The sequence below is a fragment of the Hydra vulgaris genome, chromosome 01 (assembly GCF_038396675.1).
Source record: "Hydra vulgaris chromosome 01, alternate assembly HydraT2T_AEP".
NCBI classification, from domain to species: domain Eukaryota; kingdom Metazoa; phylum Cnidaria; class Hydrozoa; order Anthoathecata; family Hydridae; genus Hydra; species Hydra vulgaris.
In genome coordinates this window covers 73,649,689-73,785,000 of record NC_088920.1, presented here as the reverse complement: position 1 = coordinate 73,785,000, position 135,312 = coordinate 73,649,689, and the positions used below count along the sequence as shown (strand labels likewise).

At 27.9% G+C, this 135,312-nt stretch overlaps 2 protein-coding genes across 2 annotated transcripts; both read right to left on the bottom strand.

Moving 5' to 3' along the window:
• Positions 1 to 23,781: 23,781 nt before the first annotated feature.
• Positions 23,782 to 26,358, bottom strand: LOC136074710 (uncharacterized). Its single transcript, XM_065787051.1, has 2 exons — positions 26,027 to 26,358; positions 23,782 to 25,918 (listed from the first exon to the last, which is right to left on the bottom strand). Exons 1-2 carry the CDS (start codon positions 26,317 to 26,319, stop codon positions 23,782 to 23,784), a joined length of 2,430 nt encoding a protein of 809 aa, XP_065643123.1. The 5' UTR covers positions 26,320 to 26,358.
• Positions 26,359 to 47,559: 21,201 nt separating this feature from the next.
• Positions 47,560 to 127,751, bottom strand: LOC136075594 (uncharacterized). Its single transcript, XM_065789134.1, has 16 exons — positions 127,668 to 127,751; positions 117,107 to 117,213; positions 112,712 to 112,768; positions 106,965 to 106,992; positions 98,538 to 98,592; positions 96,923 to 97,074; positions 90,345 to 90,467; positions 79,233 to 79,280; positions 72,444 to 72,543; positions 70,790 to 70,957; positions 70,600 to 70,706; positions 64,931 to 65,022; positions 52,320 to 52,346; positions 52,167 to 52,240; positions 48,657 to 48,815; positions 47,560 to 48,006 (listed from the first exon to the last, which is right to left on the bottom strand). Exons 2-16 carry the CDS (start codon positions 117,200 to 117,202, stop codon positions 47,826 to 47,828), a joined length of 1,467 nt encoding a protein of 488 aa, XP_065645206.1. The 5' UTR covers positions 117,203 to 117,213; positions 127,668 to 127,751; the 3' UTR covers positions 47,560 to 47,825.
• Between the last annotated feature and the right edge of the window lie 7,561 nt (positions 127,752 to 135,312).

Here is a 135,312-nt window from a genome sequence, read left to right as displayed (position 1 = left end):
GTAAATTGTATTTTTATATTTTGCATAAATATATATACAAACACTCACACACACATAAATCTTAAAGAAATTATCTACATTTTTATATGTATATACATATATATATATATATATATATATATATATATATATATATATATATATATATATATATATATATATATATATATATATCTGTAAATTGAATAATTTAAGCTTTTTATATTTATCATTGTATATTACTATTATATTAGTGTATTAAAAAACGATTATGGAAATATTGCAAGAGCATAGTTCACCTACAATTTAGTTTTATTTGTCAATTCAATATATATTATAGCCAAGTTTTATTACGTTAAATATTATTTTGCGATATTTTTTATAGCACATTTAAGCGTTGATTTAACCTTATATTTCAACCTTTACTCGACGTCTTTGAGTCACGTTAAATTGACGTTTTACTACCATCTTTACTATAATAGACTGCTTTAATAGCGTTTAATCAACGCTTTTTAAATAACGTTTTTTCAAAGTTAAGTTGTGATGTTTATTCAACGCTTTTTATGTAACGCTTTTTCAACGTTTAGTTGCGACAATTTTGTAACGTCGCTTAGTAACGTTTTTTCAATGTTACCCAACGACGTTTAATCAACGTCTATCAAACAAAGTTACATATCTTTGCAAAATCGATTACTTTGTCAACGTTTCCGCAACATCATTTGCAACCGTTTTTCAACGTTGATTCAACGCTGACATGTTTGCTGGGTATATATATATATATATATATATATATATATATATTTATATATATATATATATATATATATATATATATATATATATATATATATATATATATATATATATATATATAACATTAACATTGTTGATGAATTCAAAACTCGAACAATGAAAACAAAATTATTTACTTCGGAATCTACATAACTGCAAGAATTTTTTTTTTTTTTTTTTTAATTTTATTGTGAAGAAGAAAAAGATATATATAATTTCTTTTAACTCATTGTAAAAGTAACTCCATTAAATGAAATAAGCTATCTTACATTTTTTCTGTCTAAAGTAAATGTGACAAAAGAAAGAAACATCAAAATTTGTATTTTAAAGTATAATGTTTTGTCAATAAATTTTTTTACAAATGCAAGAATATCATGTCTGTTTTTTATTTTATTAGCTTGTTGCGCCACCATTTTGCTTTTACAACTGCTTCTTATCCTCTTGGCATGCTTTTTACAAGCTTTGATTTGAGGTCAGCACCAATTGAATTCCAAATTTCACTAAGGGTCTCATAAAGTTATTTCATATTTGTTTGTTTTGATGGAGGTGTTTTAGATTTCAAAAATGTCCATATATTTTTTAAAGGGTTAAGGTTTGTTCTATTTGGCAGCCATTTAAGGATGTTAGCTTTAGTTTTTTTTGAGGAACTGTTGTGCCACTTTGCATGTGTGTTTAGCGTTTTTGTCCTGTTGAAAAAAAAATTTGCGATCAATTCTTTAACGGATTGACATAAATTTTTTTAAAGCAAATCAACATACAACTTCCCTGTCATTATACATTCAACAATCACCAGTGTTCCCACACCATTTGAATTAAAACATCCCCAAGCCATCTATGTTTGACTGTTTTTGTAAGATTTCTATCTAAGAGTGCATGACAAGGTCTGCGTCAAACTCTTTGTCGTTTTTTAAAGCCAAATATTTGAAAATTTTTCTCATCAGAACATAACACTAAGTTCCAAAATGTCTCACTCCTGTTAATATGCAGTTTTGTAAATGCTAAAAGTTTTTTTTTTCTTTATACGACTAATGAGGGGTTTACTTTTCTGAAAAAAGGTTTATTTAAACTTCTCTTTACAGTTTAACAGGAAACATTTAATTTAAGATTTTCAACAATCTGTCTTGAAGTTATTGTTGATTTTTTTTTCTATCAGTGCAATTAGGATATCGGTTCTTGTTGAAGTCTTAAGGGGGCGACCATGTCTTTTCTGATTTTCAGCAGAACCAGTTGTTTCATACTTTATACACGTCTTACTAACATCACTTACTGGTATTTGATACTTTCATCACATTGCTTGTAGGTTAGGTCCTTTTTTCTATTACAATTGACCCGAGATCTGATGTCCAATAAATAATTTTGATGATATACCAATATTATTATTATTAGTTTTGCTTTTTCTAAATATAAATTCCAAAAAATATAGTTTAAAATGCTTATTGCTAATAACTTTAACAATATATTTTTGATATCAATTCTATTTAGTAAATGGTTATAGACAAAACGTTGTATTTCATTATAAAAATGTAGATGTTTCTTACTTTTGTCTCATTTATTTTAGACAGAAGTTGTTAGTTTAGACAAAAACTGTAAGTTAGCAAATTTCATTTAATAGAGTTACTTTTGCAACGAGTTAAAAAGAGTTAAAATCATATTATTTTTCTCTTTGAAATCAAATTAAAAAAAAACATAAAATTAATGCACTTATGTAGATTATGACTTAAATAATATTGTTTTTATTGTTTCAGTTTCGAATTTATCATTAATGTTACTTAATTTTGCCTGTGAATGCATATATATATATATATATATATATATATATATATATATATATATATATATATATATATATATATATATATATACACACAAAGGGGTATAAGAATTTACTTCGTATAACCCAAAATTCGAATAACTAAAAACGCTCTTCAAAGTGACCTACTATAAGTTACTTTCAAATTTTAATATAAGTAGAAAGTAAAAAAGAAAAAGACCCTTGCGATGATGTACTTCTTAAATTTTATCCTTGTAAAACAATAAATATTTTACAATTTATTGAAAAAATTGTCTATTTTTAAATTTTTTTGTTTCGTTTGTTAAATGTGTTTTTTATCGTCAAGGGGAGCAAAAAATTGTTAGAATAACCGAAATGTCGAATAACTGCAGGTTCGAATATCTGCATTTCTGCATAACTGCATTTGAATGAGTTTGGTAAAGAAAATTCACAGGAAACTAAAATTGCATTGAATAAGCAGAAAAATATAATAAGTGCCATTTCGAATAACCTGTAAATTGTATTTTTATATATTGCATAAATATATATACAAACATTCGCACACATAAATCTTAAAGAAAATGTTTATATTTTTATAAATATATCTTGTTAAAATGTTTACATTTTTATAAATATATCTGTTAACTGCACTTTTAAGGTTTTGATATTTATGATTGTATATTACTGTGTGTATTTAAAATTATTTTTGTAAACATTGCGAGAGCCAACTTACAATTTAGCTTCATTTGCCAATTCAATATATATGATAGCCTCGTTTAATTTTGTTTAATAATATTTTGCAATATTTTCTACAGCGAATTTAAGCGTTGATTCAACGCTACATTTCAACCTTTACTCGACGTCTTGAGTCACGTTAAATTGACGTTTTACCAACAATGTTACAAATACTTGCAAAGTAGACTGCTTTACAGCGTTTATGCAACGCTTTTTAAGTAACGCTTTTTCAACGTATAGCTGTAACATTTTTGTAACGTCTTATAGTAACGTTTTTTCAACGTTACGCAATAACGTTTTATCAACGTCTATTATACAACGTTACATTTCTTTACAAAATTGATTACTTTGTCAACGTTTCCAAGAAGTATTTGCACAATTTACTTCAATATATATATATATATATATATATATATATATATATATATATATATATATATATATGTATATATATATATATATATATATATATATATATATATATATATATATATATATATATATATATATATATATATATATATATATATATATATATATATATATATATATATATATACAACACCAACTCTATAATTAGGACTTAATATTTTCCTATTAAAATTAGAAGTTTTTCAAAATAATGGAAATAAAGTTTCTTATCCAAACGTGTTTTTATACAAAAAAAAACATAATAATGCATACTTTCATCATTGGTCGAAGATTTTATACTGAAGTATTTGCTTGATAATTAGGGTTTGGTGTTTTAAAGTTTTTCAAATAAATAAAAAATTGAGTCTGTTAAGAGACTAAATTTAGTCTGACTTATTATGTTTTATTAATTTTGATATTACTTTAAACAGCTGAATCTTATTAAAATTAAATGCTATTTCTAACTTAGAAATAACATATTTAATACAACTTTGCAATTTATTAAAACGGTCAACTTAAAATAAATAAATCACAACAAAAATAACCTGAAAAAACCGAATATACCCTGAGATTTATGTATATTATATACAATTTGATGCAAAATCTAAAAGTTTTAAATTAGCCGCAATAAAAAGAAGTTATAAAACATAACTTTATTAAAATATTTTTTTTATACCATCTGCATGCATTCTATTAAGTTTTCCTTGCCTTTACTTTACGGCAAATTATTTTTGTAATGGCTAGTTAATGAGACAATAATTTTCAATGTGCCACTTCCTCAACGTTGTCAAAACAACGTTTTATTAACGTTGGCAAAGTAGCACTTTTCAACGTTTTTCAACTACCACATTTTCAACGTTGGTATATGTAACGTTGAATAAATGCTGTTTCGTAAATAGCTTATATACGTTGAAAAAGCAGTTAATGTCTAACGTTGATAAACCTTAAATTTTGCGACGTTTTTACAGTGATTATTTGCGTACTTTTATTCAACGTTGAATAAACGAGATTTTTTGAGAAGATAATGTATACGTTGAAATTTATACGCTTATTCAACGTTGAAACTGTGACGTTTAAAAAGCGGTTTATTTTTAACGTTGATAAAGCGTAGATTTTGAATCGTCTTTAAAGTGGCTTTTTGCGGAAGTTGATTAAACGTTGAATAAACGTTTTTTTTTGAGTCGCCTAAAATACGTTACAATTTCAACGCTTATTTAACGTTTAAATTTAACGCAATTTAATATACAAAAACAAACATTGATTCAACGTTGAAAGCGCGTTGTTTTTGTGACTGCAACGCTTTTTCTACGCTGCGACCGGTTTTCAACGTTGATTTAACGCTGACATGTTTGCTGGGAAGTAACAAATACTTTATAATTAAACATAACATAATTAAGTAATAATGTAACATAAATAACAATAATTTCTGCCATGACAATTGATCATTTCCAAATATTAAGATATAATAAAAGTATCTATATGTAATGAAAGTAGTATATTAGCATATAGTATATTGGCAATAAAAATAATATTTATATAACGTAAATATGTTTTAACGCTGAAGTCAAAACTTTTTTAACATGAAGCATAAGTGACCCGCGGTTCAATCCTACCTGTGTAGGAATGGCTCATTTCTCCCCAGGCTGTGCAATTAGATTAAAACATTAAATGTGCAATAAATACTTGATTTATGCATGTAAAATACTTTGTTCTAAAAACTGCATTGTTTATTAGTAAATTTTCAATCATTATTTAATGTCTCAAAACAGCCGGTATGCTCATTAAAGAAGTTTCAAAAAATACAAAAATTTTACATTTGCACAGAAAAGAGTGGATCACAACGTTAACGGAGACACCCGCACCAAGAAGTGGTAAAAAAATTGGATTGTGTAAACAACAATTTGTATGTAAGTACTTGGTGAAAATATTGAGTCTTTTTAATTTCCCGTTCTAGCTGTTGGATCAACGATTCACTCCTACCCTTGGCTCACTCCTACCCATCCTCCCCTAGGTCATTGATCTCCATAAAGCATCTAGCCTGAGGACATTAATGTTTGTTGACGACACAAACTTATTTTTATCGCACAGCAACTTTACTAAATTATTTGAAACTATGAACTTAGAACTTAAAAAAGTTTCTAACTGGTTCAAAGTAAATTAACTTTTTTTAAATATTGGCAAAACTAACTGGACCCTATTTCACCCACTTTCTAAAAAAAAACTAATACCATACGAAACGCCACCTATATTAATTGATAATATTTAAGTAAAAAGAGTAAAAACTACTCAGGTTTTAGGAATATACAATGATGAAAATCTTACATGGAGACAGCACATCGAAAATTTAAGCTACAAAATTTCAAAAAGTATTGAAATATTACACAAATCAAAAAGCTATTTAAGCATGGGCAATTTAATGCAACTATATTATTCACTTATTCACTGCCATATTAACTTTGCAAATATTGCGTGGGGCAGTACTAACAAAAGTAAACAAGAGCCTCTTCATCGTCATCAGAAACTTATAGCATGTTTAGTTAATTCTTGTGATAGACGAACTCATTCAAAGCCTCTCTTAAAAAAATGAATGTTTTAAACATATATCAACTTAACGCAAATAATATTCTTTGTTTTATGTACAAATGTAAAACAAAATTATCTACTTCTCCTTTTCATAGTTTATTTATAACAAAACAAAAAAATAAATACGATTTACGAAATCACGATTTTTTGATGCAATCATTTTCGAAAACTAATCATTGTAAATTTTGCGTATCATTTCGTGGACCGTATCTTTGGAACAAAATTGTCTTCAATAACTTTGATTTTTCTTTTGAATGGAATTACATATCTTTTATAAAAAAAGTTGAAAGAAGTAGTTTTTGAAATTGACAATATACAAATGTACTTTTTAAACCTTTTGAAATTCTTTTTATCTGTTATTTTGTAATGTATAATTTTTCTTGATTTGATTTGTAACTCAATTATATACGATCTGCAAGCCTATATTGCTATTATATTATCTGTCAAATTATCTTTAAGAAATTTTTTGTTAACTTTTTATTTTTTTGTGATTCTTTTTATATAAATCTTCTTATTATTTTATTATTGTATTATATAAATCTTATTATTATTTTATTACATAAATCTTGTTATTATTTTATTATTGTAAGACACTAACTTTTTTAATTACTACGTAAAATATATAACATGTAAAAATAAATAACTTTGACATGTTTATCTTTACTAACATCTTTATATTAGCAAAATGCTTTTAAATAACGTAGCTAATCATTTTAATTAAAGTAGTAAATTAATTATCAAACTAATCTAATCTTCAATTTAAAATTTTATACCGTAAAGTATACATATCACAACAGTAACTTTACAAAACTGTAATTTACAAAACCAAACAATCTTTTTAACAAAAAGTTAAAAAACTGTTTATTTTCTGTAACTTGATAAGAAAGCATAAGATAATGCAATGAATTAGCTTTAGCAACTAACATCTATAGTTCTCACAAAAGTTTCATTTTTTATTACTAATCTTATGATTAGCTAATCTTTTTTCATTTCTGATTCTAAATCTTAATTTTTTTGATTAGAGTATTTTAGTTAAAGTGGAAGTTGTATAAATTTTTATTTATATTATTTAAATGTATAAGATTTTTTTTACAAGTAAAATGAAAAAAAGTAAAAATTATTTTAAAAAATTTAATTTTAAGAGCGACGACTACATCCCTGGTAGCACTGCGCTCAACTTGTTTCTCCGCGAAGCGGCCTTGTTTGTCAAGTTCGTGTTTCGGAGTTATAGAGTTAAGAGAGGATTATAACCACAAGTAGCATTGTCATCTGAAGTGACCTTCTTGGGCTTGGGAAGGTTAATTACAAAAAAAAAAAAAAAAAAGAATTGTATTTTTTATAATGTCTTTAAGTTAAAAAAAAAATTATATCAACTTTTTAAATTAACGATTTAATTAGTTTCTCTTTTGTTTACTTTACTGCGAAGAATAGTAAAGAATCTTTTAAACTTTTAAATAAACTTTTAAATTTATTAAACAATTGTTAGATGTAAGTTACTAGTTTATATAATATTATATTTAAAACATGAGTAAAGATAAACATTTCAAAATTGTTTATTCCAAATTTAATTTAGATAATCTTATTGTTATAGTTTATTATTTATTTTATTTAAGTTTTAGTTTTTTGTTTTTGTTTAGTTAAGTTATTTTTATTTTATTTTTGATTTTTTTTTTTTACAAAGATTTATTTGCTTCTTTTACAAGAAATTTTTACAAGCCATTTTTTAAAATGTATACAAATTTTCAAAACATATTAACAGTTATGGTCAAGTTTTTAATATCATATAGTATATGTGTGGTCATTAATCGCATGCCTTCTTTTCCAAGCCTGTAGAAATAAAACCTTTTTGTGTTTTTGAGCTCAGGCTCTTGTAACATAGAAAAATATCACTAACTAGACACTAATGTTTATCTGTTGTTATTGGACACTTGAAATAATTGTAAGCTTTTTGTAAGCACCTCACACAAACAGAATAATGACTTTAAAATGTTATATTTAGCAGTAACATACTCAAATCATTTATCTGTGTATCATCAGCCGGTTTTTATTTTAGATATATAGAGAACTCTAAAAATAAATTTAAATCTAATAATTCCGAAAACATAATTATAATCGAAAAACATAATTAACTATAGCAAAAATTTCCAAATTGGATCTTCGAAACTAGTGAGTATTTTTCTTTCAGAATGATTTTTCAAATATTACTAAAAACTGCCTCAGTATTTTGAAGCAGATGGTCAGATACATTTCTTTTTTATTATTTATTCTAATTCACTCTCAACTGCAAGCAACCAATATTAACTTGGAAGTTATTAGAAAACAAAAGTAGAGTTAAAAAGAAAATGATTGACAGAAGATTTGAAAAATTATAATTTATGAGCAATTCCATATGAAAACATCCATTTTTTTTTACTTTGAAGTTTGGAACTGTTGAACTCTGAACTTTCAAGTTTCAACATATTGAAATAATAGAGACAAAGAATATAAAAAACAGAAAAATCAAAGTTGGTGTTCCGCAAATTTTCTTCAAATTAGTTGAAATATATTGAATTGACCCTATATTCTGTAATATAAATTGTATTTAAATTGGTTAAATTATAATGAACTGACCCTATATATTGGTTTCTAAAACATAACACTATTATTTAAATAGGTTACTTAATCTGTTTTTACTGGCTCAAAATGTTTTTTATTTTAATTAAAATAAAAATTGTTGTAACATTAAACTGATTATACTCTGTTTTGGGTAATTCCACATTAAATCACCTAGAACATTTAACCATGTATCTTCCTTTTTGTTTCATGTCTATTTTATTTATTAAAAAAATATTATTATAAAAAAAAGGTATTGTTAAAAACACATTGCTCGGAAAACTTCAGCTGAAAATGTTTAGCAGTTATCAGTTATTGAGAAACTCAACTTCAAAATCAATTTCTTCTAGATTGTTTTTCAGTTGTTAATCCTCCACTTTTAATTATAGTCAACAGCTACATAACTTCTTAAACTGAAAGCATCAGGTTGAAATATATCTTGTTTCTAATTTGTTGAGTGTTTCCAACTTTGTATTTTACCTTGGACTACAAAAGCTTAGTTTTATTGTAAAGTCTCCATTGGTTATTATGCCTAATTGATCCATGTTTTGTTTTAGTTGTTTAAGGTACTGTGATTAAGAGTAGCAATAAAAGAATAAGCTTGCAGCTTTTCAAAACAAGATACTAGTTGTCCTTTTCGAAATATCCATAAAATCCGGATCAATAAAAATCAAAACATCTGCTTTTAAACTCAAAAGAGTTGTGCAATCTATAGTTTCTCATTTGGTATTTTGCTTTTAGTTCAATCTCTAAATCATCTTCATCTTTTTCACAAATGTCATACAAGTTCGTGAAAATTGTTTCTTTACCAGGAAATTAATCATGCTGTGAAAGCATGCATTCTTTGTTTTTTACTGAACAAACAAACTTTGAAAGTAGATCCTTATATGTTTTACTTACATTTACTGCATCCACTAGCCATATGGCATTTTGGTGACGAAAACAAACACAAACATTATTTGTATCATCTGCAACTGGCAAAATATTTTGCGTAGCTTTTTTGTATTTCTGAATTGTTTTTTTTTTGTATAATACATATAGTTCCTATAAATTACACAAAAGGAGTTTTTTTTTTATAAATGTTCTTAACAATGCTTACATAATCTTTTTCTCCATGCATAGTTAGACATCACTTAAGTCATAAATCTCTTTAAAGGGATGTTTTGTTAAACAGAGAATTTTCTATTTTACTAAGCTTATAATTTTATCAAAGTTTTTATTTATTTTTTATTTTTTTGTTTTGTTTATTTTTTATTTTATTTTTCAATTTGTTTCATAACACGTTTTTGAGGAAATATTAAGGTGACTTTAAATATTGTCCTGCAAACCTTGTAAACAAGGTTTGCAATATTTAAACAACTTCTTATTGTAACCTTTGATTCTTTTATTGACATTAAGATTTTCTTAAAACAGTTGAGTTTCATAAAGTTTGTCCTCACATTTGTTTACATCTTTATATTGTTATGTTGTAAAATAATAAAAATAAAATATTTAAATTTTACTGCTATTTCTATTCAATTTTATTTGAATGTGTGTTGAATGGATTATAACAAGTTTTCTTAAATGTAGGATACATTTTTAAATATTTTGTAATATTTCTTTCACATAGTATTATTAAGTTTAATTATTCGATGTTATAGCATAAAAATATATTTGTTTCTTCTTCATTGGTTAAAGTTTCAATAACACGGTGTTGGCCTATGCATACCTCTGATCTCATTAGGCCAATAGAACCTATATTAGTAACGTAATTTACTTGATGTGAACAATAAAAAATATAGTTCATAAAACAAATTCTTCTTCTTTGCTACTAAATTTTCTACTAAATGGTTCTAAATTTCCTAAATTTTATGTCATTTGATGGTAATTACTTTGCTCTCTTGGACTTCTAATTTGCTTTTCTTTTTTCTAAAAATTTTCTCTGAGCTCTCTTCTTTGCTTTCTGTTAACTAAGGTAATTATTTTATAATAATAGCAATAACAATAATGAGGTATTTAATGTATCATAATAACAAAAATGATGATGATTTTAAACATTATCATTATTATGACTTGACTAAAATAAGTTTTTGAAGATTAAGAAATCTCAAATTCAGCCTTTGATTGTGCTTTTATGTCTTTGATGTAAGGTTAATCTTATGATTAACCTTACATTATTTTATCCCTTTGATACCTTATGATAACCTCCTATGAACATTATGATAATATCCTATGAGTTCAATGGTAACCTCCTATCAATCTTATGATATCCACCTAAGAACGTAATGATAATCTTTGATAGTTTGATGTTAAAGTTTTTAAAGTTGTTATTTATCATTTTTTTAAATTTTTTGTAACAATTTTTTGCTAACCTTAAAATATTTAAGTTTCAGTAAATAAAATGTTTTTATAATTATTAACTTTGTTCAGTTATAATTAAAGTGTTTGTTTTTGAACCAGTAAGTAAGATATGATAAATAGAATAGTTTGACAAATTTTATAAAACTAACTCAAAATAAAATTTTGGTTTAAAGTATCTTCAATCTTTATAACTTCCAATAAAAATCAAATTCATAAAAATTGATTCTTATTATTTACAGGAATTTTTATGTTAAGAAGTTTCAGTACTTTATTGTCAAGTTAAGTTATCCTGCTACTGGTAACATGCAACCCAGTACAATTTGCTTCATGTACTGCTGCCTTGTAGGATACGCTTTTTAAGGCTAAGGCTAGGAGAAGTCAACTCCGACTTAAAACACCCCCTATCTTGGGGCTCTTGGTTGAGTAAAGGCCAGAGATTGTGTCTCGATAAAAATACTCATCTTGGGCAAATGTTAAATGCATCCAGCTACTGCCTTGTATAAGGCCTCCTAGGCAAAGACTTAAGGAGTAAACAGATTTTATCTGCTGACCAGTCTTGCTGTCCTTCTTCATCTATTAGGCTAGCACAGATGCATTTTTAATACATTGTTTCCAGGTTAGAATGTTTAAAAATGGATCTTTTCGACTCATACATCGGTTTTGTTAGTGTCTCTGTTTTTATGACAAGGCAACTCCTTCTATTATCTCTTAATCAGGGTACAACTCTAAAACTCAGTTTTATAGTTCTGAGGTCGGCTGGTAATCAGGTTGCCCGAACTCTGTGGTAGCTCTGAGATCAGCTGATTCCAGTAACAGCTGAAAATTATCAAAGTATTTACAGTGCCATGTTGGGCATCGATGGTGTCGCTGTTTTTACTTTTGGTGTGCATTGCCAAGACCACATTTGGAGCCCTTTGTTACAGGTTAGGCTTTATTAATAGTAATGAGGCAGTTACTTGGGCTATTAACCAGTGTCTTGAGTACTGTCTATGCTTTGAGTCAAATGAATAAAGTACCTAAAACTGTAAAACACAAAAAGATACTGTCATCACCAAGTCCTCTAAACCAATCACTAATATTCATAGTCTTCAAAGCACCTTTTCTTCTGTTGAGTTATATCTCTTGCAAAGTTCACCAGACCTACTTGCCCTTTGTGAGACTAATTTGAGTTCAGCTGTCTCATCTTGTGATCTTAGTGTTGACGGTTATCTTCCTTTCATTCGCAAAGACTCCAATAGTCAAATGCTTGGCCTGGGCATATACATTCTTAGGAATTCACCCATTTGTCATAAAACTAGGTTTAAATCCACAGACTATTCTTTCATGTGCTTTTGTTTAGCACCACTTTACTCTATTGGCTTTCTCTTTGTTCTATATCGCTCTCCTTCATCCAAGACTGCACGCTTTTTGATGTTATTTCTGATCAAATTGACCAAACCCTTTCTCTATTTACCCATCAGTCAATATTATTGTTGTTGGTGGCTTTAATACTCATCACACTGAATGGCTTGGCTCTTGTGTGAGTGACTCTGCAGGCATTAAAGCCCACAACTTTTGCCTTTCTCAATCCCTAACTCAAACAGTCAGCTTTCCAAAGCCCACTATTCTCAGATCATGAAATCTCGTATTTATTCACAAAAATTAGGCTCATGATTTCTGGAGAATCTTTTAAAGGATCAATAATAAAGACAAATTTGTTATTCTACCTCTCTTATATGGTTCACGCTTTGTCACCTTACCTAAAGACAAAGATAAATTGTTTGCTAAGAATTTTTTATCAATATCATCTCTTGATTCTACTAATTGCGTTCTACCTGATGTAGCTGTCAAACAGGTTGATCCATTGTTTGAAATTTGTATCACTCCAGCTTCTGCATTAAAAGTGTTTCCTGCTAAGACTTTTCTACAGCTAGTCATCCAGACAACATACCTGTTATAGTCATGCAGAATTGTTCTTCTGATCTGTCGTGTACACTTTCAAAACTATTTAAGAAGTGCTTATCAGAGTCTTTTTTTCCAGCCTGCCTATTTTCAAAAATTCTGGAGAGCGATCTGATTCACCCAACTACCGTTCCATTAAAATTCTTCATTTCATAAGCATAGCTTTTGAATCTTTAATTAAGAAACACTTAATCTCTAATCTTGAGTCTAATAACTTCTGATCATCAATATGGATTTTGATCTTCTCATTCTACAGCTGATTTGCTAAAAGTAATATAATAACGTATAGGTTTTATAATGCATTAGAAAAAGGTGGAGAGGTTAAGGCCATCGCTCTTGACATTTCTAAAGCTTTTGATAAAGTTTAACTTGCTGATAAAGTTTAACTTGCTGGTCTTCTCCATAAGCTTTCAATATTGCAATAATTTAGATATTCCTATATTTATGAACGGTAATTGCTTGATGAGTCATCTATACTTCATATTCTAGGATTAACTCTTACTTCTAATCTTTCTTGAAAACCATACATCAAATCCATTGCAAAATTAGCATCTGCTAATTTTGTAATGGTAAGGTATTATCTCTATATCAAGCTCGACACTTTCTTACTCTGTATTCTATTCTCTATCTCTATAAATCTCAAATCCAGCCTTGCATGGAATACTGCTGCCATATCTGGGGTGGCTCTTATAATGATGCCCTTTTTCTTCTAGACAAGATGCAAAAACGCATTATAAACATAGCTGGACCTGCTCTTGCAGCCAACCTCGAACCATTATTACATTGTCGTAATGTTATTTCTCTTTCTCTTTTCTACAAATACTATAATGGGCACGGCACTGCTCTAAAGAGCTAGCATCTATTTGCTATCTCCTAAAATTAATTCTCATGTTACTCGTAATTGAATTAAGTTTCATTCTTTTTCCGTGACTGTTCCTAAGTGCTCCAAAAACTCTTATTCCTCTAGTTTTTTTCCTTGAATATCAGTTCTTTGGAATTCGATTCCTTGGTCTTTGTTTCCTGATTCATATAATTTGCAATCTTTTAAGTTGTCTGTCAATTGTTATCTTGCTCTACAATTTTCATCTTTTCTCTTCCGGTAACTTCCAACTCTAATAGTTGTTGCTTGCAATCTTGTTGGAAGCGAAGATGTTAAAAAAAAATAAACTTTGTAATGATACTACGCCTAATAATAAGTAATAATAGTACTTTGTTTACTAAATGAAAAGGTCAGATAAATTTGTTTTACTTTAGCTTGCCTTTTGTTATTTGTTTCAATGTTTTTTATATTTATTTTTTAGTGTTATTTATGTCTGTTAAATATTTATGTAAACTTTTTTTTTTATTTCCTTTTTTTTTTGTTAGGGTTAGATCCCTCTCACGTTAATTTAACTTCAAAGCATGAAACCTGACAAAAAGTCAACTGTGCGAAAAAAAAAAAGTTGAGTAAAAGCCAATATAAAAAAGTTTGTTAGAAGTTATACTTTAAATAAATTTTGTGTTAAAAAGTTTTTCAGAAGTTATAACTTCAATCAATTTTAGTAAAAAGAATTTGCTAGAAGTAATAATTTGAAGCCTCATTAAAATATTTGTCATATATAATAATTAATAATAAAATTACAACAAATAAAAAAAAGTTTAAATACAAATTTAATAAAAAATAGAAAGTTTTTCAAATATAATAACATTAAGGTTTGTTCAAAATAATTTCAGTTTTAAATCAATAAAAATAATTTTACAAGAAACTATTTAGATTCATTAGATTTATCAAAAGTCTTTTGTCAATATAATACAATAAATATTTTATGTGTATATAAAATTATAGTAATAATGATCATCATCGTCATAATCTTGAATATTAGCAAAACTATGATGATGACTTTAATAGAAATTGTTTTGTTTTATGAAGATTTTTTGAGGATTTCAGCTTAAAAAAGATTGAGGATGCCAACTTTAATAGTAGTTGTTTTGTTTTATTTAGATTTGTTGAGGATGTCTGCTGAACAAAAAAAATATTATCTTGAATATTATGGGAAAATTGGCAAACTTCAACAACTATTGAAAATATCTGTAAATGTTAGTCTAATGGAAAAATTTGTTGATCTATGTATTGTTGATGCAGTGAATGCTCAAATGGATGCTGTTTTTAGTGTTGAACGAAAGAATTATCTTAAAAAGCAAATGCATTATACACGGATTCCATATAGTGAAATATTTGCGAAAGAAAAGTCTTTAATATTAATATCTGGAATAACTGGTATTGGAAAAACATTGTTGCTTAGAAAATGTTTGCTTGATTGGTCAAATGGTTTACTTTGGAAAACATTTGAACTTGTCTTTTATTTGGAATGCAGGTGGCTTAATCAACATCAAAATACTTCTAATGTTAATGAATTACCAAATGTTTTCTACAAAGAGATTGTGAAGGACTTTAACATTAGTAATGATTCTGCACTGTTTATAATTGATGGATTAGATGAATTCAAATATATCAATGAGTTATTAAATCCAAGTTTGACTTGTAACTATCCTATTGTTAAAGCTTTAAAAGGAAAATTACACACATGTAATTGCTGGTAGAGTTTATGCAATAGATCAATACCAAAGTCTATCAACAAAACATAGCAATAAGTTAACCATTCAAATAATGGGGTTTAATGAAAATGGAATAAATAATTATGTAGAAAATCATGTTGTCGAAGAAAAAAAGGAAGTTGTAAAAACAACTTTAAAGGAGTCTCCAATTGCAAAAGCCATGGCATCTGTTCCATTTTATTTATCTTCAATGTGCAAAGTTATAAGTGATTCAAAAAATATTTATTCAAATTCTTTCTTAACAATGACAGATTTGTATGCAAATATATTTTTATATTTTTTTCGAGAACACATTATTAAAAACAATATATTAGTTTATGAGATAATGGAAGGTAATTTTAATAAAAAGTATGTTTTAAATATTTGTAAAATTGCAAATAAATTGTTTATTGAAAATAAAATAATATTTTCCAAAAAAAAAGTTCAAGCTTTTATTAGTGACTTGGATAAAAATGAAGGTAGTTTTTTTGAGTTTAAAGAAAGAATTGAAACAGATCTTGGTCGTTATTATCAGTTTGCACATTTGACAATAATGGAGTTTTGTGCATCTGTATATGCATATAACTGTTTAAGTAGTGATGAGATTATGGCCAATGAGAGACTGAAGAGTTGCTTATCAATAATTTGTGGATTAGCCAATAAAAACCAAAACAGTTTATTAAAGTTTCTTGTTAACCTAAATCCTTCGAATGTATTTTCAACTTGGTTTTCTATTTTTATTAAGTCATTTTAGATGAACACACTGGTGTTCAATGTGATGTAAAATATGTAGAAATTTTAACTTATTTTTAAGATTTCGATAGTTCAATATAAATATTTATATATGTGTGTTTGTATTTGTGTGTGTTTGTATTAGATAAAAGTTTTAATATAGTCAAATTGTTATTTATGTAAATTTAATTCATTCTTCAATACAAAAGTTGAGAAACACCTAAGTTTTTTCAATCATTGACAATACACATTCATTGATTCATTGACTTCCATGCAAAAGTTTGGAAACAATTGATTTAATTCTTTCATAAATTTTTATGCTATAGTTGAAAAAAATTAATGAGTTTTAATAAAAAAATTTTTCTCAAATCATTAAAATATCAACTTAGATACTTTCATTAAGACATTAGATACTTTCATTAAGACAGTTCTTGGTAGTATATCTGTTATTATAAAAAGTCTGTTATTATATCTGTTATTATATCTGTTATTATATCTGTTATTATATCTGTTATTATATCTGTTATTATATCTGTTATTATATCTGTTATTATATCTGTTATTATATCTGTTATTATATCTGTTATTATATCTGTTATTATATCTGTTATTATATCTGTTATTATATCTGTTATTATATCTGTTATTATATCTGTTATTATATCTGTTATTATATCTGTTATTATATCTGTTATTATATCTGTTATTATATCTGTTATTATAAAAAGGATTGTAGAGTCTTTTTTAAGAGGTTTTGCTTATAAAGTATAACATAACTTTTTATCAAATTTGTTTACAATATAAATTTATGACATGAGAGCGCTTTTAAAACCCTTTCAACAAGATGGTTAAATTATTTTTTCTAAACTATAAAAGTTTATCATGAATACATTTACTTTGAAAACATTTAGGGTTAATATCTTTAAATTTTATGTTAATATCTTTCAATTTCATTTGAGGGAAATTTAATACACAATAACACTTTTTACTGGAGTAACTAATTGTTTCCTATATTTGTTTATAAAACATGCATTTTTTTAGATTTAGTTAAAGAGTATTATATATATTTTTCATATTTAATACAATAAAAATAAATAATAAAATCAATAATAAAAAAATAAAAAATAAAAACAATAAAAAAAAAAAAAGTGTATACGATAAGCTAGAATTCAAACAGATGGTATTTACTTAAGTGTGTTTCTTTATGATAAGTTATGGGCTGGAAAAACCAGCCAATAAACTTGATTTCAGCCTAATAAATAAATTAAAAAACACAAAATTTAAATAATAACTACAAACTAAGGAGTGAATAGATTCTATCTGTTAACTAGCCTCGCATCCCTTCATCTATTAGGCTGGCGCAGATGTATTTTTAATACATTGTTTCCAGTTTAAGATTTTGAACGCTGGATCTTACTGACTCAATGCATGGGTTTTGCTTGTGTCTCTGTTTTTATGACTAGGCAACTCACTCTATTATCTCCTAACAAGGGTACAGCTCTAAAACTCAGTTTTATGGTTCTGAGACCGGCTGGTAGGTTTCATGAACTCTGTGGCAATTCTCAGAAAGGCTGATTCCATCAACAGCTGAAAAACATCATTGTACTAACAGTGCCATGTTGCACATGGATGGTGTCCCTGTTCATACTTTTGGTGTGCATTGTTGAGGTCACATTTGGAGCCCTTTGTTACGGCTTAGATTTATTTATAGTAATGAGGTAATTGCTTCGGCTCTTAAATAGTGTGCTGTGTACTATCTATGCTTTGAATCAAGTTATTTAAAAAATTTAAAATGACTAAAGTACCAAAAACTATAAAACACAAAAAACCATTGTCATCACCAGGTTTTCTAAACCTATCATTTACTAATATTTGTGGTCTTCAAAGTAACTTTTCTTCGATCTTTCTTGGAAACCATATATCTAATCTATTGCAGAAATAGCATCTGCAAAGGTTGCATTTCTTTATCTAGCTCGGCACTTTCTTACTCCAGATTCTATTCTTTATCTCTTTAAATCTCAAATATGTCCTTGTTTGGAATACTGTTGCTATATCTAAGGTGAATCTTCTAATGATGTCTTTTCTTTCTTAGACAAGGTGCAAAAATGTATTATAAACATAGTTGGTCCTGATTTTGCAGACATCCTCCAATTACTATCCCATTGTCGTAATGTTGTTAATTCTTTTCAACAAGTACTACAATAAACACTGCTCTAAAGAGCTAGCTTCTCTTGTGCCATCTACTTAAATTCATTCTTGTATTACTCGTCTTTTAATTAAGTCGAATCCTTTTTCTGTGACTGTTCCTTAGCGCTCCAAAAACTCTTATTCACCTAGTTTTTTTCCTTGAACATCAGTTTCTTGGAATTCGCTTCCTTCATCTTGCTTTCCCAATTGATATAGTTTGCAATCTTTTAAATTGTCTATTAATCGTTATCTTGCTCTACAAACTTTATCTTTTCACTTCCAGTAACTTCCAACTCTTATAGTGGTTGCGTGCAGCCTTGTTGGAAGTAAAGATGTAAAAAAAAAAAAAATTATATGCAGTAAATGTTTTTGTTGGGCTTCTAACTGTTTTTTGTTTGTTAATTGTTTGAGACTTGTATGGCATAGGTTCTGCTAAAGCTGACAGAGACTAAAGTCCTAGAAGCTTTTTTGTTGTCTTCTATGTTTATAACTAAAAAGATAATATTATTTAAAGTCTTTTGATCAAGATAATTGTGATGATTTAATATTTATTGTTTTGAATTAATGTTTGCGAAATATTAGGGTTCAAATCGTTAGCATTTGGGGTGAAATCCCTAATATAGTCAAACTTTTATATAATTAAAAAGTTATTTAAAAGTTTGTCAACCTGGATCTCAAAAGAAGCAAACTTTCACAGAGATTTAAAAATCAAAACTTGTTTGTAAAAAATACTAATTTTTATATTACTGTTGAGAAACATTTTAAAATTGTTTTAAAAGTCTACAGCATTTTTTTACCTTTTTTTTTTTTTTCAATTAAAAATGTTTATGTTTTCTAAAATCTTTATGAAAGTACCTTTTTCTTGGAAACCCAGGTTGACATACTTCTGAATATATATTTATTTGACAATATAAGGAATTTTACCCTAATCCTAAAGATTTGAACCCAAATATCTTTACAAGTTGACATGATGGTGAAAAATGAGTTGCATATTTGAAATCAAAATGAGAAATCAAAATGAGAAAAAAAAAACTATTAGAAAGCTTATTGTTTGCTCTCCACTTGAAAAAAAAAATATATTATTGTTTAATCAACTCCACTTTTTTAACCTGAAAATTGACCTTTATATATATAAAGTAGTGATGTACTGAATAATTGTCATCAGTCTTTTTTATTAATTTACTGATTTTCTAACCGACAGCATTTTAATATTTTTATCCTGCATTATGAAAATAATTAAATAATAAATAAACTAAACTTTAAGCATTATATAGAATTTTTTTGAAAAATTTTTTATATTGACTTTGTTTACAGGCAAATTTGTTTATTCTAAAGACGATGTTTATAAGCTTTAATTTAACAGCTGAATGTACTTATAATTTTATTACCATAATGTTGTTTTTAGAATAATTTTATTTTGTGTTGTTCAATTGTTAAACTTAAAAGTAACCTATTTAAGCATTATTATCTGTATGCATTTAAGTACTGCCTTCTATATTTCTATATGATTATTGGTTAGATATCTAAATTACTAATATAATAATCAAGTTACAGAATTTTAAGTAAACTTCTGATCTGCTGATCTTAATACCATTTTCTTTTTAAAATTGAAACAAAAAGCATTTCTCTAAAATTGTATTTTTTTTTTTTGAAATTCTTTTTTTGCAAAAAAAACAAATATATGAACTTTTTTTTTTCTAATATTTTTTAAAATAATGGCTTAGCTCTATTTTGGGTCCAAGTATTTGTTTACCAGTTCTGATTCCATGAAAAGGTTGACACAGTTGTATGGTCTTATATTCCCAAAATTTCAATAATTAGTAAATTTATCAGCATTGGTATCAGTATTGGTCATTTCAACATTTCCACTTTAAACAAGGCTGCAAGCAACCACTATTGGAGTTGGAAGTTATTGGAACAGAAGAGATGATTTTATAGAGCAATATAATGGTTGGCAGGTAACTTAAGATATTGCAAATTATATGAATCAGGAAAAAAAGATGAAGGGAACAAATTCCGAAGAACTAACGTTTGAAGAAAAAAACTAAGCGAATAAGATTTTGGGAACACTTAGGAATAGTCACAGTAAAAGGCTTAATTGAATGACCAATAATATGAGAATTTATTTTAGTAGATGGCACAAGAGACGCTAGCTCTTTAGAGCAGTGCCCATTACTTTTAGAAAAGAGAAAGAGAAGCAATATTGCAGTCATGTGATAATCGTTGGAGATTGGATGCAATAGAAGGTCCATCTATGTTTACAATGCATTTTTGCACCTAGTATAAAAAAAAATAGGGCATCATAGGAAGTTTGATTTGACAGATATGGCAACAATATTCCATACAAAAACAGATTTAAGATTTACAGAGATATAGAATAGAGTCCTGAGTAAGAAAGTGGCAAGCATAATAAAGAGATGCAACTTTAGCAGATGCTAATTTTGCAATCAATTTGTTATATGGTTTCCAAGAAAGATCGGAAGTAAGAGTTATTCCTAGAAGACGAAAGGTAGATGATTTATCAAGTAGGTTACCGTTCATAAATATAGGAAGATCTAGATTATTGCGGTAACAATTTACTAAAAAATTTTGTCTTTTATCTAAGTTAAAGTTCACTAGCCATTGAGAGCCCATGTTGTAGTAGAAGTGAGGTTCTTTGCAAGCTCAAATCCCCCCTACAAAAAATCAACAAATTAGCTGTAGAACAAGAAGATCCAAGTCCATATTGATAATCAGAAATTAAGTTATTAGATTCAAGAAGTTAGATTAGGTGTTAGTTAAATAAAGACTCAAAAACCTTGGTTGTAATAGTAAGAAGACTAATGAGACGGTAGTAAGTCAAGTCAGATTGCTCTCCAGAATTCTTAAAAATAGGTGCTGCTAACAGATGCTGCTTTCCAGAAGGCTGGAAAACAAGACTCTTATAAGCACTTGTTAAATAGTCTTGAAAGAATCAACCTGTTTGTTGGCTATATCAGGTAAAATGCAACCAGCGGAATCAAGATATAATAATAATGAAAACTTTTTACTATATGTAAAACATGTGTATAGTGTTGCTTCATTGACTATCTTATAGCTTGCTGCTACATGGGAATGTTGTTACATCAACTATTTTGTAGCTTGCTGCTACAAGGGAGTGTTGCTACATTTACTCAGGGTTTGTTTGGGACAGGCAGTCAAGCAAATAATAAAAAAGTTTTTATAATTTGTAAATGAAACGATCATTTTGTTGCATTAAAAAATATATTATCTTAGAAAACTTGTTCTCCACAAACAGAATGATTGGTAGTACTGAAATAAAATGGATTTTAGGTAAGAAAGTTTAAATTTTATTATGTTTTTAATTTTATTCTTTAAAATTTTTTTTTTTTCAATTTATTTATTTTTTGTCATTACAAAAATTACACAATTTTGTGTAATATAAATAATAATTATGTGAGTAGAGCAAAAAGAAGAGAATATTTGCCTAATCGATGCGTCTTTTAGCTGTGTTTGCTTTCTTTGTAAAACATTCTTACAAGTTTTAAAATGTAAAAAATAAAAATCTTGTGTACCATTTATAAGCTTAAAAAAAATCTTTCACGATTTAGTGACAAAAAAACATAGATACTCAGCGCAGACATTCTTTACACAAAATATTTTATGAAAATGCTATATTATGCATTAATACAGAATCTATGTATGTTCAATATAGTTAATAAAACAGTTAACAGATGGCTTAAACAGTAAATTGTATGAATCAGGAAAACACAAAGAAAAAAAATTGTTGTAAACTAATGACGAAAAAAACTAGATGAATTTCGAGCTTGAAGAAGTAATAACAGTAAAACAATAGAACTTATTAAATAAAGAGTTTGGTTTAATGGAACAAGCCTGTTGAAGTATGGCTAAGGTACTTTTTGTAGAAAAGAGAAAGAGATGCAGCCTTATGATAATATGAAGGAGGTTAAAGCTTAGCTGTTTAAGCAGGTTCAATGACATGTTTTTTTGAAACTTATCTAAAAGAGAGAAGGTTTTAAAAGAACCAGATAAAAAATTACATAAGTATTCTATACAGGGAATAGTAAGAGATTTATAGAGGTAGAGTTTATGATGCTATAATATTTCCACATTAATTGACGCCTATCAGAAACTAAAGTGCAACAAAAAGGTCTCAACTTTATTTTTTAATTTATTCTATTAAACTTATTCTCTATGGCCTAAGATGAAATTGTGATAAACCAAAACAACATTAAATATGCATAGAAAATCCAAGTAAAAATTAAGTATTTTGTTTTTACAACAGGTTCAAGCTTAGAGTGTGATACTATATGGCATATGTCTAAAATAAATAATTCTAGAATAATATAAAAAGAAAGATCTTTTAGCAACTTTCTTAAAAATTTCTGATGTAGTAGACTAATTTATTTAAAACAATTAATAATAGTGCGGTCAATTGGTGCTATTTAGGATGAAAGTATAATACTTGGCAGACATGTCGATAAGGTTAAAACATATATTTTAAAGCTCAGACCAGCTTTCAAAATGACACGCATGGTCGATAAAAACTAGTACCTGTCCATTAGGCAGGTCCATTTTTAGGGGTCGGAAAAACTATAACTTTGCCACTTTATTTTCCCATTCTACGTTGATATACAAGGCTATTCCAAAAAAAGTTTTAAAAATATTTCAATTTTCCTGACCTCCCTGAGGGTTTGAATATTTTAAAAAAAGTCATTTTTGACCAATTATTCGTTAAATTGCTGTCTTAATTGGATCAAAGACCAACAAAACTAGTAATTTTTTTTTTGGGTGAGTTGGCTCTACTATTAGGAAGGTTCGTATAAAATTTGAGCTCGAAATATTTAAAATTTCTCGAGATAACACATTTTGAAATATGACCTGGTTTCTTTTAAAGACCTGGTTTTTACTATGTTTTTAATTGTATATTTATCTAAATACTCTTAAATATTCATTAAAAAACTTAATAAAATTTGCATTTAATAAGTTTGTTAAATAAGTAATCCAAATATTGTACTTAATAAAGATAAAAAATAAAAGTAAACTGTTAAAAATGTAAAATACTTTGACTAAAGGTTTTACAAACACGTTTTGTAAATAATATACATAAAAATTCAGTTAAATTTTTCTTATAAAAACTTTTCTTACAATTTATTAAGTATTTCTTTGGACCAGTTACATTTATAAAATGGAAAATTAACTCTGTGTTCCTTCAAAACCAGTAAAATATCTTGTAACTTTTCCTCTTTAATTGTTGAATCGATAAAGTCTTTTACCAATTTAATAGCTCTTTCACAACAGTCATTGACACAGACTAATCTCTTTATAAACCTTTGCATATTTTTATAATCAGAATCATGAGTCCACAAATCAGGTGGACTCTCTAACCACTTTGATAAGTAAGGAACTATTTTAAATATTAGCCAAGAATTTTGACCAACGTAATCATTAAGTTCTGAATTTTCATTTATTTCTACAGGCTTAAACTTTTTAAGTTTAAAGACTTCAGGTAAATTTGTTTTTAATAACTGCTGAGCAACTTTTTCTTTAACTTTATTGTCAAGACTTTTATCAAATAAACAAAAAACAACTGTTTCTTCAGAAAGATAATGACTGTGTCTAAGATAGCTTGAAATAAAAGCTTGAGGGACATCAGCATCAAAATCTTTCATTTTTATCATCTCTTTAACCGTACACAAATCATTATGAGCAGCAGAAGCAATTTGACTTGATTGAAGAAAGTTTTTTGCATAAACTAAAGCTACATATATTGCAGCCTTTGAAAATACTATTTCTTCCTCAAGGGTTAAAAACTTTATGATTGGTTGAGTAAGCTTCATTGCCAAAATGTATAAAGCATCTGCCATAAATCTAGCTTCATGTTCAGCAGCTGGTTTGTGTATAATAAATCCAGGAACTGCCTCCCTTCCTTCCAGAAAAACAATGACATATTGACACAGATGTTTATAATCATTTCTGGGGAAAGTATGAAGTTCCAAAGCTTTCTTGCAAAAAGATAAACTTTTTTTAGCCATATCTTCTAATGGAGCTCCACTAACTTTGCACCACGGAAACTTTGATAACTGATCCATATTTTTTTGAACATTTTCATAATTCATTGGCCAAGCAGCTTTGAATCTTGTGTAAATAGATTTTGATGGACCTTTGCTTTCTGTTTTAGTGATTGCATTTATTGCATGTAAAATATGTCGTTCTTGAGAATGTTTTCTACAAAGAAGCCTTAACAGAGGTCGATTTAAAAGTTCTCCTAAAATACTTATACAACCCTTATTACAACCAGTGTTACATGCTGTTGTGTCAGCACAAATTCCAATTATAAAGCTTTCAATTCCAAACTTTTTTATAACATTAAAACATGCCAATGCTTGATCATATCCTTTTCCTGATTGACATTCAACTATGCCTAGCAGCTCATCCTGTTGCTTTCCATTTGTATTTAAATCCCAGTCTGGACTTGTAACAACAATAGCTAGACGTTCATTTACTTCAGAAATATAGTTTTCATTTAAAGCTGTAACTTTTTTTGTATCAATGTGCAAAATTAAATTACTATTTTTACATTTTTCTTTTATTTTTTCTTTAATTAATTCTGATTCACTTAAATATAAATCTTTTCTTATTTTTTCTACTTTTGTCTTTGAAAGTTTTACTTCATTAAGATTGATATTTCCAGATCTTAAAAATAATGCTAATAATCCTGTCTGTACTCCAACAGAAATTCCAAAACGCCCACAAAATATTGACGTTTTTTTGATAAGTTCATCAATATCTACTGTTACTGTCACTTTATTTCGTTTTATGTTAGTTGATTGTTTTTCAATTATCATTGATTGTTTATCATTATCAAAATTTTCTAACAAAAATAACTCTTGATTTCCATTAATACAATTGCTATTTGATGAAAATTGTTTTAACTTCGAGTTTTTTGTGGTAGATTCCTCCATTTGCTCAAACTCCTTTGCTTTCCTTTTGCGAAACTCTCTGTTGGAATAAACTTTTTGATATATTTTGTCTATTTTGTCAATTACCATTGTTCTTGCAGTTTTTTGGTCTTCATAAAACAAAATATCGCATTCTTTTGCATCTTTTGATCGAATTCTATCTTTTTCAATTATTTCATAAAGTTTTGGGTGCCCTATGTCAAACAATTCTTTTTCTAATGCCAAAAAACTATTTTCATGTAGCTTTTGTGTTTCCGTTTTTTTTGAACGATATGATACCAGTTTCTTGTGATGATATATTAATTTGGAAACATTTTCCCTAAAATAAATTAACAAATTTTTATTTGTCATTTAGCTTAAATTTTTATATCAATAATTATCAATAATTATGTAATAAACTATAAATATTATTTAAATCGATAGCTACCTAATACTTCTACAACTAATGTGTGGTATACCACCCATAAGCCACGGTTTTCTAAGAGCAGAAACAACGCATTTGGGCTGACATGTTTTATCATTACAAAGCAGCTCGTGATTTATATCAAGAGGGCAAGATATAATTTCGGTGTGTTTTTTATTTTTATTGAAATTTAGTAATCTGCAGCAGTGATAAAAATATCTTAAAACGTCGCCTTTCGTAGGCAAACTTCTGCAATCAATTTCGTGGGTTTGTCCTAATAAATATATTTCAGTATTTGAACGTGTTGATATTGCCATTTTAAATTTAAAAAGTTACAAACGCAGCGCAGTTTCATTAAATAAATTATTGAGCGCTGTGTTTATACCTCCGCATAAGTCCGGTAGTGCAAATTAAAAAAAAAAAAATTCACTAAAAATGTACTAAATATAAAATATTCAAACCCCTAGGGAGGTCAGGAAATTTGAAATTTTTCAAAATTTTTTTCAGAGAAAGTCTTGTATACCAACGTAGAATGGGAAAATAAAGTGGCAAAGTTATAGTTTTTTCGACCCCTAAAAACGGACCTGCCTACTGTCCATACTAACAAAATTTTATTTTTTTAAAATCTAATAATTTCTGCCCCTATGGAGTTTTGTCCATAGCAACAATTTTTTTTTTTTCGAAATCTAATAAATTCTACATCTATGCAGAGCTCAATAAAAATAATGCAAAAAGTACAAAAACACTATACGGGAAAAAATTAACTGATAAAAAGTTACAGGGTCTTAATATGCGGTAGTGGTGTAGTGGTAAGAGTGCTCGCTTTGTAATCGAGAGGTTCGGAGTTTGACTCCCACCACGTCCCTGGAAGTACCGCGCTCAACTTAGTTTCTCCGCGCAGCGGCCTTGCTCGGCAAGGTTTGTGTTTTGGAGTTAAAGAGTTGAGAGAGGGTTGCACCACGAATAACAACTAAAAAATTAAAAAAAAACACAAAAAAATGAGGAAGACAATATTTGTAAATTGTTTAGAGGATAATTTTGAAAGCTTCCAAAATGTGCAGTGATCTTTTTTTTTTTTTCTTTTTTAAACATCTTCGCTTCCAACATAGCTGCAAGCAACCACTAATTAAAGTTGGAAGTTACTGGAAGAGAAAAGATGATGATTGTAGAGCAAAATAACGATTTACAGACGACTTAAAGGATTGCAAATTATATGAATCAGAAAAGCTAGATGAAGGTAGCGAATTCCAAAGAACTGATGTTCAAAGAAAAAAACTAGATGAATAAGAATTTTTGGAGCACTTAGGAACAGTCACAGAAAAAGGATGAGACTTAATTGAATGACGAGTAACGTGAGAATGAATTTTAGTAGATGGCACAAGAGACGCTAGCTCTTTAGAGAAGTGCCCATTATAGAATTTATAGAAAAGTGAAAGAGAAGCAACATTACGACAATGTGGTAATGGTTGGAGGTTGGCTGCAATAGTAGGTCCAACTATATTTACAATGCGTTTTTGCACCTTGTCTAAAAGAGAAACGGTATCATTAGAAGATCCGCCACAGATATGGCCACAGTATTCCATACAAGGACGGATTTGAGGTTTATAGAGATAGAGAATAGAGTCCGGAGTAAGAAATTGTCGAACTCCATAAAGAGATGCAACCTTAGCAGATGCTAATTTTGAAATGGATTTGATATATGGTTTCTAAGAAAGATCGCAAGTAAGAGTTAATTCTAGAAGATGGAGGCTAGATGACTCATCAAGTACATTACCATTCATAAATATAGGAAGATCTAAAATGTTGCGATAACGATTGGTTGAAAAAAATTGAGTTTTATCTGAATTAAAGTTCACCAGCCACTGTGAGCCCCATGCTGTTGCAGAAGTGAGATCCTTATCAAGCTCAAATACCCCCTCCAAGCAATCAGAGAGTGTTGGCTTCTTATATTGGCAAGAGTAAAGGGTTGTATCATCAGCAAACAATGCCACCTTAACACATGGGCTAAAAAGTCCCGGGCCTAACAAAGAAAACACGTTTTTTTTGTGCAAAATTAGCTTTATTCATCAACGTAATCTCCATCAAGAGCAACGCAATCGTTCCAGCGCTGCTTTAACATTTCAATACCACTTTTGTAAAACGATTTATCTTTTGCTTTAAAATAGGCCTCAGTTTCAGCAATAACCTCTTCATTTGTGCGACATTTCTTACCGCCAAGCATTTTTTTCAGATCTACGAACAGCTAGTAGTCGCTGGGAGCCAAATTTGGCAAATAAGGTGGATGTGGGAGCAATTCAAAGTTCAATTCATGTAGTTTTGCCATTGTTTTGATTGACATGTGACGCGGTGCGTTGTCTTGATGAAACAAAATTTTTTTCATTGCCATATGCGGTCGTTTTTTTGCAATTTCGACCTTCAAACATTCCAATAACGCTATATAATAATCACTGTTGATGGTATTTCCTTTTTCAAGATAATCAATGAATATTACACCACGCACATCCCAAAATACCGAAGCCATAACTTTTCCAGCTAATTGTTGTGCTTTTGGGCGCTTTGGACGAGGTTCACCTGTAGCTGTCCACTCAGATGACAATCGTTTTGATTCCGGAATGAAGTGATGTGTCCATGTTTTATCCATTTTCACATATCGATGCAAAAATTCTGGTTTGTTACGTTTGAACATAGCCAAACACTGCTCAGAATCATCAACACGTTCTTGTTTTTGGTCAACGGTGAGCAAACGCGGCACCCACTTTGAACAGTGCTTTTTCAGAGTCAAATGCTCATGCAATATAAAGCCAACACGTTCATTTGATATATTTACGATGTCGGCTAACTCACGCAACTTTACTTTTCAATCATTCAAAACAATTTTGTGGATTTTTTTGACGTTTTCTGGTGTTACCGCCTTATTTGGACGTCCACTGTGTTCTGCATCATCGGTGTCTCTACGACCACGTTTAAAATCAGCAAAACAACGTTTTATTGTTGTTTTTGATGGAGTGGAGTCGCCATAACACTTTTCAAGCCATTGCTTTGCTTGATCGGTATTTTTTCCCATCAAAAAGCAGTGTAAAATTAAAACACGAAATTGTTTTTGATCCATTGTTCTGAAAATAAAAAAAGTAAAGTTACTATTAGCAAAATAACTTACAAACTAATGAATAGAATATAATGAAATTTTAACAGCTGTCTTTTGAAGGTTAGTAATAACTGAAAAAAAGGTGACTGCATTAAAACTCGCGCTATCTATGTGTTAGGCCCGGGTCTTTTCAACCTATGTGTCAGATGTAAGAATGTCTGGAAGATCGTTGATGTAAATTAAAAAGACTATAGGGCCAAGAATTGAACCTCGAGGAACCCCTGAAGTTTCAGAATAAGAAGAAGAGTGCTGTCCATCGAGGAAAACTTTTATACTATGATTGGAAAAATGGATTCAAGAATCCCAAAGATGTTACCAGATACACCGTAAAATGATAGCTTATGGAGAAGACCAGCATGCCAAACTTTTTGAAAAGCTTTAGAAATGTCAAGAGCAACGGCTTTAACCTCTCGGTTGTTACTGTTAGCAAATCAGCTGTAGAATCGAAAACCATATTGATGGTCAAAAAGTTATCAGATTCAAGATGAGAGATTAAGTGTTTGTTAATTAAAGTTTCGAAAACCTTGCTTATGATGGAAAGAAGACTAATGGGACGGTAGTTGGACGAATCTGATCGCTCTCCAGAGTTTTTGAAAATAGGGATAACAGATGCCGCTTTCCAGCAGGCTGGAAAACAGAACTCTTATATGCATTTGTTGCATAGTTTTGAAAGTATAGATGACAGCTCTGGAAGCATTTCTGCAAGACTATAACAGGTATATTGTCCGAGCCACAAGCTGTAGAAGAGTCTAAGCAGGAAATCACTTTAGAGACAGAAGCTTGAGTGATATAAATTTTAAGCAATGGATCAACCTGTTTAACGGCTAAATCAGATAGAACGCAATTAGTGGAATCAAAAGATGATATTGATGAAAAGTTCTTAGCAAACAGTTCAGCTTTGTCTTTAGGTGAGGTGACAAAGTCTGAACCATACAAGAGAGGTGGAATTAAAGATTTGCCCTTATTATTGATACTATTATAGATTCTCCAGAAGTCACAAGAGACTAATTAAAAAAATAAGATTTCATGACCTGAGAATAGCGGGCTTTGGCGTTAGACAAAACCTTTTTACAATGGTCTCTAGCAGTAATAAACAGACGTTTGTTTTCCGAAGAATTACTTTGCTGATAGATTTGGAAGTAACGGCTTTGATTGGCAATTGCAACAGCACATCGTGAGGAAAACCATGGAGGCTTGAACTGGAGTCGTCGAGAGGGAATGAAAGATTCCATGCCAGCCTGAATTCACGAAGTTATGTAAGAAGCGCATTTATCTACAGGAAGACAAAAGATTTCTACCCAAGTGCCATCACGAAGAAAATCACGAAAAGAGTCCCAGTCAACTTTATGGTTGTTGTAAGAGGTATGATAATATGGGGATACAGATGATGAAGAGAAATGAGATAATAGTTTTAGAGAGATCAAACTGTGATCAGAGGCACCTAAGGGTGAATGTGGAAAAACTGAGCACTGACTAGAATCAGAAACAAGACATAGTTGAGTAGAGAAGGTAAATGATTTGGGTTGCCCGGAAAAGCGAGTTGGAAAGTTGACTATATGAGTTAGGGATTGAGAGAGACAAAAGTTGTGGGCATTAATACCTACAGAGTTACTGACACTAGAGTGTAGCCATTCAGTGTGATGAGCATTAAAGTCACCAAAAACAACAATATCGGCTGAAGGATAAAAAGAAAGGGCTGGGTCAATTTGATCAGAAAAATGTCAAAAAGAGTGCAGTATTGAGTTGAAGGAGCAATATAAAACAAATGGAATGGTGATAGAGTGAAGTAGAGCTAAACAAAAGCACATAAAAGAGTAGTCTGTGGATTCAAACCTAGTTTCCCTACAAATGGGTGAGTTCTTACGAATGTAAATGCCTAGGCCAAGCATATGACTATTGGATTCTGTATGAATTAAAGGAAGATCACCATCAAAACCAAGATCACAAGATGAGACAGCTGAACTCAAATTAGTCTTACAAAGAGCAAGTAGGTCCGTTGAACTTTGCAAGAGATAAGACTCAACAGAAGCAAAGTTATTTCGAAGACCACGAATATTAGTGAATGATAGGTTTAGAGAATTTGGTTTTGACGATGGTTTTTTGTGTTTTATAGTTTTTGGTACTATATTCATTTTTAAATTTGTTAAAGAACTTGACTCAAAGCATAGATAGTAATTAGTACACTGTTGAATAGCCCAAGCATTTGTCTCATTGCTACTAATAAACTTTAAGTAGTAACAAAGGGCTTCAAATGTGCCCTTGGCAATACACACATAAAAACAGAGACACAAGCAAAACTCATGCATCGAGTCAAGATGATCCAGCATTTAACATCCTAAACTGAAAACAATGTATTAAAAATACATCTGCGCGAGTCTAATAGGTGAAGAATGGGTGCTAGGCTGGTCAACAGATAGAATCTGTTTACCACTTAAGTCTTTGCCTAGGAGGCCTTCTACAAGACAGTAGCCGGATGCTTTTAACGTGTTCCCAAGGTGGATATTTTTATTGAGACACCATCTCTAGCCTTTACTCAACTAAGAGCCCCAAGGCAGGGGGTGTTTTAATTCAGAGCTGGCATTTCCTAGCCTTTGCCTAAAAAGGTGTATCCTACAAGGCAGCAGGACATGAAGCAGGTAGTTACATGTTACCAGTAGCAGGATGACCTGACCTGATCTTATGATATCTTTTGCAAATGATCTGACCTTATGATATTTTTCGCAAATATATTTTATCTTTTGCAAACGGCAAGATTGCGATGCACAGTTTGCGATAATGTAATTACATTATACATGTTTTATTACATTTTATTATAGAGTAATGTGTATAAATAGCAAAATTATACTTTAACGAACGGCCTAATGGTATACATATATGTGTGAGCATTAGCCTTATTGTGCTGAACATATAAGAATCTAAGTCATGTTCTGGTCTTGTTAAAAGTTTTGTGTAAAAAGTCTTTTTCTTGGTCTTGAGTTGACTTTTTGATGTCTTAGTCTTGATATTAGTTTTGATGTCTTAAATCTTGAGCAATAATAATTTAGTCTTAGTTTGGGTCTTAGCTTTAACTGTCTTGACTACATTTCTTGCACTTATGAGGCATTTTTTATCTTTTATCTTCAAAAACCCATAACTTTGCAGAATAATGTAATATAGTCTCCTAATGTTGCAGATATAACGTTATATATTTTGCAAGGAAATTGTAACATTTTGTTGCTCCTCATGGGAATAAAAACAACATTAAAGTTGGTGGTGTTTTTTATAAACATTTTACCCTGAAACTAGGGTATCAGATTTTAAACAACATTTTCATCAGCATTTAGCATTGAAAATGACTGAAATCAACAGAAAAGATGAGTACTTTTTATTTCTGCATCCTAATAATATGCACAGGTTTTAAAAAAAGCGTTTTTAATAAAAATGATTTTTGGTTGAATGGTTTGTCAGTTTGGTTTTCAGCAGTATACTACTGCTGTTATGTTTATATTCCTTTATCTTCTTTGTATTCTCATTCTTTTTGCTGCATGCTTTGCTCATTAACAGACATGTTTTTGCATTGTAAAAATTAGAAGAAAAATAGTTGTATTGTTTTGTTTATGGTACTTGTTTCTTTACATCTGTATAAATATTACATGTTAAAGAAGTAAAGTTATAACGTCTGTTCACAAAAAATCCGGACTGATTTCAAATGTACACAAATTGTTCTAAATTTAGAATTTTCGATTCGAAATTTTTAAATTTAATCGGTCAACAACAACAGTTTCATTTTGTGGCAAAATTGAGTTTAAATAATTAATTCAAATAAACATGGAGCATCTAAAAGAGAACGATGTTAGAAATGTGATTGGAAATTTTTATAAACAAAACATAAACAGTGGAAAGAAATTTACAGTGGATCATTTTAAGAAAATGGGAATCGCTAAATCTACAATTTATGATATAATTAAAAGGTCTGAAAATAATTTGCGGATAAATAGAAAAATTGGTTGCGGCAGAAAACCTTTTAAAATTACACCAGAAAAGAGAGAGTCCATGATTGCAAGAGCAGAAGAGAGAATCGGGATTTCGCAAAGAAAATTGGCACTAAAATATAAGATAAGCGTTTCATACGTAAATAGATTATTAAGTATGCATGGACTAAAGTATACCAAAAGAAAAAATGCACCAAAAACAACAGAAAAGCAAGAAATTAAACAAAAGAAAAACTTATTAAAACTTTCAAAAACTTTTTTCAAGCCATCAAATGAGTTTGAAATCATCATGGACGATGAATCTTATTTCTGTGTAAATGGTGCAAATTGTTCACAAACTCTGGCTACTATACAAAGGATAGTTCTCAAACTGATCCTAACATTAAATTCAACTTCAAAAAAAAGTTTGACGAGAAAGTTCTCGTTTGGATTGCAATCAGTCGTTTTGGTCATTCACCGCCTTATTTTGCTGTAAAAAACTGTGCACTGGATGCAAAAACTTATTCTAAAGAATGTATTACAAAAAGACTTCTTCCATTTATAAATTCCAAGCACCAAAACATGAAAATTTTATTTTGGCCTGACGGAGCGAGATGTCATTATGCAAAACACACATTAGAAACTTACAACACTTTAGGTATTAACTTTGTCGACGCTAAAGATAACCCCCCAAATGTACCGCAGTTAAGGCCAATTGAAAATTTTTGGGCACATTTAAAAGCAAAAGCTTATGGAAATGGATTTACTGCGAAAAATCTTGACTACCTTAAGAATAGAATTCGATTAAAGTTGAAATAGTTTGATCCAGACTACTTTTTCAACCTAATGGATTCAGTCAAAACTAAAGTTCGAAATGCCGCTGATTTAGGACCACTTTCGGTTATAAAATAGTTAACAATGTCCAGTCACTCATTTTAGTTAAAATTTTTGTCAAAAATCGATTAATTTTGTATTCAATTAAGAACAATTTTTCATTCCGGATTTTTTGTGAACAGACGTTAAATTAAATAAAGCAAGTTTATATTCATGCTACATAGTTTTGTGCAAAAAGGTATTTTAAAATGGCTAGTACGCAAAATTGTTGTTTTGACTTATTTGTTTCTTATATCGAGAAAATGAAAAGAGCTCAGGTTGATGAAATAAAGTCATTAGAAGACCTAGAAAATTTAAACTTCTTTGCAATCAAAACTGACTAATAACGTCTGTTTACAAAAAATTCGGAATGAAAAATTGTTCTTAATTGAATACAAAATTAATCGATTTTTGACAAAAATTTTAACTAAAATGAGTGACTGGACATTGTTAACTATTTTATAACCGAAAGTGGTCCTAAATCAGCGGCATTTCGAACTTTAGTTTTGACTGAATCCATTAGGTTGAAAAAGTAGTCTGGATCAAACTATTTCAACTTTAATCGAATTCTATTCTTAAGGTAGTCAAGATTTTTCGCAGTAAATCCATTTCCATAAGCTTTTGCTTTTAAATGTGCCCAAAAATTTTCAATTGGCCTTAACTGCGGTACATTTGGGGGGTTATCTTTAGCGTCGACAAAGTTAATACCTAAAGTGTTGTAAGTTTCTAATGTGTGTTTTGCATAATGACATCTCGCTCCGTCAGGCCAAAATAAAATTTTCATGTTTTGGTGCTTGGAATTTATAAATGGAAGAAGTCTTTTTGTAATACATTCTTTAGAATAAGTTTTTGCATCCAGTGCACAGTTTTTTACAGCAAAATAAGGCGGTGAATGACCAAAACGACTGATTGCAATCCAAACGAGAACTTTCTCGTCAAACTTTTTTTTGAAGTTGAATTTAATGTTAGGATCAGTTTGAGAACTATCCTTTGTATAGTAGCCAGAGTTTGTGAACAATTTGCACCATTTACACAGAAATAAGATTCATCGTCCATGATGATTTCAAACTCATTTGATGGCTTGAAAAAAGTTTTTGAAAGTTTTAATAAGTTTTTCTTTTGTTTAATTTCTTGCTTTTCTGTTGTTTTTGGTGCATTTTTTCTTTTGGTATACTTTAGTCCATGCATACTTAATAATCTATTTACGTATGAAACGCTTATCTTATATTTTAGTGCCAATTTTCTTTGCGAAATCCCGATTCTCTCTTCTGCTCTTGCAATCATGGACTCTCTCTTTTCTGGTGTAATTTTAAAAGGTTTTCTGCCGCAACCAATTTTTCTATTTATCCGCAAATTATTTTCAGACCTTTTAATTATATCATAAATTGTAGATTTAGCGATTCCCATTTTCTTAAAATGATCCACTGTAAATTTCTTTCCACTGTTTATGTTTTGTTTATAAAAATTTCCAATCACATTTCTAACATCGTTCTCTTTTAGATGCTCCATGTTTATTTGAATTAATTATTTAAACTCAATTTTGCCACAAAATGAAACTGTTGTTGTTGACCGATTAAATTTAAAAATTTCGAATCGAAAATTCTAAATTTAGAACAATTTGTGTACATTTGAAATCAGTCCGGATTTTTTGTGAACAGACGTTATTTGTGTTCTAAGCAAGGTTGGGATTTAAAATCCCGCCCTATAAAAGAAACCCAATAAAACCCAGGCAGTTAGGTTTTTATTGGGATTTTTAAAGATATTTTATCATTTTATGAACTATTATAACTAACATTAACATTACAACATTATATTATTAACTAAATTAAATATTAACTATAAATATTAACTAAATTATTATTAACTATTATTATTATTTATTATAACCAACAATAACAGCTGTCAAAACAGATTTACTGTAAATATTAGTTTTTGGACATTATCACAATTTTTTTTCACAGATTGAGATTTTTTATCTTTTATTTTGGTTAAAGTCTCTCTCAACCCTTCAATTCCGAAACAAACTTCAATGAACACGGCATCTGTGCGGAGAAACAGGTTTGTTCATTTGAATTTTAAGTTCAAATTTAAAGTTCAATTGAAACTGCAGTTGCTTCCTCCCATTCTCGAGTCTTCTTTTTCCATTGCTCATTGACATTTTTAATTAAAAAAGTATTACTTTTAAATCTAAAATAAATCAAAACATATAGTTTTAACATGAAATTTTTTTTTCTAATACGGTTTTGAACTATGTTTAAAAGGTTTTTCAAAATAATTCGACAAGTTTTTTTTATAAGTTGTTAAATAACATTATATAAAATATACCTTTAACAAATTTAAAGTAGAAAAAATAATTATTATATTATTGTAATTATAAAATATAGTATTAAAAAATAATAAGAATTTAAACGGATACGAAATAAAAGTAAAACCCAAAAGAACCCAAATTAACCCAATAAAATGAAATAACATAAAAAAAACCCTTGGGCTGGGTTTTTTTAAAAACCGGTTTTGCCAACCCTGGTTTTAAGGTTATCCTGATGCTTCACAATCAAATTATTGATTATGGATGAAACAATGGCCAGGTGAAATCATTTACGATAGTTCAAAAGAATCAAGATTAATTAATACAATAGAATAAAAAAAATTTTTTCTGTGTTTGGAATATTCCTTGCTATATTAGTTTTTAATGAGATTGTTTAATTTAGTCGCCATTTTGTGTGAATCCTATAAGATTTCATCATTTATTTTAATGCAATTTAAAGTACGTGTCTTGGTTTTAATGTTATCAGTATTTTTTTTGAAATTTGTTTAAAAATCTTTTATTTTTCAAGTAAATCAGAAAAGTATTTTTTTTAACTTATTCCAAGTCTTTGTAATTGTTTTGCATATTTTTTGCTTGATTTTTTGCAAATCGTTTTTGAATAAATCAAAGTGTGTCAGTCCCTCTGTTTTTCTTTTGTTGGCTAGTTTTTTCTCCCTCTTTCATATGCTGAACAAAAGATTTTTTATCTTTTTTTACTTTTTATTTTCATTGAACAGACAAAAAATTCTTTTATACTTCTAATGTTAGTGTTCTTAAGTTATTTTGATGCTTCACAATTAAACATGCATATAATTTATGCATGTTTAATTATCAAAATATTATTACCAAAATAGAAGATTTTATCACATTATCCAATAAAATTTTGCAAAGTAGACTACTAGTATTCAGGTTAATCTAAGTATTATATTTATAAATACTGTTTGAAATAGTATTATAAAAATTATTTTTACAAAAATAGGTGAGATTTAAGCTAAATCACAGTTGTTATGGTAGTGGCCAGGTGAACTTAATTTTGCAAGTACACTAAAAGTATTCAGGTTAACACCATCTAAATGTTTTTTTATAATTTAAATAAGTTTTTTAAAAAGTATTTCAAGTTTTTTTCACATGAATAGATAAGATTTGAGTGCAATCACAGTTTTTTAATCTAAATTTCTAATCTACATTGCCTGTGGTGCAATAATGTAAATGGAATCAATAACAATAATTAATAAAACTAATACCTAAGTAAATTAAAATTATATACAAAAAACAAATCTGCTTTTGGCTGAATTTGATTTGATATTTAATTGATAAGGTTGATTACAGTTTTGGAGCTCACTATTTAAATTTACTAAGCTACGAGAGAGCGTTTTAAATTATATCAGTTATATTTATTCTTTTTGGTATTTATTTCTTTACATCTGCTTAAATATTGTATATAAAAGAAGTAAATTTATCGATAATATCAAGCAAGATTATGTTTATACTTTTTATTTTTGTAAATTTATAATGGTTAATTTTCAAAAAGGTGATTTAGACTTATTCTTCGATAGTTCTTTGACAGTTTGAATAGAAAGTTGTCTGATAGAATACCGAGCAGTTTTGCTTTCAGGCGTACCAACCTTTATAGTAAGAGGTTTTCCTCTTGTTGATATATAAAGCTGGATCCATATGCAATTTTTTCAGTTTCTATTTTCTTTTTGAGTATTCCTGCTGCTATCAGTTCAGCCAGACGACCACCAAAATCGAAAGCTAAACTTAAAGAAACAGCAGTTTCTTTACCACACTGCACAGTGGACCAGAGTGAGCAAAACCCTTCAAAAACAACTTTTATATTGGAGAAATTTCCTTTTGTAAATGTAATCTATAAAGCACTTAAAACTAACTTTTTTCCATTGTTTTTTTTTTTGAGTTCAGTATACCAAATTTACCAATTTTAATTGTAGGAATATTTTACCTTTCAAATATTGGTGAAGGTTTTTCAAATAAGGGTTTGAAGGCTGGAAACAAATAAGCCCCAAAATCTTACCCTGCTTTCCCACCCCTCCTCCTCCTAACTCCAAATGTGAGGGTAACAAGTTAATAAAATATTTTTTGTACTAATCTCAGCTATTTGCAGCAGCTTAAGAAAGAGAAAATTCTAGTTTAAAATATTAAACTAAAATTAAAAAATTATTAAAAAAAATAAAATAAAAATTAATAAAATATTTAAATTAAAATTTTATTAAAAAAAAACCTTTTTCAGAAAACTTATTATTTATTAGCCTAGAAAAATAATATTTGAAATTGGTACAGAAAATTAACTTTGAAAATGGCAATTAATTTAGTGTTATTGTCATAGTTTTAAATATAAATTGTTTTTTTTTGTTCGTTAATTATGTTTTTTTTCTTAAATACATCTTTTGACTTAAGTATGTATCTTTTATATTCTGTAAAAAAAAATATTTATTATAAAAATAAAATTAAAATCTAAAAAAATATATAAAAATAGAAAAATTCACTTTTAACAATATATCTGAACGTAGCTAATGACTAATGCAAAAAACAATTAAGGTCCAGCTTGGCGCTTTATTTTTATTATTTTTAAAGACTTTTTAAGTAAAGTTTTTAAAATTTTATAGTTAATATTGCATGTAATTGTAATAATATGATTGTATAATGAAATTGTAATATATTTAAAGATGTTTTAATTTTTTTTTTAATTTTTAACCAACACTGTTTTTATATAATTTGATTATAAATACACAACGATAACCTGCATGTTTTACTTTTTAAATGCTCTTTTAAAATAAAATCAAAAACTCGTTTATTTGTAAAAGTTAACAAGAACAAAATAAAACACATTTCCAATGTTTTCTATTAATAATGCCCATTTCCCATTTAAGACAAAAATAACAGAATAGGATTTACTAAAGAAATTTGAGTTCTTTTCCGAGATGTTGGTCTGGACACTGTCTTGGTTTTAGTCTAGAAAGTCTGGAGTAATGTTCTTAGAACTTTACTCTTGTACTTTCTTGATCTCTACAAAAAAATATCTACACACTAAATGGATTAGTGATTAATAATAAATTATTACTACTAGGATAAACGTGTTATATAAGTTACAAAATTAAGTTTGACATAGTTTTCTGTTTGACTTGCTACATAAAGTACTTGAAAAGAATACGTAAGTTTGTAAACGTAGTCTTAAATTTTTTTCTTTTTAACTATTATATTTGGCTACTATACATTTCTATACATTTAAATTGTTTATTTTAGATTTGGGTAAGCAACGCAAAAAAAATTTTTTTTTGTTACAAATTATTTCGAAATTTTTATATTTTAGTTTTTTATATATAAAACTTCTAATTTGCATTTTTTTAAATATATTTTATTATTAGGTTTCGTATCACCTTAATAGTCTTGACTACATCTCTGGTACTTTTAAGGCATTTTTATCATTTATCTTTAAAAATCCATAATTTTGCAGAATATTGTGATATAATCTCCTAACTTTGCAGTTTGGAGGTTATATCACAATATTCTGCAAATATCCCCAGTTCTTGTTCACTGCTCAATTTTGACAACAAATAAATCTTTATCTTTTAGCAATATTGCAGTTCTTTTGCAATCAAACTTTGATATTTTATCTTCTTTAGCATTGATTTTCTCAGTGCTTTCTTATTTTTGGCACAACCTTACATTCTTCCTCTTTATTTACAGTCCGTTTACTGACTTTAAATATATATACTTTTGGCATCATAGTAATTCAATTTTGGGCCCTAGAAAAATTTTTGATTAGACAAAAAATTGGTTCTTTTTTTTGTAAGGCCATATTAATTCTATTAGTTGATTTCACCTATCTTATAAAGTAATATTATATTATGAGCATTTCATTTGTGTTAAATTGACTTGGTTTTTATGTTTCCAGTAAATTGTTTTAAAATTTGAATACAAATCAAAGTATTTTTCATTTTTTACTTTTTTTAGTTATTGCATTTTATTTGCATAATTTTTGTTTAGGATTTTACTTTCAATTGTTTTTGCTTTTAAGTAATATATGTATAATTTTTGTTTGAATTTTGAAGATTTTGTTAGACTGGTGATTTTACATTTTTAATTTTAAATTCAAAGTATGTATTTATGTGTGTATATATATATATATATATATATATATATATATATATATATATATATATATATATATATATATATATATATATATATATATATATATATATATATATATATATATATATATATACATATATATATATATATATATATATATATATATATATATGAAATAGCTTTTGATAGATGTGTTTTGCAAATATGTGAAAAAATTTAGTTCCTGCATTTTGTTTTTATATATCTATTCCTTTTAAATGATTTTATGATAAATACTCGAGAATGTAGGGTAAGCAAAATTATACATTTAAAAATCTTTGTACGAAACAATTGTTACCATATATAATAATATTTCATCTTTTAAATTATTTTCTTTCTATTGGTTTATAAATCAAAAAAAACAGAAACAACTTGACTGAATTTTTTTTGTAATAGATTATTTGCAAACTATTTTAAGTTCTTGGTTGAAGTTGTTTTTCGTATTAGTTTTTATTGCTATAGTTGCAGTTTTTTTTCTGAGGGTTGTGTTATTGAATATATCACTTAATTACTTGTCAGCACTCTTGGCAAATCATTCTTGAATAAATATAGGTGTTAGTCCCTCTGCACTGCCTTTTGTAGGTTGTTTTGCTTCTTTTTTTTTTAGGTTAATCAAAAGATATGTGATATTGTTTTGGTCAATCAATGCCTTCATTGCCTGCTAAATAAAACAATCCAGGTCTCGGCTAAAAATATATTTTTTAAATTGTATGTTTTTCTTCGTTAATTTGTTTACAGATCTGCGAAATGATATGTCGCAAGTTGAGCCAGATTTCGGCTCTCCTTGTAACATGTTATGAATTTTTTACTTATGTTGTATATTTGCCTTTGCAATTGACTAGACGCCTTTACCTAAAATTGTTCTTCATTAATCCAAAAACAACTGAAGCAAATTTTTATTTTCATTGATCAGACAGAAAACTAGTACTGTCAATTAAGACTTTTTTTTTTTTTTTTTTAAACGCATGAAAAAATAATATGAGTTTCCTCTTGGAAAATACAATTTTTTTTTTTTTTTTTTTTTTTTTTTTTGTATTTCACCTCCCCAAGGCCAAGAAGGCCATTACAGATGAGGAGGCTACTTGTGGTTAAAACCCTCTCCCAACTCTATCACTCCGAAACACGAACCCTGACGAACAAGGCCGCTACGCGTTATATTAAACATATATTCAAATTAACATAACGCGTAGCGTTATGTTATTTTAAATATGTTTAATTTATAACTTATATTTAAATTAACAAAATTAAAAAATTGTTTATTATTTTTAAAATTATTTTTAAAGAATAATTTATTTAAAAGTTTAACAATTTTATTATTTTTATATATCATTGTAATTTAATAATAATATATGTATATAATATTATTATTTAAAATATAATCTGTTTAATAAAAATAAAAATTGTTTATCATTTTTTATTCAATCATTAAATTGGTAAAAATTTTATTTGAATATGTAGAATATTATAACATATATGTTTTGATTTTCATTATGATTTTAATTAATTGTTTTTTTATTTTTATAATTAATATTTAATTTTACTTTAGATCGTCTAAGTAGAAGTGATGACGATTACGATAAAGAAAACCATGATTTATTCATTGAATGTTTTTATGAAAGTCAATCATCATTTACTGATTAAATAAAATCAATTGTTGATAAACGAGTTAGAAAGTGGTGGATTTCGATTGACGATGGAAAAACTACTTACAAAACTTCTTGCGAAAATTATTTCGTAAATCATTACTTAAAATCTGGAAGAAAGTTTTCGTGGTTACATGTTGATAAAAATATTTTAAGTGATGAAGAAAAAAAACTTTTAATACAATGTTCAACTAACGTTCGCCGTGTCAGCTTTTATCGTCCAATTAATTTCGAAAGATGGAAACCAAAAGATAAGATTGAAAGGTTACGCATATTGATCTCGAAAGCAGATTATTTAATATTAAAAAAAGATTTCAAAGAGAATTTTCTTCCGTGGATTAGTCTTTGTGAAAAATTAGATCTTCGACTTCGCGACGACATTGATTTTATTAAAGAAATTTATGAATGGATTGGTTGTTCGAATATAAAGACGTTTAAGATCGAGTACCGTGGAAAAGAATTTTATAACCTTGATGAATTAAAAACCATCACAAAGCGATAAAATATTTAATATCTTAAATATGTTAAATAAAAACAAAAATTATAAATAACTAATGAAATATTTAATGTATTATTAAATACGTTTAGTAAATACGTTTTTAAATATACAAATTAATTTTTCTAGTTAGATAGTTATTTAATTAGATTTAGTATTTAAAAGGTGAATTTTTTGTTATTGAAATATCATATAAATAAATCGTTTTCAAATATATTAATAGTTATAATTATAATATAAATTACTAAATATAGCTATTAACATGATTTATAAATTTGTATGATTTTTTTCTTAGTATTATTATTAATAATATTATACTTGTATAATGATAAATTACGGTACTTAATTTATTATTGTTTTTTTTTTAATATTATATTTTCAGTTTTTAATTATTATATTATTAATATATAATTTTTTAAATAATATTGTTAATTAATATTTGTTAAATACTTTATGTATACTTTTATGATTTATTATATATAAAAGTTTTCTCTAAATATGCAAATTAAATAAAATATTAAATTTTTTAATTTTATTATCAATTTATTTTCAAATAGTATCATACTATATTAAAGATAAAGTCATAACTTTTTGAATTGAATTTTGAAAAAACTTAATTTTATAATAAAAAAATTATTTTTATATTAGATTTGCACTTTTTATACACTTTTTACACAAATGTTTATAAAAAATAGTTTTTTAAGGTTTTCGCCATTATTTCTTTAAGAGATATTCGTCGTCAACAAAATATAAAAAGTCAATGGTTTAGTCAAATTTTTCTTCGAAGCTTTTTAGTTTGATATATTTTTTAAATTAATATTTATTATTGGATTTTTTTGGGATTTTCGTTTCAACGTTAATTTTGGCTCTAGTTTCAGTATTAGTTTAGTGTAAGTTCATATAATTGTTTATATATAAAACGAATTTTTTTTAGTAAGATTTTCAAACAATTTAGGTTATCTAATTTTGTAATTATGGCATTTCTAGATATATGTTTATTATAGAGATAGGAACCGCGATATGAAATTGTGAAACGCAATAGTTTGGTTTTTCTAAACGATATATTAAAGTTTCCTACTTCTCGAGTGTCATATCTATTTCTATTGCTTTTAAAGAAATCATTTGAGAAATGTGATGGGACAAGCCTGAGTTTATATTTCAGCATAAACAATAAGTTTTGATAAATGTTTATTCTATAGACGTTTAGTGCATTAAGGAGTTTTAACAAAGGTTCAGCATGAGTGAATTTGCTTTTTTATAGACAATTCTAGCAGCATGTTTTTGACGTCGATAAAGTGATTTCAAATTGGATTTATTGGTACTTGCCCATGCTATATTACCATATGTATAATAGGTCTGTATAAATGAGAAATAAAGATGTTTTAGATTTTCTTGGGATAACATTGGTCTAGCTTTGTATAGCACGCCAATGTTTTTGGTTATTTTAGTATTTAAATAGTCAATGTGTGCTTTCCATGAAATATTTTTGTCAATTAGTAAACCTAGAAATTTTGTTATTGAGGTTCTTTCAATATTTTTGTTTTCTTTTTTTAACAATGGTAATATATTAGGTATTTTTTTTCTTTTTTGGTTGGGATGGAATTAAATGTAATTGGTTTTTTCTGTGTTTAAAGATAATTTATTAGATTTTAGCCAGATATTAAGTTTTTCAAGTTCGATATGCGTTGTTTCAAAGAGTTCTTTAAAAGACTGAGATGAATAAAATAAATTAGTATCATCTGCAAACATTATTACATTAAGTTTGTTTAAGACTTTCGGAAGATCGTTAATGTATATTAAGAACAATAAGGGAGCTAGAATGGAACCTTGGGAACGCCACATTTAATCTTAAGCAATTTTGAACAGGTATTTTCATTAGTATTAACACATTGTTGTCTGTTTGGCAAAAAAAAATTTTAAACCAGAGTAATGCAACGTTTTTTACGCCATATTTCTCCAATTTTTTGAGCATGATAGCATAATCAACAGTATCGAATGCTTTTGATAAATCTATAAAGATTCCTAGAACAAATTCTTTATTAACAAATGAGAAATTGATGCTATTTGCACGATCTACGATTGCATATTTGGTTGCATATTGGTTTTGAAAGCCAAATTGTTTTGTATTTAAGATGTTGTTGTTTGTTATATATTGGTATAATTTATTATAAATTATTCGTTCGAGGAGTTTTGAGAATACAGGAAGAATTGAGATTGGTCTATAATTGTTTAGTAAGTATGGTTCTCCAGTTTTATATATTGGTACAATTTTTGCAATTTTTAATTTCTCTGGAACGGTTCCTGTTGTAATTGAAGATTTAAATATTTCGAAGAAGGGTTTCTTTATTATCGGAAAGATACTCATTACAATATTGCTACAAAAATTTCATCAATTCCTGGTGCTTTGTTGATTTTTAAAGAGTTTTTTGCATTTTCGAGTTCTTCATAGCTTAATCCGTTGAAAGTTAGTTCGCTATTTAGATCAGTAAAATAATTTTCAAAGGAGTTATTTGCGGTTTGAATTTTAGACGCCATGTTAGGGCCAATATTTCCGAAGAAATTGTTGAATTGTTCGGCAATTGAGCTCTTATCGTTGTGTTCTGTTTCATTTATAATAATTCTATCTGGTAAGCTTTGTTTTCATATACTTTTTTCCGATTATTTCTTTCATGATGTTCCATGCTTTTTGGTATCTCCATTTCAAGCAATCGGTTCGGATTTTGCGGAAATAATTCTCTCTCTAAGGTTTATGTTTTAATTTTGACCTGTGCGTCTACTCGTGCTGCTTATCTTGAATTAACTCCTGACATGAAGATACCTGCATTTCTTTGAGCACTCAAACGGTTTATAGCTTGCAGGGGGTTACCAGATAGTATTACTAGTGACAATTTTAAAATATTTAAACTGTTGGCAGTTAAAATGATTTGTTTAAAAAACAAAATTAAACAAAGATTTATCTTACCGGTCTCCGCATGGTGGGGAGAATTTTATAAAAGACTAGGGTGGTCAGTTAAAATTCCGCTAGTGGATTTAAATTTTGAGATTTCAGATGTAAAAAGACAAATAAATCATCCTAAAAAATTAATCAGTGATTCTCAAAAAGGGTTTATATGGTTTACCTGATGAAGTTAAAGCAATAACATTTGTATAACAGACTTAATGGTAAAAAACATAGTTATATTTTAAGAATAAATGACATTGTATTAATTGATAATAAGGACTTTAAACCCAGATCTCAATGAAAGATAAGAAAAGTAGCGGAAATTGTAAAAGGAAAAGACGGCGATATTCGAGGAGCTAAGTTGAAAATTGTCTCAAGTAAAGGAACGACCATATTGTGTTTTCGCTCTGTTGAAAAATTAATCCCCCTGGAAATAAATGTTGATTTGGATATTCATTCAGATAAAAATGCTTCAAAAAGTATAGTCAGTGTATATATAGAGACAGTCTGCCATATAAGGTCAATATAAAATACAATTAAAGGACAAGTTTTGTTGACAAGTCAACAGGGGGGAGTGTGTAGAAAATGGGAGTTATATAATAATCATCTATATAATTTAAATTTAAAATTATTATAGTAATCAAGTTTAGTTAACGGGTTTTTGTATAATTAAGATTTTGATTAATTTTATTGTTTCTCCTCAGGCCTTTTATTTTATGCTGAGTAAGAACCGCGTGTTGTAAGTTTTTAGTTGTTCTCAAGAGTTGATTGTAGTTCAACAATGTCAAATTATGTATGAAGAAGTTAACATATTTAATTAAATTTATATTATATTGTTATAAATCGTTGAAGTTGTTATTTTATGGAAAGAACCATTGAACTGATACTAAAATATTTTACAAACTGCGCATCTATATATCCTAAAACATACTAGACTAGACTTGATTTTGTTGCAATAAGTGTAATCCTAAATGGTTTAATCTTGCTATTCTCTGCAAGAAGCTTGCAGAGAAAAATGTCGACTTTTTAAGAAACTCCTACGCAGTTTATCCAAACATTAAGATTCCATACGCGTTCTTTATAATGAACTAATTTGTATCTTTAAAAAACTAGTTACAACAGCTATCAATAATCAATAAATACAAGAATTACATTATCTCAAATTGAAAACCCAAAACAAAATGGCTCTATTCGTTTGTAAACAGTCAAAAATCTTGTGAAAAAGTAATTTGTAATATTTTTGACTTAAATGATTATCAACTAGTTGATAAAAAATAATTGCAGAATGTTTTACTATTGATTTTTTCAAATCGTTCTCACCCATCACAAATAAGCTAAGCTTACCAGTATTTAGTATTAAAACTAATGCAATCTGTTTTCCAGACTTCAGCTCCCTATTCTCTAGCCAAAATTTAGAAGCTTTTTTATATATGGGGTACGGGTATTGATAGTTTACACGCTTACGTTTTAAAAAATTGCTCAGCTAGGTTCAGTAGGCCACTTTCACTTATATTTAAATGCCCCATAATTTCTGTTCAAGTTCAATAATTTCAGAAGCTTGCAAATGTCTTACACATTCACAAGAAAGATTGTCGTACTGATGCAGAAAACTATCGGGCTATTTCACTAACATTTATCGTTTGTAAGGTTACGTAAAAGTTACTTCGAAACTTTATGGCAGACCATTTGTAAATCACAAGCATACCCTTAAAAATTATCATAAAACTAATTTCCAACATTATAAATCCAGTCTGTATAACTCTAATAACTATTTAAATTATGCAAACATTTTTAAATAATGCAAACATTTTTAAATTTTGCAAACATTTTTATTTTTTTGTTTAGCCTAAATTATTTATTTAACTGGAATTGATTACACCAAAACCATAACCAATATTTTACTGTTTTTTAAAAATAGAAAACAACTAAACTTGTTATCTTTCAACTTGCAAATAACCTGTACTAAACCACCCCTCATCATTTACTGTAACACTCAAAAATCCATAAAAAAAAAGACAGATAAATATTTAAAATAACAGAATAAAAACATTCTTTATAAATATATTTTCTTTTTAAATCTCTAATATATTTTCTTTGTTACTATTTTGCTAGTTTTACTTCTATTTTTCGTTTTCATAAAAAAATATATATACAACTAATTTTCCATTACTTCGTTAATACTACTTGAGCAAATGAGCAATTTTAATTTAGAAAATAGGCTGAAAAGTGATAAAGCTCTTGTATATATAAAAAAAATTTAACGCCTACTTGCACCAACAATATAAAACAATTCATAAAACACTGGTTGCCACAAATTTTTATTGAAGTTCTATTTTTCTTTTATTTAACGTAACAGGAATGAATGATGACGTCAACGATACTAAAATAATGATAGCTAAAATAAAATAAAAAGAAAAATATTGGTTAAATGGAAAAGGTCTTTCTTTGTTTTTCAGCGACCATGAATAAATACTTGCAAAGCCAAAGATTCCGACAGATCTAAATTAATAGAAGGTGTATCAAAAATAATTTGTTAAAATGAGTTAGGAACACAGAAATAAACACATTTTTCTAAGTTTGAGGAATGACTATTTTATTGGTTACCTAAATATATAGCAACCAGGGATTATTTATATCTATTTATTAAGAAGGGGCGTATTTACATCTATCTATAAAGCTCAACACAAGATGAATGTATTTATTATATTACGGTTGATTGTAATATAAAAAATATGAAAATGAAATACTAAAAAAAACTACAACAATACTGCATACATTCAGTACATTGAATAGTATAAAAGTATGAACACGACAGTAAACTGTATAAAACTACAATACATAAGAACACTAAAGTAATACTGTATTCATGCAGTATATTGAAGCGTTCATATATTTTTTATAATATATGAAAGGTTTACAAAGTTAATTAGTTCAACTTCGTTGTTCAAGTTCAATTGCTCATCAGTTTTTTTAATTTGTTTGTTGAGCTTAAAATGTTGTTAACTAGATTGTTTAGCTTCAGTTTAAAAAAAATAATTATTGTCTTATTTCCAACACAATTTTAGGCCATTTTATATACGTATTTAAAGAATGGAAAAAATCTTTACTCTGTTTTTTAAATGGAAGTTCAACAAATAATTTAGACTCACCTTCCAATGCAAGAGACAGACATCGCAACACCGTTTGCTAATCCTAGCAATTCCGATCCAACTGAGTTGTTTATCAAAATATTGGCAGCTGTGAAACCTGACATCATAGAGACAGATACAACTACTTCACTAATCCATAAGATAAACCAAAGAACACTCCTAAAATTAAAGTAACCAAATACTCTACAATTTTTAATTTATTGATCAATATTTTTTTTTCACCCGATGCATCATATGAATTGATTGAATTGGGTAAAATCCCATATGAGTTGTAAAAAATTTTGTATGAATTTTTTGATACTTGTACGAACTGTATGATATCTTGTGTGGATCTTGTTTCAGAAACAAAATTAAGTTAAATTTTTTTTAAAAAGAGTTCTTTATCTGTCAAAAAGATTTTTTCACTTTTTGAGTAAATATTATTAAAATAATTGTTAACTTATTTTATAATTTATCATATGTTTAAAACTTGAATATTTGATAAGTTAATTGTTAAGAATAATTTGTATAAATTTATACAAAACAAAAAGATTAAGAAGTTGAGGCTTAAATAGTGACGTTTTACAATGGCAATATATATAATTGATAAAAGTATAAAACGTTGCGGAGCGTAGAGCAGAAAAACAGAATACGTAAATATATATTTAGTTTATGTTGACTTATTTTTGTTGGTTAAATTGATTTTTTTTTCATTGTTATTATTATATTTGATATTTTAAAGGGCATTATGATAAAATCGTATGATCTTCTGGATGCTCTGCCAATTAAATTTGTAATAAAGATATTTTGTAATTACAATTTTATATTGAAGACAAATAAAAAACATAATACGTAAAGAAAAATGCTCAAGATAGTGAATATTGGATAATAATGGCATGGCCGACAACACGGGTTTCGAAGTGGAGGGGCACAATCTACAACTTCTAAAAAATTTCTTCTGCATTTAGATCTTTAAAAAAAAAAGATTCATTATAAAAAAAAGTGGGATTCCATTGCCCCCTGGCTTCCGCGGTGTTGTCGGTTTGAATGGTTATATAAGATGTTTATAATATATATATGTATATATATATATATATATATATATATATATATATATATATATTTATATATGTAAATATATATATATATGCTTGTATATATTTAACTTAAAGAGCTATGCCTAACTTAATTAGACATAACTCTGTAAAATTTCAAAGTGTTTAGTGCTTGAAAGTTTAATTAGTTTTGATTTGTAAAAAAAGTCTGCGTTAACCCTAAACACGTTTTCTGGTCCTTAAACACATTTTTTAGTTCTTGTCCAAAGTTTACCACTCTTTTAAAAAACACACCGTCAACTTTAACTTTAACTTGGGCTGTTAATATGATTAAAATGAAGAAAGTAAAAAGGTTTGAATAGGAAACTATTTTTGACATACGAAATAAGCAAAGTGCTGTTTCAATGACAACCAGGTTTAACTCTAGATTCAAGAATCTTTTTTTTTCATTACCTTTATGCTATTAAAGCCGCAAAACTAACAAATGGATTTCTTACTCAAGCCTCAATGACCCAAGTTTTCAAATACTATAGTACTACGCAACTTTCTAAAAAATTGTTGCCTAATCTTAAAGAAAAGTAAAAGTGGTCTAAAAGTAGATCACTTGCCTTTTAAAGAAAAAGTTTGATCCCCACCACGGCCATGGTGGTTCTGCGTTCAAATTGCTTCAATGTGCAGCAACCTATATTGTCTTGGTTTGTGTTTTAAAGTTAAAGATTTGAGGGAGTTGCATTAGAAAAATAAAAACCAAACTAAATTAGCCTCTTTCATCTCATAACCTTTTTCGGTTATGGAGATGTGAATTTAATAAAAGATTAAAAAGTTAAAGTTTCAAACTGACAAGTGAACTTAAAATTAGAACATAAAATTGTGATCCATGTGTATATAACTGAATGTCTAAATAAACAAAAAATATAAAATATGAGTTTGTATTTCTTTAATAAACTATTTTAACTTTACCAAATTTTCGGTTTTAGTTTATGCCAATAATTCGTTTTCGATATCATTTATAAAGTGGTTAAACTGAAATTTTGATTTACATTGGTTTTTATCAAAATTTCAGTTAATCGCAATAGTTAATCGAACACATATTTTATTTTATATAGTTATTTAATTATTTGACACCTATTTAAACAAATTGAATTAATAATACACGAATTAATAACTTAAAAAACATTCAATCACTTTACACATTTATTCAAGAAAAGTTCACACAATGGACACCAAAAAAACCAGATGTTCTACTGACGAGCAATATAATAGTACAATTTCTAAAATAAAATCTATCAAATTACCATTAAGTAAAGCAGCAATTATGCATAGCATTTAATAGACAACTTTATTTTTTGGAATAAATAAAGCTGCACCCTCACACATTGCTCGGACATTGGTTCTAGCATAGTCACTATTTGAAATGTAAATGAAACTTGCCATTCGGGGTTTGATAGAACCTGCAAACAATTCGAGCAGGTAATATTGCAACACTGAGAGCAGCTTTTTGTATGGACAATAACAAAATTAAATATTTCAATTTAATAGATAGCTCTTTTTTTTGAAGCAAACGAATACTTTGTGGCAAATATCTGAGACTTTTACGAAATAGGCTTCAATGATGACAATCGTAATCAAACAATTCTCTGCAAACATGGTTCCAAGCATCATTTTGTAGTGACCAAAAAAAATCAAAAATTGATCTATACAGTTGGAAACTGAGAAAATGCTGCTACAGTAGCATTTCAATTGTGTAAGTTTTTAAAGCTTAACACTATTTAGTAAACTAGTGTACAAAAAGCCCAAAAAATGCAAAGTTTAGAAATTTAATGTCAAGTTAGATGAAAGAGAGATTCGAACAAAAATGAAACAAATAAAAATTACCAAAGGCTTACATGTAAAAACTTATAACGTAATAACTATGTATGTTTTGCATGCCTGCAAGCAAATACGGGTATGGCGATAAGTTCTTTTGCACCAAAAATGAAGAGACTGGTACTTTTATTTCACTTTCTCAAGTTTGTAATTAATTACATCATTTAATTTATTTTAATTGTTTGACTAATTAACACGTTTAACTAAAATAGACAGTCATTGGATAATCGAACAATTTTTTTCTCACTTAAAATGTTTTTTAACTAAAAAAAATATACAAAGTTGTTAAGATAATTATTTATTCCAGTAGAGCCAATGTTTTTTAATAAATCTATATCAAAAAAATTTTAAATTAATTTATTCAAAAACAATTCATTTCACAAGACCTATATAAAAAAATATATATATAAAACTATTCATCAAGACCTATATAAATATATAACCATTTATAAGAATTTATTACAGTATATTAACATTTATTAACAAAAAACAGCATAAACTAGCATTTATTAGTACAAACCAACATTTATTAGCATAAATTAGTATTTATCATTTATGATCATAAACTAGCTTTACACAACAACAAAAATGTAACAAAAAAGAAACTAACGTGTTTTTTATAAGAACAATCAAAGGTAATAAAGGCATTATAGCACCAAAAAGCAGAGATGAAGCAATAAATGTCTGAAATCACGAAAGATTATTTTATTATATAAAGATCTTCAGTCAGAAAATTGCATTAAAAAGTTTAAAAACGGAATACCTTTTTTGAGCCAAACTTGTGAATTATCTGTAATAAAATAAAATCTGTTAGTTAATTAACGCAAATCAATAAATCAAAGTTGGCGTTTATTCAACACCTTAGCAATTCAATTTGCATTGGTGTTTTTATAGTTGTATTGTTTTTACCATAATTGGACTACAAAATGAGGGAAAAAAGAGATTCAATAAACAAAATTGAAAAGTTAAAATTTTTTTTTTAAATAAATAATCTTTTTTTTTTTCATTTAATTTTCATTAACAACTTTAATTTCATTTTTTTTACAACTATTTGAAGTGTTAGGAAAATATTGTTTATAAACTAATGTTATATATGATATATGAGGCGTTGCGAACGAAAGAGGCACACCAACCAAAATCAAGTTTTGAGTAAATCGCGTTTGAAGTTTCTAAACTGAAATTTGCTATAGGGCACACCAACCAAAATCAAGTTTTGAGTAAGCGCGCGAAATTACACTTTTTCCTACCACGTGGTAGAAGAGCTAACACCCCCCTCACCCTCTGTGGTAGTTGTATTGGTTGCTGTGGCTCTTTCGGACGAACGTTTTACTCGTTACAAAGTGTGTTTCTTCAGATTTTATTACGTGTAAATAACAAGGGATTTTCAGTTAGAAAGAGGCCCACTAACACGTTGATCTTGTGATACATTGTAGATGACAGACTAAAGTAAAAAATGGTTAAAGAAAACGGATTTTTGAAATTTGGTTGGTGTGCTCCTTTCGTTTGCAACGCCTCATATATAAACTAGAGCAATATTTGTGTGATTAAGCAGAAGTGGGGCAGTAGTTAAAGTTCTGTTTCAAAATCAAAAAAAAAAATGCTAACAAACATACGCAAAACAGTTTTTTGGTAAAAGTTCTGAAAGTTTAACTAGAGTTTTGAAATATATTGTTTCGTCTTATCGGTTCGAAACCATATATATATATATATATATATATATATATATATATATATATATATATATATATATATATATATATATATATATATATATATATATATATATATATATATAGATATATATTTGTATATTTATACATGAGGGAGGGGGGCTCAAAATTTAGTGATATAGAGGAGGTGCAGGGGAGATAGGGGTGGTTGCTGTATGTCATACTTGGTGGTTGCTATATGTCATTAGTGACTCATCATTAGTATAAAACTTTTTGTTTCAGCTCTGGCGTATCATTCGTTTACAAACACTTGCCTGCTAATCAAGTCAATCCCAAGGAAAATGAAACTATGGAGAAAATTGAACACCATGCAGTGATAATCTTCTTTACCAAGCAAGGAAATAGCGCTCAGACCATTTTGAATAAAATGGAAACCTTTTATTGGAAACAGTAACCTAGTAAATCAATGGTTTACAAGTGGCATGGTCTTTTTAAACGTGGTTGGGAGTCGATTAAAGATACGCTCAGGAAGGCCAGTTAAGGCCACCACAACAGACATCGTTGAAAAAGAGAAAAAAATAAACTGAAGGACACCCGTTTAAAAAAAACAGTTATCTGCATTACTTGGAGTATCCGATACCACTCTTTAAAAAGAGACTTAAGGGTAAGAAAATTTTGTAATGACAATGAGATAAAGGTATAAAATGTGTATATACATAAATTTTTTCAGCACAAGTAGTTTCTAATGTCATATCAATCTCTCTGTAAATAATCCGCACAGTTAGTTATTTAACATATTCAAAAAAACTGTAAAACTGTTCATTCCATCATCAAACACCCCATTTACAGCTAAAGGTCATACAAACTATGGGTCACAACACAAGTCTTGAAAGTTGTGAAAGCAAAGGTATATTTTTGCAAAATACATTGGCACTGGTATAGACTCACCTAAAAATTTGCATTAAACATTCGACTTCATACAAATATGCAACAGACTAATGCGGAGTCTTTTATTCCATACAATAACTTGTTAGCAGTTTCAAGGATTTCATGAAATCTTTTAAGCAGGCTTAAGTTAATCCAGTATACTTCAAACCAGCAATTACAACATCCTCATGTTTTACGAGGTAAAATGCATAGCAATAAACAGTTACTTTTATTTAGCTGTTGTTTACATACCACTAGTACCTTTTCTAATTTTTAAAGAGCGGGCAACGTCAACTTTTGAGCTGGGTGATAGTTTAAATAAAGTTTCTACAGTATAAAATCATATTTTCTGCATTGACAAAAATAAATTGACTAGACTGTTGGATTACATCTACGTGTATAAAAATATATTCCGCAAAATATTTTTGCAATACCTTTTGCATTTTTAGATATTCTTTAAACAGTCAGAGATGGTCAACATATTTAGCGTAAATCAAATGTAAAGGTTTTTAATTAGATCTTATCTCCATTCCATACAATAAGATGAAGAAAAAATATCAACATGGATTTTTGAATTTTAATGCTCTTTTATAAACCTAATTGAATCTTGTGAGATTCTCATAATAGTGGCTTACAATCTACACCTTGTTTACAAACGTTTTTACCAAAAATTGACACAGTGCCTGTTTGATATTTTCGAATCTAAACTTTTCCCTTTTACTAAAAATAATTCTCAAAACCATTTATTTTACGAATAATATCACCTACAACTGAACTAAGTGAGGATAAAACATTTAGTGCAAGAGATTAAGCGCACATATATAGATAAATCACAAGTGAGTTAATCAATTGAACGTCTAAGATATAAGTAAATTGTCATAATATTAAGTATGTCATAATATTACAATTTAAAATGCGGCAATTTGCTTGCAATAATAAAAAATATTTAAAAAATTTTGACTCCCCATTAAAGTTGTATAAAAAAAAAAATGGAGTTGAATCGGCATATATTTTTATCAAGTCAAATAAAGGAGATAGTACTGTAATCTACTTTTTTGAATCTATTTTTATTTTTTTCATAGCCATATCCGTTTAGTTTTTATTTGATAATTTCGATCAGTATGCGGAATTATATGTTATGCGGTTTGACCCGGTTTTACTTTATGAACTTTAAGTAAAAAAAAGCATTTGTTGTTTTATAGCAAGCAAGTTGATATCGAAATTGAAAATAAGTCAATATAAAAATTTAAAAAAGTCAATATAGTCAATTTAAAAAGTCAATATTTATAGCTGCTAAAGCGCGAATTAATTAATAAACGTGCAGCTCATCTTTAGTAAATGATGTATGTTTGCAGCAGTAGAAAAAAATATTTGTCAATTCTATTTTTGCCTACGTTAACTGATGGAGCCTTTTTGCATGTTGACGGCAAGTTATTCCAATTATTGACAATACGATTTGTAAAAAAATTGTGACGAGCATTATTATATGTGAATTCACGCAATAGGACGTTGAAAGATGAGCTGCGATTCGGTGGATTATGCCATTTGATAATCTCACGTAATCTCCCTTACTCTTTGAAAAATATACCTATTCTAGATGAAAAAAGTTATACTATTTCTTTGATTAAAAAAGTTGAGCATTTTATTAAAAGAATTCGTTGGAAAGCCCATTTTTTCTTAAAACCAAATACAAACACAGATGATGTATTTAATGATAACCAAGATAATGATAATTATGGATTTAAAACAAAAAATACCCCATTGTTTATACCTGGTTAGGAAAATTTTGAAAATGACCTATTATATTTAATTAAAACAATAAATTTTCGCCCAACAAAAAACGAATTTCAAACAGAAATGTTAGATGTTAAAAAAATTAAATATAACCCTAATAATTTGGTTTTTGCTGATAAAACAAATGACATTTACCAACTCACAACAGAAAACTATGAAAAAATTTTATGCAACAATATTACTATTTCTTATAAGAAAGCCCCTAAAAATTTGGAAAACGCAACTAGTTTAGAAGCAGAAAGTATTGCTAAAAAAATAAACCTTGATAACAGAATCGAATCAACTGGCGCTGCTCAAGCCTTCGTAACACTAAAGACCATAAAGCAAATTTTCGAAACAAACTTCCTTGTTGGTCATTATTCCCTCAAAAAGTGAGATTTGACATGTAAGCAAAATTAAATTAGACAAAATTAATAATATTCTTAGAAGTAAACTTAACACACAGTTGTTCCTGAAGAAACAATCCGTATAATAAAACATTGTAGAAAAACCTTACTTTATTTTAAAAAGGAGACTTGGAAAAAGAAAAACTTACATGACTGCTTTGATGTAACAATGGGCAGTTATGACGGAGCAGAAATTTGTTGGACATTATAGGTTTATTAAGTAAAATAATCAATATAAATGATTTAGGTCTTTATCGCGACGATGGTTTAATAGAATTGCGTAAAAAATCTGGTCCATAGCTCGAAAAAACTAGGAAAGATGTTATAAAATTTTTTTTTAAATATTGGCTTTCAAATCAAAATAAACATGAATTTAAAAATTGTGAACTCTCTTCATGTCACATTTAACCTTTGTGAAAATTCATATAAGCCTTTCAAAAAACCAAACGATGAATTATGTATATTAAATTAACTAAAATCATCCACCTCAAATTTAAAACAAATCCTGATTTCAATTAATAACAGGCTGACCCAAAACTCCTCTAATGAAAATGTATTCAATTCCTCTAAACGAATATTTGAAGATGCCCCTAAAAAAAGTGGTTTTGAAAATTTTGAATTACAATTGGACCCTGAAAAAAAGAATACAAAAAAGCGAAATAGAACTAAAAATACAATTTGGTTCAACCACCCATAGAGCAAAAATGTTTCCACTAAAATAGGAAAATTGTTTTTAAAATTGGTCGATAAGCATTTCCCGCCCTTTGATAAGTTACGTAAAATTTTTATTCGAAATACAAATAAAGTTAGCTTAAGTTGCACAAAAAATATGGAAAGAATTAAGAAGATCACAATAATACTTTGTTAAACAAAAAAGAAATGAAAAAACTACAGAAAATTTTGATTGTAAACAAAAAAACAATTGTCCAATGAGTGGAAGTTATTTATCAAAAAATGTGGTATATAAATGGGTTGTTTCCTCTAAGAATGTACCTGATAAACAATATATTGGCATAACAGAGGGGGAACGGAGAAAACGGTTTTCCAATCATAAGCAATCTTTTAAAAATAAAAAGTATTCATAAGGCACCATGCTGTCAAAATATATATGGGAATTAAAAGATAAAAATATTAATGATTTTGTACTGAATCGGTCTATCCTTAAAACAGCGCCTGCATAAAGCAATATTTCCAAAATATGTATACTATGCCCACAAGAAAAATTTGAAATAATTACACATGCAAACCAAGAATGCTTATTAAACAAAAAATCGGAATTAATTTCTAAATACAGGTACAATAATAAGGTAATAAAGTTTCTCCTAAAATATTATAAAAGTAAATGAGTTATAATAATATTAACATTAAGTCCCCCTTTTAAATTTTTTTTTTTCAAAAAAAGCATAAGTAACCATTTCCAAAAAATTCTTTTTATAATAGTGTCAGCAAATTCCACAAATGTGTGAAAATTTACAGTAGTTAAGACATTTGCAACCTCCTATAATTTAATTTTTGGTATATATTGAAGTATTATTAATTTGACTATTCATTTCTGATGACTCTTTACTGATGAAACACAGTGTTAAGTGAGAAAGATTTTCGTTAAGTGATTTTCTACTAATTTATAATTGCTCTGTTTTTTTAAGAACATTGAGCACTCTACTTTGTAGATTACATTAATTGTTTAAATGCATACAAATGCAAAAAAAAAATGCATATATATATATATATATATATATATATACATATATATATATATATATATATATAAATATTTACATTATCTATATTATATTTATGTGTGAGCTGTATTGCCTCTACGCACACCTGTATTACTTGCCTACGACAAAGTCTACCAAGTTATTCTTTTAAAAAAACTCGAAAACATAGAACAAAAAATCTCTTTATACAAATGATCTTTCCATCAAACGTGCAAATTTTATTTTTCTAAGTTAAATTTTACTTTTAGTAGATAACGAAGAGGTAAGCAAAGTAAACAAATTTGTTATTTGTGATAGAACCTCACTCGGCGTTTTGACAAAATTAAATATATTCTAGTTTAAAAACCAACTAAATCTGAAAATCTTCCTTCAAATTTACCAGATCTTAAAATAAATGATAAAATAATATTGGACAAACATATGTAAACTCATCAACTGTTTTTTTAGTCGAAAATTCGTCATGAAGGATTCATATAAGCACTCTGACAGAAAACTTTAAAGAAATAATGCAATGATGAGTAAAACAAAATTATTTTTAAATATTAGGTCTTTATAAAATATATATTTTTCCTTTATTTATAGTTGTTTAACTTAGTGCAATATTGTATGACAAGGCACCAGTTGAAGTAAGTTTAAAAAAATTTATTACAAACAAAACCATGCTTGCAGAATCGTATTTAAAGCAAAAAGAACTGAACCTGATATGTCACTTCTACGTAAACGTAAAGCATTAATTGTATTCGAAATCAACATATACCATGCTGCACAGTTCATGTATAAAATAAGGATAATAACAGCGTAACAAATTTCTACATCATAGAAAACTGGAAACTTATTTTTTGAAATTATTTATAGCATTTTATTATTATTAAGGACAAAAAGCTTTTTTTTAAATGTAGTTTACCTTCTCATTGCCGAAAGGACCACTACAGTTGAGGAGGCTACTTTATTGTAATTAAAACCCTCTCTCAACTCTCTAACTCCAAAATACGAACCTTGGCGAAGGCTGCTTGGCAAAGTAACAAATTGAGCTCAGTACTAATACGGACGTGGTGTGCGCTACCACAGCACCACTGCCGCATTTTAAATTGTAATCAAGAATTTGTTCAGTACTTACGGATTTTATTATAGTAGATTTTTTGTCATTTTTGAGTTTATTAAACTAGCACCATAAGTTTAAAAGTCCAGATCATTTAACAAAAAAAATAAAATCAAATTAGTTTTAGGATCTTGATTGCCTTTATCAGACATTCATCAGAAATAGTCTAATTTTAAAATGAAAAATCTTTTTGTAAATTATTTTATACTTACGTTATTTACGTTAAATAAGATAAATGATTGGTATATGGCGAATAAACTCTCATTAAACGTTGAAAAAGCAAAGTATACCTTATTTCATAAAAAAATGCAAGAAGAAAATCTTCCCCTTAAACTGTCAGAACTATTTTTAAATAACATACAAATAAAAAAGCAAGACTATATAGAGTTTTTAGGAATACTTGTTGATAATAATTTATCTTGGCTTTCCCATATTAAATATTTAATATCAAAAATTAGTAAAACCATTGGTCTGATGTACCGAGTTCGTCATGTGAAAATACAGTTTGCCGAAAGTTAATAAACTTTTTTTTAATTCATTGTTTCATTAACTATGCTAACATTAGATAGGCTAGTACACAACCATCAAAACTTAAAAAAATACATAGTTTGCAAAAACATGCGTGTTGATTTTATTTTTATAAAAAAAAGAGGAGAGCATACTAATCCCTTAATGAGAAATTAGAAAATGATGAATTTATACAAAATAAATTTTTATTGGCACCTAATTTTCAGGTATAAATATATTAATAACCTAACTCCAGCTAATTTTTTTCGCAAGTTTGAAAAAAATGTAAATGAAAAGTATTTTTTAGGAACAAATCGATCAAATTCCTTTAAACTGCCAAGGAAATTAAATAAATATACAGAATATTCATTAGCATATCGAGGACCTAAGTTGTAGAATTCTTTTCAAAACACTAATGCAAATATAGTAAAATTTCGTTTAAGTTTCAAGCAATAAAACACATTTTTAATGTTGCGGAATAATAATTCCACAACAGTTTTGTAAATTTATCAAATGTATATTACTTATTCTTAGTAGTGACTAATGATATACGTGTCTTTTAATATATTAATTATTAAATCTTCTTGTATTTGTTTGTATTTATTTCTTTATGCATTATAGTTGTTGCAATATATCTTTGTAATTGTAAAAATAGTTTGCTTTCTAATAATATCTTTAATTTATTTTATATATTTTTTATTTTATCACTTTTATATTTTTAATGGATTTTTATAACTCGTTTTGAATATTTATAATTTGAAATATCAATATTTTATTATATTAAGGGGCTCTAAGAAAAGATTGAGGTAATATTACATTATCAATATCTTCTTTGAGCCCCCGTCTGTTTTTAAAGTATTCTATTTATTGATATTTACCATGTAAAACTCATTTATAATTTATTTTAACATCGAAATATAAAATGAAATGAAAAAAAAAAAAATTTAACACTTTAAATATACTTTATGATGTTACAACAAAAAATTTGTTTGTTTTGATATATAACTACGAGTTTATAAAAGTCAAAATCAGAAATTAAGTTAAGTTTTTTTTTTCCTTTTTTTCTTACTTTTTCTTTTAATTTTTAAGTTTTTTAAAGATTTTTCAAGACTTTTTCTGTTTAAAATTATTTCGTTTTTTTAAAATGTTTTTTCTATATTATCTCTTTTTTCTGCTTGCTTAAACTTTTTGTCGTTTACAAAAACAAATAAAAAAGGTTTCTGAAGTAAAAAAACCCCTAAGGTTCTGTTAGGGTTACCCTAAGAGAACCTTTTAAAAGTTACCTTAACAGAACCTTTATTGAAAAAAAATGTAAAATAAACAAGAATAAAAATTTACAATAAATCATGTTATAAATTGAAAATATAAATCAAAAGAAGATCCCTAACGTTACAATAATAAAAATGTTAAACCTTATGGTCAGAACCTAAAATGTGCAATGTGTATTTTTAGGTTCTGACGATAAGGTTTTTTGTATATATATTTATATATGTTATATGCGCATTGCGCATTTACCATATATAAATATATATACAAAGTAAATACATTCAGACATCTCTTCTTATTAGGAAAGAGAAAATAAAACAACAGTCTTTCGATTAAAAAAAATACGTGTTTATTACAAGAAGTATTTAAATATATCATCAATACATAGTATAAAGTTTTTAAGTTTATTTTTAAATATTGAAAAAGTATTCAATATATCAAAATTAAATATAACAATATTAATTAATTTTAGAGATGATAGGTCGCTAAAGATGGCTAAAGCTAAATATTTATTATACATGTAAATGAATTGAGTTCGCAAATATTAAGTATTTTTATCTCCATTAATAATGGTTTAGAATGAGTTAAACAATCCACAAAGTTAAGCGGATCGCATGTTTCTAACGACGATAAAGGCAATGAGTAACTAAGTTGGGTTGAGGCCTTTTTGTTTAGATATAATCTGGATTTGTATAACACTCCGTTATTTTTAAAATTTTTTAAGCAAATACAGTCAATTGCCGTGTTGGTTGCCGTGTAATGTTCGCATCGAGAACTACTCCAATAAACTTTTTCACAAAATCACTTTTTTATTTCAACTTCATCAATATACATTATGGACAGATTTTGGCGTAAATAACGTTTTTTAGTGAGCGAATTGAAAAGAGTTCACTTGGTTTTTTAATGTTAAGAGTTAATTTGTTGCATTTGAACCAAGAAGATATGTTTTTATTTTTGAAAACAAATAGTTTGCTGTTTGATAAGTAACTTCAAAGTCGTGTTATGGTTATGTAGTTTATTCTGTAGTATTTCACTTTTTTGAGCAGAATTTCATGGTCGACGATATCGAATGCCTTTGACATGTCAATAAAAAAATTTAATGTAAATTTTTGTCCCCCCGTAAAGTATGTACCAGGAATATCTTTGGCCCCGTTAGATATATTATTGAAATAAATTTTTAAGGGTATAGATTATCTATTTATAAGGTTATAGGTTATCTATTTTTTAATTAAAATATTTTCATTTATCATTACACTATTATTGGTATAATATTTATTAGACTAAGCTAAAACATAATGGTATTACTTAACGTTAATAAAACCTATATCCAGAGTTGTTGATAAGCACGGTCGATCCCAGAATTTTTACATGGTTTCTAATATATTATTTTTAAAAATTAAACGAAACAAAATAAAAAAGGAATTAATAAATCAGGATACAGATGAAGAATCAGATAATACACGGTCCATATTTAATTGATATGGTTTTCAGAAAAGGCTCAATAGTTGATGTTTCCAAACAGCAAATGAAATAACAACGCATCATTATCCAATGGTCAGGGTTGCCTATTCCTGGCATTGCCAAACAAAGTGCAAAAGATGCTAAATAGACAGTTCGACGGATTTGATTTTAGTGCTCACGATCCTTTAATTTTCTTATTTAAACTTTAATATGATTTTATACACATTCACGATCTAAAACGAGCTGTTCTCTTTTAATGTATTCGGTTGTCATATAATATTTAACGTCCTGAAGAATGATGATTGACTGAATAGTGACAACTTTAAACCCAGATCGTGTCTGAACTAAAAGTGTTGATAGAGTGTTTCTGTTACCATGATGTTCCGAAACCAATTTGTTTATCGCTAATTATTAAATTGTACTTTGAAATCTAATTGGTAAAATTCAAATCTTTTTGCTGAAAACCAATCATTCCAATTAAATTTTTTATTCTTCTTTTTCTAATATTGTATCGATATACCCCAAATTTTGTTTCAAACTTATTTTTTTCTGATTTTGTCGCAGCTGAGACTTTATTTGATAAGTCGTGTTTCAGTGATACATTCTTGCTTTTAAGGTTGATAGGATTGACGGTTTGTTTCAATGGTCTTTTGTAATCTTGCAGCCTACAAGCACCCTTTTCCAAAATATGTTTTATTGTATAAGGGTCATGGAATCATTGAGCTAACTTGTCATGCATTAATAAGTAGTTATCGTGTCTGTTGCATTATAAAACTTTTTGCAAACTGAAAACAGCTTTAATGAATTTTTATATCGTAACGCTTCTTTTGCATTTTGTGCCACTCTGATGTTAATTTTAGCTGCGTTTCTTTTCAAAGCTATTTTTCATTTCTCAAGCAAAGACTTCTATTTGTTTGCTAAGCTTGTGGCTTCGTCAATTTTAGTGTCTCAATAAAAAAGTTCTTTTGCGCAATGTTCCAAATTGATGTGATTCTGACTTTCAACTTCATACATAATCTTAATCGGAGAGTATTTTGTAGAGACTTGTTTATTTATTCTATCAGCAAAGCCACCAGGATCTCATTTTTGATGTTTAGTTTCTTCATTAACTAACTTCATTATCGTATAATCAAAGTTTAGTTGAACCTATCAGGAAATAAATTATTTATTGTAACTTTTGTATTTATGGGGATTTTTATGGCGTTGCTATTTTACACAAAATACAAATTTTATGTAATATAAAAAAGCTATTATAAAGTTTACACTAAAGTAAAAAAAAAACTATAACCATTAATTTATCATTAACCATTATTTGCCTTTATTTAACTCCGTATAGCCATTAATTGCCTTTATTTCAGTCCGCGTAACCATTATTTATCTTTATTACACTCTGTGTAACCACTCTGTGTAATCTGTGTAATCTGTGTAATCTGTGTAATCTGTGTAATCTGTGTAATCTGTGTAAGCCATTAATTGCCTTTATTTCAGTCCGCGTAACCATTATTTATCTTTATTACACTCTGTGTAATTGCTTTATATGACTCCGTTGGTCTTAGGATGATATAATAACTGTTTTTATATCATCCTAAGACTCTATGTCTAATTTAAATAAAAGATCTTGCAAGAGCTTGGTGAAGGTTTTGCATCCTTTGTCGTAAAGTAGAAAGTAGCGAAACCACGTATTTGAATATCAGACAAAGAATGAAACAATGAGTTGAATCAGAATTTCTTTCTGCAATTCAATCAACTTCAGTCCATTGAGTTAGGTATTCTGTTGCTACTACGACAATAATGAAGTTCCAATAATTTGTACTATTGTTTTATTCGCGATATTCAAACATTAGTAGCAAGTTTGAAATTACACTTTAATTTTCTTATTTCATGATCAAAAAAGTTTTAAAATAATAAATAAAATTTCATTGGTTTTGAAGATTTTCCTGCATTCTTGCTTTGACTATTTTGGAAAGCACTGTTTATTTTCATAATGTAAATAATAATACTTCAATAAACTTTTAATGTTTAACGTTGCATTACGTCATATTTAAGCAGCTTATAAATTTTCTAAACACGTTTCCTAAAGTTCAGGCAGTTTTTCAAGCAAGGTATAGGTTAGTATAAATTAAATTAATGCTCATAATTTTTTTTTTTGCTTTCTAGAAAAATTGATGTTGTTCTTTGTTTTATTTAGCTTATTTAATTTGCAGTTTAAATAAACGTTTGATTCTTTCTGGTTGTTTTCTTACGCAGTGATATAAGTTCTAGTACCAAAATGTCAACAAATACTCTTTTGGTTACAACGTAGGGCTATTTTAATTTAATTTAAAGAAAAAAACTAAAACGCCTGCAATAAATAAGAAAAATAAGGTTAAAAAAAGAGAAACAATTAAAACCATTGCAGGCAATAATTTCCGGTGCGTAAATTATATGGCTCCAATACATATTCATATTTTAGATATATAGGTGAGACTGAAGCAAGTATTTTCTCATTATTTTAAAAATCAATTTGAAGCTATTAATTTTGAAGAAATTAATAAAAAGAATACCTTTTCAATTAAAATTATTTGTGAAATTAACATCGCTATAGAAACAGTCAAATAGATTAAACCAATTTCGGATGTTGACATTCCGAGACCACCTGCAATTGAAAAAATGTATATATATATATGAATATATATATGTATATATATATATATATATATATATATATATATATATATATATATATATATATATATATATATATATATATTTATTTATATATATATATTTATATATAAATATATATATATACATTTTTTCAATTGCATATATATATATATATATATGTGTGTATATATATATATATGCAATTGAAAAAATGTATATGTATATATATATATATATATATATATATATATATATATATATATATATATATATGTATATATATATATATATATATATATATATATATGTGTATATATATATATATATATATATATATATATATATATATATATATATATATATATATATATATATATATATATATATATATATGTATATATATATTAGGCCAGATCATAACTTAAAAAAATTTGGAAAATTTCTTCGGGAATTTCCAGTAATTGGCTCTCAAATACGCTGAATGCAATGCTGCAAACCGTTTTTCGCTACTACTTTGCTATACTTTGTATTTTTACCTTTGAAGTTTTCAAATAAATTAACTTAAAAACGCTCATTTGTTACATAATTTATTGATTGAATTTATAATAAAATTCAAATTATTTGAACAGTCAAAACAATATATCATTAGCAAACGTTGATTAGAAACTATACTTAAATGTTCTTAAATTCAGATTTTGTGTCAAAGTGAGGCATCAACTTGCGGCGCTCCAGTTGAACGCGAATATAGCCATCACAATTTTCATGACCATAAACTTTGGATGCTGATTCAGTCACAATTTTAATCACACGTTCAACACTTTGATTGTGACATGGAAATGGCTCAATGTCAATAACTATATCTTCAACTGACGAAAGCCATGCCAATATTTGTACAGTTGGAATATGTTTTGTCAGAACAGGTTACAAGCGGGGCTGTGTTTGCCAGTCAATCAGTTCTTCATTACTAGTCGCTTGAAATCGTATCTCAGGAAGTTGAAATTTTCGATTTGGTATGTCATCTTCACGAGCACGAAGAATTCTCTTCAACGCAAGCTTACGGATCACTTGACGGTTGTCTTTGAGCATAGCCAGAATAATGCTCTCGATATGAGCCGGGTAGCTATTGCGCTTCAAAACTTGCTGAACAATTATTCGATAACGCACAGGAAGAAATTGTGATGTTTCTATCATTTTATAATAGTGTGGAGCAGCATTCCAGCAGTTTGAATGTTTCTTAATGTCAAACCAAACAACCGCATATGAATTCACAATAAATTTAACCAAAAGTATTAGTTCATTTGATGGATCTTCAGTAGATATATAGAGGCGTAGAACACGGTTTGCTAGTGTCGACCACCTTGCATGGTTTAGTCGCCCAGGTGTTCTAGAATTAAATCTATCTGGTGCAACACCTGTCTTCACCGCATTAACAATTTCGAAAAAGTACAGTTGATCACTACTTAACAACTGCTTATTGCATATAATAGGTTCACCAACAAATATGGCAAAGCTGACTATGGGTTTCTGAACAGACATTGAAATAGACTTGCCAATTGGTCCATTAAATGAATGGGGTCCAGTTGTTGCACCATCTAAGGAGTGAAAAAGATGTCGCAAAAAAAGCTCGTTCAGATGTAAAAGACAAATGGACCAGTGCAGTGGTCGACCAAGTTCAGTTTCCATTCTGCGTATAACTCCATTGTTTAAACCAGTATTAACGTTAGTTGAATCAGAACCAATCCAAACAAGGTTCGTGCAGTCAACAGTATCAATTATTGAATCTGCAATGGATTTGGCTGATCCACTTGTTGGCGTACAATGATCAACATACTTTGAATTTGGCACAGATAAAATGGAAATATGCTCCTCAGAAATCACAGTCTGCCTATCCCCCTCAAGTTTTAAAGTCTGATCTTTCCTTCCATCAAAATACAATCCAGTAATTCTACAATCAGCATTTTTACAGGATGTTCTCAGTAGTTTTCGTTCTCTGCGAATTTTATTCCGATCCACTGGCCTCATATGTTCTATACCAAAATCAACCAGAGTTGCTGATACAATCGCGGCAACTGCTCTATCTGATATGCCAAAACCCTCTGCTTGTAGAGCGATATTTTTTAAACAACGGTTTTTCAGACGAGTAGATGTGACTTCGGTATCGACATCTGATATGGAAGGGGAATAAGTTTTGGTGTCAGAATTGTTGTCTGTTTCATTATCTGATTCATTATCAGATGCTTCAACGACTCTGGCACACTTATCTGCAGTCTCTTCCTTTGATAATGAAACAGATTTTCGTTTTAAACGCCTCTCAGCACGTGCGGATTCCTTCTTGTCGATTCCAGCTATTCTGCCAACACGTATAATGCGTTGATCAGTTAGGAAGTCATGCTCAATTGCTGGCACCTTTAGAACCATTGGACAGCAACAAGACGAAAGTTCTTTGCATTTACACGAACAAATGTCAAACAATGTGTCAAGATCTTTTTCTATTTCATCTTGTTTGACTGTTGCAGACTTTGATCGAATCACTTTCTGAACATTGCCTATGTACTTCTCCAGCTGTAATTCTATGCCTCGAAGACTTATAGTAGGAACTGATGCTTTAATCCATATCTGAGAAAGTTTCTCTGCTAGTCTCTTACAAACAGACCGTAGTGGTTCAGTTTCATAATTCTTCTCAGACAAGTATGCTTTGCCTACTTGCTTGTGGGTTGGCAAGCAAAAATTGGGTAGTTCACGACCTTCTCCAAAAAGTATATGACAATTCTTTGAAGCTTTAGATCTTGAAATCATTATTGTTTTACAATTTTATAACATATCAGAATTTCAGTTAATTTCTAGAAATACAAGATGAGACGGATAAATTCTGCAATCAGTTGATAAAAGCAGAAATTAATAAACAATCATATAAAAATAGAATAATATAATAATAATAATATAATAATATAAAGTTATAATAGCGTTGGAGTTAATCATATCATTAGGGTTAATTTGGTTAGGTAGGTATAGGTTTTGGTTCAATTTCATAACCTTGGGATTATATCTAGTATTAGGGTTAAATGCATGTTTCAGTTAATGCATGTACTAAAGTAAATATACTTAGCATATAAAACCTTAAAACTTAAAAATGCAAAGTATAATCAATTCTTAAGAAATATTTTTTTTGTAAATATTAAACAACACTATATCATGCCACTTTTCACAAATTTTAAAAAAAATTAATTTTTATGATATGGCCTAATATATATATATATATATATATATATATATATATATATATATATATATATATATATATATATATATATATATATATATATATGAATATATATATATATATATATATATATATATATATACCTGTATATATTATATATATATATATAAATATATATATATATGTATATATATATACATACCTGTATATATTATACATATATATATATATATATATATATATATATATATATATATATATATATATATATATACCTGTATATATTATATATATATATACCTGTATATATTATATATATATTTATATAATATATATAATATATATATATAATATATATATATACTTCTGCCTTTGCTCTAAACGGCTTGTTTTTGTTGATTGGGTCCAAGTATTTAACCTGCAAAACTTCACGCTGGTTAAACAATATTTACAGGTCAACCCATTATCAACATTACTTGTCTAAAGTTCGCTTGCTATTTCCGTCCAACTTTGACGTCTGGCTTACTAGGTAACCAATTTTTTAGTTATCTTCAGAAAAAATACCATCTATGATGGACATACTTCAACTATTTCAATTTTAACATTTAGGTGAATGACGAACCCTTCCTTAAAATTATAAAACGTCTTGTGATGCAGTTATTTATACTTGGATGTGTGTCAGGTGTCAGAAAACTGAAGAAGCTGCATAGGAACTTTATGGGTAAAAGCGTACAGGGAACACCATAAAGCAAAAGCAACAGGATGAAGGAAGACATGTTTAAAGGTGACCATGAATGATTATTTGGTATGCGACAAAAAACATGATGACAGAAATAAAGACTAACCTGACTAACCCTGAAGAGCAAAGAAGATGCCGAAGAAAGAATTCTTTCGTATGCAAATAAAAGATGTTTTGCTGCATGCAGCATGAGTGGAGAAGGTGAATTGAAAGCAGAAAAAAAGAAGATGGAAAGGTAACGGAACAAAAGAGAAAGGTGAAACGTAGATATGATGAGTGCATGATAAAGGGCATTATTGAAACAGAAGGTAAAATTTTTTTTTTGATATAAAGAAAAACACTCAAGCTCGGTCAATTTTGCTTACAGCGTCAACAACAAAAAATTTAACAGCTTCTGCTTCATCATTAAAAAATAAATTTAAGAATATCCATTTCTCATCTGCAGTTGTAGGTGCTTTAGATCGTGTTTGCCTCCTTGACCATGAAACTGAGTTTGCCAGAGCTGTGGTTAGCGAGGACATTTCAGAAATAACATTATCTCAAAGTTTATTCAAAAGATCCAGAATAAAAGAAAGACAACATGCTGCTGTAATAGATAAAAAGAATTTTTTTTGACAGGACCACTATTGCTACATATGGTCGGCAAAAAATTGCCCTATATTGGTGGATCAAAGGAAAAAGTGTATCGTATCTGTTATCGTTACTAGAAATGGCTAGGAAAAAATTTTGGCTGCTTCAAAAATGGGTTGAAGAACAAAAGAGGCTCAAGCAAATGTCTGTATAGAAGTAGCTAAAAGTGAAATCTGTGTTCACAGATCAAAGGCCTTGTATTCGACACAACAGCTAGAAAAACAGGGCTTCATAATGGCGCAAGTTTTAGAAATAAACATGTTCAGGGAACGAAAATGATATGGGCTGTATGTCGTCAGTAGGTCATGAAAGTTATCTTTTCAAATGTTTTCACGTCTCTGTTTGGTCCAACTGAAAGTCCATAAACTGCCAAGATGTTTGTTGTACAGCAACTAATAAACTGTTTCAGCATCCTGCATTGAAGAACATGCAACAGGAAATTCGATGTCTATTTATCATCTACTCTTGAAATACAGCAGCCAGGGGGAAATTATCAGGGCTTTTTACGTTTATCCTTGTGGTTTCTCGGTGGATAAAAAGACAGCAAGAAATATTAAGCTCCCGGATTAATAGATTACGGGCAATGGAGGGCAAGCATCATTTACGAACTGAAAATCTTTCTTTTTAAGAATCACATGTCACTCTCACAAAGCACAAGGGACAAAACGTTGATAATTGATATTCGACATAATTATTATAATTCGACTACTTTAATTGAAACAACATTAAAACTGCCAATTGGGTTAAACTTTAAATAATAATTCTTTTCATTAAAACTCTGCGCAATTTTAATTACCATAACAAAGAACAAAAGTAGCGTTGTGGAAAAGTAAAATCTGTTACTTCGTATATATATATATATATATATATATATATATATATATATATATATATATATATATATATATATATACACACACACACACATTTAAATATATTGATATAAATGAATTAAATTTATGTAAAGAAAGATCTACCATATTCTGTGGAAGTAGAAGCAAATACTGGAAATAGTTCTTCAAAACCATCTGTAAACATAGTAAAGAACCCAAAAACTATTGAGGAAATAAGAAATTCTTTGTTTCTAGATTAATGAAAAAGATTAATGCAGAGATAATCACTAAAAAAAACATTTACATTAATATATTTTATTTTTTAGCATATCACCTCAAAAGTTTCGCCAAGCGAGTCGTACCAAACTTTTTCCAGCATTTTTTAAACTTGGATGTTTTTGATTTAGTTAGATCAGATTCAGCTAAATTACTTAGTATTTCAGCATAATCATAATTATCATCGTTATTAGTACTAATATATAGTGATTTATCCTCAACCAATCTGTAAAAAAAAAGATTAATTGAATAATATATAAATAAATATATATATATATATATATATATATATATATATATATATATATTTATATATATATATATATATATATATACATTGACGCTGTTTTTTTATAATTTTTATGAAAATTTTTTATTTTTAATTTTAAAAAGTGTTTCTTAGCAATATTTTTGAATAAAACTTCCAAGATATTTATAATAAACTGTGGTCTTTTTATTTGTATGTATCAAATTCTCAAACTTTCTTTACTCTTTTCTTTATTGAACATATCACACAATTTGTCACTGCTGAATTCAGTTTTACTGCCTAATTAAAAGCCCGAATTGACTTTCTAACTCAATTCTACATTGTGTATATTTCAGATCAATAAAATACTGACCAAAATGAGCTAAAAGAATAATATATGACTACTCTTCTAATTCAAGGCAAATATGTTACCTCCTGAAATAACTCATTAATGTTCTATCCGATAGACAGCTTCCTACTGTTAGAGACAGTTTAAAGTTCTCATACTTTTTATTATTATGTTTTAAATCTTAACTACGTAAATTTGTTCTCTTTAATTTAAACTTATCTAATTCAAAACTAAGTTTAAACTCTTATAAATAATACAAATATTATTTGCCAGGAACTACTTATATCTGAAATCAAACAATAGCAATAAATTCAAGCCTTGCATGGAAAAATGGGGTATCCTCAGGTAAACAGTGGTTTTAATTTTGTTTGCCAAAAATGTTTCAGGGAAAACAGAAATAACTGTGTGGTGAAAGAAGTGCAGAGAGTTAGGAAAAGGGCTGGATTTGGAGGTGGCAATATTCTTTGTAATATTTATCAATTTAAACATTACTTGTTTCTTTATTGTTTACTTTGAACCTCTGGAAAGCAGTTTCCGAAATTCATAAATCAGCTTTAATCAATTAAATCAAACTTGTTTTAGGACAGGTTTCATGAAAATGTTTAAGGAAACTTGACCACCCTAGATGATCATAGACGAGAGATAAAGATCATGATTTCAGGGAATGACAAGAACTACTTATAAAAGGTATAAATATCTTCTTGCATGTATAATAGGTTTTAATAATTTTGCTTTTGTTTTAATAATCATTTTTTTGATTAGATTAAAATGAAACTTGTTAAATAAGATTGAAAGGTAGAAGAAAAAAGAAAAGTAAAGACAGAGCTCAAAAAAAAGATGTATTTATACAGAAGAAGCTGAGGTTTCCTAAATTGAAGATTTCACATTAGAGTAAATAGTTTCTAAGCATGATTCAATGAAATACTTGCCTCATTTAACATTACGTTTTTGCAAGAAATCTGAAGATCAAAGGCAAAACGTGATATATATATATATATATATATATATATATATATATATATATATATATATATATATATATATATATATATATATATATATATATATATATATATATATAATTCATTTATTCATTCGCAAACAAAATGTTTTTACCTTTTAGGAAGAAAAAAAATTGAAGCCACCAATGATACCGTCATGCCAATTACAATAATAATGTTTGGAATAAAGATTTTGAACCTTTCGAAAAAGGAGTCTAAATGTTTATAAAAGAAAAAACAAATAAGTTATGAATAGGTAAAATATTTATAAATAATTATAATATGTAAAATATGTTTTTATTTTTTACTACTACCATTTTTACATTACTACGGTCTTCATAAAATTCACTTTTTTTCATTCAATAAAATTTTTTAATTTAAACAGTAAAATACAAACTTTAATACATACAACAACACCAGTGACAATAATAACAACAATTACTACATATGTAGTTGTTGTTTTCATCGATATCCACATAAACAATAGTATGGTGAATCAAATTTCCTTTTGAAATAATATTCTTTTTCTCATGCCTCCTCCTTGATATGGGGAGCTGAATTTATTTGCTAATAATGTTCATCGATCGGTCAAATCCCTTTATTCTTTGTTCGCTACTATTTTTTTTACAATATATTTTCCTGATTTACTTGCTCTTATGTAAAAGATCTTTTTCTTCTGCTCATTATTTACATTATTTACAATATTTAAAAAAAAACATAAAATATTAAATATATAAAGTATATTTCCCTGATTTCCACTCTGATAAATATCTTTTCTGATAAACATCCGTGCCGATGTAAACTTACCCTGATGAATATTTGTCTTTGTCAATCAACTTTCATGCTGAAAAAAATCTTTAAAAAGTTTAACAAGTTTACAATACTTCCCAGTGGACACGGTTGGATTTTTAAACGTTCTTTAGACGTTTTTAACATATTTAAATCTAATGAAAATGTCTGATGAACTTTTAAAATATGTCCCAACTGGTTTGTTTTTTAGTGTTTTTTATAATGCATTTTGTTTTAAAATTCTATTTATATCTGTTGTTTTCTATTTTATCCGTTATATTGTTAAAAAGGTATAGCTACAAATAGTCTTACGATTAATCCAAAGTAACCTCGACTATTGACCAGCTATTCGCGTACTTAAGTATTAGTCTTTCCCTTTTATTGGAGTTTTTTGAAAACTATTTAAACTGATATTATATCATTTTTAGATAATAATGCATTATTTAACTGAGCTATCCGGATTCAAAACATTAATCAAAAATTAAAGAAAGACTATGCAAAGATTTTTCCAGTTTCAAATAATTAAAGGTTCTTTAAATAAATGAAATAAGTATCGATGTCATCAGTAAAAACTTGACAATATTACGGTTAATAGTTAATTAATCTTGATTAGAGTTGGTTATTAAAATCATTAGGAGCATGTTTTAACCCAACCCCAACCCTAAGAATATAGAATGTTTTTCTAATTCAATGGCAGTTTTACTGATTTAACATCTTGGAATTGTTTTTTCTTCAACATTAACTTGTCTTTTTAACATGGGTAACAGAAGACAAGAGTCGTGAATCATTTGGAAATATTGCCTGATCTATGAGGATTATTAATTTCACAAAGATTTTACTGTTTCTTAAAGTTTAAAACAAACAAACAAAACACTTGATTTATTAAAAAAATGTCCGGATAATGCACACATTATAAAATTTAGAGAGATGATAAAATAAAAAGTCTAAATTGGTTTTGTATTCAATAAAAACTGGTAAACAACCTGCATAATTGACAATTTAAATATCTGAATCGGAAATCCGCCGAGAAGCATTGTTAATCTCTCATTCAAAAATTATTTCTTTAATGGAAATGATTTCACTTATCAACTTTAATGGAAATGGTTTCACAAATTTTAAGAGATTTAGACAAGCTACTATTGCGTTCAAATTTTCAGTCAACACCAAATGTGAAATTTTGAAAAAAATATCATAAACATTTTTAGAATTTGATGCAATATTTATATATATATATCTTTATTCGTCACAAAAATGACAGTAACATAACAAAAGAACATAAGTAATAATACAAATTCAGTCAATCAATTAATAAAGCAGCATTAATTAACTAAACATGAAGAAAAACAACGTAAAAATAAATGAACGAGAAACAGTGACATAAATTTAGCAGCTATTTACAAATACAGACGCTTAGAATAAATTGACCAAGCGTCTGCTACGCACGGGTATCGAACCCCGACACCAAGCGTGCACCACTGCTCAATGACCCGATCTTTTTCTTCAATAAGAACAGCATGGAAAACGTATGACAAAAATTACTCTTGTTTGCAATCATCTTATTTCAGTATTTGACCTTTCGCATTGACAGTTTCAAATTCAGCGGCTGCTGATACATATTTATGTCCATCAAAAGTTCAAATAAATTAAATCGAGTATTATTACTATATTTTGATAAAATAATTTACCTTTTTATTTTTTATTATCAATTTTATTTATCTAGCAAATGGAAATATTTTTTCTTTGTGCAATGAATGCATTTTGTTAGTTACTCTAATGTAATTAAATACAACAAATTATACATGTTTCATAATTTTAGTCTGGGGCATCTTGATCCTCAGATTAATTAGCCCTGTGTAAGAGAGATCAAGAAACCTCTTTAGGTATACATCATGTAATAATGGCTGTATCTTGCTGATAAATAACATTCAAAGGCGAAATCATACCATAAAATATACGTCGATAAAATACCTAGTGACTGCAGTTGATATTTTACAAATATTTAATATAGTAACAAAAATATATGAATAATTCTCATGTTTATCAAATTTCCCTTTTATCGTGAAAATCAAACTTTTATTTTTTAAAATTTGTAAAATTGATTTTTTAACAAAACAGCAACAAAAATTAATAGCCGGAAGTATATGCTGATGGTAACTTATGACGTCACGCAGATATAATTTTAAATAGATGATGTAGCGCTAAAAGATCAAGCTGCCCCACAGATCAAAGAGCCTTAACTCCCCTATTATATTTTATTTATGTATCCAGATTTAACATACTTTAAAAGAAATATGATGAGGCATTATATTTCATTTTAAGTATGTTAGATCTGCATTATGAAGCAAGAGTATAAGAATAAAAATAACTTTACTTACCCTGTCTATATCACCCTAAAATTTAATGAATTATTATAAAACCTTTCAATGACAATGGAATCAAAGCTTATTTTGCAAATTTAAGGACTTCTGGAAACAGAAAAAAACGTTTTAACGAAATCAATTTAAATTTCTTTCCTCAGTGTACAACAAAAATATAAATCATATACTGCAAGATTACAAAAGTAGATCACAAACGAATAATTGTCACATTATGCTTGACTGAACTTTAAAATTTAAAAATAAAAGGTTGCGAACTATTTTTTGCGGGATTCTTGTAAAACACAATTTCATTTTAAAAGTAACAAGAGCTATTTTATTTATGTTTTTTATTTCTTTTTAAATATATAAAGTAGAAAACATATATTCACAAATTTCTGAAAAAAGTATTTTAACTGTTTGTTTTAAACTTAGTATATATAATCAAACCTCTAGTTTTTTTTTTATCAAATTTGAAGTCAAAATTAAAAAGCTGTTTATTTGTGTTAATTTCATATTAGATTCAACAGTTTTAAAAACTCATTGATATTTTATTAACATTCTTGAAAACCATCACTGCACACACTAAAATTGCTCTGATTACTTTATAATCCAAAATCATTATCCTTGCCTCATGTACCATCCTCGTAAATTTTAAAACACATTGCCTCATAAATTACAAGTCTTTCAGGGACACTAAACCAACTTGAAATTATTCAAACATTTTATGACTACTACTATTTTGAAAGACATATATTTCTATTTTAAACAGTGTGAGTATCCACTTTAGTTTTCTTGAAATGAATGAAGTTATTCATTGATTTTAGGATGACATTTAAATTATCTAAATTTTTCTCTGGTGACTAAATATTAACTGCTATGATGATCACACGGTTCAAATATTAATGCTGATTTAATTTTGGAAGCATATATGCTTGAAAGAAATATTTTGATATTTGATAAATAAATTATTGTTTTCTTTTATATTTTTGATAGACATAAAACCACAAAACTAATCTTCTTTTATTTCGCCTTCAAAGGATGGAAAGTATATATTTCAGACATATATTTTCATTATTATTACAATGTAAAACTGTAATAATGGAATCAAGATGGTCAGGGTTTGGAATGGAATCAAGATCTTCAATATTCTAACAATATAATATAATGGAATGGAATCAAGATCTTTAATACTCTATTTAACCCTAATTTAAGTTGTCCTAAATATGGGATCATTTTTGAAAAGTTTTGTTTAGTTAATAACAAAACACTTCATTTTTTATGTGTATGCACCATTAACACTATTATGCATTACGTGGCTGTATATTTAAAATGTCCCATGATATGTTTTAAACGTCACATGACATTACAAGTTATATAGTTATTAGAAGAGATAAAAAGGAAATCAAAATAAATATGTTAATCATGAATGTGGTGGAAAGAAAATTTGACCAACAGTCTATTGTTCCTCCTCTTTTTATTTCAGTCTCTTATTTGCCTTTTTCTCTGTATTTATTTAAAGTACATTTTCTACATTTAAAATTTACACTCAAACCTAAGGGGAATTTTTTATAAAAACAAATCTTTTAAGAATCTATAGCGTACAAATATTACAAACAACAGAGTTTGCTCCAAATCCTTGCCTACACACTCTACATGCTTTTAGTGTTTTCTGCTGTCTAAATCTTGGCCTTAACATGCATAACATTTATCTTATTTATGTTTTTGAGACAATAACAAAAAGTATATGAAAAAACACTGAACTGTCATGCAAATTATCTTTTTCTTCAAAAGTATCACTTTTTCTTTCCTTGTTTTGATTGCTGTAATGATATTTTCATACATAGTCGAAATAGTTATCACGAGCCATTCTTACAGTAAGTATAGCATCAATAATTCCATATCTTGGCCGAATTCAAAATTACTTTTATTGATAAATACACTGCTTCCTATGTTGTTTACAATAATTCATCTTCTAGTTTATAATGACTCATTTTCATCAGTTGGTCGAGCAGTTGTATTCCTTAATACAAACTGCTAAAAGAGTTTTCTTTACTTTTTAGTTGCTAATTTTCTTTACTACATGTTATTAGCTCTGCTAAACTCTTCATTCAGCATAAGTCATCGACTTTGCTTTTACCTATTTGACATTCTTTCTACTTTTACGTATTTTACCTTTTAAATATTTGCACCTAGCCTTCTATAGCAGCCTTTTCCAAATTTTTCCTAAACATTTGCTTTACCTCTCTGAGCATTCCGTTTTTTTAATTATCTTGATGTGGCATCTTACCTATTTGCTTCAGCTCATCAAATCAAGCGTTGCACACAGCTTGTTTGGCTTTGCGCTTAGCCAAAAAATACTAGAACCTGACTTTTTCATACTTACATACATACATTATTTTCTGATTTTTTCTTTCTTTATCTTTCTATTCAAAATGTTTACACTCTTATTCTTGTTTAAGTATTTAAATTTGCTCAGAAAGATCTATTTCAATGTTATTTATTTCCACCAACTTCATTTAACAAACATCTGCTTTGTGCTGTGGAATACAAGCTTTACATAGTAGTACTCTTATATTTTTTACCCATTTTAGATCATGTTTTCTGATTTTCATTTAAATATCCGTTGTCTGTGAAAAAAATCTGAAATCATCAATTTGTTTAACAGCAACAAAAACATAAACATGTTTAGATTAATTTATTTATTTAGGTGCAGATGATCAGCATTTAAATGAAAGTTCACGCCTCCTTCCTAACTGATGTCGCAAAACTTACCCAGAGGTGGGGTTTGAACCTCGGATCCTTTGCTTTTAAGGCGAGTACGCTACTACTTCATCATAAAATTTCTTAAAAACATTTAGATGCTACCCATTACGCCCGTTTAGGTCTCGGCAGACAGTAAGATTCTCATTTTCATCAATTTTTTAAAACCCTAACAAGAAAAATAGAACTGTTTCTTTATTCACTCGTCCTATCCGTTTGTGGTAAACATACTGATACTATTTTAAGCAACGATCAACCTATCTAACATTAATATCTTAGCGTATGAAATATTTTCTCTCATTTACTTGTCTTATCTTAACTGCATGGTTTATCCATTTTTCTGCTTCTAAAATACCAAAACTTTACACTTCTCAGGCGCATCCAACCCAGAAGAGTTTATACTAAAAATTGTCGCATTCAATAATCTTAAGACTGCCACTGTTTAAGAAAGTCTCTTGCACGCAACATAAGTAGTCTTCTTCTAAATGCCATTTAAACAATAACTCTACTTTTTTTTCTCATAGTTATTTATTTACCCAATCTTTAATCTCAAATCTGTTATATAACAATTATTTGGCTGGTAATCAACTTATACATATAAAAAGTATTTGTATAATCTTTAATTTTAAATACAATTACATATAAATAAACTAATTAGCTCATATAATTTATTTATATCTATAATAACAATTTCTTGTTGATTTGGGGCATAAAATTTCACATGTTCAAGGCAATGACAGGCAATGTTGTTAAGTTATTTCATTTTTCTTTTATATCTAAAGCTCGTTGTAGTTGGCGATATAGTTGTTATTGTTGATTGTCACATGATGGTGTCGTATGTTAGTGAAAGTCTAACTAGAGTAATTTTAACTAATAATAACTATCTTGAAAATTTTTTTAAAACTTTTCCGGTTATTCAACTTATCAAACAATTGAAACCCAATAATAAAATCTAATAACGAATTAAATACAAATTTTAATTAAAAAAAAAAATTTACTTTTTTTAAATATATTGTTATATTTCTCCACTGGGAAAACTAAATATCCTGAAAAAAAAAAGAATGCATAAATAAATAAAATTAACAAAAACTTTTAACAAATATATAGAGACAATTTTTGGATTAAAATAGGGGAGAACAAACTGTTAAAAAGTACCAACTGCTTTCTTAAAACAAAAATAAAACTATAAAACTCAAAGTCATTTTACTCAAATGTGTCAATTACTTGAAATACCAACTATATTTCTCAAATGGAAAATCTGAATTTAGCTACAATTAAGTGGCAAAAATGTTGCAAATACATTTACATAACATACAATTACATAAGTCACGTTGTTTAACGTTTTTCCTAAACAAAATCAATAAAATGCAAATCTGGTAATGGAGAATAGGAGGTTTTTCAAGATATAAAACTAGCAAGAAAACTGGTTCACAGTTTTTTAAATAACCTCTAACTAAGGGAACGCACAAAAAGAAGAGGATTTTCTTATTGTTTTGCCATAAAAGTTTGATATAAACATTTTTTTAAGCATTCAAATTACAAAATGTGCCAAGCTGTTTTAAAACTCAAAAAAAAGCAACCCACTGAAGAAAGTTGTATGACAACTATATTTCTAAAAATTTCTGAGTTATTGAAGATGATGAAACTTATATGAAGTATGATCATCAGCAAATTCCTGGTGCTGTCTATTATAATTCTTTATTAAATTACTTTAATTTAGCAAGCTATTTGGAGGTACGAGAAAATATCAGCACCCAATATGAGTCCACACTTTGTGGTAAAACATACGTTAAAGCGTATTAACAAAAACGTCATGTTCTGGCCTGATATATAATCAAGTCATTACTGCAAACTGGCTATAAAATGGCATTAAAAAATGACCTGAAAGTTGTCTTAAATAGAAAATCCTCAAAACTGCCAAGTATTAAAAATTATTACCAAGTACTGGGTAAATATTAGACGAAAAAAAAAGTTCAAAAAAAAAACACGCAGAAACACTATATATTTAAAAATATTGTTATTATAAAAAACATCAAACAAATTTGATTTTTATTCTGTGCGTAAGCTTACCGGTACCACCAAAACAAACGTTCGAAAATTTATTTATAGATACCAACAGGAATAAATTGTTAGATACAACAGGAAAAGATTTTTCATATATTAATACTTTAAAATTAATACTTAGATCACTATAAAAGTCAATGAGTACCTTTTTTAGTCGTTTTTCTATTTTCATACTTACCTTTAGTACACGCTTTATAAGAAATAGTATTGCTTTTCTAAAACCATGCCCTATTTTAGGGACAGGAGTAAACTACTGCTTTAAAAAAAGTGAAGATAAGTTTTTTTATTTATTTAGGAAGTATTTGTTTTTATTAGGCTTCTAATAAATAATGACAACATTATATGGTAATTAATTTATCATAAAAAACAAATAAATTAAAAAAACCTCTGAAATGAAAAAATCAATATTTTCTCTGGAGTATTAGCAATATTTGAAATTATTCAAAATGATTAAAGATTTTTTAAAATATTCTGTAAGAAGATGTTTTTTTAAAACTTTGAATCTATTCCAACATTATTTAAAAAAAATTGTAATAAATTGTTTCAATAGCTGGCTAAAAGTAGTAGTCCAATACACGCTAAAAGTAGTAGTCCAATACCCTCTTACTGCAAAAAAAGCATGTTTTGAAGTAACATGAATTTTTAACGAAACAGCTATTCCATCATCTTTAACCAGTATTCTGTAGTGATTATCAAAGTTTGCAAAATGTGTTTGAAAGTCATGAAGTAGTTTTTGTCCAAAACAAGGTTTGACAAAATTGTTTAAAATTATACGCCCCTTTGCCAATGGTTTTAGGTTAAATGATAATGCATGCATGTACTTATTGTAAAATAAGTACATGCTTTTGAAATATTCAGAATTATTGAAACTTTAGCAACTTCATTAATTTCTCCAATTTTAAATAAAAATAAGAGCTCCCTTGATTTGGTGTAATTGTGCTGGAAATTCTACCACTAAGTGGTTGCTGGTTTCTGAATGTATTAATGTATGATCAATAACATAAAAAAAAGCGTTTGATTAAACCTGATGGAGAAAATATTTTATATTACCGCTCTAACTAACCAAAAGTTCTAGGCTTCTCATCTTTAAATGGCTCCATTTTTTTCTATTTCCAAGGTTGTGTTGCCATAGCACTAGGAGATAGACCACACATTTTTTAACAAGTTTTAGGATCAGCTGCAAATAAGTGTTTTACTTTTAATTAAATCTAAATTAAAACTGTTCATTAATATAAAAAAATTGTAGTGACTTTCAGGAACATTTGAAACTAATGCTAGTAAAATGGATGTTTTTACTTAAAAGTTTTAATATTTTGAAATATGAAGTTCTTTATTTCTACAATTTCTTTTTGTCTTCGTTATTTTTTTTCTCAAGTACTAAAACTACAATCTCACAATCTGACAGTAGGTTTAAATAGATCTAAACTATGAAAATAAATATTTTAAATGTTGAACCTTTTAGCTAATTTAAGGTAAAACATATTTTGAATGAGATAAAAACATAAAAAAAAATTTGTTCTAGTTACTTTCAGAAAACCTCTTCCTCCATCAAATTAACACTTAATAATAAGGAAATTTTCTTTACTTACAAATTTCTTTTCTCAACATCAAGTTTTTAGAAATATATTACAAATAAATCTTCAAGTGCACCATAAATTACTGAAAGTGCTTTTTTCAGGTTTGATTTTACTCGAGTTTTTCCTTTAATTGATACTTTATTTAAAATAAAATTTGTCTAAAACTAAAACGTATTGCTTAAAAATAAATAGTACACTTTTTTTTTTAAGTAAATTTATTTTTTTACCTGAGTTCTTTAACTAGCTTAACTTTTATAAGAATACTACTTATATTTCTAAAGATTTTGCACTTGAAGCAAGTTTAGTTTTTTCCAAACCTTGATCAAATTTTTTCTGAGATAACTAGAGAAGCAAAATACCTATCTATATAGAGATATACAGATAGATAGGTATATTTGAACATATATATATATATATATATATATATATATATATATATATATATATATATATATATATATATATACATATATATATATTTATATATATATATATATATATATATATATATATATATACATATACATATATATATATATATATATATATATATATATATATATATATATATATATATATATATATATATATATATATATATATATTTAATATATGTTAAAGAATGTTTACAAAAATGCCTTTTACCTCTCATTAAATCACACAATAACAGATCTGTGTTCTGGCCTGACTTAGTTTCAATTCATTATTGTAAACTAGCTATCGAATGGTATAAAAAGAATAATGTGAAATTTGTACCTAAAACAGAAAATCCTCCAAACTGCCCAGAATTGAGAGTTATTGAAAAGTACTAGAGTATTATTAAAAGAAAAATGAAAAAAACAAAAAAGCTTTGCAGAAACATTAAAGATACTAAATATCATTTAAAAAAGCATCAAATAGTTTTGATTCTTATTCTGTGCGCAAGCTTATGGGTACCACTAAAGCAAAAGCTCGAAATTTATTGGATTCCCACAGGAATAACTAATTTTTTTTTAATTTTTGATCTTCATATATTATTGTATTAAAATTATTACTTGTTTTGAAATAAAAATTGAGGAGTACTTTTTTTTAGTTGTTTTTCTACTTTCACATTTATTTCGTGTACACCCTTTAGATCCGGAGAATAAAAGTTTAAAAAGTTTTATTGCCTCACATTATTTTTAATAAATGAAAATTGTTGCTGAAAACGAAGACCTCATATTTAATTCTAATTGAATGTAAAATTGTTGGTGTGGTTTCCAATGACATATTTCCTGAGAAAAGACGCAGACGGAAAACTAGATTTGCAGAGAGTTTAGTTTAGTTTATTTCGCCGTTGAAAAAATAAAAATTTATACGATGGACAAAAATATGGAAGTATATATTAATAACTGGAGCAAAAAGAAGGGTAAGTTAGCTTTACCATGAAGCGTCATTAGAAACGCTTCTTAATAACCGTATTATATTAGAAACAATATTAAAAAAAAATTACAATTGTAAGATGGTAAAAAAAACAAAATTAAAAATTGTATTACTAAAAAAAATGTAATAGTTAAAATAAAATAACAGAAAAGACTATGTTTTCAGTTTTACTTTTATAAAAATCGTAATTTAAAATTAAAATAAATACATAGTTTGTTGCAACATCAAAATAAAGCATATTGCAGAGTTATAAATAACGTCAATATAAAATAATTTACAAAAGTCTGCATATTTAAACTAAATGAATATAAAATAATACTAACTTTGCATTTAAATTCAAAAATAAATATTTTCAATGATAATCATACAGAACTATATAGAATCAAGTAATTTTGTTGATTAATACAAAAATGGTAAAAAATCCGATTTTTGTCTTTCTATAATTAAACAAATAGAAATTTTAGAAAAGGTTTTGTCAAGCCTCGAAAAGATTAAGTTTTTGATTTGAGGCAATATTGACCTTTTTAATTCAAAATAAAAAATGTTTTAGATCATAACTTTTTCATAGGATTAAATATTGCTTTAGTGGCACAAAAGGATAACTTTTTACCTAAAAATGTTCTCGAAAGCAATGCTCTTTGATTCGTCTAAAGCTACAATGCTCTTTGTTGTTTATCAAATTGATAAACAGTGCAGGGTGTTTTCAGAAAATGGATATATTAAGGTAATAATAAGGAGTGTAAAAGTGACATCAACAACTTGACAGTTTTCATCTTTCCTAATTCTACTTGTTAATACTTTGTGTTGATGGACAATATGACGCATATTGACATGTTCATGTAAAGACTTTCTGAGTACTTTAAATATATGTATTTTACAAATTGCATTACTTTTCGTTAAAAATCTTGTTGTACCTCCGTGACTTTAAATATCTCGGTTAATTGCGACCTCAGCAACATTATCGGGTTCAACTATATCAAATTTACCATATTCACTAAGTTGAACAACAAGCTTTACATATGTAAATTTTTCATTTACTATTTTAAAATCATTTTTAAGTGCAATTATTTTTGCTCGGTAAGTGGAACCATTTTTGTTAGGTAAGGAGTCGAATATATAACTCTAATTATCATAGTAATCATAAGCAAAAGCATAAGTTGCATTCTCTCGAATGCACTCAAGTTACAGTAACTACTCTCCAGCTCTCACAATATATGGCTTGCTAAGCCGGAGCTAAACCATTTCTTAATAAGATAGCCAATACCTTGTAAGTGATGCACCCACTTAAAGTAAATTATCTTTAAAACTTACAAATTTTATGAGAAACTGCTTAACTCCATCTTTTTCCTTTAAACTCTCAAGTTTGCGCAAATTCAATTTATATATGGATAGATGCTCAAAGATATTACCAATGACAACTTGATCCTCGGTCTGATCAGCTTGTTCAAATTTATTCATAAGTATTTTGTTTAAAGCTTCATCAAGTATTTTATTTTTTTGCACTCAAAAATTATACATCTTACCTGATAAAGTCCTTTATAGAGAACTTTCTGCAATTAATTTACTTCGAACAAATACATCACGTATTCCTGCGTTTTTAAACATTTTTCCAATAATTCAAAGAAACATCATAGTCATGTGGATCGTTACAAGTATTATAAATGCAGACTTTATATTTTTTCTGGATTTTTCTATTTGTATTCAACAGATTTTGCATATATGACTTGATCAAAGACACAAATGATAGCAATATTTAACTGTTTTTTCAACTTTCAACATCAATCAAGTATGTTATATACAGGTGAAATATCAGTAGCAGGTCAATCAGTAGTTTTAAGATAGCAAGTAGTAGAGCTTTTAATAACTACAACTTTTCTTATTTATTATTGAATCCTGTCCAATTAGGAATTATCTGTGGTGAAAAATTTTTTTGGTGCCAAAGTCCAAATTAAACTGTTGATTTGTTGACTTTCCAGCAACATTTTTCTTTCTAGTAATATGAGTTTTTTCCTCCTAATTGTTTACCATAGTTAAAAATAACCTTGCTGCTGTTCAATGGTAAAGAAGTAACCGTCAATTTTGTTTAAGTTTTGGCTCCAACTTTACCAAATGTTCCATGTTGTAATAATATTATATTAATTCAATGTGATGTTCCAGAACCTAAGCATATATAAATTAAAGCACATGAATAAATGAACTTGATTAATTACATAGTATAAAATAAACTAAAAAATGTAGCTTAAGAAACTAAACTTAAAAAACATTTAATTTTAAATAATTGTTTGAAAATGTTTCTTCAAGTTTATCGATACCATCATGCACACTAATAGTCAGTATTTTTTTTTCAATCATACTGGAAAAAAAATCCTTATTCGTTCTGAATAAATGAAGTTAAAATCATAATAATTAAACAATTCTGTTATAATGGATTTGCTTATATAACACGCCCCAGCTTGCTATTTAATGCAATAAGTTCTATACAACTTGTTAACATTATAATATTAGTTGGTTATATTATACTTTTGGGAATTTTTTTTTCCGTTTGGATACTGCATGTACAAAACTTGATCCAATAAATATCTTTAATCGTAACACTCTTGTGCCATATGATTCTTTAATACTCCCAAACAACAAGCCATTCAGAAAAAGTGATGATTCTCCAATATCACTAAGTTCTGAACCTTTTAAAACTGGTGGCCGTGGCATAATATTTTTATTCGCTTTTAATTATGTTTTATTTCGAATACGATTAGAAGAACAATTATTTACATATAAGGTTTTTTTGATTAAAGTAAGCTTATATTGTATCATGTACTTCTTAATTCAAAGAAGCAAGAGTTTTATCAAATTCACGAGCGTCTGGTATGCAATTACTTCTGCTCATTAGTCTTTTTGGCAAGATCTTCTTTTACAAATGATATAGTACCCTCATTTTTTCTAAAGTATTAATTACGGTAATATTACTCATGATAACTTTCTTATTTAAAAATAAGTTTATCATGCATAACCCCATAATTCTTTGTTCATTTCATTCTATGCTACACTTTCTATTAGCTTATTAGAACTTATATTCATACAAGATAAAATGTATTTTTACAATTAATGATTCAAATATGAAGTTCTATTTATTTAAAATTAATTCACGGCGTAGGTCACAATTCCTAAATATAGGTTTTAGGTATAAAATGATATGACCCCAGAAGTTTCTATGGATTTAGGTTGCTAATATCATATATTTTAAGGATCTGATTTTAAAAAAATCTAATGAGTGGCCATGTTTGAGAAAAAATTGATTTTTTAATAGTAATAATTTTAAAAATTTATAATTAATTTTTTAAGATTAGTTTCTTTAATTAGTATTTAACTCAAAAGTATGGTTGATAAAACAAGATTAGAAAATTTTAGTTAAAAAATCAAAGACAAAAAGTTATTTAATAATAAATTATAACTTTGACAAGGTACCTTGATTACAAGTTTGTACTACTAAACAGCCGTGCAATTTTTTTGCTTCTTGTCCGATGTTTTTTTCTCATTTGGAAAATATTGAACTTGTTGATGGCAGGTTTCATTTTGGCATAAGTTGCCTCTAAAGCCTGCTTAGCATATTTTCCAATGGAATGGTCTGATTCGGAGATAAAGTCTTCTAAGTGTGCTGTGACAGCATGTACTTTCCATGTGAGAGTCAGATGCTTTTTAAAATACTTCAATAAAATATCAATCAATTCTTTTAAAAATAATGCAGTTTAATGTAATAAAATCTCTTTGAGAAATGTATTATGTATAAATTATAGTGAAATACCAAAAATTGTACTTGGGCAGAAAATGTTATTAGAAACAAAAAGGGACATTCTGTATCCTATCTCCTTATGGTATTCTTGGTTAGCCACGTGAGATTGCGTAAATACCGCAATGTTATTATTGTAAATGGAATCCAAACTGTTTACGAATGTTCCTTGACCTACCACGTAAAACTTTTGAAGGAGCTCTAATAGACCTACTGGTTACAAATTGTCCAGCTCATTGCACTGTTATAGTGTCCATTTTGAAATAATTCCTTCATAAGTTCTACCATGATATCCTTTTCTAATACATGCCAAGCTTGAAACCCACATCTCTAACTCGGGCCACAATTTGTTTAAGAATGATGACATATGATTTACAAAGCTTATCAGCATGAAGCTCTAAAAAGGTATATTATCTAACACTAACTTGGAATTGTCTTCTACCTTGATCAAGCATGACTTCACTACACTCTATGTAAAAATAAAATTTAATAAAGTATGAGAAAGTGCATAAATTTACAAGGCAAAGCTTTATAATGATCTTTAATGTATGCACATTAAAATCACCTTGAAGTCCTGCATTCTTTTGAGTGGCAGACTTACCTCGAAATATAGTCTAATCCAATCATCTAAAGATCTCAAAATTCTGAGATCTTCAGCAGCAAAAGTTGATGTACCTTTACACCAAGCACAGAAATCTTTTCCTCCGTAAGCCCAAAAGAGTTTATATAAGACTCCTTATTTACATTTTGTTAAGTAGTACATTGATTGTGTTCGAGTAATGTAAAAAGTGTAAATTTGGATTATAATATATAATTTCAAATTCCCCACACTATGCAAATGTCTGATGCAAGAATATTTGCATTCATGCAGATTTAGGCTCCCGACAGTCATCAATAGGTTGTATGGGTCTCTTGTAAGTTACCTGATTATGCAAGAGCAACAACTTTTTGATTCCAGAGTCAGTTCCTGAGTAAGTCTAACATGGAATTTAGGGACAACTTTACTAAATATTAGATTAAATACTAGATAAAGTTGAGAAACTCTGTAATGTCTTTAACATAAACAAGGTCTCTTATAGAACTTACCTTCTAGAGCCTATCGTTTATCTACTCTTCAGCTTGAATAGTCTTGACAGCATGAAAATCTGATAGGATCTTTCTCCTCTCATCTTGTATTGTCTCTCTGAATGATTCAAATTTAATACCTCCTTTTTGCATTTTACCCTAAAACATCTGCACTATTGACTAGGTAGAAGTCCTACTTTGTTTATATTTTACTAAGTCTTAGTTTTTTTATAAGAGACTGGATCTCCTTAAATTTCACTCCCTGGTTATTTAGTTGATTTTCCAAGAATTACAGAAAATAAGGACCCTTCTCTAATAAAACTTAATAATTCATACATACTTACTTAAAAATGGCTGATAATGAAAATACAAAAAATATCATTTCAAATTTTTTTTTTTTTTAATAGACATCTTCACTTTCAACAAGGCTGCAAGCAATCATTTATTAGAGTTGGAAGTTACTGGAAGAGTAAAGATGAAGATTGTTGAGCAAGATAACGTTTCGCAGACAACTTAAAGGAATGCAAATTATATGAATCAGGAAAGCAAGGTAAAGGTAGCGAATTCCAAGGAACTGATGTTCGAGGGAAAAAAAAAAGAGGAATGAGAATTTTGGAGCACTTGGGAACAGTCACAGAAAAAGGATGAGACTTAATTGAATTATGAGTAAAACGAGAATGAATTTTAGTAGATGGCACAAGAAACGCTAACTCTTTAGAGCAGCGCCCATTATAGTATTTGTAGAAAAGAGAAAGAGAAGCAACATTAAAATGATGTCATAATGGTTGGAGATTGGCTGTAAGAGAAGGTCCGACTATGTTTACAATATTTATTGTGTAGTAGATAAAAAACCTAACCTGTTGAAAGATTGATCTCTTCCCCAAGGTTTGCTTGTGACAATGCATAGATGTTTTTGAGCAGAGTTGAAGTAACTTGTTGTTTCACCTTTGACGATCTCATACTTAGCTGAAGCATTTACCTACTCCTGTCCAGGAGAACATTTATGGGGTAAATTTTACCAAAATTACAAAATCAGTTAAGACATAAATATAGAGATTTTTCTGAATTTGAGCTATTAATTCTAGTTTTTATTTTCTTTAGCACCTTATGATCCATGGATTATGCCACAGGGCAGACAGTACACTGATGCTACAATCGCTTCCAGACTTAAAAAACATTAGGTCTTCTTGCTTCCAGTTTGCAGTAACATTTATTAGAATAGGATTATTGAAATCCAGTTTATAAATGTATGATTTGTAAGATGAACGAATTCCTAAAGTAAAATAAAATTGCAGTTGTGGATTCAAAAATAACATCTTTTTTTAACAAGTTCATTTCTGTGAGTGAGCTGTGAGACAAGTTTTCTTTTAAAATAAATTTTGATCAATACACTGCCAAAAAACAATATTGAACTGAGAGCAAAACTGAACCTCTTGTATAAAAACGTTCAATATAAGTTTTACATGTTTTACACTTAAATACATTTCATGAGAAATCTTTGAGGTGGCAGCAAGCAGAAACTAGGCTTTGATTGTCCTCGTAACTTCTCTCATATTTACGCTTTTTAGAAAGTAAATATGGCATAACATTTTGGTTCTTTAAACTAATTTTGAAGATTTTATTTTTCAGTTTTGCGGATTCTCTATTTAAGACACATGAGTATGTACTTTGTTGCATATTTAAGTTTAGAAAGTGAGTATAAGAAGACTTTACAAACTGGAATAAATGTCTATAAAATATACTTTTTTATTGTAATCCATTGCAATATAAATAGATAAATATAAATAAAAAACAGGAAAATATGAACAGGTTTAAATATAAATATTGAGAATACATAAAAAAACTATGTAATATATATATATGTATGTATGTATATATATACATATATATATATATATATATATATATATATATATATATATATATATATATATATATATATATATATATATATATATATACATGTATATATGTTTGTATATTTATGACTAGTTGTGCAATGTAGCTACAAATATTAATATCGAATGGTAAACAGATCAAAATTTTTAAGTACGCAGTAGTCTTAAGTACGTCCTACAGACTTAAGACGTCATACTTGAAGTCGTATGTGACGTCCATTAAACCTCGTATAGACGTCCCACGTTTGTGCTCCCTTGGAGATTAAAAACAAATTAAAGGAAAAATTTACGAACAACAATAACAAACGTAAAATAACTTACCACCCATGCTTGGACCAATAACTAGTCCTATGTTGTAACCTGAGAAAATTACACTTAAACCAGCTGCCAGGTTAGTGTCATCACATATATCTGCCATATAGGCCTTTGTAATTACCAAAACCCCTGTAATAATTTGATATAAAAATTTAGAAAACTTTACTTAGCGCTAACAATTAGAAATCAAAGCATATTTATGCTTTTAACTACTGTATGATAGAGGTAAAATTGGCTCTTTTGGAGTAATTTTTCCCTAAAGTTTTAATAGCTCTATTCTGACTATAGGATTTAGATATTGACTCATTCATTAAGGTATTGACAATTCATGTACAACTTTTTAATTGACAGCACTAGCACGACATTTTACTTGAAAAGGTGTATTTTCATTGTTTACTACCTTTGCCATGCTGGCTTGTTTAGAGAAAAATGTCAGAGTTTTGTATTAACAAAAATTAGCTTTTGATTACAATTTTTGTTATTCTTTCTTTTTCAATCATTTTCAGGAATGTTTTAAATTGAAACATTGTGAAACTAAAAGCCCAACTAATCCTATGCACAAAATACATCAAAAAGATCTGAGCCAATTTTACCCCAAACTAAGGTTACAAAAAGAGTAATATTTTAAACAATAACACAACCTTTTAATACTTTTAATACAATAGTTTTTATAAGTAAATTAATTCTAATTTGTTTCTTATAGTTAATTAAAAAAATTAAATAACAAACAAGTCACTTAAAAAACGAGTAAATAAAAATTTTCAAAGCTCAGTAATTTGAGAAAACAGAAAACACATTATTGCATATTATTATACCATCTTATGGTATAATAAAATGTTTTCATAAACATATTGTTATATCACTATGATTACGTGCAAGTAATTTAATTTTTTGTAAAGTACCCTCCATAATTGCCACATTTTTACTTTGCGCCACTTTTTTTGTAGATTAATCCATAAATCTTGAAAAAATTTAACACTATTTTCACATTTGCCTCTTTTCCTTAATATTCCCTTTACCATTGCCCAGTAAAATTTGATAACTCGCTGCTTAGGACAGTTTGGTGAATAAACAATCTTTGGAACAAAATTGACTCTTTTTTTCTTATACCACTGATTTCTTTTTTGGAATAGTGGATCGATGCCAGACCTGGCCAAAATAAGGTTGATTATTTAAGCTTTTTAATTAAAGGAAAAAGTTCTTTATTTTTGCTTTTTAATTTGAGAAAGAAGTCGTTTTTTCAAGCATTTCATCACATAAAAATCTGGTGTAAAAAATTGATTTGTTATAAAGGAGAGCTTTTAAAATCTCAACTGCATATTGCCTGCCATAAAAGGAACTTAAAAGTGATTTTCTTACTCAAATGTACTTAAATTTGACAGAAGCTTTATAACGTTTCGACTGATAATAGTGTTGATTACCTGGAAGCATCGAGTAATCTTTTTCACAGTAAGCTTCATCGTCTTTTAAAATCCATACATTTTTTTTTTGTAATTAATTTAAGCAAATTTTTAAAATTTGCTTAAATTAATTACGAAAGCTTATATTGCATTTAAACTTCGTAGCTAAATCTTGTTGTGACTGAGTCGGATTTTGATGAATTGAGTCGACTATTGATTTTGCCTTCTTTTTGAAAATAAATCTTGATTTTCCACAACATCCAAATTTTATTTTTTAGTTTTTTTTCCTTATTTTATAATAACTCCACCAGTTGATTTTGGAACTTTACATGCTTTTGAAATTATGGAATATGAGAACGATGGATTTTCAATGTAAAATTTTAAAAAAAATTTTCGATTTTCAGACTCTTTACTCAACATTACAAAAACTAATGAGGAGTAAACAGAACTACACTCACACACAAAAAAACTAATTTTGTTAGCATCATTATAAAATAAAAATCATAATAACTGATTAAGTGGTTTTTGAGATATCTTAATTCAAAATTGTCGAAAAAATTAACCGATCATGGTGATACCATCTTATGGTATAATAATATTTTTTCATAAACATATAATTATACAACCTTATGGTATAATCAAATATTTTCATAAACGTATTATTATACCATCTTATGGTATAACAATATCTTTTCATAAACATATAATTACACCATCTTATGGTATAATAAAATATTTTCATAAACACATTATTTAACCAACTAATGGTTTTATACTATGTTTATATAAATATGTTTAGTCAAAATTATAAGAATAAAAGAATAAAGTTGGCATGCTTGTCCAAATTTATAAGATTGCATAGGGTGCACGATTTGAAGCAGATATGATTAAAATTTGCTCAAAGTTGAAAAACTGAAAGAGCTTGTGAATCGATTATATTGGTTGTCAAGTTATTATCAAGTCAATAAAACTCATCAAAATTCCATTATTAATTTTAATTTGTTTTTTCAAACACAATGTTCTGATTGCAAATGTCGTTTTCATTTTAAAATCACTTGCAAACTAAAAAATATTGATGTTTAATAACTTTACAATTAATCAAAAATAAGTTAAGGGAAGATATCAGTTATTATACTGTCTTTTGATTTTTTGCAATGCTTAAACAAAACTTTTTAAGCGTATGGTTTTACTCCTGAGTAAGGGCCTGTTTATATGGAAAAGGGCTAGCCCGTTTGCCGAGCCAGCCCGGAAAACGAGCCAGTTTTAAAATTGCGTTTATATGAACTTTTGCCAAAAAAATAAAAAACGATATCGAAGTTAGCCTAGCTTTTTCTGGCAGGGCTAGCCTCTTTATCGGTAAAATAATAACTTTAAAGATGGCGGCTATCGACAAAAAAACACATTGCATTTTAACAATATGTTTAACCGGTGTTATAACACAAATAATGCTTCTTAAAAGCCTAATAGTATTATACAAGCTTCACAAATTTAAATTTGATAATTTTTAAAATATTATTCTTTTACGAAAACAGTCACATCCACTTCAAAAGATGAAACAAGCAAGAAAGAGGCGCTTTAAAAGAAAAAATTGTAGTTGTTGGTTTAAAACTGGCAGAACTGATTTATGGTGGGATAATATAATAACTGGTGTAGCTCCAATTGATGTATGGAAAACAAATTTTAGGCTTTCACGGTTTCTTTTCATGAATTTGGTTTCAGAGTTAAGCCATTTTTTTATCTCCTGACCCTTTTTCGCCTACGCTAGAGCTCTATCTGCAGATAAAAATGTAGCTATTACTTTATATTACTTAAAAGATACTGGATCTTTAGGAATGACTGCAAATACTTTTGGAATCGCAGTATGCACTGCTTTTGCCGTTATAATTTCAGTTTATAAGGCAATATCAAAAGTATCTTGGGCCAAAGTATCTATTTCTTCCAAGGAATCAAACTGAAATGCGAAATAAAGTATCAGAATTTGAAAGTAAATTTGGAATGACACAAGCCTTTGGACGCATCGATGGCACCCATATCCCTATTCGTTGTCCATTAACTAACTCACAAAATTTTTTTTGCTATAAGCAATATTTTTCTCTTTGTGTTCAAGCTGTATGGGATTACAAAGGCTATTTCATGGATGTTGAGTGCATGTGGCCAGGAAGTGTACATGATGCTAAAGTGTTTGCAAACTCATCAATAAATATGAAGTTAAGAAATGCTATTCTTCCTCAAACGTTTCAAAAACCAACAAAAAAAGCAGAGAAGATACCTAATTATCTTATTGGTGATCCAGCCTGTATGAAATGATCCAGTCTGTATGAAAGAATATGAACATTGTTTAAATAATGAGGAGGTAGTTTTTAACAACATGCTTAGAGCAGCACGAAATCCTATTGAGTGCGCTTTTGGTCGCCTTAAAACTAGATGGGGTATTTTAACAAAAAAGGTTGACCTTAAACTAAAAGCTGTTCCTACTGTTATTTATGCTTGTTTTGTATTGCATAACATATGTGAAAAAATAAATTCTTATGTTGACGACGACCTAGCTAAATCACAAACAGATCTCATTAAAAAAAACGAAAAAGAATACAAAAATGTACCAAACTCAATATATTCTATTATTGAAGCTGAAGGATTAGTTATACGAAGAACTCTTACAGACTTGATAAATTAAACATACACACAAACACACATACATATATATATATATATATATATATATATATATATATATATATATATATATATAATAAACATCTTAAACATTATATTTATAAAGACTCTTTATAAAATTATTTGTTTTTATTTTTTCTCAATATTTTCGAAAGTATTTTTATCTAGACAAGTACTTGTTGGTAACACCAAGGGACTAAATTGCATTTGTGAATATACGTTAAGTGAATGTTGATAGAACTAATTTTGGTTTGATGATTTTTGTTGAGTTTGTACTATCATAGCTTGTGCCAAAAGCTCAATAGAACAACTTATGCCATTTCCCAGGTCAGTCATTGATTTACTTACAGTGTTAATACTTTCTGTGAAGCACTTTATCGATTCTCACATTGCTTCTGCCATTTCTTTTCTAAATTGAGTATCGTCTCCAGCTTCTTTAAGCAGTAGTTGGTCGCGTTGGGCAGCGCCTAAATTTTGTTCTAAGTGCTTTCTTTTGTTGTCAATGAGTTGTGGTATACAGCTTTTTCTTTTTTTAAGGTTATTAATACTTTCTGCAGTATTACTGTTGTTGACTAACTCTACCTCTTCTGATAAGTCTTGATCAATTGAAAAATGAGTTTCTTCGGTTTCAATAAAACCATCCCCTTTAACACCAAATATAAGTGGTTCAATATTGGCTGAACCACCCCACAAGGAGATGAGCTGGTCGTAAAACTCAAATATAATTTTATCACTTCCACTTCAACTTCCACTAACAACTGCTTTCGAAAACTTTTATCAAATTTCCTTCAATTTTTCTTGAATTCGTTTAATTCCACATTTTATTACTTTTTTTGAGTCCTTTTCATTTAAAGTATCTATGGCAACAGGTCCAAAATACAACTCTTCATTTTTATTATAGATCTCTGCCACAAATAAGCGAACTTCTCTATATAAACCAACTTTATCGGCATAAAAGTCAAGGTTTTTATAAAGCATCCTTGCTTTATAGCTGATAACACAGTTTATAAGGTTCTCTACCATATTATGATCCCATTTGATGTTTTTTCTTTTTGTTTCATTAATAAAATCAGCCATTTTGAGTGAGAGTTGCACCAATATAAATAAAACTGCAACTAATAAAATCGAAAATTAATTGTAAATTATAAAAGCAAAACAACTAAATTTTTAAGTACACGGAAATTGCCAGTTTTATTATTAAATTTATTATTTTATGCGGAAGCTTATAAATTTAAAAAATGTAAGAATTTGTACGCATGCGTACAAGTTTATATAAGAATTTAACCAGCCCGTTTGCCGAGATATCGGCAAAAAACAGTGAGATACCAGGCTAGCTCGTTTATTCTTATAGACGCAAAATAAAATTAAGTTAAAATATTGATGACGTCGATATCTCGGCAAACGGGCTGGCTCGGCAAACGAGCCAGCCCGCTTTTTATATAAACAGGCCCTAAATCTAATTTATTTCACCCATTTTGAAAAAAAGTACAGTTTTTCTTAGCAAAAAAAAGATATTTTCTTAAGGGGTTAAAATAAAATATTTGAAAAAAACAAAAGGGTATTGTTTTTATGTTGGGAATGGTCTCAAATTCTCACTTTATAATAAGGTGAAGCAATTTTCATTAGAAATAAATTTTAATTTTTAAAATAAAAATTTCTGAAACACAAACTGTTTTCCATTAGTTTTAACAGAAAAGTGAAAAAAATATGATTAGAGCCGTAGTTGCAAATAAAACAAAAAAAAGTTAGGTTTCTTTTTAAATAGAAGACAACAATTAGCTAATCAAATTGCTTCACCAAAGTACGTAATACTTTTCAGAAACAATAATAGATTCATGGCAAAGTTAAAAATGTTAGAACGAAATTTATGCTAATGATTTGATATTTTGAAGCAGCTAAAGGATTCCATAAACAGCAGTCAGTTATGAGATAACACAAAAAGTTATAGGGCCACTTTTAAAAAGCCACAAAGATCCATGATTAGAGTAAAAAAGTTGTTTTCTGTTAATGAACTTGAGGTGATTTCCACAATGGCACATGCTTTATGTAAACAACTTCGCTTTATGTCGCTTATGCTGCAGTCATTTCAGCAAAGGAGAACTTTGTATGTCATCGACTACGCTACAGTGACTTCTACAATGGTTGATGATTTATGTAAACATTTTTGGTTTATGTTAATGAATTCGCTACTGTGACGTCCGTATAAACTGATACTTTATAATAATGAGGTAAAAAGTTAAAATAAAATAATATAAATATAGTAAAATCGATAAAAAAGAAATGTTAAGTAACAAATTAAATTATAAATTTAATTTATAACTTAATTGTCAAATTAAGTTACAAATTAAATTTAATTTGCTCAATAAACATAATTTTCTCATTAAGTTATAAATTTTCATTAGAAAAATAGAAAACATTTAAAAATACCAGATAAAAATTAAAATATACATTTCGTTATAGAAGAACTAAATTTGCATTGAAGTAAATTATAAAAGAATTTCAAAATTATACCCATAGATAAACCCTGTAAAAATCTAACTACAGCTGCCCATGGGTAGTTGAATGTAAAGGCAAACATCAATGTAGAAATCACAACGCTTGCTCCAGTTAACAAAAGAGATAGTTTTCTTCCGTATTTATCAGAAATATAACCCCAAACTAAACTAGTAAAAAAAAGTTAAATTTCTATTCTTACAAACTTTTTGTAAAAACAATCCTAGAACAAACATATATTTAAGACATAGTTGTAACTCCATTTATATGGTGAAACATTAGGCAAAAACAAAAAAATAAACAAATAAATAAAAATACATATCTTAGTCCTTGAAGAACTTATTACATAGTTAAATATTGATTTAGTTCTCAAAATTCATGAAAACATAAAATTTTTATAGCAGACGTTTTTATTCTTCTTTTGTCAGGCCACCTAACCACGATTCTGGTAACATTTAAATTCAGTATAACCTGCCTCATTTTAACGTCAAGAAGGGCATCCAGTTGTAAAAAATCGCTTCAACTTTTCCGTAATGGAATTTAAATAGCATTGCTAAAAACCATCCAAAGCACCCGAATGTTAAAACATAAAATTAAAACGTATAAAGAAATAAAAAATAAAAATAAAAAAAAAACATATAAACAATACACCTAGTTACTGTTTTGTGTAAGGTCTCCATGGAAAGTCTTTAGGGGTAAGCAGAAAATGTCCATCAATCAGCCTCTCTCTTCTTTTTTAAATAAAAAGACTGACGTAAATATAAGCATGTTTTACACTATTTCCTGCCAAAAATGATCAATATGTTGGATCTTTTAACACCCTCAAAAGTTTTTTCTTTTAATACCCTGAAAGGTTTTTGTTCGGTTTGATAGGAACTATTTAACTCATTCTATTTTTAACTAATAAGTGTGAATGCTCTTTGTAATGAATTTGGGATAATTAGCAACTCAATGACCTCGCATCTTAACTTACTGAAAATCTTTTTCCTCTTTTAAATCAGGTTTGCCATAGTACTCCTTGCAATTATCTTATAGCTGACAGGCTGACTGACTCCTTACATTTATCTTATAGCTGACTGGAATTCTTTTTATGATTTTTTTTCTAATGAAAAAGATTTGGGAAAGATTTTCTTCATGATGGTCTTTTGCTTCCTGTTAAACATTGTGCCTCATATGCAACCTTATGGATTTAAGCAACCTACTCAACTGCTATCTCTTACTTGCATTTAAACTGAAGCATTTTTTTACTTTTGTTACCAAATAAACAACTTGCTTTAGAATAAATGTCTTTTAATTAATGCGAAAACCCGATAGAAAAAATGTGTTTTTTAATAATAAAAATCTGCATTTTTAGATTACTAAACCTTGTATTTTACCTTCAAAGGTATGCTATAAAGTTTATTAAACTTTAGTAAAATCTTAAATAATGTTAGGCTAATTAGCCTAATCTCTTATATTGGCCCAATTTCTCCAAAGGACAATAATATAATTTAATATATTAGTCCAATTTTTTCCAACGGACATAGCAAAACTATTAACAAATGATTTTTTCTAATTCATCTTTAAAATCAATGGCCGAACTATTCCTATCATTCCAGACAAAAATAAAAAAATGTTATCAAACAAACTATACCTGCTAAATATTCTAGCAATGAACAGAGATGATGCAATTATTCCAGTTTTTCTTCCTGAAAAAAATTAAATATTTTTTATTTTAAAAGAATTTTACAACAAAAAACCTTTTCAAATATTGATGTTCTTATGTTAAATCAAACAAAAATACTTTTGTGTATATATTTCTAATTTTTTTATTTGTTTATTTCGTCATTAAAATAAAGAATACGATGCCGTGTAATATAAATAAAATCTAAATGACCGGGGCTAAAAGAAGACAACATTTGTCTTATCACTTCGCCCCGACATGCTTTACTTCGCCCCGACATGCTTTACTCCGCAAGCATGTACAACTATTAAATGGTGACAATAAAATTATTTTGTACCATTTAAAAATTATAAACAAAAATTTACAAGTATGTTAAGATCAGTTACTAATCTATAATCAAAAGAAAATCGTAAAAATAAAATAAAAAATAGTCACACCTAAAAACTAAAGATAAGTTACGATAAAGATAAGTTACGAGGATTTGAAGAAAATTAATATAATAGACAAATTGATAAGTTGTTAAAATAAAATTAAAAAAAAGAACTTTAAAAAGAGTTAACTTCATTAACATCGTTAATAAGTTTTTGTTTGAGTTTTTATTTGAATAGAGAAAAAGAAGAACAATTTTTCAGCTCGTTATTTAATAGTGTTTAATTTAGAACCTCTGATGGCTATAGAAAATTTGGTAACCAAATTGTACATTTTAGGTTGTTATAAATTATCATTTGAAAATCCTGTAGGATAAACGTGATTAATTCTGTTGAAAAGCGTATTAAATATTATAGGAGTTATTTTATTATAATTTTGTTCATAAATATAAGAATTTAATAAAGGTTTAATTGAAAAACATTGTGTATGTGATAATTTTTAAATAGTTCTTTAAAATGTGTGAATCGACCTGCACTTGAAATAAATCTGACAGTGTGTTTTTATTTTTTGAGCAATTTTAAATTTTACTTTACTAGAGCTGCACAATCCAATATTTGCAAAGTTTATATAAAAATATATGATGGAGAAATACAAGATTTTTAAGCAATTTTGGTTTAATAAATGCTTTGTATTGTATTCCAATATTTTTTGAAATTTATCTTCTATTGTTCTTGTGCGTTCTCTCTATTTCAACTTTTTGTCAAGTATCACTCCTAAAAAACTTAATGATGACTCTCTAATTATTTTAGAGTTGCCAATATCAAGATCAGGAAGTTTTAATGGAACATTTTCTTTATCGTGAAGTCTATCAAAAAAAAGTATACTTAGTTTATTTAAGGACAACTTGCTCGCCTTTGCATGGTGTAGATGATTAACTACTAGCATGTAGAGAGTTAGAAGTTTCAGGGGGAAAAAAGTAGATAAAAAGTAAAATGTAGCAGAGAAACCTTTACAGAGTGAGTTACAGGTGACTTTAAAAAAATGCTGTTAAAGAAATAACATGCTCAAGATCATGTATATTGAAGAAACGACATTATGAGAAATGTCTAACCGGCGCAAAGCGGTAACATTCTATTGAAATAGGTGCTTAAAAATAATCATTGTATTAATGAGGATATTAAGCCTTTATTGAGTAAAACAGAGAAAATATTTTTTCATTTTGTGTTTAACCAGCTTATAGGCATAGCAAGGAAGGAGGTGGTGGGGATGATGCAGATGAGCGCTGGGGACACCAGTTGGGTTTTTTACATATGATACCTTAGGGAGTTGCCTAACGGAAAATTTGTCAACAGAAAAATTCAAAAATACTCCAAACTTATTATGATCATGCTAAAGCCAAAATAAGTTAATCGCCACCTTAAATATGAGGGTTTTTGAATTTCTTTTCATTTTTTGAAAGTAATGATCATGTAAAGTTTACAATCCCCTCATTTCGGAGAGGGTGAAAACTTTATAAAGTTACATCTTTCAAACTTTAAAAGATTATTATTTGAGATTTGTCGTTTTAATTCTCAACTAATAATAAATGAAAATAATAAAACTTATAATAGTAAAAAATAACAATAATAATAAACTTTTGAGGTATTCTTGTTTCAAAACTCTAATGATTTGAGCCGAATCACAGCAATTTTTTGAATAATTTATTTAATATTTTTTATATATTTAATAAATTTATTTAGTGGGCAAACAAATATAAAGTTAAACATTATAGAGGTTATACAGTTTAGAACTTTATTTTTCTACATCTTCTTTCACGTCTTCTTTCACATCTTTTTTCACAACTTCTTCATTTCCACAACTTCACATTTTCTTTCATATCACTTTCACATATTTAATTCTAGATTTTCGTCAACGTTGTCAACATTTAAATATATTTCATCAAAGTCATTAATTTTATCTGATTCCATATCAGATGAATTTTCTCCGCTAGATACTGCAAACAAACTTTTAACTTTTTCCGGTAGCCACAAAACTTTCTTATTTTTCAATATTTTAGTTAATGAGATTGAACTAATCAGAAGTATATATAGACCGAATGAAAATGTCAACTAAGTTTGTTTCCCGGTTTCTTTCCTTGCATAGTGTTCACAATCAAATTTATAAGTTCTGTTTCGAGATTCAGCTGCTTCTTTCTCCAATTAAACCAAGTGAAACTGATAAATTAGTTATAATTTCCCCGGCATGTGCAAATACTTTGAGAATGAATCTTGAACGAATCATGAATATGAATATACATATAATCAAAGAAGTGATGTTGCTGTGACTAATAGATCCAAATCTTGAAGGTTATTTTGATTGGAATTAGTAAAACAATGATAGTATTTTGAGTGACTTGATGCTCCGTCGATACCCCAGCTATTAATTAGTATTAACACATCAAAGTCTTTTTTTTATCTTTCAAATGTTTTAAAATTGCTTTTTTCTCTAGTTTCACAAGCCTCAGAGATGTGTGACCCATAAGACCATGTAGTTTGATTTTGGCCTTTGTTTCCGTAACGTGAATGTTTTTAAAGGTGATCACTCATTTTTTATTTCGGAAAATTTTCGGCAAGCGGCAAACCTTTATGATGCTTCTTTATAAGCATTTTCATAAATACTATTTAAAAGTTTGTTATCCAAGCAGTATGAAAAAGCTTTTTCAGACGTCATTTTCTCTTGCAACGTAATTAGCTGAGTGTAAAGCAATAACGATTCATGTCGCCTTTTTGTAACAAGACTAAGTAATTTGACTTTATTAAATTTGCTTTTAGTAAATGCTGTTCTTTGTGCCACTAACAAAATTTTTTCGACGGATTTCGTTTTTGAATTAAATGATATATTTGCTATCAATTGTTTTTTGGAGCGAGAACTCGATTCATCAAACTCTTTTATTGGTCTAACACTTTTTGTTGATTTATTTATTACACCCTCTTGGTTAAACAACTTCATATTTTCAAATATTGAATTATACCAAACCCGGTTTCAATTACCAAATTTTTTGTTTTGATATGATGACTGCCATAATGCAACATACTTTGCAAGAGTTTTAATTCCTTTCTTCATAAATTTATTTTGTAATAATGTATTTAATCTCACTATCTACATTATAATGTATTTAATCAACATTATCTCACTATCTACATTATATTACATTATATACATTATATATTATATTACTACATTATATACATATACATACATTATATACATATGCACACATATACATACATTATATACATATACACATATACATACATTATATACATATACACATATACATACATATACATACAGACATATACATATACATACACACATATACATATGTATACATACATATACATACATATACATATATATACATATACATTAGGGCTGTCCAGAAATTATTACACAACCCAGAACATAGCTTAGTGAAGTTTTTCCCATTATACTATCAATTCTTTATTGAAAAACATTTTTTACAGATTTATTTTAAGTCTTCTAGGGGTTGCTCAAAGCTCTTGAACATTTTAACTAAAATATAACAGAAAATGTACAAAAACGCTATCTTACTTTTGTTCTTACTTGGTCTTACTCAATTAAATTTATTAAAGTAATTATGGAAACTGTTGTTTTTCATATAGTAGTAATATGATGCACAACTTGTGCATGTGTGTTTACGTTCTACATATATTTCTGGAAAATAATTCAATATTTTCATAGTTTTTAAGGTCCAAAATGAGGAAAAATGTCGAAATTATCACTTCAAGTTAGTAAGTTCAAGTTATTAGTTTCAAATGTTTAGTGCTTTTTTGTCAAAACTTGGAAACAGCTTCCGATGTTGTTCCACACCTTGCAATAGCCATGCTCTCTGTTGTTCATCTGTTGTTATTATTGTTGCAAAACCTGAGATTAGTTTGACGCCTCGTTCGGCAGCATCGTTGACAACTTTAACTGTTCGAACAAACTTTTTAGCAACAGACTCTTCAATGTTGTGTTGTGTTTGATTTGTCTGAAGATTGGTTTACCCATTCGGAAGTTTTCAGGCACTGCTTTTGTCCACAATTTGTTTGCTATTTCTTGCTTAACATGGTCACTCATTTTAGGATGATGACTAAATAAAGCAAAAGGAACAACTTCTTCAGTGAGGTACCATCGATGGTTGTTTAGTTTGGCTACCACAACATCTGCAATTTCTCTGTCTACATTGCGGAAATCCATCATGTCATGAATGAGTTTTAGATCGTTTACGGGAGCATCGGCTCCAATACTGGCTTGCATCCATGCTAAGGTGTAAAAAAGAGCCAAGAATCTGTTTATACGTTCCAGTTTAATCACAGTTTCCTTGTCGTATTTCATTGCTTTTGAAAACATGAACATCTTCCCAGCATATATGTTGCAAGCCATCCAACGAGCCTGATGTATGGCTCCAGGTTTGAGGAAATGGGTACGACGAGGTGGTGTTTCACCCAGAACAATAAGATTATTTTTTGCGCACTCTCGGTAGTCATCCCGAGGAAACACAGATGATTCCTTGCTATTGAGCAGCATTTTTAAATTTTCAATGACTCGTTCTTTAACTTCCAACAACCATGGATTTTCAATTTTCAGCAACTGGATAGGTGATTGCTTATCGAGACCTGACCATGCCTTTTTGAAGGTAGCAAACATTTTGTTTTCTGGTCCTCTGATTTCACCAAACAGTGATTTCCAAACAGCGCTAGCTACAAGTTCAAGGATATGGTGACGACAAGCAAGATAAAATAGCTTTTTATCAACAAGTTCTTCGATAAGTTTAGCTGCACCCTTATGGACCCCACTGTTGCTTGCTGTAGTATCAAATACCAAAGCGACAACTGATTATTTTAATCCCCATACTTCTAAGAGATCATATGAGGCATCAGCTTGAGTTTGTCCTTTAGAATCTCCTAGTTGTGGCACACCCAGCAATTTTCCCGATGAAAATTCTGGTGAACCTGACAGAAGAATTGCTAGACGTTCAAACTTATCACCAAGAGAGTCCTGCAGTAACTTTCCATCCCAGTGCATGGCACCAAATTGAGGTGGTTTTTCCTTTATTTTCTCCATTATGTTTTCTGCAATGTGCTGTCTGTTTGACATTCGCTTTCGACACGTAGTTGAACGGGATACATCGAAGTCGTCTAGATTGCCACCCGCTGCTTTTATTATAGCTGAAACTATCATTGTAGTTTGATTGTCGGACAACTTTAACCGATCGGCTGCTGTCGTTAACTCGTCACATTCCATAATTTTTCTGGGAACTTGAAGTGTAACAAATTCTTGAAACTCTATTTTTTCAATAATGTGATCTGGCTCAAAATCCGGATCAATTTCCGTACAACCAACTTGTGAATCATCCTCGGACTCTTCAAAAAATTCATTTTCTTCTAGCTCTGCAGCTGCTCTTTTCTCTAGTCTTTCTGTTTCTTTTTCTTGTCGTTGTTGCTGCTGTTCAATTCTGGTCAGAAACTGTAAAGCCTTTGCTTCAAAAATTTTATCCTGGCCATTCATACTAGACTTTCTTTCATGTTTCTGATCAAGATAAAACGCAATGTCATCATCTTTGTGTTTCTGAGATAGAAGTCTAGATTTTCTTATGTCATCAATTGCATCTGGAGCACCAATGTCAAAAAGCATATCAAGCTCTGAGATGAAGTTTTCTCGTTTGTTACCAGGGTCGTTGACAAGACTTCTATTTTTTTTTAAACTGGTCCAATCATTCCATAATCCAAGAACATCAAACATACACTTTTGTCTTACTTTGGTTTTGATGCGAGCCATTTGCCAAAAATCTACAACACTGTCTGCAACGATGTAAGAAATTTCTTCATTCTTAACACTGTTACCAACGCTATCAGGATCATGTCTCAGATATAAAACATACTTCATCACCTGTCTGCGTGTAGGTAACTTTGCTCCTGTAATTGATGAACATGGCTGACCAATCAACCAAAAATTTGTACTAGTTCTAGTGGTAGGTTTTGAAGATGACGGAGTTGCGGGAACACTCGAAGGTAATGGCGAAGACGGTATAATTGGGTTTGTCACTTTTAATTCTTTTCCACTCCTAGTCAACATTTTCTATTTTTTCTAAACAAAAATGCAAAATTGTATGTACCCAATCATAGCATGCAGGTAAAATAAATAACTATTATAACAAAAACATTATTTCCTATGTGTTTTAGAAAATGACATACAATTTGTTTGATTTGGGTCAAAATTGGGTCAAAATTGAGTAAAATTTAAAAAAAAATACTCACAATAACTTAAATAATCATCAACTTATCAATTGGCATCCATAACTTAATTAATCAATGACTTAAATTGATCAATTTCAACATTTTTCGACAGTTATACTAAAAATAACATAGCGTTTTTGTACATTTTCTGTTATATTTTAGTTAAAATGTTCAAGAGCTTTGAGCAACCCCTAGAAGACTTAAAATAAATCTGTAAAAAATGTTTTTCAATAAAGAATTGATAGTATAATGGGAAAAACTTCACTAGGCTATGTTCTGGGTTGTGTAATAATTTCTGGACAGCCCTAATATACATATACATACATATACATATATACATATACATACATATATACATATATACATACATATATACATATACATATACATACATATACATATATAAACATATACATATACATACATATACATATATATACATACATATACATACACACATATACATATACATACACACATATACATACATTATATACATATACACTACATTAAATAATATATATACATTATATCTACATTAATCTCACTATCTACATTACAATGTATTTAATCTCACTATCTACATTACAATGTATTTAATCTCACTATCTACATTACAATGTATTTAATCTCACTATCTACATTACAATGTATTTAATCTCACTATCTAGGTTATAAAACTTACAAAAGTATTTTGATAATGTAGATAGTGAGTTTATATACAATGAAAGAATTGTATAATTTGTCTTTAATTGATTTCCTCCAAAAACTTAGTTCGCAGCAATATACTTACAAAATAGAAAGAAAATTTTTAACAACATTTAGAAATTCATGTGGCTTATGGTTGATCAGTGGGTCATCAAAAATGCAATTTCAAACTAGTTTTTCCTAAAATAATTAAGTATTTTAAAACCATAAACACTTGAAATTAAAATAAAAAATCACATTTTTCTTTTCAAGAACAACACGAAAACAAATTTAATTTAGTCTTTCATGGCTTAAAGTAGTTTTTTTTTATATTTTGTAATGAACGAAAAAATGAATTGTTTTTATTCGAACAATTTTCTACTTTAAATTAAAATCTTTTTTTCGATAATCTATATATTAAAAAATAATAATTGCTAAATTCCTGCATCTCATGAATTTTTATCAAAAATACATTAAAAACCTAACTTTAAGAAAACACAACCATTGAACCTGTCAAACTTAGAATTTCATAAATTGGAAAATTCTTAATGAGGGTGTTAGTAAAACAACCCACAATCAGACATCATGTTTGAAATAAGTCACTATGTTGATTTTTGGCCATGTGATTTCCCAATGTACTGTGCAAGTATGAAACAAGAACGCTAAAACAATTATGATCATAGGATGAGGATAAGGTTAATCTTATAAATTCTTAACATTAACTGCTGTACTAATAATTTCTCTAAATTTTACCTCCTGATTTAACACTATTTAACAACATATACAATACTTTTAATATTTTAATTACAAGAAACTAAAAAATATTTTATTTTATTTTCCTTTTTACTTCTGCAAACATTGTTTAAACCTTAAAATCCTTTTGAATAAAAGTTCATCATAAAACCTGATTGGTTGTGTTACAATAAAGAGTCATTACTGAAGTATTTAACTATGCTGAAACGTAAAAACTAAAAACTAAATAAAAAAGTGTTATAGCAGAAATATATCTTAATTCTTTTTTGACAAAATTATAAAACCCACAAGATTTATTAAATCTCACCTACATCAACTTCAGTTGATCCATAATCCTAAAAAATTAAAATGAGATAATAATCTATAAGATAAGATTAAAAATTATAACTTAAAATTAGATTTAAAATAATGATGAATAATAATTTTTTTGGTTCTAAATACCGCTGATTCTAAACTACCGCTTTAATTCTAAATAATTGGGCCAAATAAAGCAAATAAAACACTTATAATCAAACTTATTTAAAACGTGAATACATATGAATTAGAAGAAGAAGAACAGTACTAGTCTACTTTTTGTTATTTACACATTTTTGCATAATTTCATTTAACTTATATCGGTCTCTCTATGTACTACAAAAATAATACTAGTTCATCTTTTTTTCATTATTTTTTGCCATAAAGTAGATCTAAACTAGTCTTAAACATTGATTATTTCAAAATAAAAATATTGGACTAGTGCTATTCTTTTTTTCACCGATTCATATATAAGAAGCACTTTTATTTCTTCTTTTTTGTCAAAGTTCAATCTTCTCTAAAAACTTAAATTAGATTTATATGAGAGTATTTAATTATTTAATTTTTACCTATATTTTAGAAGAAAAAAAAGGGGGTGAAGAGAAAATCAAAGAAAAATTTAAAAATGACTTCATATTAAAGCAAACACAGACTTAACTCAATATTCAACTCCGATAGGTCTAATAAGTTTTCCCATTAGAAGGTGTATTCTAACCAAGGTTACATGCTACCTGCCAATGAGATGCTAAATAAATATGGAGTGATGGAAGAAAGGGGTTAAAATAAACGAGGGAACGGGAACATTTTAGTAATATTATGAAATGGAAGAAAAATGTGTAAGATCTGAAAATTAGAACTTCAGAAAATTCCCAAAAGAGGCTCATTTAACCACCATTTTTAAGGCACGGTAAAAACGTTTATTTAAAAAACATGTTTTAAAAGTAAGGAACTAGTCATTAACAACAGAAAAAATTAAAAAACAATAAACATAGAAAAGGGGTATTTTTAGAAGGCCTCAGAGTACCTTTTCAATCTATATGTTAAGAATTTATGTATTAATTAGAAAACATTTTGAAGTGCAGTGTCTTAAAATGATCTAGTAAATAAATACTGCAAAGCAGTACGCTAACCCTTTCTTAAGGAAAATGACTTCCTGATGTGAGTCCCAATAATAAAATACAACGGTAAAAAAATAATAATGTTAATCTTAATAAATAAATAAAATCATCATCATTTTAAAGTCTTTGTTTTGCTCTTGCACAAGTTGGACAATACTCATCTTCATTTTTTTACTGTTTGCTGGTTTTGCTACGTCTAATATTATTTTCCTGACACAAGTAACGTTCTACATGTTGATACCCAAGCATTTCCAACTTTACGTTCTACATGTCCAAACCATCTCAATCGTCTTTTACCCACCATTCTTAATCTGTGAAACATATTTTTAATGTGATACATAACTACTTAGAAATTGATTTATAAAGTTCATAAAATTGCTCCAACATATTGAATAGACTATTTCATCTTGTCTGAGAATCAAAAATCAACTTTTTCCTGTGTTCTCGCATGATATACTTCTGTAAAACGTAACTTTTTTAAACGGAGAGTTTTTTAAATATTTTTCTAATGCTTCTCGCTTTTCTAATGAGATCTTTGGAAGAACTTATCAGTTTAGCAGATAATTGACATAAAATTGTTGTCAAATTATAGGCAACTTTATAACAACCAGAGTTATCTTGTTCATTTTCTTCTTCACGATGAAGCTTTAATTGGTGCATTATAGAGAATTTTTATGATTATTTCTTTCTAAAGCTTCTTTCCTCTATTGTATCTAATCTACATTAATGATATCGCTGATAATCTTATATTTAAATGGGCTCTATTTGCTAATGACTTTATACTTCTGTCTTGACAAAAAGTTATCTTTTTTTTATTGCTAAAACTACGCAGTCTATTTTGAATTTAATTAAAGAAATGCAAATACAAATATAGCATTTGCTTATGTTGTTTCTCTTTATTGTGCTCATCATTGGCTTACTCGTGAACCCATTTCCTTTTGAGCACTGTTGTCATTGCTTGATGTATTTTCTAATTATGCTATTTTTCTTTTACAAGGTCCAAACACGTTTTGTAAACTTAGTCAAACCTAATTTATAAGCCAAGTTTGATCATCTCTCCCATCAACGTAAAGTTGCACCTCTTTCTCTTTTCAACAAATACTATCATAGTTGCTGCTCAAAGAAGACTCTTTCACCTCTTCATCAAGTCAAGTCAAAGAAGATATCACCTCTTCATCAAGTCAAATCTTCTAGACCTCTAGTCCATCAACCAAAATTCATTCTTGTTTGATTTGTCCTTAAACAATTTTGCCTTTTTGCTGTATATGTTTCTTAATGCCCTAAATAATTTTATAAGACTAGTTTTTTTGCTTCAATCCTTTGGAACTTTCTTCCATCTTTATGTTTTCTTAACTCATACAACCTAGAACTTTTCGAGTCTTCTGTCGACCATTTCCTTGCTATTTAACTTAATTTTTTGTTTTTTAGTAACTTCTAACTTAATAGTAGTTGCTTACAACCGTCTTGGGAGTGTATTAAATTAAAAAATAAAAAATGTTCAAATAATTTTCATAATTTTCATATAATGTATTGTTAGATATCACAACAAAAGTAGGAAAAATCCTTTAGTAAAAATCCCTCTAAAATAATCCCCAAGAAAAAATATGCCAAGAAAAAATTCACTCATGAAAAATTTTTTTTACATAAGTTTTGATACTAATTATAAACTTTGATAGTTATTATAAACTTTGATAATTATTATAAACTTTGATAATTATTATAGATTTATTACTTATTATAAAAAGGTGCTTATAATAAGGTACTAATTATAAAAGGTTAAAATCTGTAAATTTAAAAAAGAACATTTAGCTTAAATAAAAAAAAACTAGTAGTAGGTAAAACCATTACAGCTAGGATTGTTGCTATCTAATTGATCAAAACAACATGGTCTTATTTTCTTATCTTGCGTTTGGGCGAGTGGCAGATTAGAAATTTTTGGAGCCCGAGTCCCGAGTTTTTTAGCAAGAAGTCCCTTTTTATGTCATTAAATCAAATATTTAATTTTCAGATTTTTTTTATATATATCTTTTATTTTGAATCAAAGCCACAAAAAGCCGGGTCACTGGTTAAAATAAAAGCTCTACCATTAATCCAGGACTTATCGGGGTCTTTTCATTTTTGAAACATTATTAAGGGTAGCTCATTATTTAGACATTCACACCAAAAATATGAAACAAGCAATTCATTTTCTTTACATTTTTTTGTTTTTATTTAAATATTTAGAGATTTTTTGAAAAGATGTATTGAAGTAAAATTAGATCAAAAATGGCTGGTTGGTTTAATACTGTGTTTCATACCCCGTTTTTAACCTCCAAGTTGATATGGACAAAGTCTAAGTGCTAAAAACTAGTAATTCTTGTCGATTAAGTTGATGCCGTTGAAACAACTTGCCAAGTGCAAATTTCTCAAAGTTTTTCTTATATATATATTTTTTTTAAAGCAAAAATTTACCCTTCCATATTTTAAACTTGACGGAAAAATTTGCATGGAAATTGTGAATCAAAATTTTTTTCTTTATTTTCTTTTTGAATTTCCTTTAAAACTTGTAGCATCTCTTTTACTGGTTAAGTTAAGAGCTTTTCGTTACGCAGAGGGTCCGCATTAGTTTCGGTTTAAAATTGTTTTTCGTACAATGTGATTAAAAGTATATAAATATCATCTAAATATAAATTTGTTTTATACCTTTTACGAAGATTCTTCTCAATAAGGTTTGTAAAGTGTAGTGTTATGTTTGTTTCACTATATCCGTCTATACAAAAAGTATGAATAACTTCATTCTTGAAAATTACGTATTTAGTTTTCTGAGATTTAGTTCACGTTTTCAATAACTAAATTAAATTTTATGGATAATAAGAGCGAGTTTCCTTTATACTTTTTTATAAACTTTTTATTAATTTCACACTTTACACAGTTCATTATCGTCTCGATTGATAGTGATGTCCTATTGGTTTTATAGTTAGTTATTTTTCAAGTTACTTTTTAACAAAAAAAAATTTTACGAAAACTTTATTTTATGTTTTAGCTTTTATTTATTTATTTTTTAATTAATTTACTTTTTCGAAATAAAAATAAAATAATTAATTCCTTATTAAGGAGATTCTTTTTGCGACTTTAAGTTCCCACCACATCTTCCTATATTACTTTTTATAACCCAGTCTATTTTTAGATCCTGGTTACCTTCCTCAATTGATAGAATATTTAAAAAATAACTTCACCTACATCCACATTATTGAGGTTTGATTAGTTTATAAAAAGTTTGTAGGCGTTACCAACATTGCAAATAAAACCTTATCTAATTGATTATTATTACGACGACAACGACGAAGACGACGACGACGATGGCGATGGTGACGATGATTATAATAATAATGATAATGATGATGATGATGATGATGATGATGATGATGATGATGATGATGATGATGATGATGATAATGATGATTAATGAGAATGATTGAAGATGATGATTGAAGATGATGATTAAAGATGATGATTGAAGATGATGAATTTACTTAGTTGTACAATATCAACCCCGGTTGCCTAATACTTGTGTAGCAGTAATTTCTAAATGTAAAAAAACCTTTTTGAAAAAAAAAGTTTTTTTATCATTGCAAGAAATCGTTGTAAAAAATAATGTAAAAGTGCTGCCTTACCCCAAGGTCCATTATTCATAGATTACTCGTCTCGTCAAAGTTTCGTTTATCCCAAAAGTTAGGTTCTTTTAGAAAACCTTTGATCATCACCAAAGAAAAGTAGAGTATTTTATCTCTAATACATATATCTGATCCTATTACCCTTCATAATGGTCAGGCAGAAATATTTGCAAATAACTTTTCTTTACATTTATCTGTAAAATCTCACTAACTTCTTGTTATTGCAGTGAAATAAATTGACCGTCTGTTAGGCATCCGTATCACTCCAACTAAAGTAAACCATGAAAGTCAACAATCTTCTTTATTTCCAGTAACTTATGAGATGCCAAACTATCTGTCAATTGTTATCTTGTTCTACAATCTTCATCTTTTCTCTTCCAGTAACTTCCAACTCTAATTAGTATTTGCTTGCAGCCTTGTTGGAAGCGAAGATGTTAAAAAAAATAAAAAAGTTACCGTACTCAGACCTGTCGGAATGTTTTCTTCTTTATATTAATCAATCTTTACGTTAGTCTAATGTCGAGTAATTTTACGTGTAAAATACTTGCTGATGACACAAATATATTTACGTGTAAAATATTTGCTGATGACACAAATACTCAATTCTTGATAAAAAGTCATTACTTTTTGATCGCCAAGAAAATTTAGCTGAATTTTTTGTATGATCTCTCATCTGTTACAGCTAGTTATTTTTTATCAAATTTTTCTTTAATAAAAAAAATTTATCATCATTAAAATAGCTTTATTAAAGTACTTTTTACTTTCAAAGCGTATAGCCTAATATTATAAACACATTAAAAGTTATTGATTTTAATAATTTTTAAGAGCAGTTTATTAATGTCTTTTGCTGTTTAAATTATTTATAATTTCAAAAATACTTTATTTTTTTTAAAACAAAATCTTTTAAAAAAACATTATTCAATTACTTTAAATTAAATGGGAACATAAAATAAAAATAAACAAAACAAACAAAAAATATATCATCAAACCTTTACAAGTTGTGGAAGGTATGAGAAAACAGATGTAGTTGTCATGGCATTGAAGAACTAAAATAAAATAAAGAAACCTTTAAAAAAGTGCAGAAAATTGTTCAATATATTTTTTCTTTTAAAAACACTGTTTTATGGGTTTTTTTCAAAAAAACAGCATATTTATAATTATTAAAAATAATTTCTTTAGCTGCAGTTAAGCTTCTTTTGGAAGAAAATAAGCTTTAATCATGAAATTGAATTTTTTACTCGCTGTTAATTTAATAATAGTACAAAAATAAAAGTTCCCATAATGCAAGTTTTTACTCAATAAATAATACAGTTATATTATTTAAATACAGATATTTTTTATAGTACAGATAGTAAAATATAGTTGTTTGTTATTGACATATTTTCTTTTATTATAAAGCGTAACTAAACCCTTGTCAAGTTTCTTTCTTTCTGTTTCATGTTCCTCGCTCTTGCTTTTGGCAAAGTACTTATACATTCGCTTTTATTCTTTTAATACCATGTGAGAGTCGGACAAAAATGTTAAAATTCAACCAGTGGTGTTTTACATTAAGATATCACAAAATGGAAAGTTTGAGCTTTCAAATCCCAACGGTTCAAATGTTATGACAATTCGAAATTAATCATAAAATTCATTATTTCAACTATGTCCGCCATTATGCTCTTTGTAGTGCTACTTTTAAATGAATAAATTTAGTTCTATTGAAAGAATATGGTTAAAAAATCTGACTATTTTTGAGAGAGCTGAATGCAAACATTTCAAACCAATTAATATCTTCTAATGATCATTTTCACTAACTCCCAACGTTGCCAACACTTATGGATTTTAATTTTTTTTATCAAATAAACAGGAGATGTTAGGCTATCTTAATAAAAATATGGTTTGGGATCTTAAACATAATAAAGATATGTCATTTTGAAATTCATAAAAAAAATTCTCTGTTTGGGCTTTATATTTGTCATTATAGATTTAAATTATTCACACTATATTTTTGATACTTGACCGTTTGTAAAGTTCCAAAATGCAATCACGAATAAAAAGTAACTCAAGCTAAAATATATTTGCCATTCGTATTTTAATTCTAAAATGGTGAATCAAATATTTTGTTTACGTACCAAGGGTAACGCTTTCACTAATTCCTGGAGCTGTCTTATTTTTATGGGTTCATTTGTGCTGTAAAAATATTGTTTTTGACGTCTGCTGTGATGTATAAATATAGTTTTTAAACACGAGTTACAATGTTAAAAATTTTATATTGAATGATGGAAAAATTTTATATTGAATCTTATTTGGTAATTCAGTTTCACAGTCATGACAAAATATCATTAGTACTCCATTGGAACCAAGCTAGAAAGTATATATCATCTCAAGCTACAGTGTACATGTTTTGAGGGAGGGTTAGGGACAGGGCTATTAATAATCAATGTCAAAGAAACAACTTGTCTCCATAAAATAACATTTATTAGAAACGTTTTTCAACTAAATTGACATAGTGCTACTGCTTTTTTATATTTATGACAAAGTTAAAAAAGATGCTTAAAGTAGTGACTTTCACTATTCAAAAAATAAAATTGAAAAAGCTTTTTCAGCAATTTAGACATAAACTAGCACCAAGTGATGCTAATTTCAATAAATCAACTAACTAAGTAATGCTGAGTTCTGTTGGCCTCACGTCTTAAAATAAAAATCATTAAAATGTTTGTTTGCGGTACACAATTAAAAATGTGCGCAATCACATTTGCAAAAGTTGGCCTGGAATATAAGCTGTTCAAAATATTTTACAACAAAACCTTATGTGTCAGTAGAATCTGACACAAAATGATGATCTATATAAGCAACAGTAAAAAATTGTCTATTGACCTCAACAAATAGTAATAAACCTTCCATTAAATAAATTCAAAGAGTTTTTATGTGTTAAACTTGGTAAAATTTCAAAATATATTACTAAATTATATTATTAAAATCACAACCTAGCATTTTAAGAATCTCAAAGAAAAGTTTTGATAATGACAATAGTCTTGGCAGACATTCCAAAGAACTAACCTTTTAAAGAAATAGATGGCATTGTAGAAAAGCTTGTTGTCACTGCTAATACGCGGAGGCCAACCACAGACCAAATACTGACTCCTCAAGCAGTGTTTGAATACGTTCAAAATACAATCATGTTTGTGTAAAATACAAAATCAAGATACAATCATGTTTGTGTAAGCTACTGCTGAAGAAATAAGCTATTACAAAACAAACTTGTTGACAGATAAGCAATAGCAACCACTGTCATTAGGACAAGAAATTTGTACTTTCATGATTTTTATTATGAAGGTGAAAAGGGTATCTTATAAAGATGCTTTTTCTAAAACATTTGACTTCCTCGATAAACAAATAATAATTGTTTATGCTACTGTTGCAAAACCTATTTTGAAAATACAAAGAATTTTATTGGTTTTGGCAATGCTTTTGATATGGATTAATTTCTTGATGTCAGTGCCATATCTCAAAATAAGATCAGGTATTATCGTCTAATTTGAGCTCTATTTGAGCATTTTTTATCTTGTCTATAAAAGTCGTGCAAGAAGAGAGCAGTTTAGGCTAAATTTTAAAACATAATTTTTGAACGGTTTAAATTTGAGAGCTCAAATTTCACATTTTTTTATGTTTTATAATTATGTAGTTATATGGTACCACTGGTTAAAATTTGAAAAATAATTGAGGAGTATTTATTCCTTTTTACATGGAATTACCCAAAAATAATTTCTTTTTTTAAAAAAAAAGGAGTTTAATTTATGGCACATCCGTCTGTTTACCCATTATTTAATGTATTAATTTCATAGTTATTTGTTTAACATAATTTACTTAAAACATTTTTCATTTTCTAATCTGCTTTTCCTCTAAATACTTTTTATACTTCAACAAAGCGCAAAAAATGTTTATATTAAGGGTTTTTGTGTTTTCACTGAGCGTATAATTGTTAACAGTAAAACTCCTAACAATTGATGCTTACTCGTAACAGTTGTTGCTCACTCGTAACTGAAAGTTAAAGTGAGCACAAAACTTTTAAACAATGTTTAATAATTTAAAGTTTAATGTTTTAAAATAAAAAAGTTTTAAAATAAAAAAGGACTAAACGATTTTTGTAAAATTTCTGTCTGAATTGTGTAAAAGCAAAATCGAAAACGGGAATGAAGTACTTTTTGTTCACATTTTGTCTCTGCACTAATGCCGTTATATTCTGTCAGAAAAGGTTATTAATTCAAACTTTGCTCAAAAATTTTTTGTAACAATTTTAATGAAAAAAGGATTCAATCTTTTAAGAATCTATTTATCACATCCTGAGATAGATCCTTTCTCTTTAATTTTATTTTTCTAATGTCACTTTTATTTTTTGCAACAAAATAGCTACGGTATTGGACATAGTGGACAAACTCAAATTTAAAACAAAAGTTGATCAAAAACTAAAAAACAAATAGGAAAACAATTGTACATATTAATTTTTAAATAGTTTATTATGTTCTTAACAAAATTTAAAACGTTTGAATCATACTAAGAACCACAAAAAAAATTTATAACACGGTTTTCTTAACAAACTACTTTTCTTTGGACAAAACAAGGTGGACAAATCAAAACGATGCTTTTTTTATAAGGCTTCCTTGTCTTTATTTCATTTACCGTATTCTTTTGTTTCCACTTATACCATGACAGTACTCTAAAATAATAAAATAGATTTTGGAACGTCTGACCAATTATTTTTTCAATTAAACTAAAAATAGACTTAACTCGTGATATATCGCGTAAAAAATTGTATGTAACTAAAAAAGTTAAATTTGTTAAATTTTTCATTTTTTGTTCCCTCTTAAAGTACCCAATAAATCTTAAAATAATAGTTGCTTGCTTTAAGGAAGAGGTTTGCAATATATAGTCATTTTTTCAGTATTTCTCAAAACTAAACAATATAAAAATATATACAACCTTTTGGTCCTCAATAATAGCAACATTATCAGCTCAAGTTTTTCCGAGAACCATTAAAAAGATAGAATGAAGCTTTTATTAACTTACCTTTTATTTTAGCAGCTTCTTTTTTTTCCTTTTTTTATAACTTTTGTTTAAGTGATCTAAAAGGACCTAACGGTCTTGTCAAAGAGCACCACAGAAAAGCATTTAGCTAGAGCGTTCACGCCTCCTTTCTTACCGAGGCGTAGAGCTTGCTTCGAACCTCGGATCACTAGCTTCTACTACCAACGCTTTAGCCACTGCGCCATGGCCGCTAGCTTGAAACCAGAATTAAAATTACCATAAAGGTTGCTACTTCAACTGTTTAGAATATTACTATTCTTAACAATCACTATTAATGAATTATTTAATTGCAAATTTATTAAAATAATATGACTTACATTGATTAAAAAAAGAACAAAACAAATCCCAAATGGCAGCATAGTTTTTCCTTCAGTATAAAAAAGCTTTCTGAAAACAGCATGAGCTTTCATCATTTACACAAAACCTGAAAAAAAAGTAAAATAGCATTTCTTTTTTTATTAAATTTTTTTTCTTTTTTTCCTTTTATTTATTTATATTTCGAATAAGTTTATTCAAATCGTAAAACATAATTTAAATACAAACAGCTAGGACTAGAAGAAGATACAGTTTTTTCTTATCACCAAGCCCTTTAATCTCTTATCACCAAGCCCTTTAATCACTTATCACCAAGCCCTTTAATCTCTTATCACTAAGCCCTTTAATCTACACCGTAAATATAAAATAACAAAAATTAAAAAACCGTAATACTCATTCAAATAAAACGTTTTATAAAGAGTTTAGATATAAAAACCTTAGTTTCTTATATCCTACTTTAAGTTTTTCTTTTTGTATTGCTTAAAAACGCTGAGTAAAAGCAATTGCTTTTTTTTATTTACCCGACCTAATATATGCAAATATCATTTTAAATATTTTTTTAAATATAAATAGTATTTTCTTGTTGTTGTTGGCTTTTCATTTGCACGCGCGTACAAATAATGACTTTTTAAGAAATGTTAAATAATAAAAATTAAAATTTATATTTACAAATAGAGTGCTTAATGTTCTTAAAGAACAGTGCAATAATAAATTAGTAAAAAGTAAAAAAGTTAGATAAGTGTTTTTTACTAATTTATATATATATATATATATATATATATATATATATATATATATATATATATATATATATATATATATATATATATATATATATATATATATATATATATATATATATATATATATATATATATATATGTATATATATATATATATATATATATATATATATATATATATATATATATATATATATATATATATATATATATATATATATATATATATATATATATATATATATATATATATAAATTTAATTTTGCTGTGTGCATATATTTAGCAAGACTGCTTGATGAATGATATCAGAGCTATATAATTGAACTGCTAACTACAGAAAAGGAACAAGTACACAAAGTTCAAAAATTCACTTTTTAACATAAATCAGTTCGAAATGGATAGACACACCATTTACTGTTAAAAGGGGTAAACCTGCCATCATTTTTATAGGCATGGAATCAGTTTGAATTTTGCGTTTACCGCAGAAAGGAAATTCGTCCGGGACTTGTTCCCTTTCTGCGGTCAACATTAGTAAGATAAAATAGTAACGTTTTGCTTGTGACTTACAAATTTCTTTGTTAAAAATGAGTTGTTCAGATAAAAATAACAATCCTTTAAATAGAAGAAAAGAGTTATTAATTCACACAGATATAAAAGGAACGTAATTAAGAAGTGGCATGAAAAGAATATATAAACATGGTTAGAAAAACAATACCAGCCAAGAAACCAGCATCTAATGTTTACAGGTAAACTTTTATCGATTTTTTGTATTAATTATTATAATATTTCAGTAATGTTCATCTAGAAAGCATTTTAAATAGTGTTATATGTCGTATCTTCTGCATAAAATAAATTGGCTGAGGGAAATGCACAACACTTATAGGTTTCTGGCCATTTTGTTTGATTATGTGTCATAAAGTTTTACATCAATAATTTTTTAACAAAGCTAGGCTATTTTAGAATTAATTACAACTACATTAATAAAGCCATGTAACCAATTAGTCGTCTAATTTAATTAAGAAATGTCTAGGGTTTTTAATAGAAACCTAGCTAATGTGTTTTCAAACATAGATATTAAAACATAGATAAGCCCAACCTTATATTTTTTATTTCAGTTGCAAGGAAATCTCTTTGGAGGTTTACACGGTGGATGACATGGTGGAAGTATTTACCAAACTACATAATACGGAAACCAAAACTCAACAAGATATCTACTTGCAGTCACTAATGGAGGTTTCCCCAGTTTACCGTCAAAGATCTAGACCAGCTTCTTCTTCTGCAAAACCTAAATCTTTCGTAGTGAAGTACCATATTATGCACAATGGGGTTCGTGCTAAGATATGTAAGAATGGATTCATGAAATCATACGGATTTACTTCCAAACAATGTTAGAGGCTCTCGCATCTGTTATAGTTATAAAAACTCCAGCAGATAAAAGAGACAAAAATGTTTCTATTTATGCCATTCCTGGCACTATAATCACTCGTTTGAGATCTCTTATTGAACAATATCCTACAGAAACTGAACGCTATACGGGAAGAGATAAAGAATACTTACGAGCCAATTTGGACGTAAAAACCATGCATGAGATGTTTGTAAACAAACATAAATATTTCTTTTTAACTACACTTGGCAGTGAGAAAAGGCTTTCATATAAGTTTTTCTGGCATTATTTCAAAGAAAATTACTCATTACGTTTTGGTCAACCTGCAAAAGACGCATGTGTTGCCTGTGAGGAACTTAAGTTGAAAATAAAAAGTCTTTTTCTTAATGATAACGAGAAAAGACACGCAATAGTAGAGCTTATGGCTCACAATAGGAGGACTAAAAAGTTTTACAATAAAATAAAAGATACCACAGAGAAATGCATAAAAGACCCTAAATAAGTTGGATCATGTGTAGATTACATGTCTAATGTGACATTATTGTCCATACCAGTACAAGATACTTACTATTTCAGGAAATTCACAGTAAACATCTTTGGAATTCACGACATTGCTTCTCAAAAAATGACTATTTTTATTTATCACGAAGGTGAAGGAGGTTCAAACGAGGCGAAGGAGGTTCAAACGAAGCGAAGGAGGTTCAAACGAAGTATGCTCTATGCCTATGTGGTATATAAAAAACAAACTTTTAGATGATGCTAAAACTTTTCATCTTTTTGGTGACAACTGTGCTGGTCAAAACAAGAACCATACCCTTGTTAGACTTATGATGGCTCTTTTTGAAATTAAGAGATTTGAAAAAATAAATTTGGTGTTTCTTGTTAGGGGACATTCTTTTATGCCAAACGACCGTTATTTTGGAATTATAAGGAGAAAACTAAGAAAAGTAGAGAGATATTATAAGAAGAAAACTAAGAAAAGTAGAAAGATATTATAAGGAGAAAACTAAGAAAAGTAGAGTGATATTATAAGGAGAAAACTAAGAAAAGTAGAGAGATATTATAAGGAGAAAACTTAGAAAAGTAGAGAGATATTATAAGGAGAAAACTAAGAAAAGTAGAAAGATATTATAAGGAGAAAACTAAGAAAAGTAGAGAGATATTATAAGGAGAAAACTTAGAAAAGTAGAGAGATATTATAAGGAGAAAACTAAGAAAAGTAGAGAGATATTATAAGGAGAAAACTTAGAAAAGTAGAGAGATATTATAAGGAGAAAACTAAGAAAAGTAGAGAGATATTATAAGGAGAAAACTAAGAAAAGTAGAGAGATATTATAAGGTGAAAACTAAGAAAAGTAGAAAGATATTATAAGGAGAAAACTAAGAAAAGAAAATGAAATTGTTGAAGTTGTTAAACTAATTAACAGTTCTTCAAAAGTTCTTGGAAAGTTTACTGTGAAAAAATGTCATATGAAGATTTTATTGACTATAGGGCCTGGTGGTACAAGTTTTATTAGAGAACATTCTTAAGCAATGACTATTATAGGGAAAATATACTAAAATCTAACAAAATAACGTTTTCAATCTCAAAATATTGTAAGATATCAGTTTCTTCTGATGAACCATGGGAGATTGAATGCAGTATGCATATTGCTGGATTAATAAGTGAAATATTTCGCTTACGAAACATTACAGGGGACTTTGAACTACCAACTAATAAAGCCTATTAAGCTGTATTATTCATCAACCACTTAAAAATTGTGGATATAAAGAAAACTTTGGTTTATTTCCGCATGAAAAGCTCCAATTTCGGAATGAAATAACGTCATGAATAAATAACGTTCTTAAGTTGTACTGTGCATTTTATTATGATAACAAAACAATATAATAGCATTATTTAATTAGTGTTGCCTAAATAAAGTACTTTATAAGATTTTAGTATGTTTTTAGGTTTGGTAAACTTCATTTACTGCAAAAAAGGATCATGCCCATGTTTAAAAATATGTCCTACACTCATAACAAAATACATTTAAAAAATAATGTATATATCTTTCGGACTCCTACTAACTGTTGAATAACGTGGAAATAATTGAAAACCCCAAGTTTGAAAATATAGGGTCGAACCGGTTTTTTGTCTTTCCTGTAAAATTGGGATTTGTGATTCAATTGATTTTTTGACGAGATTAAATAAAAATAACTACGTAAATGTTACTATTAAAAGTTTCAAGCGTTACTATTAAAAGTTTCAATGTTACTATTAAAAGTTACAATCATAAAAAAAAAAATAGATTGTTTTTTTCGTTAAAAAAATATACTCTTTATAAACATCGTGACGTTCAAAAATAATTATAAAACTGTTACTATTTGCGAGCGTGGATTAGTTTTTTAATCTTTCGGCTCGTAGTTGTCAAGCAAGAACTTGTTATCGTTGTTTTCTATTTTTTAATTTAAGAATTCTTGCGAATCTTTATATGATATTATGCAAAGTTTTTCTTGAAGGCAAAGCAAGCATTTTTTTTTTACGTTGCTGTAGGCGGGGACTTGTTTAATATCCCCGCCTAACATCAACGTAACAAAAAAATGATTGCTTTGCCTTCATAATAAACTTTGCATAATATCATACAAAGGTACGCAAGAACTATGTTACTTTACCAAAAACTTTAAACATTTTAATAATGAGGTATTTAGGTAAAAGTTAAAACTTTTGCTCAAAAGTTGAAGATAATTTTTATGGGTTCCGATAAATTTATAAAGAATTAATTTTAATATTTTCCTAGACTTATATACATTTATGTATATTTATGGAATCGACTATGAGACATTTTATTGAGAGTTTAGATTTTTTTTTTAAATTTGAATGTGGTTGTGAAAGAAGGACCGAAATATCTTCAAAATATTGACAAAAAGTACTGTATTTTAACTTTAGTGAAGCTGGAAAACTGATTTGCAACTATTCACAGGGCGGTTTCAGCATTTATTGATGTCAAATATTCTCAAGAAAAATTTAGTGAAAGATACGTTAGGGTTAGCCACACTGTTTGGCCTCTTTTTGTCAGCCACACCGTTTTTCCTCTTTTTTGAAATAATTGTTTTTTTAGGATCTTTATTCTAATGGCGGATATTTCCCCCTAAATAAATTTGAGGATCTGTTTATTTTATTTTTTCTATGAATATTTTCAATTTTAGATTAACTTTCAATAAAATATACCTAATTTTAAGCAATATTTTGGAGTTTAACCAAACCTCTCCCTTTTTTTTTTTTTTTTTTGTTATTCACCTCCTCAAGGCCGAGAAGGCCACTACAGATGAGGAGGCTACTTAATAGTTGTTATAACCCTCTCTCAACCCTATAACTCCGAAACACGAACCTTGAGGAACAAGGCCGCTGCGCGGAGAAACAAGTTGAGCGCGGTACTACCAGGGACGTGGTGGGGATCGAACTCGGAACCTCTCGCTTATGAAGCGAGCGCTTTACCACTACACCACTACCGTATAAACTTACCCCCTGTTTATTAAACGGTACCAAGTTTAACAAAAGGCGAAGCAATGCACATAATTGAAATATTTAATTTTCTTTGAATATTTAGAAGCTAGTTTTAGGGTGCGCAAACTATTTTCCTGTTTGGCTTTTCTCTATTGCATATAAACAGCAAGAGTTACGTGAATCAGCAGTTAGGTGACTTTTCAAGCTATATCTCAAAAAGCGCGTATCATAACATCTTAAAAGCTGCTACACATCAAGTTCAAGTACAAATTGTTTTAATAAAACCAAAATTGAGGGTATACTTGATTATTTTCACATTTAAATGACATTTTTTGTCAATAATTCAAGTCCTTGTCTCGAAAAATTACCATCTGGAAACGTGCTTGTGATTTATCAATTATGCTTCTGGTTACTTTTACTTTTTTGTAGGTTTGTAATTACTCCAAAATAGAAAAGTTATCAATTTTAAAAATACCTCAACTTTTGCGGCGGCCTCCTGTCATTTGCCTTGGATGACTGTAAGTAAAAACGACACTTTCTTTTTTGGATGAGACATCATACACATTTTCACTGAAGACAAGTATTTACATTTAAAGAAAAAGTATAAAAATTATAAAAAGTAGACTCAAGCCTCGTAATAAGAGTGCAAGTTACAGAAATTCCTATATTGGAACGCTGTTGTTCCAACGGACTGCTGTTAAAAAGTTAGATTTTTGCCGCCATCGGTCCGCATTCGAACCACCTTCAGCTTTATGCCAACGGTCCAATACAAATTTCATGATCAAACCAACACGATGCCACAATGGGGAGTTAACGTTGGCACGGCAAGTTTGCTAACTATATTATTGAATACAATTACCATTTTCTGTAATTATTTTATTATGAAATTCTTTTTTGTTTAATAAAACCATTTACTTAAAAACGTAGTTGTAAACAAAAAAACAATTGTCCAGCAAGTGGAAAATGTTTCTCAATTAACGCAGTATATAAATATGTTGTTTCTTCTTGGAGTGTACCTGATAAATTTATTAGCTTAACAGAGGTTGAATGGAGAAAACGTTTTACCAATCATAAGCAATTCCTTAAAAATAAAATGTATTCAAAGAAGCACAATGTATATGGGACCGGAAGTGATTTTACAGGTGTGTGTGTGTGTGTGTACATCTTTTAATTTTCACGCGACACATGAAAATTGAAAGATAAAAAATTTATGATTTTACATTAAATTAGTCCGACCAGCACATACATATAATATTATCGCCAAAATATGTATGTCTTCAAGAAAAGTTTGAATTACTCATGCAAACCAAGAACGTTTATTATATAATTTGCAATGACAGTATTAAAGTATAAAATTTAAAGAAAAACATTAGAAAACAGATGGACTAAACGCCAAGTTAAAAGAATAAAAATGTTCGTGAGAAATTCAAAAATCAAAAAATTTAATAAGTTATCAAAAGAAAACAAAAATAACATTTTTTAAAATTTATTAATTTGTTGTCTAGATTGCTCATACTGTCGTGTATTTCATGCATTTTTCACAATGTCGTGTGTTTATGGGTATTTTTTACATTGCAATGTTTTACATTACAATGCATTGTCGTGAATTTCTATGTTTTGTTTATACTGTTGTGTAATTTTGTGCATCGTTTATATTGACGTGTACACTTGTGTATTATTTATGTTGACGTTTATTTTTTTTATAGCTTTCTATTCACTCACTGACGAGTCCGCATTTTTTGATTTTTTGATTTTTTTTTTTTTTTGTGGAGGCCAAAACTTCACAGCGCTTTTTGAAGCAATTCTTTTGATCGTACAGCCCTGAAATTTTACAAATAATCTTTTGCCGACTAACAATAGCTATATTTGATACATTTGATTCAATAAGTCTTTTAGATTTAGTAAAATGAATTAATTTGTTTTTTAAGAGAGCGATAAATTCGTAATGGCAAATTAGCGTAACGGTCTTCAGAAATATACAGAATTCAAAATAAATTTTTATTGAATATTAATCATAATCAATAAGTGTAATAATTCAATTTTATCAAGACTAAAAAGTGGAAAATCAAATAAATAAAAAAAACTTTTAAAAATAGCTTTCTATTCAATCGACTAAAACGTAGAAAATAACTTTTTTCTGTTTCTGGTAATCGTGGAAATCATGTACTTAGTAATAATCACTTTTGTAAAGCCAATACTGGAAGACATTGAAGGCAATTCATATACGTATGTAAACAAACAAACTCATCGAAGTAAAGGAATAGAAGTTAGCAAACTTTTAAGTCAGAAGCATCTGACTTAAAAGTTTGGCAAATTTTAAGTCAGATGCTTTCAAAATCAAATTCGTTTTAAATGTACATAATGCTAAGTACATGATTTCCACGAGTACCAGAAACAGAAAAAAGTTATTTTCTACTTTTTAGTCGATTGAATAGAAAGCTATTTTTAAAAAGTTTTTCTTATTTATTTTATTTGCGGTCTTGTTGCTAATTATTTTTATTATTGTTGTTATTATTTAATAGCAACAATAATAGTGTCACTCCAATGACTAGTTTTTACCTATACGAGTGATACCAAATCTATCTTTGTAAAATTATAAATTTAGTTTGTAATTTCTTCAATCTTATGGTTGAATAAATGAATAAAAAAAAATTGGAAAAGATCATTAAATTCGGAAAAAAGAAACAATAAAAATAAGTGAGTTAAAAACTAATATATAAGTAATATATAAATAATAAGTTCGCTGATAAAAAATTATAATTTTTAAAAATTATATGTTATATATGTTGACATTATTACAAATAGCATTCTAAGGAATGCTTTTTGTAATAGTGTCAACATATATAACAAATGTTTGATAAGTCAACATATTCTACAAACAGTAGATATGAAGTATATGACTTCCTATAATTAAAGTTTTTGTATAAATTGCTGTTTGTTATTGTTATTATATATATATATATATATATATATATATATATATATATATATATATATATATATATATATATATAAATATATGTAGTAAAAATATATTATATTATATATAGTAAAAATATATTATATATATATATATATATATATATATATATATATAAATATATGTAGTAAAAATATATTATATTATATATAGTAAAAATATATTATATATATATATAAATATATGAAGTAAAAATATATTATATTATATATAGTAAAAATATATTTTATATATATATATATATATATATATATATATATATATATATATATATATATATATATATATATATATATATATATAAATATATGTAGTAAAAATATCTTATATTATATATAGTAAAAATATATTTTATATATATATATATATATATATATATATATATATATATATATATATATATATATATATACATGGGCACCCAAAGCATTTTTCGGTCTTTAAGATAGCAAACTTCTAGACATGGAGCAAACTCCAAACATTTATATGTTTATACTTATGTCAATAAGGATGCTTTGCATAAAATTGCGATGATTGGAGCTTGGGAACAAAAAATCCCCAAAAGGTTAGCCCCACCTGCCCCAAACGTGAGAGCAATGAAATATTTTTTGTATTATTTTCAACTAGTCTTATATTCATCGATAAATTTTAAATTTCATAGTAAAATATTTTAGCGTTCAAAAATTATGACCATATAAAGTTTAATTCCCCCTCAATTTGAGGGCTTTGCAAATTTTAAATTGTCATAATTTTTGAACTCTGAGAGATAATATTCTGAAACTTAAAATTTATCAATAAATATAAGTTTAGTTGAAAATAATACCAAAAACATTTCATCAACTTGTTGCTCTCACGTTTAGGGAAGGTGGGGCTAAATTTTTTGGGCTTTTTTGTTCCCAAGCTCCAATCATCGCTATATTTTGCAAAGCGTCCTTATTAGACATAAGTATAAGCATATAAATGTTTGGAGTTTGCTCTATGTCTGGAAGCTAGCTATCTCAAAGACCATAAAATGCTTTGGGCGCCCCTGTATTTATATATATATATATATATATATATATATATATATATATATATATATATATATATATATATATATATATATATATATATATATATATATATATATATATATATAAACTCTTTGTGTTTTAAGAAGTGAAAATCTAGTACACTTAATGTAAAAACCATTTAATTTATTTAAGGCAATGATTAAATTTTATCAATTTTTTAAAAACAACAAAAACGAAAAATACACTAAAGTGTTTTTAAAAACATTCAGAATGTTTTTATTTATTAAAAAAACAAAAACAATTTGAATGTTTTTACATTTATTTTCTACTGTTTACAAACATCGATTGACAAATAGGTAAAACATGCGAGGATCGCTGCAACATTGACAGAGAAATAGGTAAACATGCGAGGAGTGCGACATTGACTGAAAAACAGGTAAAACATGTTATAATATAAAGTTATTGCCTAAAATGACTCAACCGAACTTTGAATAAACAAGTAATTAAAAATTGCGAGTGAAAGCGTTTCCTTATTAACCGCGTGTTAAGTACATGGAAAAATTTCCATCAAATGCAGCTAACACAGTCTTGGTAAATGCTTTCAGGAATCATATTGATGTAAAATGTAAAAATAATGGACGCAATGGCTGTCTTTAAGATTTCAGCCTAGCAGTGCATAGTTTCGCACTATTGCATTAGAATTTTATAAATTTTATATTGCATTAAATATTTATTACAAATTTCTATATTCTGGATAAAAAAATTCAACTTCATTTAAATTTATATATATATATATATATATATATATATATATATATATATATATATATATATATATATATATATATATATATATATATATATATATATATATATATATATATATATATATATATATATATATATATATATATATATATATATATATATATGTAGATATATAAAACAAAATAAGTACCTCAGCTAACTAAAAACAAAAAAGTGTTGAAAATATTTGTATTGAGAAATATCCAACTATAATTCGTCAAATATCTTTTTAAATAAATCAACATTAAATAACATGTCAAAAAAAACAAGTTTTTTTTTATTATTTATTTTAAAACAAAAGCATCTTAGTAACAAACCAATACAAAAAAAAAAAAGCAGAATTCTTTATAAAAACAGTTAAAAGGGTTTACGAAAAAAGGCCTTTACAAAATAGGTTGTACTTTTTTGCTTAAATGAATTCCTACTTTTTTTTTTTTTTGGAGTTCATATAATGTGAGCTTCACAAGTTGAAAACAACTAAGTTATAATGCAACTATGTTATAAAACAACTTTGTTATAAAATAAAGCTTTCATGAGGTAAACAATAAGTAAGAAACATATAATATATAAAGATAAAACTTTCATTAGACGAATAATTTGATATAACTTTTCAAAATAATATATAATATAAAATCATGCAACATAAAACTTTTATAGAATGTACAATGAAAAATTTAGAAATCTTAAAAGATTTCATGTACAATAAACTAATAGAAGACAAACAAATAAAAAAATATATAAAGATATGGAATGCGATTTTCATTTAGAAATATTTATTTATTTACTTAAAAATTTCATATTATATTGCAAACTTAAAGGAATTTAAAGGTTTTACCAGATCTAAAGAGTTTTGGTCCGTGGTATGCTATTCCATATTTAGATAAAGCGCCATTTATTCTTGGCTATGTTTAAGTTTTCCGTTAGTTATTAAAGGGTAATTTTTTGTTCACATTTTTTATAAATTTATCAGTTAAGTTTTTGGAACCAATCTGTTAAATCTTAGTAAAATCCGTTAAATCCAATGGATACCAAAAAAGAAAAGTCTTTAATCGATTAAAAGATGTCTTTTTTACGCCCCGTGCCCACTGAGTATTATATTTATATATAAAAATTAATTTCTGGTAAATATTGAGTTCAAATATACTTATCATTTTTATGTCTCTTGTTAATGATTTGTCATGATCATTTCATTTTTTCTTTAAAATGATTTTTTTTATAAAGAAAATGTTTTTTAAGTTTAGTCGGTTAAGTCCTAGCTTTTGTAATATTGGAATTGTAAATGAAAAAGTTTATTTAAATCAAAATATAATAATGCATCCGTGGTGTAGTGGTTAGAATTCTAGCTTCAAAATTGGAGGTTTGTGGTTTGTAGCCGGCTCTGGCTATATATGCATTGTTGGTAACATAGAAGGCGTGAGCTTCCGTGTTAAAAGCTAATCCGTGTGCTTTGTGAAAAAATTATAATGACTTTTTGCAGCACCTAAATAACTAAATAAAATGCAAAAACTTGTTTGAGACATTGTTAAGTTACATACGGACGAATTCGGTACAACATACTAATTGTTTCATTAATTTTTGATTGAATATTATTCACATTAAGAGGTCATTAAAAGTTTTTTATCGATAGGTATTTCTGAGAATTCTTCTAAATGAAAATTAATTTATAGAAGAAGATTCTTTTTTTGCAATCCATTTAAAATCAAATAGTAATTTTGATTAAAGCTTTTTTTGCGACATTTTATCAAAAATGTTTATTTTGTTTTATCCACATTTTATTCCTTAAGTGAGAATATATTTGCCTTAAACAATTCATTAACTTTCCTCAATTCAAAACTCATACTAAAAAAAAGTTGCTTGATGTCGTTGATTAAAAGGTGAGTATCATCAGAAAACATTAAATTTAGTTTCGCAGATGCATTTTCAAAAACATTTACATAAATTAAAAAAAGAAAACCAAGATTGATCCTTGCAGAACGCGAGTTAAAATAACTAAATAATTAATAAATTATGTTTACATCAAAACCAAATAAAAGTAAATTATTAACAAAAACAAGGTTATAGTTGCATATGTTTTCACAAAATAACAAGGTTATAGTTGCATATATTTTCACAAAAACATAAAAAATCAGTTCATTCCATCGGTTTATTTTTAGTTTCTTTTTATAATAAAAAAAAAGAATATTTTAGAACATTTTCTTACGAGTTTTATTTGAGCTCCATTAGAATCTTTTTCCCATGATGTTTGTGGCTAAATTCATATCTTCCAAAATAATTTATTCATTTTCGAATCCTACCTTTATATTTTTACTGGAAAAAACCACAACCAGAGCGTACTTAAAATAAGATAATAGAAAAAGAAAGTTTTCATAACAGAATTTACTATTTGACTAAGTAGACCGCAGTGCCAAGCATAGAGCCCCCCAAACCCCATTAGGAGGAGGGACAGCAATTTAGGGGGCCCATTCGCAAATTTAAGGGCCTTTTCTGAAATTTGTTTAGAATTTCTTTTTAATTTTGAAATTATTTTTTTTTTTTTTAGTAATACATAGTGGAAATTTTTTGAAGAAACTAGGGCCTTAATGACAGGTTTTGTAGGTAGTCTCCCACCTACTAGGCGCGGCACTGATAGACCGTTGTCGATGGACCATCACTCCAATAAAGTTAAAATGATTTTGAGAAGACTTTGAGAAGTTTTTCACCACTGAGTAAGCGCAGACCATCTCACTTTGACCACAGACCCATTGTCCTTGCTATTTTTTGTTGAGAGAGGGTGAACTTTTTTTAGAATAAGTTGCTTCATAAAATTGTTACGTATCCAAAAATTTTTGACTGGCGTTGCATAAAAAGTTTTTCTATTTTTCCAATCAGAAATGAGTATAGTCACAAAAAACAATTTTTGTTTTGAAAAAGCATAAAGTCACAAAAAAATTTCTTTTTTTTTGTGACTATACTCTTTTAGAAAAGAGTATCTAGTTCACAAGTCAAATATTTTTTTATCTCTTTATAGGAAACAAAGGAATTATATGAAAATCTTAAATAAGAATGTTAATGAAAATGTATTTTAGTAAAACTTAATCGCATAGGCATTTCTCCACAATCTTTTGGAGGGTATGTAAATTCAAAGAAGCCCATAATATTTATTGAACATTAGGAAATGATATCTGATAATTACCAACTGTCTAGCAAATTCAACATTTATTTCAAAAACATTGCACCATTTCTCAATAGTCCTCAACGTTCTCGACTTTCTTGTTGCAATATTCAGAACTCGGTTGAAACCGCTATTAACAAATATACAAACATTTCTTGTATTATAGTATAGATGTGAAAATTTAGTATTCTAGTATAGATGTGAAAATAATTAAAACTTTCTCCTTAAAATTTTTTGTTTTATCAAAGGATCGGATGATATCGCTAGAATTTTTTGATTCTTAAATGCTCAAAAGAAGACTTGTGGTGATATCCCAACGTCTTTGTTAAAATCCTAGACTTTGTCTAACTTACTATTCATATTAACATCACACCTCATTTTAAATTTCTGTTCTTTTTAAAAATGGCTGATGCCATACTGTGTTTCAAAAAAAATGATCCGACAGAAACTCACGCCAAATAATAATTAATCTAGCTCTCTCAAACATTTTTGAGATTATTTGAGTTTTATATGAGCAAATATGGATATTAATTGAGCTTGGAAAGATTATTGTGTGGTTTTCGGAGAAGGACGGAGCACAATAAGCGCTATTTAATTTACTAAAATAGAGGTTATTTATATCAGATCTATATTTATTGATCTGTCAAAATTCTATGATCAAATCGCTAATGACTTTAGATGCAATGAGTTTTCTAATAAAAACCTTTAACTATTGTTATTTTACCTGCTTGTAAACAGGGGGTGAGATTAGGATTGTTGTTTTCAAATTAGCTATTGAATCTGGAGTGCTTAAAATTTCAATATTTTAAAAATTTTCTTTTTTTTTCAGTTTTTAAAAGAAATTTTTTATCACGAAAACAACTCTTTCGTTTGATGCTTTTATATTGTCTAATTTTTTATCCTGTCCTTTAGTTCAGATATTCTGCTGTTCTTTAGTTCAGATGTTCTGCTCAAAAAGTGATAATAAACATATTATTCAAATTCAGTAAAAAGACTCCGCATTGTCCACAAAAGATCTGATCTCTCATTGGAAGATATGCTAAACTTAGATAAAACACAAGATCCACCTAAGGATAATGATGTTGTTTTTTTAACTCAAATTTTTAAATCTATTATTGGCAAGACAAGTTTTGAGAACACAATTTTTTGTATATCTTTTTTTTTTCTTTTTTTTTTTTGTGTGTGATTTTTGAACACCTGGGGACATTTAGATGACATGATAAATAACAAGATTTTATAACAAGATGGCTCTTTATAAAGTACAATATTTGTCTTTATGTTTAGAGACATTAAGGATAAATAACTTTTTTTCGAATACACAACGAAGTTTTAAGAAAAGATTTATATAGTACAAAGGTTCTTCATAAAATCTAGGTTTTAGATTAAATAAAATTTATGTATCTTCGATTGGAGTAGCCCAATGGAAAACACAAATTTCTTCAAAATATAGAGAACCAAGTCACCTCTTTCAACATATTATTGGTCCAAGGGACCTTCATGGGAGGGAGCATCAAAAAAAAAGTAAATGAACTTCCTTATTTGAAATATAACTATCGGATGTTGTTCCATCATTGTCAATAGGAAATTTAGGATTGCTACCGTAATTTAATCAAAAAACTTAAAAGATTAGAGTATGGCAATTATCAGGAAATTATTCGAAGTATCGTTAACTACGAAGTGAATCCCAGTAACCCTTGCTAAGTGCACTCGGGTTACATACAAGCCCGCTGTTTGCTTTATCGAAGACTAAGCTGCCATGCAGATTACCAGACAATCTCTGAAACCAAGATTACTCTTCTAGCCGCGGTTCTCGCGGAGAGCATCTTTGCTAATACAATTTATTTAAAAGAATATGCTGGTGAGAACAAAAAATTGTACATACTTAGTGTAACTAGCAACAGCCGTTGCGTTTACCCACGATAAAGGTCAGCCTTAGTAACTCGGCTAAGTAACTACCCACGATAAAGGTCAGCCTTAGTAACTAAGCTCGGTAAGGGGTACAACGGTATGCAGCGTCATCAGATCGGAGAGCTATTTACAATTTGATACAGCCACATCAGGGTGGATGTATTAAAAGATCTTGCCAGTAATCACAATTCAAAACCCTTGCGAGTATTATATACAATAGAGTGTAATATTTGCTGCCTATGCATTACAGCATCTAAGGAAGAACTACAGTGGCTCGCCGACATGAAGCATGCAACAGTACTGCGGAAGCGTGCTGACGCTCTTAACATTAAGTCCAAAAATAAATGAATACTCACATCAACTCAGAAAAAAAGTCATAGTTATGTACCGGCTAAATAGAGTTCTCTCAAGCAAGTTAAAACGGAACGTGTTTGTCTCTATTCAAGAGGTCATATAACACATTTTAGGCAATTCTTAAGAAACGCCTAAAATGTATTCCGTGACCTCGCATGTAAGGACAAACAAGTTCCATATTATCGTGCTAGATATAACTCAATTTAGCCAATACATTATTTTTAGTTTGTTAAAAGAGCGTTGGAACAGACTAAGCAGCTTTAGGCATAATTCTACATTTAAAAGTTCATCTTTTAAATCAAAAATTTTACTTTTATTTCTATTGAGACCTTTAGATACAGCATTTGTTGATATCCCATTCTCACCAAACCTACTCTCAAAAAAACTGCTTTTTTTTCGTGTCTTATTAAAGCAACATTGTAAAGTTGTTTAACTTAAACAGCATTTTGCGCTTTCTGTGTGTAATTAAAACCAGTGTCTAAAATACTACTGTTAAACCTTGTTTTATTGTCGGTGTAAATGGGGTATGAGTTTCGTATAAGTTTATTATGAGTTTTTAAATATAAATCAAATAGATTGGAATTAGGAGGAATTTTAGTGCTATAAGTGTTTAGGATTTCAGAGTGAAAATAAAGAATGTCTTGATATAGTTTTGGAGGTCGACTATAATTGATTACAAACGAGGATCATAAAAAAATGCAAAACTAACATAGGTTCTCATGAGAGGGTTCTTCTTGAAGCCCTGGATGATATCAATGTTGCGCCATAACCTTACCACGATCATGTATTTGTATGTAATTGTTGCATATTAGTAATAAGAAACCACTATAAACATTGTGGAGTAATTGATGATGTAGTGATTAGGAAATAATTTTTACGCGTGTTTATTGTTGTATTATTTTGTTATTGTGTTATTGTTGGGCTAATTGTTATGTTAATGCGACTCTTTTTAAAATAAGACGTCAACTTAGCGATGACCCTAACAATATAATTAGATTTTTATGTTTCTCACTGTAATAATGGCGCCCCAAATCAAGTGTTCCTTTGTTAGCAATGGACTAGGTCCAGCGCAAGTATGTCGTAAATTTCTTTGTTAGCTAAAAAAATGTCCTTCAATTTTCCAATTAGCCAACTGACGGTACAAAAAAATCATTAATCGTACAATTTGCCTCATTTTTGTTGCGTCTTTTAGCATAGCATGGATTCTTCTTTTTCATTATGCTTAAGCATTTATAGAAGTTTTTAAAAAAATTTCTTACCATAGAAATTTTTTCAATTGAACAAAATGTCAAAAAGACAAAATGTCAATTCAAAAGATCGTTTTTGCGTTTTTTTAATAATAAAACCGATGTTTAAATTAAAGAAGAACAGAACATCATAAGAACTTTAAAAGTCATTGTATTTAGAGCTTATTTCGAATGGAAATATTTCAAGTTGTCAAACATTTTAATAAATGTAACCATCGGATGGCTTATGCAATAGTTTAATGAAAACTCATATAAAAAAGTTTAAAACATAAAACAATACAAAAAGCAAGACAGTTTGAATATTTCTAGCCTTGCTCCAAACAGAAAAAAAAAGGGCCCAAAAGTACGGCATACGAATGTAGGACATAGCATCTTTTTTCACCATCTTTTTTCATCTTATGCCGGACATTTTGCAATCATAGTAATGTGCATCTCTGCTGAATTTTAATAATTTACGCTTTTTTCAATCAGTTTTACGCTTAGCCAAAGTTTTTTTTCTAAACTTTAATACGTTTTCAACAAGCCTTCTGAAGTCTTCTGATAATAAAATGTTAACAAATATTTTAAGAATAGAAGACCTAAAAACTTGTTGAAAAAGTATATCATACATTTGTTTGTATAAAAACAAATATAAAATGTGTGTTTATAGAAGTCGTTTAGCATTCTAATTTAAGGATTAACATCCTAAGCAAGTATCATTCTAAGCAAATACCATCCTAAGCAAATATCATCCTAAGCAAATATCATCCTAAGCAAATATCATCCAAAGCAAATATCATCCTAAGCAAACATCATCCTAAGCAAATAATAATAAAAAACTTTTATTGCGTAAATAGACTAATTAGACTATTTTTAGCACAGAAGTTAAGATGGAGAAGCTTATTTGAAACAGTTTATTGTATTTGTCATATATTTGAAGTTAAAAAAAAGTATTATTTTAAAAGATTATAATGAAAAATTTACTCTAGTTGTTATTTTATTAACTAACCGTTAAAGAGGAACCAAGTAAACGAAGTAAACCAATAAACCAAGTAAATCAATAAAAACTAATAAATCTAGAAATATCCGGTTAACTGATGAAAAATTAATTGTTACAAAACATAAGCAGTTAACACATGAACATGTCTTATAATAAT

Bases quoted from the DNA above. Each gene is read 5' to 3' on its own strand.
- LOC136074710 (XM_065787051.1), bottom strand. From the start codon at position 26,319: ATGGCAATATCAACACGTTCAAATACTGAAATATATTTATTAGGACAA. The intron at 25,919-26,026 runs GTAGCTATCGAT...AATTTATTTTAG, and splicing joins ATTAGTTGTAGAAGTATTAG to GGAAAATGTTTCCAAATTAA.
- LOC136075594 (XM_065789134.1), bottom strand. From the start codon at position 117,202: ATGATGAAAGCTCATGCTGTTTTCAGAAAGCTTTTTTATACTGAAGGA. The intron at 98,593-106,964 runs GTGAGATTTAAT...AATTTTTTTCAG, and splicing joins ATCAACTGAAGTTGATGTAG to GAAGAAAAACTGGAATAATT. The intron at 90,468-96,922 runs GTATAATTTTGA...AAATTATTACAG, and splicing joins TTTACAGGGTTTATCTATGG to GGGTTTTGGTAATTACAAAG.